At 41.8% G+C, this 144,179-nt stretch overlaps 1 protein-coding gene and 1 long non-coding RNA gene across 5 annotated transcripts; one reads left to right on the forward strand and one right to left on the reverse strand.

Moving 5' to 3' along the window:
* Positions 1-9,272: 9,272 nt before the first annotated feature.
* KCNQ2 (potassium voltage-gated channel subfamily Q member 2) lies at positions 9,273-90,085 on the forward strand. 4 transcript variants are annotated; one of them, XM_075176690.1, is made up of 17 exons: positions 9,273-9,776; positions 43,889-43,979; positions 44,203-44,329; positions 48,311-48,486; positions 51,675-51,803; positions 52,956-53,066; positions 53,174-53,269; positions 58,619-58,713; positions 60,257-60,280; positions 61,530-61,598; positions 64,827-64,856; positions 75,439-75,665; positions 76,818-76,923; positions 78,089-78,220; positions 79,588-79,695; positions 85,452-85,575; positions 85,783-90,085. In XM_075176690.1, the coding sequence occupies exons 1-17, from the start codon at positions 9,478-9,480 to the stop codon at positions 86,506-86,508; spliced, it is 2,670 nt and encodes an 889-aa protein (XP_075032791.1). In that variant the 5' UTR covers positions 9,273-9,477; the 3' UTR covers positions 86,509-90,085. The 4 variants fall into 4 exon arrangements, with proteins under 4 accessions (XP_075032791.1, XP_075032792.1, XP_075032794.1 ...); XM_075176691.1 differs by lacking the exon at positions 60,257-60,280; XM_075176692.1 differs by lacking the exon at positions 79,588-79,695 and having other exon boundaries at positions 9,274-9,776.
* Positions 90,086-127,099: 37,014 nt separating this feature from the next.
* Positions 127,100-130,535, reverse strand: LOC142160416 (uncharacterized). The gene is made up of 3 exons (XR_012693210.1): positions 130,487-130,535; positions 130,228-130,281; positions 127,100-127,146 (listed from the first exon to the last, which is right to left on the reverse strand). It is a non-coding gene; the product is annotated as an uncharacterized LOC142160416 (long non-coding RNA).
* Between the last annotated feature and the right edge of the window lie 13,644 nt (positions 130,536-144,179).

Genomic DNA, 144,179 nt, shown 5'->3' on the forward strand with positions numbered 1-144,179 from the left:
TTCCACCTTAAAGCTAAAGGGCTGTAATGCCAGAAAGCACCATGTGACCCTGGCATTCACCTCCTTTTTGGTGTGCATCCACTGTACTGGGCCGTGGTCGGTAACCAGGGTGAAATATCGACCGAGTAAGTAGTACCGGAGTGCCTCTACTGCCCACTTGATGGCCAAACACTCCTGTTCTACTGTGGTATACCTCTTTTCCCTTGTTTATGGCTGAGGAAAATAACCGGTCTCTCCTCATCCTTCACCCTCTGGGACAAAACTGCCCCCAAACCTGACCCGGAAGCATCTGTCTGGAGAAAGAACCTCTCCCTAAAGTTGGGTGCTTGTAGGACTGGCGCAGTGCACAAGGCTTCCTTCAAGTCCTCCCAGCACCTTCCGAAGACTCAGACCAAATTAATTTGTTTGGGTTATTCTGTTTAAAAAACTCGGTCAGTGGGGCGGCACGGTTAGCAAAGTTTTGGATAAAACATCTGTAGTACCCAACCAATGCCAGGAAAGTCTGTAGTTGTGACCTTCTATCTGGTTTAGGCCAATGCCTCACAGCCTCTACCTTATCCACCTGGGGTTTTACTTCCCCCGACCAACCACATAACCCAGATACTTAGCCTCTGCCATGGCTAGCGCACACTTCAAGGGATTTACTGCAAGGCCATAATGCCTTAATGACTGCAAAACTTCCCCCACCTTGGAAAAATGGGACTCTCAGTCATGACTGTAGATGACTATGTCATCCAGGTAAGCAGTGGCGTATTCCCGGTGATGTTTCAACAATTTGTCCAATGCCCGCTGAAACGTGGCTGGCGCCCCATGCATCCTGAACGGTAATACCTTATATTGAAACAGCCCTTTAGGTGTAGAAAAGGCTGTTTTGGGTTTGAGAGGTATCTGTCAGTACCCTTTTGTCAAATCTAGGGTAGTCAGATATTGACTACTGGCCAGATTCTCCACTAGCTCATCTACCCGCGGCATTAGATAGGTGTCAAAACTAGACATTTTATTCAGCTTCCAAAAATCATTACATAAGCGAATGGCCTCTGAAGGCTTCAGCACAAGGACTATCGGGTTATTCCACTCACTGGTGGATTCCTTTATAACCCCGAGTTGCAACATGTCCTCCACCTCTTGCTTTGCTGCAGCCCTTCTTGCCTCACGTATCCTATATGGCCAATGGTTAACTATAACTCCTGGTGGGGTGACAATGTCATGTTCAATTATTCTGGTACGCCCGGGAATAGCCAAAAAGACATTTGTATTCCGAGCTACCATTTCTAAGGCTTGTTGTCGCTGAGTCGGTGTCAGAAAAGACTCCACGGGGACTATGCAGTCCTCGGTTTTTACTGCTGACAAAGTTAATGTTTGGGTTTCCTCTACCCAGGACTTTAACAAGTTGACATGATAGTCTTGTTCTTTTTTGGCTAACATTCACCTGTTAGCCACTTAAGATGTGTCGCTGTCTTTTCAAACAATAATAAAAACACCTCAACATCATCTGAGGAGGTCATCTTTTGCAAGACAGCGGGATCGTGCTCACTTTGTCTGAGCTGGCTGGCTTCCACCCGCAACAGTCTGTTACTTTCCACCTGAGCCTCGACGACGGCTAGCTTTTGGCCCTGATGGGCCTGCTGTGTGGCTGCCACATTAGTTAATGCTCTGAGGATTTCCTCCATCTGATCTGGTGGGATAGTGAAACTGTGCTTCCCTTAACATACACTGACAAGTAAATGGGAAAAACAACAACAACAAAAGAAAAACCCACTGTATTTTTTTTTTAAATGTCAGCTTAAGCAGTAATGTCTTAGCTAGCAGCACCTGCTACATTTTACCTCCAAGGAGGAACAAAACATGCAGTAGGGAAACAGAGAAAACACACAAAACTTTACACATATTACATATAATATATATATATATATATATATATATATATATATACATATATATATATTAATGTGTGTGTTGACAGTTTGACCTGGGACACTGGGCTACCTGCATTTTTGTTTTTCATTTCACATGTTCCTATTAGACTGCTAAGCTGAGTCTTACCCCCCAGACTACAATTTCCCTGCGACCCCTTGCTCCACAAGACAAAAAAGTGGAGGAGCAGGTTCCCGATTGGGGGTACTTAGGATGCCCTATGTAACTGTAAACTGTGACCAGAGGAAGGGTACATAACTTTTATGTCAAAAACTTTCACGCAAAATTATACGCCACAAACTGGGCCTTAAAATGCGATTCAGAAGTCAAAAAATTTTGCACAGCTGACTTTTAGAGCAACATTGATCAAGGAGGATGAGTTGGTACAGAGTACTTATATGGGGTTACCAGATGTACCTACATTATTTGCCCCTCACCCAACTTTAGCCTCTATTGTGTGGGAAAAAAGACACAATGATGCTACAGACCACACATTAAGGAAGATCCAATACAAACGAAGCTGGGCCCCTGCTATTCGTGCTAGACAAGGCAGAGAGAGAAGGGGAGTCAGGTATTCCCCAGATTCTCTAGTGACATCCAAGCTAGCCCTACTTACAACCATTTGCAAAGCAACGTTTATAATTGGCCAATCATTTATTTACATCACCAATACCCGTAGGTCTAGGTGGCTCACCAGAGTAGGTTTTGCAGACCTTGCTCCTAAATCTCTTGAGTTCCCAAAACTGACAGATGCAGACCTTTTTGGGACCCAGTCATAAAGCACATCAAAAAGCCCGAAAAATCTTCTCAGACCTCAAGAAATCGAATGAGCCTTTCAGGAGGCCCTTCCCTCAAGGGCGTCAGACTTCGAGAGAGACCGCAGCTGCAGTAAGTTTACCCCTGTCATGCAGAGAGTCGCAAGGTTTCCTGGGAACTTTGATCCATGCCTGCTATTCTTGCTCAGACATCATTCATGTCCCTAGGAGAGTAAAAGGAGTGCTGTCCAAATGGGACAGTCTCCCCAGACCTCCTCCTCCTGACCCCCTCCTAGACGCTCCTACATTCATGACAATTACCACAGATGTATCCCTGACAGTTTGGGGAGGTTTCTCACAAGAGAAAGCTGTATGAGGCACCTGGTCAACCGAAGAACCCCAGTTGCTCATAAATGTACTGGAACCATGAGCAGCGAAATTGACTCTGAAAGCTCTAGTACCCAGCCACTTAAAAGGGGTCTCTGTCCAGTTGTGCTTGGACAACATGACCGCAGTATCATATATAAGTAGAATGGGGATCACCAAGCCATTATCCCTATGCAAACGAGCATTAGTCTGGGACTGGTCAGTTCAGAGGCACATAAACCTGACTGCAACTTACATTCCAGGGGAATCAAATGAACTAGCAGATTCTCTATCCTGCAAAAGAATTACTTCCAGAAAATAGTTCACACCTTTGGGAACCTAGATATAGACCTCTTTGCCAGCCCCATGAACGCTCAGATCCCATGCTTCATATCCAGAATATGGATGAAAGGAGTATGAAGGATGAATGCATAGTCTTTCCCTTGAACGGATCTCATTTGCCCATATACGTTCTCTCCCCCTGTCCTTCTCCTAAATGTCCTACAGAAAATTAGGGTGGACCGGGTACCTGAAATAGTGGTAGAATACCCTGTATGGCCATCCAGAGTCTTGTTTCCACTGATCACCAAGTTCCGCATTTGGCCAATGATTTCCTTAAGGTTATCCAAGGAAACCGTAGACATACTAGAAACACTTCCCCAATGTATATGGATGGCAATATTACGCAAACATAGGGAGAACATACAAACTCCTCACAGATAAGGCCATGTTCGGGAATTGAACTCATGACCCCAGTGCTGTGAGGCAGAAGTGCTAACCACTTAGCCACTGTGCTATTTAATGAGAGGAGTGTATGCAGGTGTAGAGAGCAAAGTTCACAATTCCATTAGATGATGCGCAGTGTGCAGCTGTGTTTGTTTATTATTGACAGCGGAGATTTAAACTAGACCCTTAGCAGGTGTAGACCTTACGGCTGAAAACGCGCTTACTTATGCGTACGCCTGAAGCTGATTTGGGCATTGCTCTACGGCAACACCCTCACTGTATATTGACTACGGCCAAACGACCTCTTCCTTGCCCTATTCACTCCCCAAAATTGTGGACTGTAGTAAGTGTCCATTGCGTCCGCATACACAGTAGCCAGGGCTTGGGGCATGGACTTCTGGGCATGCGCATAGTGATTTTGCATAAGATAAGCTCAAAATTGGCAGATACATGAGTTAATGTCTCATGCCCTACAGGTGTACAATCTGATACTGTCCTATATATGCCTAAAGGAAAACAATCAACTAACTGTTAATTCTAATGTGTAACATTAAATATAATTGACCATTGCAATTTAGTTAAATAGAAAGACTTTTTTTTATTATTATTATTCTGATCTTGATTCTCCTCCTCAGACTAAAGGAAATAATTAATTACAAGAAAAAAAGCAGGACTAAACACAGAGGAAAGCAAGAAAATAAACAAAAACAAATCAAATATAAAATGTTTCCAGTCGCCAATGGTAAAGGAGAAATATTTCAGAAGTGTCTGTATGCATACATGAAAAATAGTTCTTCTGTCTCAGAAATGTCTGTATGCATACATGAACAATAGCGCATATATGTCTCAGAAGTGTCTGTATGAATATATGTGCAATTGCTCTTATATGTCTCAGAAATGCTGTATGCATACATGAACAATAGTTCTTATATCTCAGAAGACTCTGTATGAATACATGAACAATAGCTCTTATATGTCTCAGAAGTGTCCGTATGCATACATGAACAATAGCTCTTGTCTGAATGCATACATGAACAATAGCTCTTATATGTCTCAGAAGTGTCTGTATGCATACATGATCAATAGTTCTTATATGTCTCAGAAGTGTCTGTATGCATACATGAACAATAGCTCTTATACATCTCATAAGGCGTCTAGTGATGAAAATGTTATGTGTGTGTGTGTGAAGCAACAGTTTTTCTATCACAGCTTATTAAATGCGATCTCTAGAGAACTATGGGTGGCACATTGCTTATCACTGTTGCCAGGCAGCACCAACATCCTGGATTAGATTCCCACCGAGGTGCCAGTGTGCATGCATTACCAGTGTTTGCATGGGTTTCATCTGGGTGCTCTGATTTACATCCACAGTCCAGAAAAACATACTGGTAGGTTGTCTCCTAAAGTAATTGGCCCTGGTGTATGTGGGCAGGGAATTAGACTATAACCTCCAATGTGAACTATTACCACAAAGAAGGGTTGAAGGAAGTATAAAGATGAGTGCATAAAAATGGTTAAACAATTTGGGGACTGATTGAAAAATTTAAAATATTTTTATTTTAAAATAATTTAAAGCATTTCTAGAGCTATATATAACTATAATTTTCTTCTTTAGAAAAAAGTCTTCATAAATTTATCTAGCATAAAACAATAACATAAATGAGGAAAGCGAAAGTTATGAAAATGTACCCCTCTCCATTGTGATTTGACCACTGGGGGCAGTGTACTAGCTTCCCTTTATGCACACACCATACAAATGCAAGTAAAGGGACGGATTGGTTTAAACACATTGACTTTTATATGTCTATGGATGAATTATCCCTTTCTGCATCTGACCGGACCTTGGAGTTTACGGTTACCTAGTTTAGTTGGCTGGAGTTTAAAGACTCTGACGATTATTGTAGCAGACTAGTAGCCTCTTTCCCACCATATTAAATTAACTACCCCCAAGATAATACTGCAATGAATATGCTACACGCCCCACCATGTGACACTCCTCCTCTCTTCCCCCATCACATGCACAGTATGTAGTCTTATGTTACCTACCTGGATTATATGTTTTAAATAAAAATAAAGAATAAATGTGTGTATATATATATATATATATATATATATATATATATATATATATATATATATGTGTGTGTGTATATTAAGGGCTTGCATGCAGGTTTACTTTTTTTCCATGTAAAACAAATATCATGGAAATCAATTTTGCTTATAACTATGGGCTGACTTTCATTTTAATGAAAAGCGTACAAAATATTAAAAGTTTAAAAAATCTGTAAAATAATAATGTTTTGGGGTCTCACTATCAGCCTGGGGCTTCTGGAGCTCTCTGGATATCTTGGAGATCTTATCCTTAAGTCAGTCCACTCCATAACACCAAATAAAGATTAAATAACCATGAAAAGGCTGTAAATTGTAAAACCTCCTAAAGCTTGTCCTATTTTGTAAGTGTCTACATGATAATACAAGACAAATGGCTTCACTAATTATCCCCAGGACAATGACCCCCTGAAAATGACCCTCCAGAGGCTTGGAGGGCGGGTCTTACCAACAAGATACTAAATCACTGCCCTATGTACAGATACAAGCAGTTCTTCTGAGATATGGCCGGATGGACCACATGTCAGTTATTATTACTTAGTGCTGAACGGACAGCAACTACTGCTGAGGACTGCTTGGAAGTGGGAGTTTGGGCTTCATGTCAATTGCTAACAGAAAATGTTATTTTATGCAGCCAGATGATTATTAACTGGAATTAATTTCAAGCAAAAGGGATACTATTTAGTGGACTGGCATCTCGTTTCAATAGAATACAAATACAAATATAATGTAGAAATGGAGACTCTTGATATGTGTCCGACTGAACATAGGCAAGTTGATATTGCATTTTTCTTTGTACATTTGAACAACAAATGTATCTACCTCTAAATGAGCTCCATTGTAGGCAAAAACAATATTTACCAGACTGCTTCTCATATTTTGACCTTTTACCTAAACAGAGTGGAGAGAGCTATTTTGTGGCCTGAACCAATATTCAGCCTATAGATTCTTTAGGAACTAGTGACATCACTGAGTCTTTAGGCACAAAGTTATAGGCTGAACATTGGTTCAGCTCACAAAATGACTGCTTTCACTGTGTGTAGATGAGGTTGGAAAAAAATGTCTATCATTAATATCAGTATTATGTTATTAATAAAGTAGAAATAAAACAGAGATAGGAAGCACAGTACAGTACTTTTTTCCAGATAAGACAGTGGCTTAGTGGAGGGCAATAGAGAAAACCGCCGCTGTAGACGCAGCTGCATAGTTATTGTGTTATTGTTCAAAACATACAAAGAAGAGAGATTGGGACTGTCTGTACATGAAAACTGTACTGCAAACAATTTAATTTATATAGCACTAACATGTTGTGAGCAGCATTCTACAGAGAACGTTTAATCATTCACATCAGTCCCTGTCCAATGGAGCTTACTGTCTAAATTCTATACCACACAAACATTAACTTTGAATATATATTTTTATAAGTGGGAAGAATCCAGAGCACCCAGCGGAAATCCACAGAAACACAGTGGAAACATACAAACTCCACACAGATAGTGTCCTGGTAGAAATAGAACTCATCATACAAGGAATCAATGCTGACCCCTGTGCCACAATTCTACCCTAATTCCACTTATACTAAAATATGTAAATAAATAGTTTATATAAGCCCAAATGGGAATGAATGAATGGTTAAAGGGGAACAGTTATAGGTGTTACTCATACTTGCCGCCCATTTCACCAGATGCACAATGGTGGCCTCCTGCAATTCCTACTTATTTAATTCCTGTTTGGAAAATGGAGGGCTTAGCACCAGGGCCGGTGCTGGCATCTCAAGCACCTCCCTGACAGAGTTTTCGCATGCGCAGCTCACCCATACTGCGGTGCCTATTCGAAGGTAAGGAGGCAGGTGCCCCGTGGCAAAAGAGAATTTTGAGCCACCAGCGAGCTGGTGCCCCATACTGTGCTCTGTAAGCCTTGCATAGCACCAAGAATGGTGGAGTTAAATCTCTTTTCTTGTTTAAGAAAGTTGTAAGGGGGACATTTACAATACAGCATTAACAGCATTCTCCCTATGGGGAGAGCATTTCATTAAAGGGATCTTCGGATTCCTTACTGTAACTTACCTACTCTCCCCTACGGTCACTATCACAAAAGGTGGCTACTTTGCGATAGTGACCACAGAGGACACTGGGACCTATTTATGATTCTGTTTTTACTTGAAATTCCCCCAAAAATTGCTATTTTCAGGGCACAGACAGACATATAGGTAACGTGCAAGTTTATTAAGAGGGCATCGAAGCAGACATCACAGATATTTGCTACTTTGCACTTCTCTTTGAATTCCAAGGCTTTCCCCATAAATGTCTAAGGGGACTGCTATATTCCGCAATTTAACAAATGAAATACTAATATTAAGTACACCAGCTCAGGCTTATTGTTTTTCAGCTCTTCTCCGAAGAGTAGAGCTTCCCGTGCATGTGTGGAGGGATCATATGATCCCTCCTTGTCACATGATGCATGTATTTCTGTATGTGCTGTTTGTGTGCATGCCCAAGGTTTTCGGATGGAGCATGCGCACAAGACTGCTGGGGGTCGCACAACAGTTCGGGAGAGAAGAGACAGTGTAAAGGGTTAGTTTACAACTTTGCAGGAACAGCAGTTTTTTGTGACTGCTGTTCCTGTTGAAGTTTTTTAATAAATACTCACAATATTTCAATCCTTACCTTTGCGATAAGAATTCCAAGGCAATTGTTTACAAAACACATCCATTAATAAATATGCACAATGGGAGACAGGTCTTCGCAGAAACAGAAGTTTCTCATGACTGCTGTTCCTAGTGAAGATTTTTAATTAATAGTCACAATATTTCAGTTCTTATCTTTGTAATAAGGATTGAAATGAATTGTGTTCAAAATAGGGTTAATAATAAATATGCTCTTAGATTTCAGCTAGGATACCTCCTTCTACCAACTATAAATTTGCCAGCACATTTTAAAACCCCCTCCCAGCTGCACTACATGGTTTTACCAAAGTGCCAAATAGCTGAATTTACTCCTATCTCTCAAGGAGGCCCTTAACGAGTACTAAACAAATTAATATTTATGCATAGCTTAATCAATCGTTTCCTGTTCCTGTTTTTTTAAATCGTTATATTTATTAGCAGTAACATATTTTAATTTGTGGGCAGTAGAAACGTAGTTAAAAGGAAATCTATTATTAGTGAAATACCTACCAATGGATTGAGCTAAACCAATTCATAGATCTATTTTGAATCTTGCATTAAAAGGCTAACAACCTCTGCCAGCAGCATCATCTTTACCTGTCAGTTTGACAGATGTCTTCTTCTGTATCCCTACAAAGACTGACAGGTTGCTACAACAGAGGTTCAGCAGCAGCTGAATTCCTGCAGCTATAGGTTGGAGCAAAGAGTTAAAAGGGGGTAAATGGGTGTGGTCTCCCGATGTAGGAGGAGTCTGGGCGCCTGGGACCGGATTGCAGAGATTCAGTGATCATCTTCGTCCAGCTTTCATTGAGCAGCTGCATTGATGATACCCCCCATACAATCCAATGCAATGAGTCCCCAACCTGGAGAGATCGCACCAGCCTGTCCCCCTCACTGCCCACGCAGCAATGAGCACCGGTGAGACTCCCACACTCACACACCATGGTGCAGAAATCCCGCAATGGGGGGGTCTACCCCGGCCCCACCGGAGAGAAGAAGCTAAAGGTGGGCTTTGTGGGGCTGGACCCAGGGGCACCGGAGTGTAGTAGGGACGGGGCTCTGCTCATTGACGGCTCAGATCAGAATACGAAGCGGAGCAGCATCCTCAGCAAGCCCCGATCTGCAGTGGCCGGTACCGGGAAGCCCCCCAAGCGCAACGCCTTCTACCGCAAGCTGCAGAATTTCCTGTACAATGTGCTGGAGAGACCCCGGGGCTGGACCTTTATATACCATGCCTACGTGTAAGTACTAACTGGGGTACACAGAGCCAATGGGATGCATTACAGAACACAATGGTTGGTAACGGTTGAATGTAAACAGGGGGTCACTATATAAACGGGGTGCGCAGCAGGGACACATCGGGCTGGACTTCCATATAGCATGTTCATGTCTGCTAAAAAGAGGGGTGACCTGAACAATTGGGGTATATTAAAGTAAAGGACATATATCAAGTTTATATTTTGGTACATTAAGGAATCTCAGGTTCCTTAATAGGCCTTCATATGTGATATCTATTTGTGAGTACATGTTGGGGTACACTTTAAATATATTATCTTTACTTGAGGCCCCAGGTGTAAGTCATTAATATGCTATACTTTTATGTTATTACAATCTTGAGTAGCAAAACAAGACCTCTTATTATGGTGTATCCAATTTAAATGTCTACATTAGTACAATTTGGGGTATACAATGAAAACACACAGGTGTGCATTTACATGCCAAGTATGTGTGATAGATTACACAAATGGGGTCCAGAATTATTCTATATCAGCAAAAAAAAAAAAACACAATGGAGCTGACATCTAAATTGGGGAACAGCACAGAGATACCCAAACCTGCACTTCATATGTCATGCCATTGTGGAAATGCAAAGAGTATGCTGCACAAGTTGGGTACAACATGAGGCTTGTCATTCATAGGTTGTGCTTCTATATAAGCTCGTAAAGCATGGTTTAGTATTGTGAGAGACCTGGGTAATGTCAGGTTGATTTGCAAGTGATGTGTGTGTATGTATATATGTATATGAGTGCATATATATATGTATATGAGTGCATATATATATATATATATATATATATATATATATATATATAATTTGCCGGTATTATTTCCATGTATGATCACATGTATGTTACATGAAACAGTGTAGGACGGACACTAAAAGTGCTAGAAATTTGTGTTTTGGGCACAGATGTGGGGTACCATATAAATAAACTGTGGTCTTTGTGTTTATGTTATACAAATAAAACGTGCCATAGATTAGCGGAATACAGTAGCCCTGGGTGTTTCTCTACTATGTGTAATCCAAATTTTAGGTGCAAGCCAAGGGTCCTGTATGTTCACATGCCATTTCTGTATAGATTTCAGGACTAAGTACAAGAAGGATCACTTCCACAGCATGTTTATGTTGGAGTGGTGGGGGGGCTTTATGTTTTTAACATTCATGGCTTAGAGGTCCATTAGGGATATGTTATCGACTTGTATAATAATTTGAGAACCTTTACTGTTTTAACATGCTGGTGACTCATGTAACAGCTTTGGTTGAAGTCAAACATCCACCTACACACAGATGTCTGATAGTGGCTCCTTTGTGTCTGCCTCTATATTAGAGCAAGAGAGTGGATTAATAGTACAGTCCACCAATGTATCAATATTTGATGTATGGCGTAACCCTGTGTGTGCTGCCCTGTCAGTTTATATATTTACATTGTGCTGCCTTGTCCGCACAAAATTGTCATTCTCTATTAGGTGGAGATCATGAAGACCCCAAAGAGTTTCTGCAATAGTGTATAAGACTGTAAATACTATATGTCATTTATTGTAGTGTATGGATCTCCTCATAGTGTACTGCTGTATATAGTAAGTATAATGCAGCACAGTGCCTATCAATCATCCATATGATTAGCTGCCTCTTGACAACCACACCCCAGGATAGTGTCCTGGTCATTTCAATGGAAGGCTTTGCTGAATAACATCACTCTTCAGCCAAAACCACACTGCAGCGGCCAATACCTATAGTATCCTCTATATATAGTGTCTTGTCTGTAAATGTCCCACATCTTGCCTCATGTGATGCCGTTTCTACAATAATGGTACAGCCCCTTAGCAGAGTTGTTTTGTTGTCATATGTAGTGTCTAATACCAAATCCGTGATCGGTTCCAACTGTGCTCAGCCGCCAGCTCATGTTTTTACATTTTCAAGCAGTAGACAGGGTAGAATGCATATTGTCTGTGTATTCAGCCCCTCCCACCATTTCTAGACACAAAAGCAAAACCTTCAATTCAAAGCATGTTGGAACATCACAGCTTAGTCTCTTCCATGTGCCCAGAGCATCTGAAAGCTGAGCGCTTCCAGGCATTTCAGGAAATGTGAGAAAATGGTCTGTGCTAGAGAGATCAGTGCAGAGACGCAGCCATTCCCCATCTATCAGCCAGATTGTTACAAAACATTCTTTGCACATTTGGCTCATTCATACACTTGAAATGGGAAATTGATCTCCCTGGGAGTACTCCCTACCTCAATGATTGTCTGCTTCACGTGGGGGGTTTCTGAGTAGTCAAACATCACATTACTCCTAAAATTCACACAATGGTCAATACTGTGCATTGCAGATAGTCAGCCAGTGTTAAAAAGATCAAGGTATTTGTGATTTTGTGCAGTTTTTATGGATGTGGTCATTCTTTATGGAAACTGTTGCTTAAAGAGAACAATAATTCAGTGGTGATGAGAAAGTACGCTGCTCCTCCCCATACAAGCGGTATAAATACATTTATTTAGTTTGTCTGAAGTCTACATTAATGAGTCTGCACATTATTTCATCTAAGGACATGAGATCATGTAGCAAATTACTGAAGAAACAGAATCTCCATAAATGTTAAAGATGATCATGGAATAAGACACAAAAGAACCTGTCTTAGGTTCATAATGCAGGCCCTCTATTTGTGGGATGTAACAGTTTTCAGCTGACACTAGGAACTGGGGAAATCACTGTGCTTCATGCCTCTGTGATCCTCCAAATGCTGTCAGTTTGGGCAAAACAGGTTTGTTACCGAACTGACAGCATTTTGTGGATTTGTAAATACAGGACAGAAAGCAGCTTGGATCAACACCATTACTAATGAAATATGCAGAGGATACAATTCCTACATCTGTATCTATTAATGCCTCAGTGTTTTCACTTGCTTCTAGTGATTTGATATCTTAAATATTGGTCAAGGCCAAGAAGTGTTGGCCTCTACTGTGTAAAAGACAAGAACACTTAAATATGCATTGTTTATCACTATCTATATAAATATATAATTGTGTATAAAGGGGACTTTGGAACACTATGCTCTCTCAACTTATTTTATTTATATGGCATCATAGAATCTGCAGTGCTGCACGTTCAACAAACATTAAACAGAACAAAATAGAGATAAGTGATGAGAAATAATACAATTTGTAAAAATCAATACAAGAGACAATAGGGAAAGCAGCTATGTAAGAATAAACAAATACAACAAAGGAAACATTACAAAGAGGACAAGACTTATGAGAGTTAACATCCAAGAGGATTAGGGTCTCTATAAAGACATAGGACACTAGTCTCCACAGCATGACATAACCACTGGACACTATCTTAATACATGCTGTGCAGATGCACACACCCTCCCCAGTGTGACTTGACCTCTGGACATGGACCTTTAATATCTACACAGACTTTGGATATACCACATGCACTGCTGGCTGCATGGGTGTCCTAATTAGAAGGGTCCAGTTCTTATGGTCTCAACTTGAGTAACGTGATTAGAAACTATGGTTTATTTACTCTGTATTGTCAGCCAATGACATCACAGCTGTCAGATCCAGTCATCAACCAACCTGAATTTCTTGCTTTCTGTTATGCAGTGTTTTACAGAGAATGTTTTAAGCATTCACATCTGTCCCTGCCTTATTGGAGCACACAGTCTACATCCTCTGCCACACAAGCACACACATTATGGTTCAGCAGCCCATTAACCTAACATTATGTCGAGTGTAGAAGGAAAGCCACGCAAACATGGGGAGAACATACAAACTGCACAGAGAGAGGTCACCTGCTTGGGATCCAACTCATGGCCCCAATGCTAACCAATGTGATAAACCCTTATGCAGCTACTTAATGTCTGCTTACAATGACCAAATTGGCTGCCCAAATCACAACATGTGTAGGTAGCTTTACCATCCACTCTCAGCAGACAGCTAAAAACTCGTATACTGTATTTCATATACAATAAAATAATGTAACCAAACATGTTTTTGTAAAGATCTAGAGCTGGTTGTGAACTTGAAAACATGATGAGGTGTCTTGTGTCCAGACAAATTCCATTGTGTGTTATTTACAACCAAATTAGGACCAATAAGTAAATTACTATAATCAAAAACAATAAGTAATAGAAATAAATGTGTGATTGTCCAATGCGTCTTAGTGTACATTCATACTTATTATTTGGTTTATATTGGTAATGTAATGAAGGGTAGAACATATTGAAGCTCTTTAATGCACCTGGGAAGCTGCACAACATATTTCAAGTGACAACAACGGTTGTTATAAGATTGGTATAAACAGTGCTTTTTCGCTTGCTAAATATAGTTACACACATGCACACCTTTGTAATTTACATATTTATACACGCACAATCATGCTTAATACAATATGTTGTACTGATGTAAAAGTGTTGAAAACACCTCCCACTCAATGAAATAAATTCACAGAGGCTCTGTTTTATTGCTGGGAGTCAGTAGTTGGACAGCTCACACAGTGCTGAATCTGTGCATGAGATATGATACATGTGTATTGGCAAAACATTTTTGAGATAACTACAAATCAGTTTAAGCAGGATACTGCTCAGAGCGAAGATACATTGGGCTAGATACATTGGGCTCGTCTGCAGCCGTCTCACCTCCTACCTTTCTGAATACTCCCTCCTTGATCCTCTCCAGTCTGGTTTCCGCCCCCTCCACTCCACTGAAACTGCCCTGGCTAAAGTCACCAATGACCTCCTCTCTGCAAAAGCCAGGGGCCACTTCTCCCTTCTCATCCTCCTTGACCTCGCTGCAGCCTTTGACACCATTGACCACCCCCTCCTCCTTCACACCCTCCAGTCTTTCGGCCTCTCCGGCCCAGTCCTGTCCTGGTTCACCTCTTACGTTACTCACCGTTCCTTCTCTGTCACCACCTCTGGGTCTCTCTCCCCCCCATCCACCCTTCCAGTCGGGGTCCCTCAGGGCTCTGTTCTGGGACCCTTACTCTTCTCTCTATACACCTCCTCCCTGGGTGAACTCATCTGCTCCTTCGGCTTCAGCTACCACCTTTACGCTGACGACACTCAACTATACCTCTCCTCTCCTGATCTCTCTCCCTCCCTCCACTCTAGGGTGTCCGCCTGCCTCTCTGCCATCTCCTCCTGGATGTCCTCTCGATTCCTCAAACTTAACCTTGCCAAAACTGAGCTCATAGTTTTTCCTCCCTCTCATACCCCATCCCCTTCTGACCTCTCCATCACTGTCGACAACACCTCTATCTCCCCTGTCCCCCAACTTCGCTGCCTTGGTGTCATCCTCGACTCCTCTCTCTCCTTTGGCCCCCACATCCTCTCTCTTGCTAAATCCTGCCGCTTCCAGCTCCGCAACATCGCTCGCATCCGGCCCTTCCTCTCCCAAGATGCCACCAAATGCCTTATCCACTCTCTGATCATCTCCCGCCTGGACTACTGCAACCTCCTCCTCACTGGCCTCCCCCACTCTCATCTCGATCCCCTTCGATCCGTCCTTAACGCTGCAGCTAGGCTTATTTTCCTCTCTCGCCGCTCCTCTTTTGTCTCCCCCCTCTACCTAGCCCTTCACTGGCTCCCATTCCCCTTCAGAATCCTCTTTAAGCTCCTCACACTCACCTACAAGGCCCTCGCCAACTCCACTGCGCCCTACATCTCCACCCTCCTATCTATTCATGCTCCATCCCGCCCTCTCCGTTCTGTCTCTGACCGTCGCCTCTCTTCCCCCCTTATAACCTCCTCCCACGCACGTATCCAAGACTTCGCCAGCGCTGCCCCCCTCCACTGGAACAAGCTCCCTCCCTCCATCAGAACTTCCCCTAATCTGTCCAGTTTCAAACGGGCCCTAAAAACCCACCTTTTTCTTAAAGCCTTTCTGTCTCCCACTTAACTTCCTACCTTATCTTCTGCCTCTGTCCCACTACTCTCCCTCTCTCCCCTGCATCTCTCTGTCTGTCCACCCCTCCCCTTAGATCGTACGCTCCTCTGAGCAGGGCCATCTCTCCTCCTGTTTCCACCACTTCTAACTCTGCTCTCCAGCTACTTAGCCCTCCTCCTCGAGGGTCCTCCACCCCACGTCCACTCTCGCTTCCTCCTCCCCCCTGGGGGTCTCCCTGTCTTCTGCGCCCTCCTTCTTGGGCCCCGTCGTTTGCGGATCCTCCCTCCCCCTTCCCCGCCCTCTCTAGCTGTGCATTGAGCTTACTGAGTTGCTGTGTTTACTGTACTGTGCTGTCTCCCATTGTATTGTAATTTTGTTTGTCTCTGTACGGCGCTGCGGATGCCTTGTGGCTCCTTATAAATAAATATTAATAATAATAATAATAATAATAGATTTACTAAGCTGCGGGTTTGAAAAAGTGGAGATCTTGCCTATAGCAACAATCAGATTCTAGCTTTCATTTATTTAGTACATTCTACAAAATGACAGCTAGAATCTGATTGGTTGCTATAGGCAACATCCCCACTTTTTCAAATCCGCAGCTTAGTAAATCTAGCCCATTGTATTCTTTGATACATAATAGCCAGCGAGACAGGAAAAAGAGGGGTAGGAATTTCACACTGAAAAATCTCCATACTCTCAAAGTAGTTTCAATGCCCATCAATCCCACAACAGTGTCCCTAAGTACATACCTAAACCACACCAGTATTTCATCTGTGATTATGGGAAGAGAACTGGAAAACGTGGACTTTTGTCCCAGGGGCCAGAATATGGAAATGTTAGTCTAGAATATTATATATGTGGTTGTTAGCACTAGTCTGTGATATATGGATGTTACAAGCAGTTGTCGCAGGTTGAATGCTTTTGTAGAGATTATAAATTACCGGACAATTTGTAATATCCTTTGAAAATTAGGGGTACATTATTCCTTAAAATACATGAATAGTCGTTTTTGACTCCTGGCTTGTTGTTACATTATGTTGTACTATACTTACCTGTGTTTTGTGTCAGGATTCTGTCTGTCTGTGACAGACTGCCTGTGCATGGTATAGGGGATGTTGCAGATGTAATGCTGGATGTATTGATGGCTGAAGATAAAATGGAGGTAGCCGTAGGTAATATATTGTTGTGTCTTACATTCTCTGGTATGGATGATGTATGCCCTAAAATGAACACTATTGTGACAGATATTTGGTGACTGATGTCAGAGTGACAACATTAAGGATATTATTCACACCACTCTTGTATCATTAGCATTTATGACCTCTTAAGTGAAGATCAGTCAGCCTCCACTAACCTGTCACAGGCTGTGGTCTCCTGAGTGTTGTAGTGCAGGTCTGCACATGGCAGTGTTAGAGGCAGATAACATGATCTGGAATTCTGTAGTGAGGAGACTAGTTGTCTACTGATCATTAAAATAGGAAATGGTTAATTAACCAGACAGTATGAATAAAACTGGATTTAACTGGATTATGGTAAAATGATGTTCTTTATCTTGAATTTCCTGCTTGACCAGAACAAATCTCTAAACAGTTTGTCTAGACAAATGAATTAATTAAACCAAATAAAAAAAAATATTTGTACATTCGTACTTTGTACATTATTTCAGTTAGACTAATAGAGCTATAACTATTTTGCAATGACTGAAGCTACCTCAGATAACTTGATATTTTCCTGTTTTGCCAGTTATTGCATATATGTATACGCAGGTTTTATCTAGTGATTTATTGCCCTGTACATTTGTCGACAAGATCCTGAAGTCAGCAGGTTAAGTATATGTGTGGGTCAGCCTTTCTGAACCATAAATCCTGGTCAGGCCCACGTATCTGGACACTGAGGGACCTGGAGCCAGTCAGCATTGCTTCATAATATTGCTTATGTTTCAACCTGATCATTATGGCTGATGAGTTCTTATATCATGATATCATCTTTATTAGAGTGAGAATATTTCAACAGTATTTTTATTGAGAACAAATATTGCATTAAACATATCTGTATTATCTTATATGCATCTGGTAAAAAAAATGTCTACATTCGCTGCCAAGCAAAGACATTCTGGAGTACACTCTGTATATAATTATCATATGCTGGCTTACAGTACGAGGGCATGAAAAAAAGAAGGGAAGTGATTTGCTAATGCTTTAGATGTATATTTTATAACCGTTGCACAACATTTATTACAAATACAAAAACAGGTTATAATTAATAAGTATTCATCCATTTTATTACTTGGTAGACAACCCTGTCACAGCTGAGTCTCTACCAGCTTCCGCACTCCATTGTGGCTTCTGTTTGGGTTATTGGTCATTGTCTCGATGCAATATACATGTTCTCTTGAGTCCTGGGTCTGCAGACTACAGCAGGTTTCACTCCAAGATTTGTCTATATCAGTGATGGCTAACCTGTGACACTCCAGGTGTTGTGAAACTACAAGCCCCAGCATGCTTTGCCAGTAGATAACTAGCTGATAGCTGTTAAAGCATGCTGGGGCTTGTAGTTTCACAACACCTGGAGTGTCACAGGTTAGCAATCAATGGTCTATATCTTACTCCATCCATTTTGTCCTCTAGACAAGTCTTCCAGTCTCTGAAGCAGAAAGTCGTCCCCATAGCATGATCTTTCTTGCGCCATGTAGGGGCATTGGTCTTGGGACGATGCCCCAAACATATTCCCTAGCTTTGAAGCCACAAAGTGTGCTCTTGGTATTACAAAACCAAATAGTCTTCCTCCTCGTGGTGTGAGCATCTCCCATGTTTCCTGGCAAACTCTAGGTAGGATTTTATGTGCATTTACTTCAATAATGGGTTTTCTTTTGCCACTCTTTTCTCTGTCACTGCTATAAACACATTTTTTTGAAGTGCCCAGCTAAGAATGGTTTCTCTCATGCCGTGGGTCTATTAACCTAGAGCATACTTGCCAACTCTCCCGGAATGTCCGGGAGACTCCCGCATTTTGCAAGAGTCTCCCGGGCGAGTGTGGCAATCTCCCGCATCTGGATAATTCAGCCCACTTCCTAGTGAAGTGGGCAGAATTAAATCCCAAACGCCGCGATTCCCGGTGAATCGCATATGTTTGGCGTATCGCTGTCAAATGACGTGTTTTGCGTCATCACGTTATGGGGCGGGTCCAAAATGACGCGCATTTTGGAGCCCCGCCCCCCATTACGCCCACCTCCTCAGCAGGCTCCCGGATTTGAAGAACAGAAGGTTGGTAAGTATGACCTAGAGCTGCCATAAACCTTTTTGCGGCTTCCCTAACACACACCATTCTCCACAATCTGCTCTAGACAGATTCGCAGTTGTGCAATATTCTGTCTCTCTGTTTTTTTTCTTAGACACGCTCTGGGAGATAACAGTTCTTTCAAATCGTCTGATATCTCTACCCTGATCTTAGCAAAAATGGTAAATACTTATGTAAAAAAAAGATTGTCGTTTTTTTTTGTTTTTTTTTATTAAAAAAAAAGTCAGGTGTTTTTTGAGAATACAGAGCATTTTGTGTTGCTCATTAATAAGAATTCCTGAATACACCCATTTTGATTCCATGATGTAAGAAAATACTGTACACATACTGATTTTGTGGCATAAAATGACTTTTCCCCTTTGGCCTTTGTCACATAAATCTGCTTCTACTTGACCCATTATGTAAAACTAGGAACAGAAATGTGTCTTTGGTTAAAATACAGACATTCCTAAATTGTCCTGCATTGATTTTACCATTTGCTTTAAAACTAGATTACAGGAAGGATAACAGGACTTTCTTACTCAGCCGCGGCAAATGAACTGCCTTGCCATGAATAATACAGTGTCAAACTCGCAGTTCCATGACTCTCCTTTTAGTGAGCAAGCATATTTTGGGGTTTAAATGTGACATATTTAGTAATTATTAGAGGTGAGACACAGATGTTACCTTCGGTTGGTGGTAACAAGCAGTGGCAATGTTACCAGTGATTGGTGCTAACAAGCTCCAGAATGTGAAAACATGTTACCAACACCAGAAATGAGATATAGGGTTAGCTGTCAGGAGAGGTAGGTTCTAGCTGTATATAGAAGGTTTGTTTGTTGTAAATTTCCTGCAGTATAACACAATTCTCCGATTCACTGATTGGCTCCAGACATAGTTTAGAGGCTGATATACAGTATTTCATGCTAAAAGCCAAGCACTTTAGGACATATGCTGTAGGCCAGTATATGGATTTTATTTCTCCCAGGACAGTCGCAATCGATTAAAAGATGCACTTATGCATTTTTCTGACTGACACTGGACCTCCTCTATATATCTCTTTGATCTGTATTATTGCAATTAGATCAGTGTTGTACAACCGAGATTTGTCGCCAACCATAAAATAATAGTGTGAAGTCTTTACTTTCTTGCACTATACCAGCGTACCATATGTGTGTTAACCATGCAAACCTGAAATAAGACACGGACATTCATATTTTTGGAAAATGAAAGTTTGCAGTTTATTTTAAGTTATTAAACCTCTTTGTGGCGGTGAGAGCATAGCAGTCAGCTAAACCACCAATATTTAAACCAAAAATCGTGGGAGACAATCTCTCAACCACTAAACCAAGAATCGCATCTTTACTATTGGCCGGTGCTAATATGGCGTCACGTGACTGCTCCCTTTCTGGACTCGACATTGCCATGCCACGCAAAGCACAACAAGGGATCCTCCGCGCAGAAAGGATCAAGAGTCATGGTACTTTGAAAAGGGGCAGTGATGAGCGGCCAATCAGGGTAGCACCCTCGATTAGTCGCTGACTGCACAGCTCTCCTACCAACTGCGCCTCCCCTGCATAAGGAAAAAACATTTGGTAGACAGCATAAGTTTAAACTAAAGTCGGGTGGGTGGGCGATATCGACGACGATCAGCAACTAGAAGGACCCAGCAGAGAGCAGACTTTGTAGAGGCAGATCACGCCACCCAGTGGAATCCTATTGCCTCACTTGTTATACTTGCTGTAAGTCTCTGTCATTTGTCACATTACAAAAAACATATTGAAACATATTTTGTTATGTTATACTGCCAACAATGTTAAGGATAACCATCATATCCTACCATTTTAGTAGGGAAGGTTTCTTAAATCAATTCTCGTAATGTTTTGGGTCTCTTCATCACTGTGAATTAGCCATTTATTTGTTTATGTGGATGGATATTTAACTCTTACAGACATTTCAAAAAGGTGAAAAATTTATATTATAAAATAATTTTCCCATTTCTGCCACCATTACGCTGAAGTTGTGGGTGACATGCTCTCCTGTGCAGAGCCACTCAATCCAACAAGAAACTTAGATCAGTATTGTGCACTGACAGGCTCGGACTGGCCTGCAGGGCAGCAGGACTATCCACCGGTAGGCCCCACCACATTATAGCCACGCCCCCTCCATTGTTAGGGAGGAGCTAAGAAAACAGCTGACTCCCGACTTGCATACAATTCATCTTTTGGACATACGCGAGAACAGGAAGGGACAGATGCGTTCCACAGTGGAACGCAGGCACCTTCCTCTCCAACAGTAACAAGCACAGACCACGAGAAACATCCTCTGATTTCAGCACACTGGGTACCCGGCCACCATCTCTATATACATCGAAACTGCAAGTAAACAAAGCTAAATTTGAAAGCATCGCAGCAATAACCATGTGATATATGTGGACAGTGATCTGATTATTTATATTGCACTAGCAGAGACTTAAAGAAATACCAATTCCCATCTACTGGACTTGTATGCTATGAACATTATTTTATTGAGATATCAGTGACTGTGTTATATCTGGATCAATGCAGCATTTATACCCACTGCCATTTGCCTCCCAGTAGCTAGACTAGTCCAGGTCTATATACCTAGGGTTGTCTGATTTTTTATGTATGTTCAATTAATGCCATATCATATGTATGTATGTATATAGAAATCAATGCCTCATAATATAAATACTGTGGTTTAATTGGAGTATTTTATTTGTCTATATTAATGTATTTTTATGTATTTTAACCAGGATTCAATAAATTGTGATAAAACTAACATTAAATGTTATCCCACTAATTGAACCGAGCCTCTTGCTCACAGCCTAATACAAGAAATAGAAAAATATGAATTGTATTCAAGATAAAAGAATACAAATTTTATTATTAGCATTACACTTGGAATAATGCATAAGTCAATGAGCGCTTAACTTTCAGTATATTATTAGTTCGTAGAGAGGGATAACCTGTGTTAATGCTGCTCTTGCAATAGTAGGGGTAGAGCACAATTCCTCCCCCCCCCCCCCCCCCGTTTTTGCCAAACACTCCTGTTAAACACACTGCCACACAGGTGCAGAGAGCCGCTTCTGGGCTCTCTGAACCTGCGCGGTAGTGTGTTTTTCCCTTTGAGCAGGGCAGATGAGAGTAGGAGTTCCGGATATCCAACCGCCCGGAGGAGCATGAGCAGGTTAGTAACTAAGTGCGCAGTCAGCCTGTCATTTTAAGAGAAGGATGAGCACACTACATTCTTTATATACTACACTATGGTGCTAGCTGTCCTTCGTGGGTTGACCACTCCCCCTCTAGTGTCTGGTCTCGCCTCTATGATGGCTGGCCACACCCCCTCTGGTGGGCCCCTAGCGTTGCAGTCCCCCGGTGGGCCCTTCATGCCCCAGTCCGACACTGTGCACTGATGATAAACATATGACACTCTTTTTAACGAGCAGGGGTCCATCTAGCTGCCCCAAACAGCTTCTATAACTGTGCAGCACATTGCTAATTTTATGGTACAATGAAGCATGAGACTGATCTGGAGGAGTTATCATAACATACAGGAGTGATCTCTAAGGCCTGTAGAAAAGGTACAGTAGATGTCCAGGTCACTCCTATGGTCAGTAAAAAAAAAAGCTTCTTTTTTAAAATAGATTAGAACTGAAAAAAAAACAAACACATTCTGTTCCAAGAACAACATCCATGCGGCTCAGGAAGCTGTTGACTAATTGAACCTCATGGGCACTGTAGGCCGAAAGCCACCCATCCCTGGTCTGATTTCAATGATGGATTTCTTTGTCGGCTCTATGTGTGCCCAGGTGGGGTTGCCTGTCTCTCAAGCGCATTGGTTTCCAGCTCTGTCAAAATGCACAATGTTAATATATGCTTCATATCTAAAGAGAATACTATGATGGCAAGATTTCATGGATGACAAGGATGGAAGGTCATGGATAATTGTCAGTGATAAGCTGGTTGAGTTGCATCTCCCATATCACAAGTTTCTTTTTAAGTGAAGAAGGAAAGGCCTTTTTGGGATGGCAATTAAATTGTACGTTGAAGGTAGGTTTACAGCACTCTCTGGGAAACAATTTCCAACCTTCCTATATGGGTTATAAGTCCAGTGGTAACTATAGTTGATAAAGAAGGGTATAAGTAACACCATTAATTTTGGGAAGGGTGGGGCCAGTTGAAGTTTATGAATGTGCCAGTCTGGTCTATTTCTGTAGTCGCATTAGGAGAAAAGATTATTTCATGGTGACTGGTTTAAGGAATATGTTTATAACAGAAGGAATTTTTACACACTGTGGAGGCAACCAATCTGTGCGCTGAACAAATTGGCTTATGCCGGTGAGTTGATTGGCTGCATTCTTAGGCATATTGGTTCAACCAACAAAATGGCTTTCCCCACTGTGTGTAGGTGATGGGGCATGCCAAGCAGCTATACGTTATTTTCTAAGGAGCAGCTTACAAACACCTGCTCTGGTCCATCTACACACAGGGGCATATTCAATTAGCTTTCCGGTTCGCGGGATCGCGCTGGAACGGGCCGCATAGTCAATACACGGTACCGCAATAACGTTGATTTTCGTTCGCAGCCCATAGGGTTGCGTACGAAAATCTACGTTAATGCGGTACCGTATTAACGACAATAGTGCGCAGGATTCGCGGTAACGTGCACGAACCGGAAAGCTAATTGAATATGCTCCACAGCATCTATACATAAACTCACTACATTGCTTAAAGTCCTGCCCATATGGGTAAAGAAAGAAAAAGCATACACAAGACACGATTATGTTGGAAAATTAGAGTTAATTGAGCAATAGAAACAAGAGTGTTACACATAACACAATTGCTAAATCAGCTGCAATCAAACTGCATTTCATTTACTTAAAGCTTTTAACAGATGAAACTGGATCCACCATCAACAGGAGTTAGCCGGATCCAGTCCTATTTCTGCTGACTTGATGACTTTTCCTCTTTCCTTGGCAGACAGAAAATGAACCCTAGATGTTAACCTGTTCACTGCTAGGGTGGAGCTACTATCAGCTGAGAGATGTCATTAACACCCAACAACAGTGTAAAATCTTCAAAATATAAATGAAATTCTATATTTCTAAACACCTTAATAAATCACAACTCCCCAACATGGTCGCTGAAACAATCACAGAATTTGCAGGTACTGATGCTTGTCAGTTGACTCATTTAAAAAAAAAAAAAATAGAATGTAAATATAGTAGAGAAGTGCGCTGACTACCGTGTTTTGGTTTTGGATGTGGTTTTGGTTCTAAAACGTCTTTTTGGTTTTGGATCTGGATTTATTTAAACGTTGTGAAAAATAGGTAAAATTATCTGATTTTGAGCTGTTTTTGCTCCCATATTTCTATTTACAACATTAACATTCATTTCCAGTCTATTTTTAAAGATCTGTTTACAGCTGTCCTAATTTTTACCTCACCAATTTTGCCCAAAGTCTTCAACGAGCTGTGTAAGAATTTTGTAACTTTGCTATCATTGCATTTGCTTTCTCCAATTCAATTAATTAAATTTCTCAGAGTGTGGACTTTCAATTGCATTGCCTTGTCAATGCAGATGTTTTTGGCAACCAAATTTACATCAATGTTAGTTATATACTGTTACTTGTGTGGGAAGGCCAACTATTGGCCTATATGAACTGTCTGATTTACATATTTATTATACTTCACTAATATAAAATTTTATGTTATTTATACATTCCATATTTATATACATGGGTCTTCGAAACCGTCTCCGCCACAAGTCCCAGGCAGTCCCCTGTACCCCAGAGTTGAGGGTTCCAGTCCCACCTCCACTGCATTTTTTCAGGTCACCTACAGGTCCTGCCCCCCCCCCCCTCCCCAGAGGCACAGGCACCTCGAGCTCCAAACACCACCGGCCTTTCAGCATCAGACCAAGGACACTCGGCCATTCAGGGCATCCCGAATCGACCGAACTAGGTCAGATACTTCACTTGACCTTAGTCAAAAGGACAAATCGAGAGTAACATTTTAATCTCAAACTGGAGATTAGTATGTAGATATACATGGTAACTGGGTGTAGATATACATGGTAACTGGCAGATATATCAGAGTCCTCTTGCTTGAAGGGCAGCATTACAGCACATAAGTTATCCAGATCTACCGTATCAGGCAGTGGTCATTAGAAGGACGGTGGTTTGAATAAGCAAAGTTAGACATTTATAAATGTAAATAGCCGAAGGTGGCCTGCACGCATACTAAAAGGACTAGTACTATGCACTTTGCGATGGGCAGAGCATTTATCAGGAGCCAAGAGCAGAGCATTCAATTCCTTGTTTTACTTATAAGTGGTTGTTTATGTTAGCATGTCTGTCTATGATGGATGCCCTATTATGTTACAAATTTATTGTGTGCGTAGTCTTTGACGTTTTTAGTATGGGTGCAGGCCACCTTCATCTATCATCATCAACATTTATTTATATAGCGCCAGCCAATTCTGTAACACTTTACAATTAGGTATCTACTTGAACTCTGCTTCTTACTGCCTCTTCACTTTCCATGAGTCATGCTGTCTAATGTTCCAGATTTAGTGTGTGTGTTCAACATTTTCATCTCTTGTACCCTACACTTCAGTTTTTGTTTTATCATTTTTTTCGAACCTGGTGCAATGTTCTACATGCGGTTGCTGAATGTCAAAAATGCCCAGAAAAAACCCTCACAGACAAGCACCCTTTTTTCCCAGTTAATATAGATGTCACTAAATGACCCTTAACAACTTCACAAGTATTGAAAAAAAAGAATATAGTAGTTTTTTTGGAGGGGTTCTGCTGCTGACCCTCACACAAATTCACTTTTTTCCCACTTAATACAGATGTCACTGCCCCACACAATGTTACTTTCACTTCTAAACGCTTAAAATTTTAAATAAATAGTATTTTCGGTTCTGCTGCTAATAGCGCACTTTTTCTCCACTAAATACTAGTTAGTTCAGTATAATATGTAACTCATGTAGTAATATATATGAAAATATTGATCTGCAAAGTATTCTACCTCACTGGTCTCTGGAGAACTAAACTGCATTAAAATAAATTATAATCAATAACAGCTATTCTATTCTTTCCTCTGTCCCTTGTACCCTGTCTATTGCTGTCGTCTAGTTTAAATGCAATTTTGACAGCAGAACACTGCAGATGACATCCTCCCTACATGTTGTCTGTTGCAAAATGGCAGACAAAAACACAAGAGAGGGCTATATTCACTATACGGACAAAAGTATTGAGATGCTTGACCACTACACCAACAGGCACTGTAACGACATTGAATTCAACACATATACTTTAATATGAAGTTGGTTCCCCTTTTGCAGCTATAACAGCTTCCACTTTTCTTGGAAGGCTTTCCACAAGATGTTGGAGTGTTTCTGTGGGAATTTGTGCCCATTCATTCTGTATAACATTTATGAGGTCAGGCACTGATGTTGGGCGAGAAGGTCACTGAGCTCTTCAGAATGACTCATTTTGTATTACAAATGTTTGCAAATGGAGACTGCATGGCTAGGAGCTTGATTTTATATACCCCTGGCAATGGGTCTGATTGAAACACCTCGATTTAACAATTAACAGGTGTGGCCAAATACTTTGGTCCATATAGTGTATATAGATTACGTTTGATCTTGTGCGTTTTGGATTCCCGGAAATGAAGTTTTGCCTCTTTTTCAGGTCCAATTTTTCACTCAGAGTCCCAATTCTCGGATCAGTTGTATTTCTCTGAATCGGTACTGCTCATCTCTAAAATATACTAAAAGTCTGCTAGGGTGTAATTTAGCTGGAAAGTAGAAATAGTGTAATTGGACCATATCTATTTCAGGACCAACCCGAGGCCGCAGTCTCTTGTGGCTTCTGGTTTGTCCTCCTGCTCACCCAGGGAAAATTGCTGTACGGAGCAGACTCTGGGTTTCTGGCTAGGGGGAGCAACTGGTTAGTAAAATTTAGGTGGTAGTGCAGATTTAAGAATTTCATATATTCTGAAAGGCTGTGGATCAGTGCAGAAAGTGTTTATACTTCAATAAATATGCTCATCATGCTCTCTTTCACTCTTCTGGAGCAGGTTACCATGTTAGGAAGGCAGTGCTTTTTTAACAGCAAACAGAGAAAGACTAACCATTTTGTAGTCTTGGTTTGGAAAATGGCCTAAACGGAGGCACTAAAGTGATTGCTATGTAAAGCAGCAGCAACTTTCCAATCCAAGGGATAAATAAATATTGCACAGCGAGTTCTTCTCTCCAAGTTCTTTACAAACAACTACCCTCACCCATGCTTTTCTTTATCTCTAGTCTTATTGAGGAAGTCCTGGGCTCTCTACAAGTCTGGGCCAAATCATTCCCTGTTATAATCATCAAGAGCATCTCTGTACAGTTCAGTTGTCAGACTCTGTTTTTGTGGCTGGAGCTGCTTGTTCATAGAAAACAGCTTTACAAAATGTGTTTTCTAAAACCGCAGTTTAATTTCCCTTTTCATTATCCAATTATCTGAGCTCTGGATAAGGAGTTGTTTTTTTTCTTTTTGATATTCCCAGGAAATGTCTAACCAGTTTATAAACACGATCTGCCCTATAATTTTCTCTGTATCATGAAAACAGGACCAAGACTTATAGAAAGGACGTGTTACTCAGGGGACCAACACTGGTGTATTAAGCTGAGGCACTGAATGTGGAAAGACCACAAGAAACTGCTGAACTGAAGTAATTAACTGAATATAGCACTCATCACTAAATTTGAGATCCCTCCTGGGAACAGGGATAATTAACCCCCTCCCCCCACATCTCTGTATTTTCTGTATACTTGGAAGCTGAGTCTGTCCATCAAACTTTCTCTTCTTTGCAGTTACCAGAATCAAGCATGTCCTGTATTATTATTATTATTATTATTATTATTAATTTTTATTTATAGGGCGCCACAAAGTATCCGTAGCGCCGTACAAGGACAAACAATGGCACAGTACAAGGTGAAACAGCACAGTACAAGTAACAGTAAGCACCATAACTCTGGGGGCTCAGGCACAGCATGAAAGAGAGGGAGGGAGGAGAAAAGTGAGTACAGGCAGGTAACTATGGCCCAAGAGGGTGGGCACGGATGACAGGTTGAGAGTCACTGAGGGGAGGGGAGAGAAGCGAGAGGAGACAGAGGGCAGAGGGACTGAGAGGAGGTGAGCTGGTAGCTGGAGAGCGCAGTTAAAAGTGATGGAAACAGAAGGTAGGAGAGCCCTGCTCAAAGAACAATCTAAAGGGAGGGGAAGACAGACAGACACATGGATGAGACGGAGAGACGGGAGGAAGGGGGAGAAGGGAAGAAGGGATGAGAAAGAGAGGTAGCCGACCGGTGGGAGTTTAGGCATGAGACTGGAAGGCTTTAAGGAAAATGTGGGTTTTTAATGTTCGTTTGAAAGAGGACAGATTAGGGGAAGTTCTGATGGAGTCCTGTAGATGTTAGATCCTTGTCTGTCACATAGGAGGCATAGGAACAGGAATATAATAATGTCTGAATGTAAGCGTTGAGTGAGCAGTGTATTTATTTGGTACATGGTATATAGATTTTAAGCTTGTGAGTAGGCCTCTTGTTAGCCAGTCTCGTTTTCCTGCTGTGTATGTTCCTAGCTGCAAAGCATGGTGGAATATGTTGACACAATATAAATAAATGATAATAAATGTATGTTCTTAAATCTGTGTTTGAAGGGGAATTGAAAGGTTTGTGGCTTCATGTCTGTGTTAGGACAAGGTGCCACTACTTTTGTGACGTGGAAACTACTTTTTGCACATGTTGATTTACCAAGTCTTTTATTGGTCCTAAACTTGCAAACCAGGAAATTCCAGGTGCAGTCAATTTAATTGAGGATATGGAACCTGAGGTTCTATCCCAAAATCTCCTGAGCTTTTTTCTGCCGTTATCTTACACAGCAAATAATAATCATTGCCAAGTCATCACCAGACATATATTGTCCATTGCTAAATATTTATTGCAGGCCTTAAATTGAAGAGACATATGTAAAAATTGCAAACCACAAATTGCAGTGAAATATCGACACTCAATGCAAACGGCAGATTGCAGAAAATGACAAACCAATTGCAAACCACATATTGCAGAGGAATACACTCCACATTGTAAACTACATATTGCAGATATGCCCACAACTGCCTTCTGGACCCAGTGTAGAAATACTAATTCTATGAGCTTCTCTCTGCCACGGAGAGCAGGATAAATAGGCGATGAAGAAAGGGAGTATATGATAACATTTATATGAGTTGTCATGTTCTTTAAAGGACTACCTTACATTTTCTTGCCATATTGGTGAGTTGATGCTTTGTAATTCTCTCTGTTGTCATAATCATTATTATTATTATTATTATTATTATTGTCAGTGATTAATTATTGCCACAGTGGCGGGCTGTGGAGAAAACACATAATACATAAAATGGGGACATACAAGGTACACACTATAAATGAATACATGAGAGAGCTTATAATCTCATACTTGCCAACTCTCCCGGAATGTCCGGGAGACTCCAGAAATCTGGGTATGTCTCCCAGTCTCCCGAAAGAGTAGGCAATTCTCCTGCTTCCTGCCTACTCCCTGCCCACTTCTTAGTGAAGTTGGCAGGATGGGAGCCAAAATGACATGATTGACTGTGCCATGCCCCCTTCCGCCCTCCCGCCACGTCCCCTCTCCGGCATCTCCCGTAGCTCCATATATCAAAATTAGGAAGTATGTATAATCTAATGCAGGGGTTGGCAACCCTTTTCTATCGGAGTGTCGGCTAAAATCTAGTCAAGCCCAGGTGTGCCAGTTGTGTGTGTGTGTGTGTATATATATGTATATATATATATATATATATATATATATATACACATACATACATACATACATACATACATACATACATACAGAGCTGCCTAGAGAAATTCATGGCCCCAGTACAGCAACTCCATGGGTCCTCCCTTATAGTTAAGCTTGGTTAAAAAAATGTTGTGCCGCCGAAGTGGTCGTACAATTGGGGGTGTGGGAATACATCATTGGGGGCATGTCTAGCAGGTGAAAAGCACTAGGCCACCCTCTTACAGAAAAATGCATTACTCACACATGCCCCCTTGCTCAGCAGCTTTGCTCACATATGTCCCCTCTGCCCACATGCTTTAATCACACTTGCCCCCCCTCTGCCCAGCACCTTTAGTGACACATGCCCCTCTCCATCACCTTTCGTCACAAATGCCCCCTCTCCAGCACACCTTCTTCTTACCTTATTCTCCACTGCACAGCATGGGAAGATATCCAGCAGCCCGCCGAGTACCATGTGACCACTGCAGTCACATGACCTGGCGTTTGAAGGTACCTGAGCTGAAGGGGATTTAGCCACTACCGATCCCCCTGCACTCAATACATTTTTTTAAAAAAAAGTACTGTTAAAATATTTTTTCTTTTTCAAAATTAGGTCTCCAGAGGGGACTCGGGCCACCAAGCAGGCCCAGGCAATTTGTAGCCGCCCCCTCCTCTCTCTGCGGCTATATATATATAATTATTTCTCATTTTATGAGGCTAATATCATATTAACAGTAAGGAACCAGCAAAAAAAAATGTTATGCCGCGTAGTAGTGCCCCAGTTCACATCATACCTCATAATTGTGCCCCCAATTCATCTTATGCCACATAGTTGTGCCCCCAATTCATACCTTGCCACAGTTGCCCGCAGAAACACATAGTATGCCACAGTTGCCCCCAGAAATACATAGTATGCCACAGTTGCCCCCAGAAATACATAGTATTTCACAGTTGCCCCCATAAATACATAGTATGCCACAGTTGCCCCCAGAAACACATAGTATGCCACAGTTGCCCCCAGAAACACATAGTATGCCACAGTTGCCCCCAGAAACACATAATATGCCACAGTTGCCCCCAGAAACACATAATATGCCACAGTTGTCCCCAGAAACACATACTATGCCACAATTGCCCCAGAAACACATAGTATGCCACAGTTGCCCCCAGAAACACATAATATGCCACAGTTGCCCCCAGAAACACATAATATGCCACAGTTGCCCCTAGAAACACATAATATGCCACAGTTGCCCCTAGAAACACATAATATGCCACAGTTGCCCCCAGAAACACATAATATGCCACAGTTGTCCCCAGAAACACATACTATGCCACAATTGCCCCAGAAACACATAGTATGCCACAGTTGCCCCCAGAAACACATAATATGCCACAGTTGCCCCCAGAAACACATAATATGCCACAGTTGCCCCTAGAAACACATAATATGCCACAGTTGCCCCTAGAAACACATAATATGCCACAGTTGCCCCCAGAAACACATAGTATGCCACAATTGCCCCCAATACATTTTATGCCACAGTAATGTCCCCAATATCTTTTATGCCACAGTAATGCCCCCAATGACTCTTATGGCCTCAGAATTGCATCAAATTTTTTTTTTAGGACACTAATAAATGAATAAAAAATGATATAATTTTATACTTACCTCTTCCAAGTTCAGCTCTTCGGCTGTCATTTTTAATCAATGACAGCCGGAGAAGTGCTGAACTGTTGCACTTGCAGTTCAGTGTCTAGGGAAGGCTGTCATTTAGACAGTAAACTGCGTGCCAGGACTCAGGGGGCTATGTGCCACCCCCGGCACGCATGCCGGGGGTTGCCGACCCCTGATCTAATGGGATGAGAAGCGAGTTTGGCTTAGAGTGGAGGTTGGAGCAGTTATGAAGTTGCATTAGTGCGTGTAGTTTAGGTGGGAGTAGGATAAGCTCTAATAAATAGATGGGTTTTCAGAAAGCATTTAAAGATTTGAAGGCTGTGGAAGAGTCTGATCAGGCATGGTAGCCAAAGCAATACATGTGCAGAGGCAAGAGGGAAGTCTTCCATGTGGAAGTGAGAGGTGGTTATTAGAGGCGAGGCAAGATACAGCTCAGAGGTAGATCTAAGAGGGTGTGAAGGAGAGTTGTTTGTGTCACGGGCACTAGGAGTCTTTACCCAGGGATCACCAGGTGATAGGCTTACCAGAGCAGTATAGGTGGTAATATGGTACTCTGGTAGCAGGGTGATCACGGAACAGGAAATAGCAGATGATGAGATGCTCAGGAAAGTCTATGACTAGCAGCACTGGCAATATGGAAGTAGTAATACACGAGGAACTGTATGGACAAAGGACACGTGAAGGTAGTCAGTGGTCTGCGGCAGAGCCGTAACTAGGGTGGTGCGGGCGGTGCCGTCGCCCAGGGCGCAAGCCCAAAGAGGGCGCAGCAGCCGCCCGCTACCTAGCTCTGTTGCCAGTGATAAGAACGGCAGACCTGGAGGAGAGTGCAGACACGACGCAGCGGTGCACGGCAGCGGAGCCTTTCATTCAAGATGTGCCTTTGACTTCCGCAGTGGAACGCACGTGCGTTCCACATACAGGAAGTTAGGTATTTGGAACGCAAATGCCGAACTTCCTGTCTGTGGAACGCACATGCGTTCCACTGCGGAAGTCAAAGGCACATCTTGAATGAAAGGCTCCGCTGCCGTGCACCGCTGCGTTGTGTCTGCACTCTCCTCCAGGTCTGCCGTTTGTCCCCTCCCGTGTCTGCAGGTCCTCACATGTAGGAGTATTTACAGTGTGTGAATCCAGCTTCCCTGGTGTAAAAATGCCTTTCTCTACCACACACCAAGGGGAAGAGGTTTACCTGTACTCTGCTTTCAAAAAAAGATTTAATGTGATGCTAATTATTCATGACAGAAGTAGACATAGTGTCTCTCTTGCTGTTGAACTGATTTGCAAATATAGAATAATAATACATGCTGGGATTTGTAGTTCCATAATAGCATGAGAGCCACAGTGGGCTGCCTCTGTTCTGCAGATTAGCCATTGTGTGTGATAACACCATTAAAATGTTCTTTAGCTACCATAATACTTGGTTAATTATTAGCCTTAGTATTTAATATTTATTTCCATGTATAATGTTGTTGCAGTAAAATACTTTTCTTGATGTTCAATTCCCATTGATTAGGTTTTCAAAATTACTTGAAGAAGTGGTGACAATTTACATATAAATTCATAAGCTCTCATATACAAGACAATTTTGTAAAAAAATTTACACACACAATACCACTGCATAATACCTATCACTATATATTTTTAGCATGCTTTAAATAGTCATTAGGGCAGAGAACCGGTTGTTAATTTATTGGAATCCCACCACTGTGTATATATATATATACAAATTCTTTCAGAAAAGTGCTGGACACACCCACATTAGGTTGGCCACACCCACTTGTCAAATGCCATTCCCACTTAGATGGGGGGCACCGGTGCCCTGTCTCGCCCAGGGCACCAAAATGTCTAGTTACGGCACTGGTCTGCGGTAGCAAGTTGTACCACTGCTATAGTGAGGAGGAATGTCCAACAGAAACGAGGAGGTGATGAGAGTCAGCGGTCTGCGGATAGCAAGTTGTACCGCTGTCTGAGTGAAGGAATGGAATCCAAGTGGAGGTATCCGGGGAGTCAGTGGTCTGCGTTAGCAAGTTGTACCACTGCTATGTGAGAGGATACTGGAACGGATGAAACTGTAAACAGGAGTCAGTGGTCTGCCACTAGCAAGTTGTACCACTGAATATATATGTGAGGAGGTGCACGGGGAGAGACTGCAACACAATATATACACGGGCACCTTGACTTTGATCCACAGTAATATGCACAATATAAATGTATAAATGACTGAACAACACTGCCAATATAGAAAGTCTCTTGAAGTAATCCAGCATGAGATAACACAGTCAATGATGGCAATAGAGTCAGCAGATAGTACACTCCAGAGGAGAACCAACACAGTCCAGCAAGGTATGCAATACACAGCACAGTCAATGGGAAGTATGCATACCGTGGTTCAGGAGAAGCAGTCAGACAGGAGTGCAGAGATACCTGAAGGGCAGGAGGCCGGCAGGATCCAAAGTCCCTGGATGGGTGAAGCGGTGGTCTAGCAGGTGCAGAGCACAGGTAGGTAGACCAGCAGGGAACACAGGAAGGCGTGGAGAGCGGATCAGCAGTAGATGGATGAGTAGCGCTGAGATGTAACAGCAGCGGGTCTCTGCGGGAACACGGAGGTAGCCAATAGCAACCAGCAGGTGCAGTAACGATGGGACACCGGAGCAGAGTTGAACTGGAACAGTTGGTCACGGAGAGTAGCGGGTAGCAATAGTGGCAGCAGACTCAAGGAAACACGGGAGAGTAGACAAGAGCTGAAGACTGAAGCGCACAGGGGCAGCGGATAGGAATCAGCCAAACAGTCACGATGAAACACAGACGGGTTGCAGGTTGAAGACTGTAGTGCACGGAGGCAGCGGATAGGAATCAGCTAGCAGTCACGATGATGAAACACAGACGAGTTGCAGGTTGAAGACTGTAGTGCACGGAGGCAGCGGATAGGATTCAGCCAAACAGTCACGATGATGAAACACAGACGAGTTGCAGGTTGAAGCCTGTAGTGCACGGAGGCAGCGGATAGGAATCAGCTGGCAGTCACAATCCTGAACAGGTGAGTGGATGTGAATGAAAGACTGTAGTGCACGGAGGCAGCGGATAGGCATCAGCTAACAGTCCCAATGATGCATGGTAGAGTTGAAGTGATTAGAAGACTGTAGTGCACGGAGGCAGCGGATAGGAATCAGCTCACAGTCACGATGAAACAGTAGATGGTAGAAGTGGTATGGGAACCACAGTAGTAGAAGTGGTTTGGAAACCACAGAGGTAGAAGTGGTTTGGAAACCACAGGAATCAGCTGGGCTGAATAAACGAGGAAACACAGGAACACCTTCAGAGACTCATGGGGAATGAGACTCCAAGATCAGGCAACGTGGTGTTGACCACAGGTGCTTAATATAGGGAGGTTGCCTGATCTGCCAATTTAGTTAAAGGAACATACACTGGAGGTATGGAAAGGGCTGCGCATGCGCAGTCCCTCAGGATGGAGGACGGCCACGGTTCCTAAATGTCCGGGAAGAGGCACTCACGGTCCGGTGAGTGACAGTACCCCCCCTTTTAAAGGTGGGCACAGAACGCCTGGAACCGGGTTTGTCCGGATTTTTGGAATAAAACTTCTTCAAAAGGGCAGGAGCATTAAGATCTTCAGCTTTGATCCAAGAGCGCTCCTCAGGACCAAAGCCCTTCCAATGAACGAGGAAACGGAGGACTCCTCGCGAAATTTTTGCATCCAATACCTCAGTAATCTCGAAATCCTCCTCCTGATGAACTTGAACTGGCTGCGGTGCTGAGGGAGGAGTCGAGAAACGGTTGATGATGAGAGGTTTGAGCAAGGACACATGGAAGGCATTGGAGATCCGAAGATTCTTAGGAAGAAGAAGTTTAACACATACTGGATTGATAACTTGAATGATCCTATATGGACCAATAAAACGAGGGGCGAATTTCATAGATGGAACCTTCAAACGAATATTTTTGGTAGATAACCAGACACGATCTCCAATTTTTAGTGGTGGAATAGCCCGCCTCTTCTTATCTGCGAAAGACTTATATTTGTTAGATGTCTTCTTTAAACAGGTTTTGACCTGAGACCAGATATTTTTGAAGGTCTGACAAGCAGTCTCCACAGCAGGAACTTGGGTGGGCGGGAGGGCAGGAAATTCCGGAAAAGACGGATGGTGACCGTAGACCACAAAGAATGGAGTTTTGGATGATGACTCATGGTACATGTTGTTATGGGCGAATTCAGCCCAAGGGAGCAATTCTACCCAGTTGTCTTGGTTGGCTGAAGAGAACATCCTAATAAAGGTCTCAAGATCTTGATTGACTCGTTCTGTTTGTCCGTTAGATTGCGGATGGTAAGAAGATGAGAGTGCTAATCGTATGCCCAAGGTTTTACAAAGGGCCCGCCAGAATCTGGAAACGAATTGTACTCCTCTATCCGACACAATCTCAGACGGACATCCATGGATGCGGAAGATTTCTTTAATGAAATGTTCAGCCAGAGTAGACGAGGAAGGTAAACCGGACAGAGGGACGAAATGAGCCATCTTCGAAAATCTGTCTACCACTACCCAAATAGTATTGTGATTCTTACTTGGTGGCAAATCAGTAACGAAATCCATACTAATATGGGTCCAAGGCTTGGACGGAATGGGTAGTGGTCGCAGCAACCCTGCTGGAGTTCTGCGGGAGGATTTGAACTGAGAACATAAATCACAGGAAGCAACAAACTCTTTGACGTCTCTCCTCATTGAAGGCCACCAGTAACTACGAGAGAGAATCTCAAAGGTCTTGTGTTCACCGGCGTGTCCAGAAAAACGAGAGGCATGGAACCACGAAAGGATTTTCCTCCTCAGAGTAGGAGGCACAAGGGTCTTCCCAAATGGTAGCATTTTGGTGGATGAAGCAGCCAGAGAAATACATTTGGGGTCTAGAATAGCATGGTTGGGAACCTCTTCTACATCAGAGGACGTCACAAAAGCTCGAGATAGAGCGTCAGCTTTCTTGTTCTTAGCGGCTGGTTTGAAGGTTATAATTAATTCAAAACGGGAAAAGAAAAGAGACCATCTTGCTTGACGAGGGTTCAAGCATTGAGCAGATTGCAAATATGACAAGTTCTTATGATCCGTGAAGATCGTCACCGGATGGCAAGCTCCTTCCAACAAGTATCTCCATTCCTCTAATGCAGCTTTGATGGCCAGCAACTCCTTGTCCCCGATAGTATAATTTTTCTCTGCGGGCAGAAGACCCCGAGAGTAGAAGGCACAAGGATGTAATTTTTGTTGCTCCGAGCATTGGGAGAGAATAGCTCCTAAGCCCACATTAGAGGCATCTACTTCTAGGAAGAAGGGGAGTGTCACATCAGGCTGTCGCAGAATGGGAGCAGACGAGAAGGACTCTTTGAGGATTTGAAAGGCTTGGAGAGCCTCAGATGACCATTGCTTAGTATTAGCCCCTTTCCGAGTTAGGGCCACAATGGGAGATGCAATGGATGAAAAGTCTTGAATGAAGCGTCTATAGTAATTGGCAAAACCTAAAAAACGCTGGATGGCACGAAGAGTAGTTGGCTGAGGCCAATGTAGTACAGCATTTACTTTGTCTGGATCCATCTTCAGGCCAACTCCGGAAACTATATACCCCAAGAATGGAATCTGGGGTAACTCGAATGAACATTTCTCCAATTTACAGAACAACGAGTTCTTCCGTAGTCTGGAGAGGACCTCTGCCACATGTTGGTGATGAGAAGGCAGGTCCTGTGAGAAGATCAATATGTCGTCCAGGTAGACAACGACACATACATATAATAAGTCCCGAAAGATCTCATTGATGAAACCCTGGAAAACCGCGGGGGCATTACACAGCCCGAAGGGCATTACTAAATATTCGTAATGCCCATCTCTGGTGTTAAACGCGGTCTTCCATTCGTCACCGGAACGGATTCTAATTAAATTGTAGGCACCACAAAGATCCAACTTAGTAAATATCCGAGCTCCCTTGATGCGATCAAATAGCTCAGTGATCAGCGGAATGGGATACCGATTCTTGATAGTAATGGCGTTGAGTCCACGAAAATCTATACAAGGGCGTAATGATCCATCCTTCTTTTTGACGAAGAAGAACCCAGCTCCAGCGGGAGAGGTGGAAGGTCGAATGAACCCACGCTGGAGATTCTCCTGTATGTACTCAGATGTGGCTTGAGTTTCAGGTAACGAGAGAGGATAGACCCGACCCCTGGGAGGAGTCTTGCCAGGTAGAAGGTCGATCGGACAATCCCAAGAACGATGAGGAGGAAGACGTTCAGACTGAGCTTTATCAAACACATCGGCATATGAAGCATACTGAGGAGGGAGTCCCGGGGAGGAAGATGAGATGGAAGATTGCTGTACTTTAAGAGGAATAACTTGAGAGAGGCAACGATGGTGACATTCAGACCCCCAAGACGTAACTTGAGGGGTGCGCCAGTCAATCTGGGGAGAGTGACACTGAAGCCATGGAAGGCCTAAGACAATCGGACTTGTCGTAACTGGAAGAATTAAAAACGAAATTTCTTCATGGTGTAGTACACCAATCTGAAGGGTTACTGGAGACGTACTCTGGGTGATAAGACCATTGATGAGGCGTGATCCATCTATAGCCGTCACAGTAATGGGTGTTTTTAAAGTGATCACTGGTAGGGACCATTGATTCACTAGTGATTTAGAAATGAAATTTCCTGCTGCTCCGGAATCAATCAATGCCTGTGACTCAAAGGATTTGGTAGCAAAGGAAATCGTAACATCGAAAGCGCAGACTTTAGATTTCATAGACAATGGAGAGGACTCCAGGGACCCTAACTTCACCTCTCCAGAACTAGTTAGGGCCTGGCATTTCCCGATCTCTTAGGGCAAGAGCTGAGCATATGAGTGGAATCAGCACAATAGATACAGAGTCTATTCTTTACTCTTCGTTTCCTCTCCTCTGAAGATAATTTGGAACGTCCTATCTCCATGGGAATCGCAGAGGATGGAGCTGGACGAAATTGAGGGTTAGAACGAAGAGGTGCTTTGACAGCCGTAGTTTTCTCAGACTCGCTTTCACGAAATCTCATATCTACACGATGGCAAAGAGAGATCAAATCTTCTAGTGACGAAGGAAGTTCTTGGGTAGTCAGTGCATCCTTAATTTTATCGGAGAGCCCCTGCCAGAAGGCGGCAACTAATGCTTCAGAGTTCCACTGAAGTTCAGAGGCTAAGATCCTAAATTGAATGACATACTGTCCTACTGTATGGGAGCCTTGTCGCAAACGAAGAATTCTGGAAGCAGCGGAGGTCACACGACCTGGTTCATCGAACACACTTCGGAACGTGGAAATGAATTTGGCACTATCTTGTAGAATTGGATCGTTTCTCTCCCACAGAGGGGAGGCCCAAGCCAGGGCTTGTCCAGAAAACAATGAGATAAGATAGGCCACTCTGGAACGATGGGTAGAAAAATTTTGAGGTTGAAGTTCAAAATGGACTGAACATTGGTTAAGGAAACCTCTACAAGTTTTGGGGTCCCCGTCATATTTTGACGGAGTAGGCAGGTGTAGCGTAGGAACTGTAGACACCTGGGATGGCACTGGGGAAACGGAGGAAAGCACAGGAGCTTCAACATTAGCTGTAACGGTCTGTCCAGATGTTCCTTGGGAGGTTAAAGATTGGTAACATTGAAGTAACAGCTGTTGGCGAGCATCCTGTTGCTCCACACGGCTGACCAGATGCTGCAGCATCTCTTTAGCGGTAGGTTCCGTATCTGGGTCTGTCATGGCCTGATCTTACTGTCACGGGCACTAGGAGTCTTTACCCACGGATCACCAGGTGATAGGCTTACCAGAGCAGTATAGGTGGTAATATGGTACTCTGGTAGCAGGGTGATCACGGAACAGGAAATAGCAGATGATGAGATGCTCAGGAAAGTCTATGACTAGCAGCACTGGCAATATGGAAGTAGTAATACACGAGGAACTGTATGGACAAAGGACACGTGAAGGTAGTCAGTGGTCTGCGGTAGCAAGTTGTACCACTGCTATAGTGAGGAGGAATGTCCAACAGAAACGAGGAGGTGATGAGAGTCAGCGGTCTGCGGATAGCAAGTTGTACCGCTGTCTGAGTGAAGGAATGGAATCCAAGTGGAGGTATCCGGGGAGTCAGTGGTCTGCGTTAGCAAGTTGTACCACTGCTATGTGAGAGGATACTGGAACGGATGAAACTGTAAACAGGAGTCAGTGGTCTGCCACTAGCAAGTTGTACCACTGAATATATATGTGAGGAGGTGCACGGGGAGAGACTGCAACACAATATATACACGGGCACCTTGACTTTGATCCACAGTAATATGCACAATATAAATGTATAAATGACTGAACAACACTGCCAATATAGAAAGTCTCTTGAAGTAATCCAGCATGAGATAACACAGTCAATGATGGCAATAGAGTCAGCAGATAGTACACTCCAGAGGAGAACCAACACAGTCCAGCAAGGTATGCAATACACAGCACAGTCAATGGGAAGTATGCATACCGTGGTTCAGGAGAAGCAGTCAGACAGGAGTGCAGAGATACCTGAAGGGCAGGAGGCCGGCAGGATCCAAAGTCCCTGGATGGGTGAAGCGGTGGTCTAGCAGGTGCAGAGCACAGGTAGGTAGACCAGCAGGGAACACAGGAAGGCGTGGAGAGCGGATCAGCAGTAGATGGATGAGTAGCGCTGAGATGTAACAGCAGCGGGTCTCTGCGGGAACACGGAGGTAGCCAATAGCAACCAGCAGGTGCAGTAACGATGGGACACCGGAGCAGAGTTGAACTGGAACAGTTGGTCACGGAGAGTAGCGGGTAGCAATAGTGGCAGCAGACTCAAGGAAACACGGGAGAGTAGACAAGAGCTGAAGACTGAAGCGCACAGGGGCAGCGGATAGGAATCAGCCAAACAGTCACGATGAAACACAGACGGGTTGCAGGTTGAAGACTGTAGTGCACGGAGGCAGCGGATAGGAATCAGCTAGCAGTCACGATGATGAAACACAGACGAGTTGCAGGTTGAAGACTGTAGTGCACGGAGGCAGCGGATAGGATTCAGCCAAACAGTCACGATGATGAAACACAGACGAGTTGCAGGTTGAAGCCTGTAGTGCACGGAGGCAGCGGATAGGAATCAGCTGGCAGTCACAATCCTGAACAGGTGAGTGGATGTGAATGAAAGACTGTAGTGCACGGAGGCAGCGGATAGGCATCAGCTAACAGTCCCAATGATGCATGGTAGAGTTGAAGTGATTAGAAGACTGTAGTGCACGGAGGCAGCGGATAGGAATCAGCTCACAGTCACGATGAAACAGTAGATGGTAGAAGTGGTATGGGAACCACAGTAGTAGAAGTGGTTTGGAAACCACAGAGGTAGAAGTGGTTTGGAAACCACAGGAATCAGCTGGGCTGAATAAACGAGGAAACACAGGAACACCTTCAGAGACTCATGGGGAATGAGACTCCAAGATCAGGCAACGTGGTGTTGACCACAGGTGCTTAATATAGGGAGGTTGCCTGATCTGCCAATTTAGTTAAAGGAACATACACTGGAGGTATGGAAAGGGCTCCGCATGCGCAGTCCCTCAGGATGGAGGACGGCCACGGTTCCTAAATGTCCGGGAAGAGGCACTCACGGTCCGGTGAGTGACAGTTTGTTTGTTTTTGAGATGAGCTTTGAGATGTATGAAGGGGTAGGGTTGTTGCACACCTTGTAGTGAGGGTGAATAATTTGAACTGCATACTGGAGGACGCAGGGTGCTAATGTAGAGATTTACAGAGTGCTGAGGTGAGAGAGGAAGATCAGAACGTTTATTATCCTCTTTCAGTTATAATAGGCTGACATGTTTGGCAGCACTGTACAGTAAGGGGATCATGACATAAATTACATACAATGGCATGAAAGGGAAATTAATGATGGGTCTGCTGAAATGGGTTTACAAGAGGTGTGGTGAGCACTTACATAAGGTAGTGTAATAATAACTATAGCTGCTAGAAGGGCATGGGGTTATTGTATGGCAGAAGCATTATCAACTTCCAGTAATAGAGCAGTCACAGGAGACTGCCATTTCTGCGCAGCTACCGTTGGTAGCAATTTTGATACAAGGAGTGACAGTGGAAGGCGGGGACACAAAACATGAACCAATCACTATAGAACTTTTAAAACTAAGCTACTGTGAAGAATAGGAATTGTAAATCAAGCAGAAAGCTGTCAAGGAATAGGTAGACTGGGCTTTAGGGGTTATAAATGACAGCAACACAAAGGTTGAGGGGAGAGAATACACAAATTGTGTCCAAAGGAAGGGAAGGAGAGTTAGGGATCCAAAGGTATGACTCAGAAGGTGGAGCCTTTTAAGAATGTAAGGTACCTACCCTTCCACTTTGATGGTTTCCGGATCTGGGAGTGCAGCTGAGGGAGAGTTCCCCATTACAGAGTCCTGCGGTGCATGTAGTGTCAGAGGAGGTAAGGGTATAACGGTATTGGAGAGATGTGGAACCAAGGTTGGGGGAGATGTTTCCAGCCGCCGTGAGAAGTAGTAGGGTGAGAAAGAGGGCATGCAAGGATGATTTGTGGCTGTGAGGTTTGTTTCTGCTTGTGTAGATCAGTGAGTGATGGCGCAGGAGACAAAATGGCTCACATGTGAAGACTAGTGTGGAGGAAAATAATGAAGTGTGAGGGAGAAGTAGGATGCTGAAAAGAGCAGAGGAGTTTGGAGAAAAGTGTGGGGAAAGTGAGTAGGAGAAAGAGAGCAGATAAGTGGAGTACGTGCATGGTGGAGTGATGTGAAAGATGTGGGTTATCTAGTGTAGGTAATGAGAGAGTGGGGTGGAGCAATTGATTCAAGTTATGGAGGAGGTGGAGGCTCCTTTGCTGTGCCTTGGCTGCAGTAGTGGAATAGGCAGCCCCTGCAGCTTGGACACGTCGTCCAGAACACTGAAAGTTGAGCTCAGTGGGTCCAACTGAGATGGCTCCAGCAATTACAGTTGAACTTGTGCGTCTAGCGGTTGAATATAGATGGTAGCCCAGTAGATCTTTGAAACAGTCTTGTATTTGGCATGATGAAAGTCCTTAGCGCTATTGTGGTATTTACCAACAGATTCCCCAAAAAATTTGGATACTTTATATTTGTGAGAATAACATCATGCAGGGAAGTAGGGAAAGAGCTGTGCTAATGCTGACTAACCATAAGATTAAAGTAATACGATTAAATACTGGTTATAAAGTAGAGAAGGACTGTAAGTATAAATATATGACCAGTGGGAAACAAAGTTTGCATTGCTGCCATTTCACCAACTACATGTCGAGAAATATATATTGCAATTAGGCAGTACCATGTTGTACACATTGTTACAACCACTGCTATAGGGAGAGGAATGTGGTGGTATTTGCAAGGGGTGGTAGCAGAGTAACACTTCAGGCATGCTCATAAGACCATAGAGGAATCCTGAATAATTGTATCACTTTGCCATGTAAATCACAAAAGCAGATGAAGGTTCTCTACTTGGAAGCCAGAAGCGAACTTCAGAGGAAGCTCAATCAGGAAATCCCATTTTGAAGACAATAAAATAAATATTGTTTACATGAATTGAGATCTAGGCAGATTTTACTTATCCTAGATGTAAATCCTATACACTTGGAACAGTGGAAGGTCTGGTTTACTATTCTACCCTCGGAACTAGCCATCAATATCCTTCATCAAGGCAGGAGGTCCAAACAATTTACCCCCTTTCTAAAGGCATGGTGCAGGCTGTCTCCATATCACTTTCATGCACAAGAATAAGGGGCAATTTAAAAACCTGCAGGACACCACTGCTGATATGGTGGAACATGAGTTGGGATATATGTCAAACTTCAGTAAGTGGTCATCACAGATCTGAGGAAGTGACATGATTGTGATAAGTGGCACAACCTCATTCAGAGCTAAAACATTATTTGGAATTAAGTGAGAACTATTGGCCTCATTCAGGGTTATCTCTAATTTCGAGAAATCTTATTGACTGCATTCTCTTAACTTGGTTCTGCCCAATGTATGTAAGCAATGGTTGCACTTTAATTCCATTCCAGATTTTCTGTCTTCAAAAGGGTTATCATCTGGAAGAATTGGTGTGGTTTCAGAGACAGTAACAGTAACAACATTGGGTATTATTGATGGAGGAACTCCCATAGGTGTTCTGACTTCCTCTTTCCAAATATCAGAAGCCTATGTGAGAGATATACAGGACATCATATGATTTTCCCTGTATTTTTCCTTTCTCGTTGTAATGAAGATGAAATGTATCTGTGATTTGTTTTCAAACAGAACCTAAAAAAAGTTGTCTTTTTATCCCATAGATTCCTGCTGGTCTTCTCCTGCCTTGTACTTTCTGTCTTCTCCACCATTAGAGAATATGAGGAAAAATCAGAGGGGGCGCTGTACATACTGGTATGTGTGCACTGTTTGCTGCTAAAAGAGCTGAAAAGTTATTATTGTTGTCTCTTTAATATGCGGCACATACTATAATCTGCTGTACTTGTATGGATCTTAGTTAATGTATTGTTGCGTTTTCTATTACACTGTAAAGTGAACATATGTGTCCATTAGCATTTGTGGCTGGAGCTTGCTGGCTTACACTTACCACAGCCTGTCTCTCTGTCTCATCCTACAGGAAATCGTCACCATTGTGGTCTTCGGAGTGGAGTACTTTGTACGTATCTGGGCCGCTGGCTGCTGCTGCCGCTATAGAGGGTGGAGGGGGCGGCTGAAGTTTGCTCGTAAGCCATTCTGTGTCATTGGTGAGAAATTTAAAGATCAATTAAACCCACTAATGGACATATGTACTGTATATATAGCAAAGCCTGTTACTAAGCTAAATTACTACAGTTCCTGAAATAAATTATGCATTTATATGTAATTGCGCTACCCAGGAATTAGGATAGAGCTAAAGAACAGGGCGCCTAAACTTAAGGCTTTGAGGGTTTACGTAAATCACTTGCAACCTTCTAGGTAACTGAACCTACGGCTCTGAAAAGAATATTTCTAACACACAGGGAATGTGAAGAGTGATCCCAGCAAATCTTAAAATGAGCGATTAATAACAAATATCTGAACATGTTTCTACTAGCTGTTTAAAGGTGATAGTGCAGGGAGCCAAAACCCCAGGGGCACAGACCTTTTTCCTGGGGCTGCTGGTTCTGCAACTCAGAATCTGCAAAACAGTAAGGTTAACCAACATCAAATGGTGGCAGCAGTGGTTGCGAGCAGATGACCAATCACAAGCTGCAATGACTTGATTGTGACTTGTGATTGGTTGTTTTGCTCAAGCACTAATTCTCGCTACTCCCAGCGCCCCCCCCCCCTCATATTTTGCATGGGACAGGAATTATGTTCTATTAGTGTTTGCGTGGGTTCACTCCGGGTGCTCTGGTTTCCTCCCACAAAAAAAAACAAAATTTACTAGAAGGTTAATTGACTGCTATCAAATTGACCCTAGTCTGTGTCGGTCTGTGTGTGTGTATGTTGGGGAATTTAGACTGTAAGCTCCAGTGGGGCAGGGTCTGATGTGAGTGACTTCTCTACAGCGCTGCGGAATTAGTGGCACTATATAAATAAATGATGATGATGAAAAGCTGTCTCCCGAGCTCCAACTTACTGCTTACTGTTTTGCTAGGTGGTAGTGTAGATATAAACTCATTATGATAATGGTGGCTATCTGGTATAATAGGAATGTTTGAGGGCAGTTTCTCCCTAAGTGCCCCCATGGTACTCAGCGGTAAGAGTTAAATTACCACTTTGCTGGGCAGATCATCGCAGATGTGTGCATGCGTGAGCCAGCTAGTACGTGCGCAGTAGAAATTAAAGCAGTTAAAAAAAAAAAATGTAAAAATAGATGAAATGCATTATCCCGTTTCCAGCAGCAATAGGGCTTATCGCTCTTTGATAAGTACGCAGCATGAGGGCCAGTGTATCATGTGAGTGTCTTATAGGGCAACGCTTCCAATTTGTATCAGGCTAATTAGAAACAAGCTGTAATGATTTGCATGACCCAGCAGCTGCAAAAATAGAAATGACTGATCCTCGTAGCCAAACATTGACATCATGTAAGCTACTTGCCATCTCTGTTCAGCACAGTGCATCACATTTTCTTACAAAACAATACCCAACATCCACAGATTATCAATATACAGCTGTTTGAACTACTTGTACATTATTTTTGATCTTAAATAGCTGCTGAATCTGATTGCAACTTGAATAAACAACTGCAGTCAGAATATGGGATCCCAGACAGCTGCATGTTCTACTTTTGGCTTTAGACTTCCTATAATATTGGCATCACAGCTGTTGCATTGGGTGTAATTAATCTTACTATACATACATTTGATATCTCAGGGCAGTTTATCCGCCTGCTGTACCAGTTTGATCGAGCATTCAATCCAGACTGCTTTATTAGTGGCGCTATATAAATAGCCGATGATGATGATGATGGTATACCTGCTGTGCAAGGCTCCTGTAGAGATATAGTGTGCCTGCACACACATTGATCCCAAATTAATAAAACAAGGAAACACCGTGAATATTAGAGGACCTCTTATCTAGTGTATTCCTTGCAGCCTGCAAACAGTCGATGGACCAGTAATTTAACATACTGCCTAGTCTGGGATTACTGCATTGGGCAGCAGATGAATGGTATGTTCCCTAACAGATTCCCTAAGCCCAAGGTTCTCCTATAATTGAATCACCAGAGCTTTAGTCCGCACAGAACTAGCGCTGGGCTGGGTTCTCTTGGCTAAAGTTGCAACTTTCAATTTGGTGTGTCCACCTTCCACACTCTCTCTCCTCATTCCAACTGTACCACATCACCAACAACTGCACAAGACACCAGTGGCTGCTTTAATACGGGTGACTGATAATGTTCTACCTTATGGTAGACACACACACACTTTCCCCACTACCAGCTACAATTGTTATTTCTCTTTCTTTTGTATTAATTACTCCATTGTTCTATTTCATGCAATCGTACATCATTTTTTTGATTCCCTCAACTATCCTTTATTTTTACAGCCCTGACATACTACACAGTGTATGATGTCAGGGCTTTAAAAATAAAGGACAATATTCGTAATAAATACATACTTTTGTCTATGTGGTGCTTCTCTTAAAGAGACTCAATCATGGGAAAAAAAATAGTTTTGCTATATGCATTTACATATGGGGTTATGTTGTTATCAATGTTACAAGAAATAGATGTGTAAGTTAATTCGGTTAAGGAACATAAACCTCAAAGCTTTTTATTTAATTCTGCTAAGCACAGAGGAGTCTTTATATACGTTAGACATAGTTTTATTTTATCCCTCTATGTATTGAGCAAATCTATGAGTTTATATGTCTGATTCCTATATACTGCTCTGTGTCATTTTCGATTCTTTGTGGACCATGCCACACCCCCCACTGATGTCACATGTATACCTTGCCATCAGCTCTGCACCCAATAGATTTGTGACATGATTATCACACCTCAATTAGATTGGCATTAGAGTTCTGAGAGGAAATGAAGGGGTTCTAGAGAAGAGAACCCAAAACAATGGAGCTGTGTGAACAGTGGGTTCTGCAAACTCCCGACTAGATAAACTTCTATAGCAAAAATATAAGCTTAGAGGTCCTCTAATAATCATGGTGTTTCCTTGATTCATTTATTTGGGATCAATGTGTGTGCAGGTGCACTATGTCTCTACAGGAGCCTTGCACAGCAGGTATACCGTCATCATCATCAGCTATTTATATAGAGCCACTAATTCCGCAGTGCTGTACAGAGAACTCATTCACATCAGTCCCTGCCCCATTGGAGCTTGCAGTCTACATTCCCTAACACACACACACACACACACAGAGGGAGATAGAGAGAGACTATGGTCAATTTGATAGCTGCCAATTATTCTACTAATACAATTTTGGAGTGTGGGAGGGAACCTGAGCACCTGGAGGAAACCCACGTAAACATGGGGAGAACATAGAAACTCCACATAGATAATGCCATGGTCAGGAATCGGCCTTGTGACCCAGAACTTATGAGGCAGAAGTGCTAACCACTAAGACACCAAGCTGCCCACTGTACACACTTTAGTGGTCTGCTGAGCTATAGACCAGTGGTGGTAGGACGGGAGGGGGCATTGTGCCATAGTACAGGGACTCCAGCTGGCAGTTAGTCATCGTGCTGGGACCCAAAAGAGGATCTTCCCATTAGAATGTATAGCATATCTGACAATATGTGGTACCTAAAATCAATTTTAACCCATGTTTTGAACCATTCTTCTATAGACAACACTATAATTTAACTAAAGTCAACCGGGTGACAAATGTTAGATATTCTGAAGGTTTAGGACTAGATACAACTTATTCCAACTAAAAGAAAGTTGAAATTTATGTGAAACATATATGTATGGTCTCATACAGACGGTGGTAGTAATATTGTGTACTGCACAGTATATTCGTGACCGTGCGCCCTATCAGTATGACTATTGGTGATGACCTGCCTCCATGATGTTACTGGTTTCTAGCGAATGGATGCTCATGAATATTTATTTGGTGAACAATATAGCTGCCTCCACTACCAATAGTTGAAAGGTACTTATTACATAAACCTACACATTAAGTTGTTGAAACTGTCACTTAGATGGTGCACACCAATGTAGAATGCTTTCAAATGAGTTGACATCATACTGCAAATGAGTGGAGCCTGTTTCTATCTAAAACCTTCCTTTGTCTCTTTTACCTCTTAGACATCTTGGTGTTGATAGCATCCATAGCGGTCCTGTCTGCAGGTTCACAAGGGAATGTCTTTGCCACTTCGGCCCTCAGGAGTTTGAGGTTCCTGCAGATTCTGCGTATGATTCGTATGGACCGGAGAGGAGGGACATGGAAACTACTGGGCTCTGTGGTGTATGCGCATAGCAAGGTATCATATAATGTACAGAACACTAAATACACTAATATATAGGTCATGTTGTATACATGTCTATTGTATAAATGACATTGTTGTAATTACCTTCCATCTCTGACTATGAAAGCCATGTTCACTATTTTTTAGTACCTCTTGCTGCTTTCCCTTGCCATTCATGTCACAGTCCTTCCAACAAGGTGCTTCTTGCAAAACCGTTGTTAATATTGGTTATACCTTTGGATGTAATTAAAGGTATCAGCGGTGTTAGGTGGATGTGAAGCCACAAACACTTTTAAATTTAAACAGGTTGCTGTTTATTTGAATTTGGTAACAACACTTTGTTATGCAGGTACTCAGAGTTGGTAGCTGTAGTACGTCAGCTATCAGCAATACAGTATTATGCAGTCTTATGCACTTATACACTCTTGTATATGTATCAGGTACAGATGCAGGCAGGTTTCTTATATACCCACTTGTATGTATATATACAGGCACTCTCTGCACATCCTTGCAGGTTAGACAGTTGTGGTGGGCATGTCTCCTAAACCTATTAGGGAGCCTCCGGTCACGTAACTAGCACTTTGAGAGCTTTTATATAGATTAGGTATACGCAGCTCTCGGTGCTGTGTCCGTCCACTATGCTGTCTGACTGGAAGTAACACACAGCTAATTGCATATAGATTGCAATAAATATATAAAACAGGGCAGTATGGAATCACTGTCGTTATCCTTGCTGCCTCACAAAGCTGGGGTCAAGTGTTCAGTTCTGACCAAGGACCTGTTTTGTATGTTCTTTCCATGTTTGTGTGTGTTTCCTCCCACACTCCGAAGGCTGATAGGTTTACTGTAATCTAACAAAATTAACCCGTGTGTGTGTTTGTGGTATTAAATATAGATTGTAAGCTTCATTGGAGCAGGGACTAATGGGACTGAATGAATATTCTCTGTATATGGGTAATAGTAGGTTCTATAAAAAATAACTGATAATAAATAAACAAACTGGTTAAAAATGATCTGCATATAAATCTTAAACGTCTTTATAGTGGCAGAAAGTGATAACAAATGGAATAAAACATATAAACTAAATAAAATAAAGTGATAATAAAATATAATGTCACAAATTGGTCTTAAAAACATAGGTGGCAGCAACATCAGTGTACAAATGGAATTAAGCTATATAAAGACTTCAGGTAAGTTCAGGTAATTGTAAAATAAATCTGAGAAAAGTTTCTGGACGGCATAGATTTTTATCTGCACAATATGACCTGATCTGTACAAGTGTGAAGAAAAATAGCAGACAACCGGTTTCAGTTGACTTTCTACGATTAGGCGTTTTCCAGACGGGCCTTACATACTTGCAAATGTCTTTCCTGACCAGCTTCAGCAAGTAGAGGGAATTATCTTCCATGGAGGAACTCAAAATACAATGGTGCATTTATTGCTTTTATATTCATATTTATATATATTTTTATTTATTTCCGAATATGAATATATTTATTAACATGAACATTTTTTGATAGAACTATTTGATATTTTAATGGATATTCTTTTGTAATTATTATAATTGAAGAGTTTTCAGTATTTCATAATCGTCTCTGCACAATCAGTCCATTCCTGATTAAAGAACCTAGTGATGAAAGGAGTTGCATATTTTGAATTGCATGGTTCTACATGAGGCGCCATCTTTCAAGTCTCTCCACAAAGATGTCGATTATGCTTACTTGTTCTTCACATCTGAGTGGTTCTTCCAAGTGTATGACTTCACACTGTTGCTTTCAGTCTTTTATGCTGCTATTATCCTCACATGTTATGGGCCTGATTCATTAAGGAGCATAAATGCCGATACATGCTGTATTATGTGTAAAATCGCACCATGCATGCCCAGATCCGGAGCATACGTTAGGGAACACAGCAATGTCCAATTCATCTTCTCGCCCATGGACCCTTACTACAGCCTGACTGGGAGAAGAAGACTGGGTGTATGCCAGTGGCAATTTGGCTGCTCTAGACTAAACGTGATATTTTCACGTGTGGGGATCCACTGACCACTAATGGTAAATAAGAACGATTGACTTCTGAACCAGATTCCAATATTTCCTGAGGGAATTCTTACAGTGACCCTCACTGTGTATGTAGGTCATTGGCAGACCACACTAATGGAGCCCCATGAAATCCATTCATTCAGCCTGACCACCAAATGGTTGCATCTGGTAAATGTAGCCAATTTTAATTTTATTTATGCCACCACTGGAGACTGTTCCTTGGAGCAATAACACTTTCTATAAACAAAGTATCCTTGTTACCTTTTAGTCTCTGTGCCTTCGAGCTCAGACTGTGCTCTTTTGTACTTTGTGCGCCCTGTATTAGTTTGTCTGTGGGGATTGGATGGAGGTGTGCCAAGGGGCAGGGAAGCTAGTTCTTACTCACCAGAGGGATTTCGGGAGGAGGGTTGCTGCACAAGCTGCTTTTCGTGGAAGAAGGGTGGTTTATGAATAATTTGTAGAAAGTGAATAGCCCCTTTAAGATTACTTATGTAAAATACGTATAATTAGATCTGCCCATTTATTTAATGACAAAAAGAATTGTTTTACTTATAAATATTTGTTTTCATTAGACCATTACTCTCCTGTGTGTTATGTTAAAATTCTAAATTACCCTACATGACAGCAGTGACACCTATAGAAAACCCTCACAAAATAAACTAACCAATTTGTCATAATTTCCCCTAATGTGACAGTTCTACCCATTATGTATTCATTACATGTATGTTGTTTCTAAGTATCCCTATCATATATCATCTACTATTACAGTGATGTAAATAGTAAGTAATACAATACAATTGTAGTAATACAAGATTTTTCCCATGTGAAACCATTGCTAACAATGCATTTTATTACGAATAACCACAAATATCTAATATTTCTGGTTTTAAAATGACCCTTTGAAAATAAGTGAGCTGCCGCTACAGAAGTCTGCACTCAAACAAGCTGCTGTCTGGTTTATTGTGGCAGTTTAATAATATCTACCAAAATATTGACATTTTTGCCATTCACAATCAATTTCTTGTCAGCAAGACAATAAGACACAAAACTGGTTTCTAGTGGTAGTCTTGTGTCTTTACTCATATTGAACTAAAATTTACAACATGCACTTCTGATCAGCACAACATCAATGTGACTGTCTCCTGGCGTTATCTCCTGTAGGAACTGATAACCGCCTGGTACATTGGCTTCCTGTGTCTGATCCTGGCCTCTTTTCTGGTGTATCTGGCAGAGAAGGAGGAGAACAGCGCCATGTTTGATACATATGCAGATGCCTTGTGGTGGGGCCTGGTAAGTATCTCTGACTTTATGTCACACACTGACTAGCACACAAAATAATAAATAATAATAATAAAATAGCTCATATATTATGTACTGGATACAATGTAAACCATGAAATTCATATGAAAACCAATGCGGACCTCTGTATCTATGGACTTGTGAACATCGACATTAGTTGGTGCAAGAGAGGTCTGCGGATCCTTCAGTGTTACCCTGTGGTTTTTTTGTGAACCCCTGGAATATAATACGTTTTGCCCTTAGGGTGATTTTTGTTGGACAACCAATCCTGGGGAGAGTAACAGTTGTCTTAGATTTTCTCCATTTGTACATTATATGCCTGACAGAGTATTGGTGAAGCCCAAAGTTTTTAGAAATCGTTTTGTAACCTTATCCAGCCTGATGAGCATAGACAAGTCTTTTTCTGTAGTTCTCAGAAATTTTTTCTGATTGAGGCATGGCTTGTGTTCACAAACCTGTGCTCTACAAACCAGTCTTTGGTAGTGAATCTCAGGTTTATGTTTTTAAATAGGGCAGGGCCACCCAAACTCTCACCTGATAGTCAGGAGTGTCAGTCAATGGAACGACAATCAGGTGAGAGACAGTCAATGGGATGACAGTCTACTCTCATCTGATTGTCGTCCCATTGATTGACACGCCTGACTGTCTAATAAACTTGGAAGTAATTTCATTAATAGATTTGCCAGGATTTTAGCGCCCAATTTTCTACAGACATTTAACAGGGAGTTCGCTTTATAGCTTTTGTACACAGTGGTGAGTCTTTACCTGCTTTCTGAATAATTGTAATTTGAGCTTCTAAATGTTGTTTTGGGAAGATGTTTTTGTCAGAGATTACGTTGAGAGGGTCTAGTAGTATTGGGCTCTCCTTTAAAGTCTTGTCAAATTTGATAGATAATCTGTAGAGGTCAGGCCTTTTACCAATGGGGTGTTTTAAATAGTGTCTATATTAAAGAGATGACTTTGTGAAGGCTTTTACCCCCCACCTCTCTCCATTATCTTAGCAAGAGGCAAGTTTTCATTATTGTTAATTGTGGTCAGTTTAGAGGATATTGTAGTTGTTGCTAAGTACTTGGTGGTAAGTACTCAGGTTGCTGCTATGCTCTTATTTTATCAGCAAACTATTAACTCTGTTTTTCTTTTTAGATTACTTTGACCACTATTGGTTATGGCGATAAGTATCCACAAACCTGGAACGGTCGTCTCCTTGCCGCTACGTTTACACTCATAGGAGTCTCTTTTTTTGCTCTCCCAGCTGTAAGTGTATTGTCCTTAAACATAGACCTCCTTGTGAAGACTGTTCTCTTGTAAAGGTATAGATGGCATCTGTTCATGGAATGTCATAAGAGCTTTTTTTTCCGCAGGGGATCCTTGGATCTGGATTTGCCCTTAAAGTACAAGAACAACATAGACAGAAACACTTTGAAAAGAGACGTAATCCTGCTGCTGGATTAATTCAGGTAATCGTCTAGTCCCTCGTTTCCACTGCTTGAAACTGTTTTAAATTGAATTTAGAGCATACTTGCCAACTCTCCCTGAATGTCAGGGAGACTCCCTGAAATAGGGGTGATCTCCCTCACTCCCTGAAGAGTCTGGCATTCTCCCTGATGCTGAGCCAGTACAAGATGTGGTTGGCTTCGCCATCTGTGGCATGATGGCACAGTTCAGAAATTGTGTCCTATGTCCATGTATTGATGCCTATGGAGATGGCCATTTTCTCCTCCTGTCTTCACCACTTTTAACTCGGCTCTCCAGCTACCTAGCCCTCCTCCTCTCCCCTCTCGCTCCCTTCTCTCCCCTCTGGGGGTCTCCCTGTTATCCGTACCCTCCCTCTTGGGTTCCGTCGTATGCGGACCTTCCCCTCTCCCCTCCCCCGCCCCTAGCTGTGCTTTGAGCTCACTGAGTTACTGTGCTTATTGTTTACTGTACTGTGCTGTCTCACCTGGTATTGTAATTTCGTTTGTCCCTGTACGGCGCTACGGACACCTAGTGGCGCCCTATAAATAAAAATTTATAATAATAATAATAATAATAATGAAGACCAAGATTTGACAGGTAAGACAACAGGACTGCAGTAATGGAGACAGAAATGTAAAAGACACTTCAGTCTCTAGAGATTCATTAACTGCTTTACTTTAACGCATAGTTGCCTACTCTCCCGGAATGTCCGTGAGACTCACGCATTTCTGGGAGACCTCCCAGGCTCCCGGAGAGCAGAGCAACCACCTGGTTCTCGCCACCGCAATAGATAAGTTGGGGGCGGGGCTTAATGACGCAAATATTGTGTCATCTTAGCCCTGTGGGGGGTAAGATGAGCGGGGCGGGCCGAGATGATGCGATTCATCAAGTCCCACCCCCACATGCTCACCTCCCCCGGGATCTCCCTGAAGTCAACGAGGAAAAGTTGGCAAGTATGATTTAGAGTGTGGGAGGTGTAATCTCTGCATCATAAATTCATCCATAGCTGTTAAACTACAGTTATCCTGTGCAACAGTCAGCATCAGTGCATGGAACAGTTGGCATCTAGGGAATATTGGGTAAAGGTGAGAGTAGAAATATCAAAACACATGTCCTTATGTAAGTCTGCCAGGGCCTCTGAGCAAAATAAACCTTGTTTAATAGATAACGAAGAAAATAATTGTACGTAGAAGCTGTTGTGGAATTATAAATCCCAGCATGCCTGGTTATGCAGTAGAGATTTGCCATATCCTAACTGAAACCTGTATTCTTATATAGCTCCTAATTAAACACAAAGTTCTACCACCACTAGGATTTAGTTCAAGAGCTGACACTCTTAGGAAGTCTTCAGTTACACGCTGACTGATCCCACACTGGAATCATAACTTAAAGTAATCAGAGTTACTGTAAACCAAACAATTCCCGCGTAAATATAACATTAAATTTAATATGACAAAAAATCACAATGCTTATTGAATAAAAATAGTAATATCAAATTAACATAACTGTAAGTGCAAAACAGTTTTTGAAAATATAATAGAAATAAAACACAGAAACAAATGTAAAGATGTAATCTGCCTCCTACAGAAGGCAAGAATGTATGGAATTTTATCAGTAACAGACTGATCCCCAAAAAATTACCATGTCCAAAGTAATTTCAATACATTTTTAAACCTTTTCTGTCTTACTGAAACACCCTTCTTCGGTAACATCACTGAGGGGTGTGTCAAAATGCTAATCTATTTTGCAACTGATTTATTGCCCTATTGTCCAAGAACAGTTCTAAAAGGGGTTTTCAAATATATCCTATTCTATTTCTCTTAAGGAACATAGCAGAGATATGGCATTAATTCCACTCAGCATGGTATGGTTTTCCACACATACACATATGAAACATGATTATATTATATAGATTCTTAGGAGAGTTGCATCATACCATTAGGTTTTTTAGGGGACGTGTATATATTATTGACACATATTATGGTGTGACTTTCAGCGTTTACAAATTTAAATAGAAGTCTATGGAAATTATTGGCTTTGAAGGAAAACTCTAGTTTAAAACTCCCATGTAAGTAAGAGGCCTCTCGTCATATATATTAAAAGGAATGAATATTATATACTGTTATATTCTGGTATGAGATCTACAATCTCAACCTTTCATGACTACAGGCCTCCATGATTAGTGGGTGACAACATGCTGTATATACTAATAACAAAGCTAACTTAAAAACATTCCATAGCATTTTTGTTAGAGAGCAGTTATATTGATCGAAATGTAATTAAATACAGACACAAATATAAATTAAATTAACTACAAACATCTGTTTTCCTTCCTCCAGTAGTCCAAATGGAAATGTCAATTATGCAATACAGAGACGGCTGTGACGCTAATGATTTAAGTACTATTAGTTGGAGGGTCACTCAGCAAGTCTGAGATGGCTTGCTACATTTGCTGATAGTCGTCATCATTGTGTATTGTTGCATCAGCCCTCCAGCACTTGCAGGATATGTACCTCCTAAAATCCATCCACGTCTAATTATGTCTAATCATGTTACAGTTATGTGAACATGCCCTTGCCGTACTCTACCTATGATTGCATGACCCCATTGCACCTCTCCAGGGGTAAGGAGACGGAAGTCAACAATATGCAATAAATTATATACGGATACACATTTTTGGTGCACATGTGCAGTACGGAAATGCAGTACGGAGTATTTTCCTCCAGTACCTATGTCTATTAATTCTCTTTAGTCCTCACACTGTAGGCCATGTATGGGTAGTCCCACCTTCATGCACGCACCCATCCTGCTACCGGCATCTTCCTTGAGGCAAAATCTGTGCCAGTTTCCCCGCATTCTTGCTACCAGCATATTATACAGCACAAAAGACCATTTTTTTTTTATATATGTCACAGCCATGGTCCAATAGAGAATGGCTCTGCAGTGTATATCACTCCTTCCAAGATATAGTACTTAATTCTCCATTGTTTAGCATATAGTACTTACCCACCCAACGTTCACTATTTAGTACACTCCAACGCATTGTCCACTATATCGAGGCAGCATGGTCACTTAGTGGTTAGTACTTCTGCCTCACAGCACTGGGGTCATGAGTTCGATTCCCGACCATCGTCTTATCTGTGTGGTGTTTGTATGTACTCCCCATGTTTGCATGGGTTTCCTCTGGGTGCTCTGGATTCCTCCCACACTCCAAAACCATACTAATACATTTGGCTGCTATCAAATTGACCTTAGTCTCTCTCAGTGTGTGTATATGTTAGGGAATTTAGTCTGTAATCTCCAATGGGGCAGGGACTGATGTGAGTGAGTTCTCTGTACAGCGCTGCGGAATTAGTGGCGCTATATAGGTAGATGATGATGGTATTGTGCAGCCGTCTACCATTGTATAATAAATAACAGATCAGAGTGCAACAGTAATTAGAAGTAACCTGCACAATAAATAGCTATAGTGTCACAAGAACAACAACCAGTCAAAGTTACCAAGGGCCAGCGTCTGTTATGCTGGAGTCAAGTTGCACTCAGGTTACTTCTATTTATTAGAGTGTAGGACTGGTAGATACATATAGGGTGAGGTGCCTCTGGTCCTATGGGCTTGGTCACAGTTTGACTGCTGCGACCCGCTATTTCTATGTCCATGCGTGTCCCATATTCACCATTGGGAGCGAGGCCAACTAATATTAAAAATTAAATAAAAACACAAAGCTTCTTTCTTAGGAATGTGATAAAAATACCAATGACCTACATACCAGTACATTATATGATTCTCTCCCCAGTGAAAGGCATCCTGGGCAGATGGTCACTATGGCTGGCAGATGATTGTCAGTCACAGGATTTCTCCTATACATTACTGAAGCTTGAGTGAAAAATGCATCTGTCTAAATAAAAAACAGAACACATTGCAAAGAACACATGCGTTTCTAATTGTTATCAAATGTGAATAAGCCTAAACAAAAGTTAACAATTCCTTCTCTCTAGTATCTTGAATTATGTCATAATTATAATCATTTTCACAGATACATCATAATGTGGAATTTATTTTGCAACACCCAAACGGTGTAATGAAAAAAATAGGGGTTTTTTTTGTAGTCAAATAACCATGGCTTCAGTTCTGTTGAAAAATAAATAATAAAGTTAATATAAATAATGAAGTTATATGAAAGAGTAGGGTTGAACTCTGGAATACCACCAAGTTGCTTATGATTGGAATAGTAGAATTGCATCAGAAAGTTCAGAAAGTCTTTGTTTGTTTCAAGTTAACGTTTGCATTTATTATTAACACTGTCACTGACACTCCTCTCTTGTATACGAGACTTATATTGTTTATGAATAGGGTAATGCTTCTTTTGCATTTACTGCTACCGCTGTGAAGCCGCCTCTCTATCATGGGGAGGAGGCTACCATAGATGTGAGTATACACATTTGTAGCTCTGACGTATGCCTGATAAAGAAATACTGCTGTGTTTTGAGTCTCGCATATCTTGAGCTGCCTGCAACTCAACATACTCCTGTAAGTCTGCAATTTTTGCAACCGATTTTTTGCACGTACGTTGAAGTGCAAAACGCATCAAACACTTAATCAGTGTGCACTGCAAAACACCGTGGCTTTGTACTGGCATACCTTGGTGGCCATCCAGTGTTCATCAGGATGTCTGCCTGCACTCTTGTGAGATACCATCACAAAGTGCACCTAGTAGAGGCTGAAAATTTCAGTAGGTGCACAGTGCAAAAGTGTAAATGTCACACCAAAGTCCAACACTTTAGTTCCAACCGTGTTTCATTACTAAAACTTTTTGTCCTAAACCACTGTGCTGCTTAGCCTCTTAAATTAATCATGAGAATGCGGGGACATTGGGAATGTTTTGATTACATGTGTAAATTTAGTGTGTATGAAGCTTTTTAGTACATTGTGTGCCTAAAATGCTTTTCTCCACTGAAGTGCAACAAAGAGGTGCAGAATGGGTGCTGAAGACAGCCAGTTCTATATTGGTGCAATATTCAAGCACGTTTGCAGAGTAAGAGGCTATGTACCCCTCCACATGGCAAGGAAGACCAATAGAAATGCCCCATCTGCACTCCTTTAATATTATGATTTTTATTCTTATTAACATTGATATGTAAAGGACATGCATAATACAGGGACATACAAGGTAGACAATATAAATGCAGATGTGAAAATAATTTGGTTATAGTCCACAAACTGGCTGCTTTCACTATGTGTCAGCAATGAGATCACCTTAAACAAGAGGTACAACAGAGTTTGTATTTTTTGAGCTTAGAAGTGGCTTGACCAAGCTTCAACATAATAGTCCTTGGATTATTTGTCTTTTTAGGCATCATGGAGATTTTATGCCACCAACTTATCCCGCATGGACCTGCACTCTACGTGGCACTACTATGAACGCACCGTCACTGTGCCAATGTACAGGTAGCTGCTCAGAAGATGTCTCAAATCACAACTCTGATATAATTTCCCAAAGATTCATTTTCCTTCGCACATTCTTGTTATAGTGATGTATCATAAGTCCCTTTATCTGATTTGTTAAGAATTTTAAGTTTGTTTTTTATTTGAATTCCATGTTTATACATCCTTATGACTTCCTTGTTATTATTGCATTAATTTTATACTTTTTTTATTTGTTTGTTTTTTTTTTATTTGCCCTTTTTCTTTTCTTTTCATTTGACCTCCTCACCCTTCCCATTGTTCGTAGCGTTTACTTGTGTCATATCAACATATGAAGATGGCTCAGGCACCAATGGACCCTAGGTAACTTTTCAACAACTTATGGAGTATGTGTGTGGACTGTCTCGCAGGCAGTAATTAAAATGCAAGATTTAAGTTGCTTTCAGTCTAGTCATATTCCTGCTACATCTCCTAGAAGACTTGGGTAGCCCATGGTCTTCCAGCTGATCTAAAATATGTTCCAACAGGAACTTTCAGCCTCTGCAAGCTGGATTTTGTAGTTCCACATCTACAGAAAAGCCACTGTTTCCCTACCACTATTCTACTCTAACTTTGATTCCCCCACTCTTGTAAGTATGAGAACAACTAACTAGGTTTGCCTTGTTTCCTTGACAATGCCCCTGGAACATGGGTTAGATATTAGCAATTAGATGGACGGGGAGATTGCCAATGTGGTGTAGCTACAAATTAAATGAGTCGCTTGTAAGGAAGTGTGAAGGCTGCTTTTCCTACAACTGTGTCTGGTTTCAGTTATTCTCCAATTATGTGTACAACGCTGGGTACACCATCATCTACTGCGTGTGTGCATTTTGTGTTTTATTTCCTCTTCAAATGTTCATCAAAGTCATTATTTTAATATTAAAACAAACTACCCCGAAGTATCAGAGTGTCAGAGGTCGGATCTCTGTGTGGTGGGAGTGCCATGTTACTCGCTGCCTTTGATGCTTCCCTTATTGCCTACTGCAGGAGAATGTTGAAATTCAGTGCATCCTACAGGTAGGGGCTTGTCACTTGTTGAGAGAATTGATTGACAAGTCCCCTATTGTTTCATAAGCATTGAATTTGAAAAAATGTTCCTACTAATAGCAGTAGGACAATTTGTTGCTAGAGTGGTGGGTATGTATCTCTCGAGTGGCAGGGGTTTTAGGGCATTTTGTTTCCCTATTGTTTATGCATAGTAGTGTACCCTGTAATCTTTAGAATGTTTGGTTTATTAATTAGTAATGTAAGCGCTTTTAATTGATAGTGTACATTCTCGCATCCTGTAGAGGCATCACCTACATGTTGGAATTATCTGACACTTTATTGCAGTATCTTCTGTTTATTTTAGATTGATCACACGGTGTACCTTATCACGGTTTTTAGGCTGTCAACATTATAAATGTGTCTGGCATGTCTAATTCCCTCACAAACAGTGCACCCACAAAATTCCTGATCTTTTTTGCTTTTTTTCCCCTTCTTCTTCTCCCCCAATCCCCCCCCCCCTATTTTGCTGTTTGCCGAGCAGTTCTCAAACGTACGGTGCATCCAGGTATGGCACAAATATATGTGGAACCCCCCCCATTGTGCTGTTGTTATGCCATCGCAGCTGTGGTTTGTGTATACAAAGAGACTGTGAATATTTTGTGGTGACGCTGTGTATGCTTATGAATGTTATATATTAGTGGGGAATCACACACCATGCATGGTGACTGTGAATAAGGCACTGTTTGAGCCTAAATGTAGGAAAATGAATGACATATTACATTGAAATTGTCTCATACACACAGTGGGGACCGGCGGTTTTGAATTCTGATATAAAATTCATGAGAATGCAGTTTATCGTTGTTACTAGAAAGTAACTAGAAAACTGATAGGCTGCATACTTAGGAATATTGGTTTAGCCCACAAAATGGCCGCCTCAGTGATGTCATTAAGGCAGTCACTTTGTACATTGAACTAGTAATCATCAGAGTGCAGCCAATCGGTTCACAAGGAACTAGTCACATCACTTAGGCACAAACACGCTATACAATTACATTTTCCTCTTAAGGGGAGGGCTACCTCAGTACTGCTTGAATTTGGTGTTTATCCCTACGTTTTGCTTTTTATGTTGTGTCTACATTGGTCATGAGATATTTTGTGGTTGTACAGTAATTTACCTCATTTGTTGTTTGTGTTTGTGGCCTGCTGGTTCTAGTTTGTCCTTTGTCCTTTTCTGAATGATATATCTTTAGGATTAATATAAATAATAGTTTTGCCATATTAAGTAAACTGAGTTTATGTTTGAATTTTCTGCTTGGAAACAAAATGGCTTCTTGCAGTCGTGGTCTCTTAAGTTCAAGTCACAAGTCATTTTTTTCCCAAAACAAAATGAGAAATATAGGAAAAACAAGAAACTGCCTTTTATGCAGTCTAACATTATTACAAAAAAATGCATAAGTTGTATTGAATTGTTTTATTTATAAATAAATTGTAGTCATAGAAGAAAATATAAAATGACAAACATGATTGGCAAATGCCTAATTGAATCCACTATAAATCTCAAGAACGATTGTAATAACTTACCTTGTATCACCTTTTATTTTCACTTAAAGTCCCCAGCCATTCAAACCCATGTCCAGTTCATTGTGCAAAAGTATGATTTAATTGTAAGAGCAACGGTAAGCCACTGGGCCCTCCTGAATGAAAGTAGTGTACAAACCAAGATTGAATTAGTGACCGGAAGCAGAAACTTGATTTGTGTAGAAATGTGGAAGCAATACCAGTCTGATTTGGTTGTCTCTGTATCCTTTTCACAGGCTAATCCCACCGCTGAACCAGCTGGACCTTCTGCGGAACCTGAAAAGCAAATCGGGACTAACATTCAGGTCAGACGTGCCAGGGTGGGAGTTTGGGTATAGTAGTATCTGTGGGTTCATCATGCGTGCATAGTGCTAAAACATTATATAGTGCAGTGATGGCTAACCTGTGATGCTCCAGGTGTTATGAAACTACAAGTCCCAGCATGCTTTGCCAATATATGGCAGCTTATTGCTGGAAGGGTATGCTGGGACTTGTAGTTTCAAAACACCTGGCGTGTCACAGGTTAGCCAACACTGATATAGTGTGTGTGTGATAAGCAACAGTTCTCCGTATGGTAGATTATTTTTCAATTGACGAACCCCACATAATGAAAGATACATTGATATCAACAAAATACCTTTTATATTTTGACAAGTAAAATTATTTAAATGTTAAATATGAATAAATAATGAAAAAAATAAACATTTTACTTTAATTTTATTAGAGCATAATGTGTATAGTGTTGGTACATTTGGCTGTTATTCATATTAAGTGTATCCATGCCTTCGTAATGTTTCATCATCCTTTATTGATAAAGCAGTACAGATTGTGCAGCGCCATTCAGCAAAGGTGCATTAATTTAAAACAACATACATTGATGATACATAAATACAATAATAGTATATAAACCATATAATATCTAATACCACATTAGAATAAATCAAGCTCAAAAATGGACGTAGTTGATATAGTAATTAGCACAGTATACATACCATATGCAGCATACAATGTAACGGACATCCAGACAGGAGACGAAAGGTAGAGAGAACTCTGCCCGCAAGACTTTTGAGAAACAGTGACCCTGACTTTCTGATAGATAGGTGGGGAGACTTACTGTGTAATTAATGCTGATGGTGGAGTTCTCTAAATGCAAATTCTGTGACATTCTTTGGTCAAGGTAATGTACCCTCTTACTTGCAAATAGCAGAAAAGAAGTTGTTGCTGGGTTCTCTGAGATTTCTGCACCTCCGCTGTGGAGGACTGGATATCTAGGAACTCTCACACAGAAATCAGACGCTCGTTATGTCATGAGACGAGATCTATATGTTGCATAAAAAATGTATCCATAGATTTACTTAATCGTGATAAATTTGCGATGCAACAGAATAGAAATAATTCCTAATTTAAAGTATTCCTTCATCCTGCTGTTACCCAAGACCGCTTCCAAATACTAAATATTTATACTTGCTAATCATGTGCTCTGTTCACCAATATAACATGCCTATTCCGTATTCAGTTTAGCTGATGTCTTGCATTTTCCTGTCCTGGACATACTGTGGAATTCTCTGAATTATTTAACCAAAATGACCTCTCCATGAACAGGGGCAGAATCAGCTTTTGCAGTGCATGTATACATTTTGTTCAGCTTCTGAGGTGATCAGTATGCGGTTTCCATGGCTACGAGCAAGTGTGGTTACCATACCGACGCCTCCCTCTGTTTCTGTGACTCATGTCTTCCTCGCATCAGATGTATGTGAGGTGAACACTGAGGAGCGAGAATAGACGCTCTCTATCTCCCCAATGGACGAACAGAGCACGAAAATAATACCCCCAGCTCCCTTTTTATACCAACATGAGGAAAAAAGTGGATCTGTAGTCATATAGGATATATTGGGCAGGGAATTAAGATGTTCAGAGCAGACAAATTGTTTGGTTTTGATCTCCCAATATTCTATTACTGTTTGTTGATGAGCACCCTAGTTTAACCATTACATACAGTATATCTCCTTAAAATGTATGTATTTAATTTAGAAAATAATATATTGCAGATTGAATCAGCCATCTTATTATTGATTGAACCAATATGCCATTGATTTGTAAGTTATTACTTCACATGGATTAGTGAACTCACAAATTAATAGTCTAAATGTTGGTTCAACCCACAAAATAGCTGCTTCCACTCTGTAAGCAACAGGTACACTTTAAGCTATCAAAGAGACATAGAAGTAACTTGTACTATGTGTTTTGCTTAAAATAAAGGCACTGCATATAATGGGTACAGGATTTATTTTTTGAATGTCATTGATAAGGGTTGCACGTTACTTTATATAATATTATATGATTTTAAGGTTCATTGATAGTTATCTAATGCTTTCAGTCTGTTACTTTGTATACAATTGTCTATTAAGAGCTGAAAGAGCACCTGTAACCTACAGGGAACCATTTTATGTGCTGAACCCAATGTTCATGAGAAGACAGCCCATCAATTCAGTGGAAACCAGTGATGTCCCTGGTAACTGGGAGATTGGTGGACTGCCGTCACGAAAACATTGGTCCAGCCTCCATGTTTACAGGTGCCCTGTAGCTTGTTGGCTAAAAGTGCCAGATACAGGCAATAAGATAGTACTTCACCCTGTTGGGAAATCAAGTTGCTTCATCTAATTAAGTTATTCATGTTTTTATCAAAAGTCCAATATATTTAGGTGTTCTGTCTATGCCAGCTAAGAACAAGTGATAACACTGGTGCTTTGGGGGAATAACGCTGGTTACTGATTTAACAATTTAATATGAGGCAAGTGAGGTTAGTGGTTTGTGGGACAGGACATGAGGGAGAATGATAGTTGAATTTCCCTGCAACCTTTCATAGGCCACCATCTCACTTTATGAAATAGATGCATATTTTCTTGCGAAGCTTATAGAAGTAACAATGTCACCTTAATTGATGGGACGCTCTACAAACCTTCGGGACACTGAGGCACCTTTGTCAGACAAAGAGGGCTCTGTGTCCTGAAATCTTGCACTGAAATTTGTTTTTTGTTGTTGTCACTTACCTGTTAAAGGTCTCCATTTTGTATAGCAATGCTGTTTTTACCACACATTGGTATCCACTATCTCATATATTCTAGTGTTCACAGTAATTTGTTTTAGTTTTCTATACAGAGCAGGAGGATAGACTCTAATCTGATATGGAGTGAGATAAACTGTTAATGCTTCATCACTAATAATTTATATATGATAACATAATATATGGCATTACTTTTTCCCCAAACATCATGGTAATTGTTATATTACATTGTTTCATTACATTGGTTTCATCTAAATATTTTATTTCAGTTGTAATGTTTTAGTGGTATTAGCTGACAGAAAAGAGCATTGTTTTGTTGACCATTGTCACCTCATCCTGTCTTCATGTAACTTGCCTTGCTTGCTGTACGCCCGCCTGTAGCCCAGGGGAAAGATAGCTGTGAATTAACAGAGAATGCACCATTTCTTCATTGCTTTACAGCTAACATGATATTGCTTCTTGTTTTAAGGAAAGAGCAGCAGGCTGAGCCTCCACCCAGGTTGGTATCCTGAAGTGTCATATAACCATACATGTGTCTCCCATTCATGGTAACCTACACTGATCCCCACCCCATTGCTTCTATGGCTATGTGTGTGCCCTTTAATATCCCTCATAGCTTCTAGTGTATGCTTCATTCCACAATCTATGTACATCTAATTTTACTAACCGTACATTGCACCTGTCATTTACTTGCGATGGAGGCAGCCATTTTGTTCATCAGAATGCAGCTTATTAATTAACCAGTCATTTTACAAAATATTGCTTCACAGAGCTTACTAGCAAATGGATAGGGTGAACGATCATGTGTGTAGGAGACAAGTGAATCTTTGAAGTCCTATGTCCAGTCACTAATGCAGTCATCATGGCTACAAAGCTATAACCAGTTTATTAAATTTCCTGCTGGCATCCACAAAGTCATGTCATCCATGCATGAATACCGTTTTACTTACATATGGTTGATATCCCCTCTTCTCTTGTTACAAATTTATTGTCCATTGGCAGTATTAGTTGGTTGTCAGCTGTGGTAACAAAACAAAGATTGAGACGTTTGTCTTTGTTATGTTGTAATGTAAAAGGAAATGACACAGTACCACATCAGTCACTTGGTAGTGCTGCTCAGTGTTTCAAGGAGATAGATGAGGAGATAGATTGGATTATGACATGGAAGAATGAGCGTACTATATGTTATTTAACCTATCCAAATATATTTACTCAAAATTTATAATGTATTTTATTGGTTTCTACTTTTCGTTTTAAACTTTGATGTATATGAAGCAGTGATACATAACCTGGTGGGGGGATAGCAAATTTTAAACATTTTTGGGGGTTCAAAGTGAACTAAAAGTTTGTGGCCAAAAAACTGGACCTTTCAGATGATAGATGGCCACTACAGTACAGCAAGTAAAGCCATTATTTGATATAATTCTATATCAACAACTGTGTATTACTGAGCTGAATAATATACATGAACTGAGCGTAATATATCCACCATCAAGGCGAAGCCCAGTGTCACCGCACAGCCAGTTAAATTCCCTCGGAGTCTATTTAACAAAGGCAGAAAAGCCCTAAATTCATCAAAAGCAGTAAGAATCCACATCCAGGTAGTATTGCGAGGGAGTTGAGCATCACTCACCAAAATTTTATTCTTAAGTTGGGCAACAGAAGATTCTCTATTGCTGTGGAAACCATTTATTGCTGAACCTTGTTAAATAGACCCCAGAGATATATATGAGAAGGTAAGGATGGATAGAATGAGATAATGAATATAAAAACTATGAACTAGATAACATTTCAGTTGTTAATGACACATGATCGAATGAGTGCTGTGTGACTAAGCAATTGCATGATTCTGATGCCTGATTAGTGCACACACCACAACGCCTTAAGATGTCTTCTAGTAGCTTCTAGTATTTGATGTCAATTGTTAGTACTGGGTGGATATCCTATACTACTAAATATATCCAACATGATATTTGCCCTAGCCCAGACATCTTTAAGTATCTGAATAAGAGGACAGTGGTTATCTATTTTTGGGGCAGTGCAGACACCCACATGTGAGTGACAGGCTTGAGGTCTCCTAGTTAACAGACATATCCTGTGCAGATTAGTAGATTGATTGGTAGATTCACTCACCGTGATTTCACAACAAGAATATTGTGCTTTTCCATCTTTGCAGTTCTTCCTATGTCTGCTTTTTACCTACATGCGTCATCTATGAAAATGTACACTTTTGAGGGTAGTTGCCCATTAACAGCTGTAGTAGGTAGGTGTCTCTTAGTGATAGAAACTGACTGCATTCCAAGGCCTGTTATAGAGTCAGTAACTAGTAGAAGGTAAACCCTATGTTTATTTGCAAACTCACATGATAAAAATTGGCATTTCAGCTTCAGAAGAGCAGGCAGATTTAAAAATAAATAAGCGTTTCAGAAGTAAGGCAGCAGATGAGTATCGGTGTTAACAATTGGAGGTACGAACCTAAAAATATGAAAATTGGAAGATATCCCAATTAAGATATTTCACATTGTATACGGTCCCTTGTTAGTAAGCGGATGGCAAGTTATTTGTTATATGTACTTTTCCATTTTGATACCTACAATGTAGACATCACCTATTCATGGTAAGTAACCATATCGGTGTCCGAACCGATATTCAAGAGAATGTAGCTTATCAGTTCACAAGGACTCAGTTATGTCATTGGTTCCTATTGAATTGATAAGTTGTATGTTGGTGCAGCACACAAAATTGCTGCCACCACTTTATGTGCACAAACCTTATCCAATAGATTTAAAGGGAGGAGTTTGAAAAACATTCTGCTCGCAATTATTTAATAGTTATAGAATGATCTTGAATATTTTGCATCCATGTCTTACTTAATATTACAGGTATATTTCTTCTTTAAGGCACTAAAGAGAGTAGCTGATGCAATGAAGCCTCTGTAGCTGGTCAGTGTACTGGGTATAGGATCCTGTCCTCTACCCAATAGCAGCATTACTATTGTCACATAATTCCTTTCATTGTATGGAAGCAGCCTACCTTTTTCAATTTTAACAATACTGCCTCCTTGTGGCGTATTAGACAGATTTGTGCTCCATAAAAGTCCTCTCTTCAGAAGTGGCATGTTAAAGTGAAAAGGTCAAAGAGAGAAGGAAAAAAAGCAATATACATAAAATAAACTGTAAAATATAGCCTTAGATTTTGTGAATAGTGATGTAATCATTTACATTTGGAGCGTAATGTCACTCTTGTAAAATATAATTTGTGTTTGGCGAGTAGTGATGTCACTTGTGACACGTGAAAGTATTGTTCTGTGTTGGAATGTGTACTGTCTGTGAAGGGACATCTTATACAAGCAACTTTCTTTGTTTAAAATTTAAACTTGTATATTAAGGAATACTGTACTGCCTAATTTAAAGAATATTACAAGTCACCTTTAGTTTATTATCCTCTAGATATCCACCTCTTCTCCTTCATTGTATTGCTAATAATATTCAGGTTAGTTTATTAATCTCTAGATATCTTCAGTACATTGCTCTGCTTCAACCACCGCCTGGATGGTTTTGTATTGATTTATTAGGTAGACCGCTTTATTCTTAAAAAATAAAAAATAAAAAATGAAAATTAATTTTTCCAAGACAACACAAAACACCATGGGGTGCAGCATAGTATAATAAGGTAAAACAAGTTTAATATAGTATTAATCACATGTACATTATTAAGAAAAATACTGGCATATCACCAAATCATTACCTTAAGAGTTCAGGTTACCAGTGTTCATGGTTTAATGGATGATTAAGGGCATACACAGTGGCCTAGTGGTTAGCACTTCTGCCTCACAGCACTGGGGTCATGAGTTCGATTCCCGACCATGGCCTTATCTGTGTGGAGTTTGTATGTTCTCCCTGTGTTTGCGTGGGTTTCCTCCGGGTGCTCCGGTTTCCTCCCACACTCCAAAAACATACTAGTAGGTTAATTGGCTGCTATCAAAAATTGACCCTAGTCTCTGTCTATCCCCCTCTTTGTCTGTCTGTGTCTGTGTGAGTGTGTGTCTATATTAGGGAATTTAGACTGTAAGCTCCAATGGGGCAGGGACTGATGTGAGTGAGTTCTCTGTACAGCGCTGCGGAATTAGTGGCGCTATATAAATAAATGATGATGATGATGATGATGATGATGATTGTATTTCTTGGTTCTCTCTCACACAACGCTGCTGTGGACTTGTTGATCCTTGGACGAACCAACGCGTTTTGTCATAGAGTGAATTCATCAGTGGTGTGATAAAGTCACTCTATTACAAAACAAACAGGAAGCCGTTGGAAGAGCCACTCCATGTACAACATTCCCAGATGTACCTCTATGTAGAAAACGCTTTATGCCAGGTAGGGCATTCTGTCTGGGGGCACATAATGCACATTAGGTAGTATTGAAAAGAATTTAGTTGTTCCAAGGCAGAATGTCCACTCACTTTCACATAAAACACACTGGTGTATTTAAAACCTCAAATGATAAATTGTCTGGGTGACTATGTTAAATGCAGAAGCCTTCATCTCTCTTTATACACTACGCCAATTCCCAGTCAATCTGGCTCCTTCTCTGTTGCATAAATGACAGTCACGTCCGGGCTTGTAAATGGGAGAGAAGAGGGTTTTTGTAATGTAGTATTTTAGTTCACGGTTCAGCACTGTTTGTCATTTACATCTCCTTTCTGAATAGTAGCAGAATCCAGGTTGTGTGTCCCTTTATAGGAGCTCAGAAACATGTTGCCCTTCTCCACTAATTCTGCAATCATTCCAGGACAAATAATTATTTTCCTGTGCCTGTTTAAACAGATTTAAAGACTGAGTATGACCTTTTTATGTTCTCTATTTAAACTGAAAATTACCATATTTCTCAGCTCTTTTCCCCTGTGGATGCTCCTCGGCTATCCTGAGAAAAGTTAAGATGCCATCTGTTGTATACACAGTAAAGATCTCCTTTTTATGGCTTGAACCAATATTCAGAGGCAGCCTATCTATTCACTAGGAACTAGAGACTTTGCTGAAGTACTTCACAACGGAGACTATTTTACAGGTCTATCCAATATTAAGATCCATGTGTGCTTCAGTGATCCAGGTGTGCTTCAGTGATCCATGTGTGCTTCGGTGATCCATGTGTGCTTCAGTGATCCATGTGTGCTTCAGTGATCCATGTGTGCTTCAGTGATCCATGTGTGCTTCAGTGATCCATGTGTGCTTCAGTGATCTATGTGTTCTTCAGTCACTAACTAGTGAATTTATGGGCTACATTTAAACACTGGTTCAGTCATTAAATGGCCACCTTAACTGTGAGTAGGTAATGTGTAAACTTTCACTGTCAGCACAATCATACTCTTTGAATTGGTAAATTATTTGTGCCTAATGCACTTTATACCGCTGAGTACTGAGCTGGTGACTACTTTTTGGAAAAATTGGAGTGTTTTTTTTTTGCTTTTTTCTTTCAATCTTCTTCCATTCCAAGTCATGTCCATGAGACTAATTTTTCACTCTCCCGATTTCCAGTAAAGGGTCAAATATCTGCAGCTGCTGCACAGGGGAAAATAGGTACAGTGAGAAACTGTCACAAGGCCCCTCTCCCAGCTGCATGTCCTGCCCTCCTTAACCGTCTTTCTAACCCCCCCCCAGAACCCCTCTGCTCAGTAGAGTTTCCAGAAATCAAGGGGCCATTCTGTATCTAAATGTCTGCTGAAACAGATTTGCATTTTGTACAGAAAAATAGTATTTAATTAAAGTCTCCCATGGTCTGGAACATTATGTTTGGGTATCATACTCCAGAAACAAGAAACTTATGTGAGTTTCGGCAACTCTACTTGGCTGACCAGCTCATGAAACTAACAAGGCCCCACCGTACCCTACAATGTAACCACCTTTGCTGCTATCGCAACCTGCACTGTATGCATTTAATTATGTGTGTTCATATTAACATAAGTACCAGCTCTTGTTAGTAGTCCACCAGATTACATAGATATATTTAAAAGTGTGGAGGATTTGTTTGTCCTCACATTTTTCAACCCTAACTTCTGTTTTTGACTATTTGTCTCATTAAAATTCTGCAAAATATTCCTTTTTTCAAGGGTTTGTTTTTGTTGTTTTTTTTTTTATTTTATTTTTTTTGCTTTTGGTAGCTCTTCCTTTTCACCAGTAAACAAAACAAAGTCAATGTCATAAAAATATTACACCTATAAATAATGGTGTGAAACTGCCATTTGCCCAATTATTACATTTAAAAGACTAGTCTTTCCCATTACGTTTAATGGAGCTATTTAACATCATACTCGCCAACTTTTCCTGGCAAGTGTGGGAGGGACTGGTGATGTTCACAGCAGGGGTGGGGCTTAACTACGCAAATTGCATCATTAAGCCCTGCCTGCTCTTCTGGAGGGCTCCCCGAAGTTTGGGAGCCTCCCATGTGAGAGTAGGCAAGGATGCTTAACACTGCATTTTGCACTAAGCTTCATTTTCATTGAAGATATTTTCCTTGTTTTCATTTACTTGAAAAATCACACTGAATGGGAGCTTTAGAAATATGAACTTTAATATTAAAATAAACACTTGCATTGCCTCAGATCTGAGTTTCTATAATGTACAAACAATTCTGACATGATATAGGAGGTGACTTTAATTTATAAAGTGCATCATTGGCTAACTGGAGGCCTGCGGGGACAGATTAGGCTTTTTTGTGGGCCCCCCCCCACCTTGCCTTAGAACTTCAAATTATAGAGCAGTGATCTAGGGCAGGGTTTCCCAAACCCAGTCCTCAGGGCTCCCTAACAGTACATGTTTTCCATATCTTCTTGCTGGAGCACAGGTGTAATCATTACTGGCTGACACATTGTAACAGATCCACAGGTGGTCCTAATTATGTCACATGTGATCCGGAAAACCTGCACTGTTGGGGAATCCTGAGGACTGGGTTTGGGAAACCCTGATAGGGTGTTGTTCTCTCACAGTGCTACAACATATTATACTGTGAAACATTTTAGGGAATATATTCTATAGAATTGCAGGGATGGAAATGTCTCCTAAAATGCTGTAATACTGACATGTCTTCCATCTCTCCTGCCTCTTCTTATACTAATGAACAAAAAGGGTGTTGCTGCTTTGTTAATCTATTCATGTTGTGTTAAACTAAATAGTAACATTTGAGGATCTTTTCAAATCTACTGTGGCATACTTTTTATTTTTATACTAGTAGAATGCTTGCTCACTCTGTCCTCGTCCCCCCCTCTCTCTGACGGACTTTGAACGCTTCTTGCTCTATTTTTGATTATCAGGTGTTTGAAATGGACACGTGCAGCCTACTATTGACCTATTTGCATGTTCTAATGTCTAGAAAATAGTTTCTCTTCTTGCTCCCAGCATTTCCATCTCACTAATGCCCATTATTGCTTTTTTTGTTGTTTGTTATGTCTGCCTGCCTTCCACATGTATTTTTGAATGCATTAAAATGCTCATTCTTTACCCACTTACATAATGGTCTGTAGTCACAACATCAAAGCCGCTCACTGACCGTGATCGTCTGTCTCTCCGCCTAATATTATTGATCTAAGCTATTGCTGTGAAAAAACCCTTGCATCAGATTCCCTTCACCTTACAGAACAAGTCATTAAAAGTAAAGGGGATCTCCACCTTCAAAGAATTCTATTGTCCAAGCAGAACTGTTTATTTTCATGGGCCTTTAGATATTGCAACAGATCTGCTATGTAGATCCAATTATTTCAATGCATGGAGCTAAGCTTAGAAACTTATATTCAAAGGGGTAAAAATAAACAGTGGGCAATATAATTTTCTAAAGGTGATGTTCACATATAAAACTACACTACCACCAATGTGCTCCTCCCCCTAGCTGGAGCCCTGGGTGCTTTTCTGTGAAGCCTCTTGTTCTCACACAACTGTCCGAAAACTGGAGGGGAGGTGTGAGCAGGACGAAGGTCACAAGCTGCAATCACATTCCCCCTCTGTTGCTATTTTAAAGTGGTGAATGGAATTGATTTTCTGGTTCTGTATTGCAGAACCCTGAGAGAAGCGGCTGTATGGATCAGCCCCCCAGTTTCTGACTTGGGGTATTAGCAGTACAGTAGGTGGTAGTGTATAATTATAACATGAATATTCATTAATCAGCATGCATATTACATTGTATCAATATTGTATAGATTGTCTATACATTAGAATGACATGATGAAATAGGAAAATAGGGTATCATAATAATTAATAAACATAATTGCTACTAATAATCACGCACAATATTTGTTTGACATACTATGCCATACCACCAGAAATGTACAAAAGTATTTGGTCACACATGTTAATTATTGAATTGAGGTTTTTCAATCAGACCTGTTGCCGAGGTGTATAAAATCAAGCACCTAACCATGCAGTCTCCATTTGATACAAAATGGGTCATTCTGAAGAGCTCAGTGACTTCATGCGCGGTGCTGTGATAGGATGCCACCTTTGCAACAAAAATTTTATCCCTGCTGGATATTCCACAGTCAGCAACTTAGCCACGAAGCGGAAGACCGCGTAAAAGCACAGAACGGTTTCAACGACTGCTAATGCGCATGGTGCGTAAAAGTCACCAACACTCTGCTGATTCCTTAGCTAAGTTCTGAACTTCTACTGGCATTGCTGTAAGCATAAAAACTGTGCAAGTGGAGCTTAATGGAATAGGTTTCCATGGCCAAGCCACTGCATGCAAGCCCAATGCCAAGTGTCAGATGGAGTGGTGTAAAGCACACAGACACTGGACTGTGGAGCAGTGGAAGCGTGTTCTGTAGAGTGACGAATCATGCTTCTCTGTTTGGAAGTCAGATGGGCGAGTCTGGGTTTTGCAGATGCCGAGCGAACATTACCTGTCTGACTACATTATGCCAACTGTGAAGTTTGGTGGAGGAGGGATAATGGTACGGGGCTGTTTTTCAGAGTTTGGACTAGGCACCTTATCTCCAGTGAGAGCAATCTTAATGCTTCAGCATACCAAGTCATTTTGGACAATGCTATGCTTCCAACTTTGTGGCAACAGTTTGGGGAAGGCCCTCCTCTATTCCAACATGATTGTTGGAATAGAGTGCACAAAGCAAGGACTACAAAGACATGGTTTGATGAGTTCGGTGTGGAAGAACTTGACTTGACGCACAAAGCCCTGACCTCAACCTCCCACAGAAACACTCCAACATCTTAGGGAAAGCCTTCCAAGAAGAGTGGAAGCTGTTATTGCTGCAAAAGGGGGACCAACTCTATATTGAAGCATTTGTATTTGAATACAATTTCATTACAGTCCCTGTTGGTATAATGGTCAAGAGTCCGAATACTTTTGTCCATATACTGTGTATAGTATATCTATTATGGGCCTGATTCATTAAGAAAAGTAGAGCAAAAAAAAAAGAGTAACATTTCACCTGAGCAAAACCTGGATTGGAGATGGAGGTACATTTTAAAATGTAGGGACAGATTTATAATTGAGGTAAGACATGTCCTAGATCAACTTCAAATGTCAGTGTAAAAATAAAGTATTTGTGTCCTACATGAAAAAGTAGCCAGTATTTTCCTTATGTGCAAAATAATAGACTAATTTACACCCCTTCCATTGTAACATGGTTTTGTCCAGTAGAAAACTTTGAAAATTTGTGTTTATTAAACTCACATAATTCGGGCATACGCACGTCCAGATTCAAATACAAGCGGATTTGAAGAAATGTCTCTTGTTGAATACAGGTCTAGGTACACTCTGCTATGACAGACACAATATACTGCAGGAAACGTCCAATATAAATGTGGAATATAAAGTCCCAGCAGAACACACCAAAGAAAAAAATATTAAATTATCGTCACCTGTTATATTATCGTCATTAATGAAAATATTAATTTTCATTTTTTTCCAGTGAAATACATTTAACCTTGTTATTAATGTCTACTGTACATTGAATGCATGTTCTAGCATGCATAGAGCATCCCTCATCACTATCACTCTGCACTTACACCTGCCCTGTAGCTGGTGTAAGTGATGCAGCTAAAAATTATGTGCCTGAGAGATGCCCAAAGCTTGAATTTTGAATTGAAAATTGAAAAGACATAACTGCGTGCACTTGAGCTTGGCACGTCCTTACTGTACATTGACTACTTGCATGCGCCCATTCCCCTCGCCGTTCCGTCCATGAAATCGTAGACTGTAGTAAGTGTCCTTTGCACTCAAAGATGAAGCGATTTTATGCAAAATACAGCACATATCAGCATTTATATTCCTTAATGAATCAGGCCTCTTATTGGATCCATAATGCGTGGTTGTTTAGTAGTGATTATGGTTATTTTTTATGATGCTTCTATTTGCCTATTACACATATCTTTGATATTATATGTATAAAAATACATGTGTGTGCATTTTATATTGTCATACTGCGTCAGTCTCAAATCTGTGGCTGGGAAAAAGGGGTGTCTATTCCAGGTGCCATTGTTTGAGGATGCTGTACTAGGCTTTAGAGTTTCATTTATTTAGCAAGGGCACTTCAGCAGATTACTGCTACTTTTGTCCAAATACAGCAACTGTTTCATTGCTGCTGGTTTTTGTGATATATTGGCAACTGAAGGATTAAGGTTGACTAATTAAATGTTTGTGGTTACTTGGCTTATATTAGGGTCAGTGCCATACTTGCCCACTCTCCTGAGAGACTGCCAAATTCCGAGCAGGCCAGGAGTCCCGCTAGAGCAGGCCATTCTCCCGCATCCTGCCTACTTCCTAGTGTAGTGGGTGGGATGGGTGCCTCCATCACGCGAATCGTGCTATTTTGGCCCTACCCCACAGCAGAATGATGCGATTGTAACAAAGCCACGCGGGGGTGGGAGCAAAATGACACAATTTACAACACCTTGTCCCCTCCATACTTGTACCTCACCTCCTTTACAGGATCCCCCAGAGGGGAAGGGAGACATAAGTTGGCATATATATGGTCAGTGCATTACATTTTGTTGCATCGTGTTCAAATTATTTTGTTTGTGCTACAAATATGTAACATGGTGAACTATTGGTTAGTTTCTCTTTTTTTCTTCTGTCAGCAGTCAGAAAGTGAGCCTGAAAGAAAGGGTATTCTCAAGCCCCAGAGGGGTCGCCACAAAAGGAAAAGGTTCTCCTCAGTCCCAAGGAGTGCGACGTTCCCCCAGTGCTGATCAAAGCATGGAGGACAGTCCTAACAAAGTGCCCAAGAGTTGGAGCTTTGGCGATCGGGGACGCACCAGACAAGCTTTCCGCATCAAGGGATCAGCATCGCGGCAAAATTCTGAAGGTGAGAGTGTCGTGGTGGTGGATTTAGGGTTCACCAGGTTGCTAATATGGGCTGGAATGCTGTACTGACAAACAGTCGGTTGTTTGGAGCTTATCATCGGTTTCATTGTAACTGTATATAACCTAAGACCCACTTACTTTTTCTTTTCTTTTCTTTTTTTAAATGCACCCTGAAAGCAGATACCAGGCAGCTGACATTACATTAGCCTATTAGCATTGAATGGTGAAGTACTTGCAGCTGGAAAGGAGAGGTGTGGTCCTATTAGTAGAAATCCTTCAGCTAAACTTCAGTGTCTGAGAAGTAACTATGGAAACCTGTTCCTGCACTGTTAAAATAGAAAAGCGTAATTAATACACCTCTTTTTATGATGTATTTATAACTTCTGGACCCCTATTCTAACCCCTTCATCATAACTGTGGGACTTCCCATTTAATTGTTTAAATCTTTCTTCCGATTTGATACATAGATCACAATGGTAGCAGACAAGCGTTTTAAAAATAACGCTTGTCTGGTAAAAGGGAGGTATTTTTATTAACTATTGCTATTTGTAGAACTTTTCATTTTAGCTAAAACAATGATATTCCCAATGCTGAGAAGAATTTCTTTCTAGAGTCACTGACAACGTGTGTTCTTATTTCTGTTTGTTTGTATGAAGCTTTATGTACAAAGTGATTATCTTGTCAAGACATTCCCTTCTTTTTCCCCAATGCTTATATTTCCTTCCTACTTTACCTATATGAATGTCAATAATTTACAAAATAAAATTAAATCTTATATTCTTGAATGTAACTCAAATATAGCCTATTTCTCCTATAGGTGGTGCTGTTTTCATTGGTTACTAAAGCAAACTGTTGCTGATAAGTCTCCATAGACAACATAACTATGCAGCACCATGTATAGACTTAACGTTTTCCCTCCTAGTCATATACATTGGAATGGTATTTTAGCCACAGTCTCACTAATTAAGAGGAAACCAAATACGTACATGTTGCTTGGCAACACAGTACATGTACACTGATATTTATGATAAACAATGTCCACTAGCTAGAACTGTTATGTTGGTGATGTCATCCTGTCCTCTTTCTGCAACTAAAGTGGTGCTCACACACCTTGTCCTTAAACTAATTGATGGGAGGTGTCTCCCTCCAGCAGCCAGCCTCCCGGGAGAGGAACTTCCTGAAGAAAATAGAAGTTGTAATTGTGAGTTTCTGGCTGATGATCTGACCCCTGGTCTCAAGGCTTCTATTCGAGCTGTGTGGTAAGTGATCCAATAAGGATGATTATTGAAGAAAAATAGAATGGTCTAGAGCATCTGGTATGTATTAACTAACATAAAGTAGGGATTTACTTGGTGCTCTTGAACACTAGGTGGCAGTAGCACTGTAATTACTACCTATGCTACAGTAGAATGGTCTATTACAGAGGTGCCAGGGAAGGAGTATCTACCAAATTATAGGAGTTGTCCACATTTGAACATGCTCTGCTGTTTTGGCAGACAATTCCACCCTCATGTTGTCCAGCATTATGTACATGTTTTTTACAGTAAAGGCACACTGACTGTCTGCAGAGGAGAGCATTGTAAGTGTGCCTTCATGGACATGTACTCTATGAGGTGACCCATTGTACACCATGACCAGTTCAGTCAGTTGTTACATATAAGTGTCCTAGCTGTTTGATTGGATAGATTTTTTTAGGGGCAATAGGCCTAAATCAGGTCCAAACACAACTTTTGTATTTTAAAAAACAGCATGGAAAGTGTGCATAGTTCCAACTGTATTCAAGTCCAAGCATATCTCAAGATATGTTTGGATGTGAATCTGGGTGTATACATGTACTTTTTAATTGAAAGACTATGCTGTGTCAGTCATCACTATCAGTGGCATTTACACCTGTCCTTTAGTGAGTGCAAATCATAAAGGTGAAACCAAGAGTACGTACGAGAAGCAGAGGACTTGAATACTCTTACTGTACATGACCTACATTGGTCCTCAGCCCCCCTTTTCTGTTGCATCTCTTAAGACATAGGCAGTAGTAAGTGTCATTTTCATTCGGATATGAATTGCATGCAATTGCCTTCATTGGCGTAAAGTTCGTTTATGGGCGAGCGCAAAGCTATTTCACGCAAGTTATGCTACGCAAACGGATATATGTCTGAACATGAACCAGGCCCAATCTATCTAATTAAATACCATAAAAAATTCTTAACAGTTATTTATATAGCGCCAGGATACTTGAGACAAAAAATTGTTCTGCATTCATTGACTGCCGTTCCTTCTAACCTCCTGTAGGCAGTAATTTGTCTTGCATTCTTTACTAGCCATGGCATGCGTTTTACTGAGCCAAGGTTACCAGACCTAGTTATTTTGAAATGTTTACAATATCAGGCTGGGGTGTGACTGATTTTTGTTGCTTTGTTGTCTAAGCATAATGCGATTTATGGTGTCCAAACGGAAATTTAAGGAGAGCCTTCGACCATATGACGTCATGGATGTGATAGAGCAGTACTCAGCTGGACATCTTGACATGCTCGCGCGGATCAAAAATCTGCAGTCCAGGCAAGGAATCCTCTCAGCCTCTCTTTCTGCTATGTACACTTATATATACATTTACAGTGCAATGTGCTGTTACATTGACATGAATTATCACTTGTCTGACAGTAATACTTGTATCGGGTCAAGATCTTCCCGACATATACCTACATGCAGAAATAAGCTTTTTAAGGAAAATTATTTGTTTTCCATTATGTAAATCTGATGATACACCGAGGATGAGTATAGAACATTAGCTTCAATTAAGCTGTCTCGAGATAAGCTACTAAAATGCTTTGCGGATTTATAGTTAAGGCATATATATATATATTATTCAGTGACACAAAAGGTTAGAGAACGGTTATGTACAATTGTCCACATCATTGTCAGATCGAGTTTCTCACAATGTTTTATCTGTGTGTGTGCAAACCAGAGTGTACTGGCGTGTAGAAACTGGACATTTACACAGCGGTTTTCAAGAGTAAATATACCTAGATGTTTGACTTATATGCTGATGCCAGCTTCCAGCAATGAAAATTAAAGAGTGACGCTAGCTTGCAAAAGATAGGGTGACTTTAGCTTAAAGAGAGGGTGAATTTAGCTTGCAACGGGTAAAGGGGAGAAGGTGACACTAGTTTGCAACGGGTTAAAGGGGAGAGGGTGATGTTAGTTTGCAACTGGGGAAAATGATGGAGGGCGATGCTAGCTTGAACTTGAGAAAAGAGGAGGGTGACGCAAGCTTGCAACTGTGCTAAAAGTAAGTGGGCGATGCTAGTTTGCAACTGGGGTAAGGGGGGAGGGTGATGCTAGCTTGCAACTGGGTAAAGGGGGAAAAGCGATGCTAGCTTGCAATGGAGGAGAAGGGTGAATTCTATGCTAGCACTACTGTCCACATAAGTCAACAATGATGTTACTTCCATACAAGTTGTGTTGAGGTTGGTACAGTCTTCCAGTTATGTTGGACCACCGATGGAGTTCACTTCTAATAAATGCCTATTTCACCACCCAGTGCACTCTGACCTGCATATGTGTGATGAATACTCCTGTGGCTAATTGTGTCTCTTGTGTCATATTTTTCACTCCTCCATCATGATGCACAAACCCTCTCTATACTCTCACACTGTGTCTTTCATCATGAACCATAGGAATATATGTTGATCTATATCCAGTATTCCAACCAGGATATTGCCACATATACATGCAAATATATTCCAGTATTTCAAGCCATTCAGGTTGTGCCTGGAGGTTCTGCAGCAACCTACACACTGACGCAGTAGTATTCAGCCAAACGGAATATATTTCCAAACTCTTTCAATTTTTCCTTCCTGACTTTTCCCCACGTTGCTTCATTATGCATTTTTGCTGGTGTTTTGTTTTTCTATTTACTTTGCCAGGATAGATATGATTGTGGGTCCCCCACCCCCTTCAACACCCCGGCATAAGAAGTACCCAACCAAAGGATCAGTGCATTCTACCAAAGAATCTCCCCAGTACTCTCCTAGGTTAGGATTCACCAAAACGCCTCTTTGTCTGGACTGCTTTTTATTTTTTCTTCTTTCCTGAAGGTGAACCCCTTCCAGCCCATGGTTTGTGATGGCCTGTAGATGCTGAGGAAACCTTGGGCAATGACACAGAATATAGGTATTGGAAGGTTTAGGGCTATGTTCTCATTGTTATAATCCATCTTCATCTGATGAGTGTAGGTCTTGATTGACCAGTGGCCACGATAAACAGTGTAAGGACAAAATCCTTGTCTAGTAAGGTCCAGGAATTAGACTGTCTTTACTACAAACCATACTCTGGAAAAACAAAGGGATTGGTTCACTAAAGCTTGATAAAAAAATGGCCTAATTTTAAATGCATCACTTTTTTACATATACTCACCAAAACCATCATGTGAAACATACATAAATAAGTACAGTAATATTTCAGATGCGAGATGTTAAATAAAGGTGGAGTGAGTTTAATAGAAACAACCATCTAAACATGGCGCATGAAAATATTCTGCTTTGGCTGTATTGGCTTGGCCTAAAAACATACTGTATGTATTTGTAAATGGCGCCGTGTTCCATTGCGCATTTGGTGCAAACTTTCTCCATCTATTTGGCTCTTTTTAAAACCGATTTTAGAATGTGGCACACATTAAATACATGTAAATACTGTACAAGTATAGGATTTCTTATTTGGAAACCCATTTTGCAGAAAGTTCCAGAAAACAGAAAGGGCAAAAAGTGAACTATTGCTGCTGCTCAGTGATTTTGTCACACGACATAATCACCAAGGGGTATATCTACTAAACTGCGGGTTTGAAAAAGTGGAGATGTTGCCTATAGCAACCAATCAGATTCTAGCTGTCATTTTGTAGAATGTACTAAATAAATGAAAACTAGAATCTGGTTGCTATAGGTATCATCTCCACTTTTTCAAACCCGCAGCTTGATAAACTTTCCCCCAAGTCTTTCTCCCTACAGTTACTATGAGGAGCTCTGCTAAATAATTTAATAAGGTTCTTAGTTGATTTTAGGCATTGTACTCTAAACTTTTGGATAAAAAAGCCTTAGCCATAAATAATAGATAATAGAGCCCATATCTGTAAATCATCAACATCATCATCATGAACATTTGTTTATATAGCTCCAGCAGATTCTGTAGTGCTTTACATCACATTAAGCTTTGTTCTAATCTTAAATAATTTAACGCATTTCACCTTATGAGTATTATTGCGGAAGTAAATGTAATGTAAGTAAGGAGACCCAATTGGTAATAATATTGCATGCTATATTTAAGGTCTAATCATAACAGCATCTTTGTTGAATTTTGATATTGAAGAGAAAAAGCACTAAATGCATTTAATTTATAAGAATTTTTTTCATGTATTTTTAAGGCATTGGTCTCTAAATTTTAAAATAAGTAGATTGGATACAAAACCTGTAAGTGAGTGAAAATGCATTATTCCGTGTTTTCAAATATGCATAACCATACTCCACATTCCCATGAAAGAAGAAGCAGTCCTATGAAACATTACATTTTCATGGGTTATACATCCCGTTTCCAGAATTGAGACGCTGACCTCGTTATTTGGGTTTTTTTTCATTTTTATTTTTTTTTTAATATGGTCAGTGCTTTGTAAAAACGATGGCTTTGAAATACAGGGTAAATGAGCACAATTCAGCATAAGCAGGCTTTCTGCTTCACAAGGGGGTAATCTCATGAGGGCTCCTATTTGCTATATGTGGAGGGCATAGTTGATCAGGAATCCTTTAAAGATGCAAAATTATACACAATTGTTGATGGCAAAGGCATGTTAATGCTGCATTTCATCTACATTTCAATGGTGAAAAACATAAAAAGTAAATCAGACTTCAAGTGAAAAATGAAGCATATTTTATCGATCTTTAGTGAACTTAGAGCTCAAACAGTTTATATAAACAATTCACAAGCAATATAGATCCAATTCCCTTAAGCAACAGAAAGTATATTATGTAATAAGACGTTCTATTAGGAATAAGAAGATGTCAGGTTAATAAGAGCGAGATAGCTGGATCATTTTATAGAACATTCTGCTAGTTTGAAGACTAGAGAGCATCTGATAACCCCAGTGTCAGATGAGATAACAAAATTCCAGTAAGCGTAACACCAACTGGTCAGGGAGAAACTGCCTTGCCAAGGTGACCCAAGCTGAAGGTAAGTGTCCATCACACAAATGGGTGAAAGGGGTTTGCTGACTTGTTTTCTTCTTGAGCTGCAATGAGGTTGAGGAGATGAGCATCCTTTTTGTTTTATCTGTTGCTAGTCTTTCTTTTCTGCTCTAGATCTACCTTGTTTTGCATGCACGCATGTGATGAAATGGAGCATGACAAAGATGGCATCGTGGCTGAGAATAAGCAGCAGTTTTATGTTTCTCCTGAATGTAGTTCTTTCAAAAAGATGAAGTCTTGAGATTGCACTAAGAATAATCTTTTCTAGAGCTCACATAATCAAATAGGGCCGGTAAAGGGAATCACTCTGCAACTCAAATTTAAGTATGCTGCATGTATGGATCATATTATCAATTGCTCTGGAGCCGGATATGTACTCATGGGTGGTTTAACACCTGCCTTTGCTGTGTTCACTGGAAGGTGAGCACAGTACAAACATCCCTCAGAATAAAAACCAATAGGTTACATTGATGACTACATTGTGAGAACTTAAAGTGCTTTATTTGAGCTCAGACAGACGGACTAAAACTGCATCCATGGTTCGTCCAGCATTAGAAGTTCATTGAGGCTGTGTTCATATTCCTGTATAGGCTAACCCACCACAGGCGTTTGTTAAACTGCCCATGAGTGTGTACCCCTGAAGGGCCACTAAACTAGGATTGTTTTTTTATATGAACTATGAAGGTAAAATGCAGATTGTTTAGTATGAACCAGAGCTAACTGAAGCTTGTCCCACACCCGCTGAGACCACAGTATTGTTAAGCTGCTGTGACATCTCAGGTGCTGCCACTGTGTACAAATCCAGCAATCCACACAGTATATTTGTTGTACACGGCAAGCTTGTGAGTCACTGCCTGCCTGTTTAGTTAGAGACGCACTCCTTCACCTACCCATCCCAACATCACATTTTTCACTAGGCAGGTGGAGCCGAGAAAAACATGGTAGAAGGACATCTTTTAGAACTCGTATACTTAGGAGCTTTTAAGGTGTCCATGGTGCATGGAGGTAAGGTGCTTTAAAATGTGTCAACACATTCGTCCCTTTGGTGAATGTGCTCTATGTATTCATGGGTGCTTGCTGTTAATGTGATGCTGTTTTTGGGTGCATTATAATGCTGCTTGTAGAGGTGCCTTACACCCAAAGACAGAGCAATGTTCATGGCGTGTATCTGTGCATACAGAGAGAATGTTCACCATCCACCATCGGAATTATTTAACCCTAATTTTCGGTGTGTTTACGTGTTTTGAAACCACCTCATCATGATACACTGCAGCCAAAATGCCCATGTGTACAAAGCCTCAAGGTCCTTTACTCTTATTTTCTCTAGTATGACTCCTGTCTGTAAAAAGAGGAGGTGGGCTGTTAGGATGTGTTTACACTCCTGAGCTCTTCCATATACAGGCTGAATGCAGTTTGATTATCCTCCATCTAATGCCAGGTAACCTCAGAAAATGGGTTCAGCAATCTTGTTGGACCCATACAGGCCACAGTTCTGGTCAGTTAGTGAATGGCTCAGAAAACTGTGCACTGTATGGGCACCCTTAGTTGGAACTTTTTTTTTTTTTTTAAACCAAACCATAAGTAGAGGAAACCTTTCTTTTTAAACTACTTTAGCTAAAATAATAAAAAAAAATTTAATTTCCTAAACATTAGGGTAACAATGGTAGGATGGTGGAAAGGGTTTACTACAGACATTTATAAATAGATATGTTATAATCCAAATTGTTTGCTTGATGACAGTTCCTTCGTCAGCGTTTGCTTTCTTTCTTTTGACTAGTCAGGCAAAAGCGGAAGTTAGTGAAAGTGGAGCTGAGGAATATAAAAACCAGCAGGGGGTAGCAGTGCCATTTCCAATTTACCAGCATTAAACAGCTTTTCAGATCATATAGCTAAATATTTATATATATTTACCTGGACAAGTTCTTAAGTTTAATGGTTGTGGGATGTCATAATATTATTGTTTATAAGGGGACAGAAATTATGCAGCTCTGTAAAGTATAGAAATAGAGCATAGTACATAAACGTTGAAGTCCAACAAGCAAAATGAAAAATATTCAATAAGCATATAATACCAAACAATTAAGCATAAAATGTAGTATGGAACATGCAAGAAGGAAAATACAAGGATGCACATAACAAACAAGAAGACAGGAGAAGAGAGGGCACTGCTATTGAAAGCTTACAGTCTTAACAGGAAGAGGATTCTATTGCTCATACGGGGTGGAACTCAAAACAACCTCTTGTCACCGTAAACTGCAACCTTCTCACCCTACTCAGCCTCAGTGCTGCCCTGCTGTGTTGGCAAAAACATAGAATAATTAAAGACCTCCAATATTTGGGTGTTTCACTTTAAATATGAAATATACTAAATCCCATTTGTTCCCAGGAGATCCTCCTGTATCCTTGTTGTATTTTGCATGGTCCCTGCACTTATGACATAGACAGGACGTCTACTGATCATCATTGGCGCTGCTTGGCTCTTTCACTGGAAGATCGAACAGAGCAGCTCTAATTAGCTTCTATGTTAATTGGCTGCTATGTTTGATCTCTTCTTTTCCGAAGAGACCTGAGCAGCACAGAAGGTGATAGGCAGAGGTCCATACTATGTGTGGGGACCCGGAACCTCCCTAATAGTCAGTGGAGGGGGCCACAGAAAGGCACCAAAGGAGAAGGGGCGGTATTCAGTAAAATTCATATTTAATGTGGAAAACACCTTTTAATACTCATTAGACTAGTGCCCCATTGTAGTTTATTTCCCCATTAAAGTGGAGTATCCAAGCTCCTAAGATTCTTCAATTTGCACTAAATTGTTTAATAAGTGAAACAGGCAGTTGTCGTAGGCTGTTGCTTTTTGCCTTGCAGTATCCTGGCTCCTCATACTCTCTGCTGTCACTGTGTCTGTCTGTGTCCTCTCCATCCTTTGACCCCCACTCCCATTAAGTGCACGTGTCCCCATCACATATCATGCCGGCTGGTGGGAGCCGCTCTGCATTCAAGTGTGACACAGATGTAATGAACAGTACAAAGAATGGGGAAAGGTTTCTGTGCATTGCAGCCCAGTGCAGCTATTTGAAGAGTTGCACGAGAGCAGAAGTTCACCAATGTGCGATACTGATAAGTCAGTGTGGCTTTGTAAAACCCTATTGCCAGCTGTTCTTCATATTGACACTGCTGACATTTGACAATTAGTAAAAATACATCCAGTTTGAGTTCAAACAATTGTCTCTGTTAAGAAGACACAATAAATGGTCTTGTCGGACCATTGGTTGAAATATTTTTTAATTCTTTCACTGATTACATACGAGTACTGTGCTCTTGTAGGACTCTTCACAACTGCCAGTGCAATCTTCTTGAATGTCACTGGGTAATGGGCTCCAGGTACTTGAATCATTTAAAGGTCCTCATAGATGCTATAGCTGCTTAAGCTTTGTTTAATATTGGACATCTCTGGGTTAGAGAAGAGAAGTTTCTCTTCATTCACTGGAGCAGTAGCACATACAATCTGCCTTGATGTATGGCTAATCTTTGGGCATTCTGGGGTATGTTTGTGTTCCTGGTAGAGTGGACCAAATTGTCGGGAGAGCAGGTTCCATCACTGAGAAGGACAGATCTAAAGGAGCAACTGAATCGGAGATGCCTGAGGACCCAAGCATGATGGGCCGTTTAGGCAAGGTGGAGAAACAGGTGAGGCACATCGACCAAGTTAATTCTTGAGAATGCAGCTGTCAATAGGAACCAGTGATATATTTTTTTCCTAGAGAATTAAGTTAATAGGTTGTGATGTGCTTCTCTGATCTCTGAAGATTGTCTCATAAATATTAGTTCAGGCCACAAAATGTTTGCCTCTATTGTGTGATGGGTGCATTAAATTAACCACCATGATTTTTACAGGTTCTTTCAATGGAGAAGAAGCTTGACTTTCTGGTAAACATCTACATGCAGAGGATGGGCATCCCACCCTCTGAAACAGAGGCCTACTTTGGGGCCAAGGACCGTGAGCCAGCACCTCCATATCACAGTCCCGAGGACAGCCGAGATCCTGTAGAAAAGAACAGCTGCATTACCAAGATTATTCGCTCTACAAGCTCAGTAGGTCAAAAAAACTTTAGTGCTCCACCTACACAGGGGACAGCCACAACTTATTGCCCTCCATCCACATCATGGCAGCAACAACAGCCGTACCACCGACGCAGTCATGGTTCTTCACCGGTGGCTGACTCTAATTCCATGGTGAGAATTCCTCCTCCCCCATCACATGAGCGCTCACTTTCTGCATATGGAGGAAGCAGGATAGGGACGGGTGAAGAAGGATCTGCCAAACAGCGAGACACTGCAGCCCTGAGAGATAGTGACACTTCCATATCTATTCCTTCTGTGGATCATGAAGAGTTAGAGCGCTCTTTCAGTGGCTTCAGCATCTCTCAGTCCAAAGAGAACCTGGATAATTTGAACAATGGGGCAGTGGTGAGTTCTGGCCCTAGTAATAAAGTCCGTCCTTACATTGCAGAGGGAGAATCCGACACAGACTCTGATCTGTGCACACCCTGTGGACCACCTCCCAGGTCAGCCACCGGAGAGGGACCTTACGGTGACATGGGATGGCCAACTGGCAAGTAAACTGTTGCCTGGGATTCTTTCGGACTTGTGTAGATATTGGCATCTTGCCATTAATGTAATGCACCCAGAATAAGGCTATCCTCATCTGCATCCTCTTCCAAAGGTGCAACCACATCCAAGAGTTTGGTAGCAAATGTGGCAAAGAATTTTGGTGGCAATTTGTGTTGGTCCACTTATAATCACAATTAATTATTGCTCAATGCAAATTTGCTTGACCAGCCCAGTACCCTATGTTTCCATTAGATTCTAGGTTATATAGATAATTTAGTGTTCATTTTTTCATATTTCTGTTGGCACAGTGTTTTTTTTTATAAGTTATTTTCTTAAAATTTTACAGCTTTTGTTTTGTATTATTAGATCTTATGTCACAGTGTATAGAACCACCCACAACTCTTCTTCATATTCCAACTTCATAAATGTCATTGCTGATGTGTACAGCTCTGTAACCCTCACACAATTCTTCTACCTGTTTACATAGCTGTATGTAGAATATTCAGGACCTCCAAGACTTCCCTCTTTGTGTTCACAGAGTTTCTGTTAATCTGAGCCAGATTAAGACGCCATGGAGCCCTAGGCAAAATACTCCTCCCCATCCCTGCAAAATTCCCTTTTTTAAAGACAAATTATATATCTAAATTTCAGACCACCGCAGGATTATTGAATACACACCAAATAGCCCCTACAGGGGAGAAGAAGAAAAGAGGAGGAAGGGAAAGGCGGGCCTTTAGAGAGGAAAGTCTATGATTTACTTCTATGTATCACCTGATAAGAAGCTTCTCAAACTGCCAAACACCAATACAACCAGAAGAAATCTCCAGCCAGTTATCCAGGTTTATCCATTTTTAATGCCATTATTTCCACTGATAGAGATAACAAAAAATGGAAACACTAATATAATACAACCCTGTCCCTTTATCAAATCCAGGCTGACTCGTTCAGCTTGCACGTAAATCAGTCTGGATATATTCAGACCTTATAGCATGTTTTCAGTGTTAGGGAAGGGTGTGCTTCTGCCCCTGTCCACGCACTGCATGGTGAAGGGAACTTTGCCCCCTCTACACCCTGGTGCTACCAAGTCTGGGCTGGGGAATTTTATTTTTAAATCTCACCCACAATACTTCCAGGAGACCAGCTCCCGGACTGGGATCACACACAGTACCCCCTCTGCCCCTTAGAACTCTGGGGTCCCATTCAGATCTAGCCCAGGGTGTACAGACACTTAACAGTTGTCTATTTTTCATGTGTAAAGATCTTTACAAAATTCACAGATCCCTGCTTCATACACATTGAACTTTTACCATGTTATGGTTCTGCATGTGTTCAAAGCTCTACAAACCCACAAGTATCCTCTCCATGTTTATAGAACTATACAAACCCAAGTTGTCTTCTGTACAGAGGTATACATAGCTAACTCATCCCTTCTCCACCTGTACAGAGTAGAAAGAGACTTGTGCTGTATTCTTCACTTCCCTTATCAAACACTTTACCAGTAAAGTTGCCAGTTCTATACCAGAACCAGAATGGTACAATCACTGATTCGAGTCCCATCCAGTTTGTATACAATAGTTCCCAGAGAGCAGAAAATCAGCTGCTCTGCCTGATGATAGCAATACATGGCTGGACACTACAGAATAAAGCGAGAAAGATAAAGCAATGTATATAATAAAAGTTGCAGGAGTAAGGAGTAGGAGGAATGTACCAATCAATAAATTAAATTTAGCTGAATGTAGAAACTCCCTTATAAATATAATGTTATAAATGGTTTTTACAGGGAATATACTAAAAGCTATCCTACTTAGTACACTTTTCATAGAAGGTGTTTTAAGGCTTCTGTATCCAGAGAAACACACCCAGCTAGAAGACCACTGAAGAACTGATTTCCCGTAGAGTAGCCAATCAATCATCCTGGTGCAGCCAGGATTCACCACTACAAGCATTTACTCTTCAGAAGATTCATAGAAGTGAAATGATTTCTGATATTTTGGGCATTTACTTTTCTATATACAAATGATTTTGATTTCCTTCTACACTAGTTGGTGTGATTTTGGACCATATAAAAAGAGCTCTGTAGAAAGATTTATGATGTGGTTGCATCTTTAGATACTTGAGGAATGCTCCATAAGGGGAAGGGCATTGGATGACATTGATGAGCCTTCCACATCCTAAGCTCAGGAAGGGTTATAATGGGCATGAGAATGCTTTCTATTTAGTAATTTCTAGCGTTTGGATTTAAGGAGCAGCTGGGAGGTGAAAATGTACTTTTTATAACGGGACTCCCAGGCTCCTCTCACCAGCCGCATCTGCCGGCCCACTGGCTTTGCCTGGTTTTATTTGCATTACAGCCTTGGGGTTTTGTTGCACTTACTCTCTCCAAAGAAACTTTTTACATAATTGCCTTTTTTTTTTTTTTTTTTTTTTTATTTCAGTTCTGTAATGGTTTGGATATAACGCTCCTGTATATGTCCCACTGGGGGCCATGCCAGATTCACCACCCTGCCTTCATCTTGAGTTTTCTACACCTTGTGCATGGCTGTCATGTTGCAATGTTCTGCAGCCTACAAGAGAAGGCTCAAAATGCTTAATGTTATGATCCGCTTCCCTTTCTGTTATGCTTTGTGAATTATCAGCCTTAACCCAATGACTGGCAGAAATGCATGTAACATGTACTCAGCTCCTTGCAAGCTTAATGGCGGGGAAGTGGTTGAAGGCAGGCAAAGAAACTAGACTTCCTTGATCCCTTTTGATGCCAAAGGGTGCAGCAGTTCATTGCTGTGCAATTTGCTGCATGTCCCTACATCTTCAAAGGGTTGTATCCTCTACAGGAATAACTGGAAATAAATTCTCACCCTGTGGGCCCAGTAGGATTGTGATGTCATTTTATTAAAAAATGCATAGAGATTGTCAACCTTAAGATGACTTTAATTTATTGGTTTCTGCATGTCCACTACGAACGTTTACTAAATATGTTGCTATTTTTTTCTAGTTTCCTTCTGCACTTTTTAGAATTGTCATTGATCCCTAGATTCAATAGTTCCAATGTGCCCCCTGTACTGGACATAATCATGGAGGGAGAATGTTACTGATTATAAAGTCATTGCTGAAACAGCACAGATAACACAAAAAGATCGCTAAAGCAATGTATTTAGCAAGAGTTGCAGCTAACATTGGAAAACCCCTTTATCATTTCAATTCTCGAATAGAACAGCTAAAAGTGACATCACAAAACTCATGCTCACCTCAGAATCCCTAGACTTGAGACTGCTGGTATATGGGACAACATTGAGCAAGGTCCTACATTATATAATGAGGCCTCAGTATTGTAACATAACTGAGGAGTATAGGATGGAATGTTGGCCCCTTCCCTGCCAGAGACCAGGCTGCTCTCTTTTTTTTCTAGTGGTGACACAACGGACATGTTGCCTCCCACCAGTGCCAGCAGAACCTTGAATAGGCTTGGTCTGTTCACCCATAACTTGTGAGAAAGTTTTCCAGCCTCGCTGAGTGCCTTTCCATGCAAAGAGAGGCTGCTAAGGAGATGCATTGATACAAAGTTATTAAAACATATTTGTAGAATTGACTGCGTGTCCTGTCTTTTTATTCTCCTTCATTAGCAACCCTAAAGATTATCAGTTTATAAAGTGTACCCATTCATCATCATCATCATCACCATTTATTTATATAGCGCCACTGATTCCGCAGCGCTGTACAGAGAACTCATTCACATCTGTCCCTGCCCCATTAGAGCTTACAGTCTAAATTCCCTAATATAGACACACACTCACAGACAGACTCATACATACAAACAGACAGAGAGGGAGACAGACAGGTAGAGACTGGGGTCAATTTTGATAGCAGCCAATTAACCTACTAGTATGTTTTTGGAGTATGTTTACCCATTGCCTATATAGAGAGGTTGCAGCCATTATTTGGATTGCAGCAATAGTAATGAGAATCCAGCCTGTCAGTGTAGATAACAGGTACACTTTAATGCTAAACTACTTGATCCAATATAAAAAATAAATAAATCATGTTGGAACATTGAGAAGTGTGTTTATAGAAGTTACCTTAAACTGCCAGTACATGAGAGTTTTGTCACTAACCATAACAGTTTTATCTACAGTACCTGACAAATCCCAGTCTGGCTCCCTGAATGTGTCCCCCATCTAAATGATTGTACGCTTTTCCATGCAAATCCTGGAAATAATTAGAGCTGGTTCCTGGCGATTACTGATCACAGACACAGGAATGACACACAACACTATGACCCCATCCACTACCATGTTCCTGTATCTGTTGGTAACCTTGTGGTATGGCTCTAGTCACAGCACAATGTGTTATAATCTAGCTGTACTCACCAGGAACCAGTTGCACTTCAGAGGTAGAGGAGCCAGATAAGAACATAAGATACTGTAAAGCACTGTGTCCTGCTTGTTCTTATAGTGTGAGGGGATTCTGTGGGCTGTTGCGTTCTTATGGACATTTGGAATCCATGTGACAAGTCTTAATGTACCGATGTAGCACACCTCAAATTGTCTTCATGTTGGGCAATTCTGCTGCAATCGCAGAGCCCATGTACAGTAGTGATATTTCTCCATGTTAAACACCAACTCATTTATACATTTTACTAGCAATATTATGGCTAACTGCATCGTTTGGTATGAGGTCACAGTGAGAACTGCAGTTTACACTAAATGACAGATGTTGATAATAATTATTTTGAAAAAAAAAAATACATTTTAATGAATGGCTGCACATGTTGTCTGAGTGGAGGTAATGGTCGGTCACTTGCAGAAAACATACACATGAGTTAATAGCTGAAAACTGCTAGTTATTGACAGGTTCTTCCGCTCAGACCACAGATGCTGCACTGTGTAATAGCACTAAATAATTAAAAACAGGCAATGTGCTTCCTCCCTAAACCATCTTCAGTGGTAGATGAGAGATGCACAATCCTGCAAAGGATGAATGCAGTCCTTCAGGGTGGATTCTGCCTTACATTGATCATTTAACCACTTCTTTTCTGGATTGCTCAGCTTACAGGGTTCACTGGGGGACAAGACTCCGTGGAGACAACACTACACCTTTCCATGTCACTCATAGATGTGCAACTCAGACCATTACACAACTGTGATCCCATTCTATGTAGATGGGTCTTGTCTTAGAAAAGACAAGGGAAATTAGTTGCAGGATATGTGTCTGCTTACAATATAAAGTATCTGAAAGTGGCCATTTAATCTCTGTCTTTTCTAGCAAAGCTGCTATATTAGTGGCCCTCACATGCGCACTTGTTAAAGAACAATCTGTAAACATTTATACTGATTCTTGGTATGCATATGGGGGATGGTCACTGCTTTCAACTTGTTTTCTCTAGACTATGTTCATTTTTTTATTTCTTTAACACTAATTTCCCGCCTTAGATCATCTCCTTATCACCTGCAAGCTCTCCTCCATTACTTTAACCCCTTTTTTGATGAACACTACAAGCTCTGTTATGTCTGCAGAACTCTCTTTACTTGATCCCACAAATGAAGATGAATTATCTACTCACGTATCTTTCTACTCTACCTGTCCATTTGATCCTGTACCCTCACAAATCAGTTAATTCCTGTCTCAAAAGCTCATCTCAGTCCTAGCTAAATTCTGTAATCTCTCTCCATTTGTATCATTCCATCATTATTCATGCATGAAGTATTCACTCCTATTATGAAAAAAAAATATTCTTGGCCACTCGCTCAGCTACCTTACACTTCCAAGCTGGTAAAGAGGCTAGTCTACACTCACTTCACATGTTTTCTATACTCACATACTGCAAGCTATTGGGCATTCTTTACTCAGGTTTTCGTTCCCAACACTCCACAGAGACGGCACTAAGGTGGACAATGATTTGATCTTTGCTAAATTGAAAGGTCATTAATCTTTTCTAATTCTCCTGTACCCCTCTGCTGCGTTTAACCACTCTCTTCTTATAGAAACACTACATTCCCTAGGTCTTCAGGATACAGTCCTATGCTGATCCTACTTAACAAATAGCTCTTTCAGTGTCTGTTTCTCTGGATCCACCTTAACTCTTCTTACTCTAGCAGATAGAGTACCACAAGACTCATGTTACAAAGAATACATTTGATAGTAATATGAAAATACATTACATTTCTTAAAATACTGCTATATTAATCAGTGAGATTGTTAATTATGACTATTTGTCATGGTTAGAATGTGAGCAATGTTGAGAATACGCACAAAACAGCAAGACCCCCACTTTGGGGACCTTTTTTTAAATATTCAATATTTATTCAAATTACAAATGTTGCAATTGTACCTAAAATGCTTTGCATGTACTCTGGTTGGGATTGAAGATTATCCATGTACCAAAGCAAATAGTTACTATCGACAAAAAAGTTATTTAAAGAGTTGGTCAACTCAGACTAATGTTGGGTACACACTACAGAAAATTTCTCCCATGTGATATTATTAACAATTTTACCAACGACTGAAAGAAATTACAAGGTCCCGATCAGCATGCTGATTCATGTGTACACACTAAACACATTTTTCAAGGTTTACCTTCAGATCTGTGCTCTTCATCTGTCATAACCATCAGCTGAAAAGATTGCAACTCTGTAAACTCTATGGAGATCATGATCATGAGTGCATACATGCCATTGCTGAACAAGACTTTCGACCAACGATTTCATGTGCTTTGGAACAATAATCGTTCATTGGTCCAGGGTATAGACTACTGTGATATCGGGCCAATCAGTCATTTATTGTCTGACTGGCCTGATAATCTGCTGAAAACAGTGTAGTGTGTACCCAGCTTTGGCTCAAACAAAATATTAATGAGAAGCTCAATGAGAGCCAGCATTTCCCCCTATACCTTTATCCAGCCTTGACCTTCAACTGACTGATGAACTGATTCTGAACTATTAAAATACCACAATAAAATAAATTAAGGCTTTCATTCACATATCCATTCTACACTGCTTTAAAAGCCAAATCAACATTGTCTTTTCACCCATGTATTGGGTATACATGAAGGTGCATTAGAGGACGTCCATCTTGTGACCTAGGTAGAAAGGCTCATATAATGCAGCTTTCAAGTGACAAGTACACATAAGGGTTAAAGCAAATAACTGCTCTTCACCTAGACAACAATTCTGTGCTTTAGCATAGGTGACTCCACCAACGTCCCCCTTGCCAGGATGATAGGCATAGCCGAATACCCAGAATCTTGCTTGGGGACCGCCAGAACTTAGAGATGAACTGTACTCCTCTATCCGACACAATTTCAGAGGGACATCCATGAAGGCGAAAAATCTCCTTAATAAAATGGTTAGCCAAAATAGGGGAAGAAGGCAGGCCTACCAGAGGAACAAAATGGGCCATTTTGGAGAACCTATCCACGAGTTGAATGTAAGTAAAGCAGGTTTTTGTGGTCGATAAAGATAGTAATGGGGTGGCAAGCTCCCTCCAGGAGGTATCGCCATTCCTCCAGAGCCACTTTCATAGCCAACAGCTCCTTATCACCTATGGTGTATTTCCTCTATGCCGGCAGTAGACTCCAAGAGTAGAAGGCACAGGGGCGAGGTTTGTTCTGAACGGATTTCTGTGACAGTATAGCCCCAATTCCAACATTGGCAGCATCAACCTCAAGGTAGAATGGAATGGGCATGTCAGGTTGTTGGAGTATGGGAGTCGTGGAGAATGTGTCCTTTAGAAATTGGAATCCCTGTAGTGCGTCAGGGGACCAAAGCTTGGTGTTGGAACCTTTGTGGATGAGAGTAGTTATGGGTGCAACAATGGTGGAAAACCCTTGAATGAAGCGTCGGCAGTAATTAGCAAAGCCCAAAAAGCGTTGGATAGCTTTAAGACTGTGGGAAGTGGCCATTGTAAAACAGCCCTTACGTTCTCAGGATCCATCTCAAGGCCGCAACTGGACACCAGGTAGCCTAGGAAGGGAATCTGTTGGAGTTCAAAGGAGCATTTCTCCCACTTACAGAATAATTGATTCCTTCAGTCTTTGAAGTACCTCCGCCACATGTTGCCGGAGGGAAGCGATGTCTGAAAAAATCAAAATGTCATCCAGATAGTCGACCACACACACATAGAGGAGGTCCCGGAAAATTTCATTCACAAAGCTTTGGAAGACAGCTGGGGTGTTACACAGACCGAATGGCATCACAAGATATTCATAGGCACCGTCCCGAGTGTTATAAGCTGTCTTACATTCATCTCCAGTGTCACGAAAGCCAGATTATGGGAATGGTCCTGATTGCTGCTAGAGTGACAGCTTACCCCCAGAGAGCTGCGGAGTCTAACAGTGGAGAGGTGTTCACCAGGGTTTTCCGCAAGGAAATATGGCCTTGGCTGCTCTCCACCGCAGGTCGCTGTCCTCTAGGAGGCGCAGAGCAGCGAATGCGCAGAACCACCAAGTAATTAGCCAAAACAACAGTAGAGGTGAAGAGATGCACGGCAGAGCGCTGGAGCACTGAGGTCCACACAGGTGTATAACTCTGGAACAGAACTGATGATGAGCGATGCTCTGCGGTGAATCTACAGGTCTTGATTGTAAGGGAAGCTGAACCAATACAGCGGTGAAGCAATGATCTGCAGAGAGCAACTGCACTGAGATCCACCCAGATGTTATAACGCTGGATCAGGGCCAATGATGAGCGATGCTCTGCAGTGAAGCCACAGGTCTTGACTGTGAGATAAGCTGAGCCAATATGGTGGCGAGGCGATGAGCTGCAGAGAGCAATAGCACTGAGATCCACACAGGTGTTATAACGCTGGGACAGGACCAATGATGAGCTATGCTCTGCAGTGATAATGCTGGGAAGCGATGAGCTGCACAGGTACTACTGGGAAGCAGTGAGTAGCACAGGTATTGCTGAGTAGGGATGAGCTGTACAAGTACTGCTGAGAAGCAGTAAGCAGCACATGTATTCTGAGCTGCACAGGTAATGCTGAGAAGTGGTGAGCTGCAGAGGTGTTGCTGAGTAGTGATGAGCTGCACAGGTAGTTTCTGAGAAGCAGTAAGCAGCACAGGTATTCTGAGCTGCACAGGTAATGCTGAGAAGTGGTGAGCTGTACAGGTATTGCTGAGTAGTGATGAGCCGTACAGGTAGTTGCTGACAGGGGCGGATCTAGAAAAGTATCCTACCCCGGGCGATTTAGGGGGGGCGATTTAGGGGGGGGCGATTTAGGCCCCGCCCCCTTTTTGACTTCAAGGCTGCCAGCGGCTGCACAATATGTGCAGGTCCGCTCGGCAGTGACAATGTGTTGCCTGGCTGCTGTGATTGTGTTTTAAACACAATCAGAGCAGCCGGGCAGCACACTGTCACTGCCGAGCGGACCTGCACATATTGTGCAGCCGCCGGCAGCAAGCCCCTGCTAGGGGGGGCGATCGCCCCCCCTGGATCTGCCACTGGTTGCTGAGAAGCAGTAGGCAGCACAGGAATTCTGAGCAGCAACAAGCTGCACCATTCACGATGTCAGGAATAACAGGAGTCAGAGGAAATGCTTCCTATCAGGTTGAGAGACCTGATGATCTGACACCCATTAAAGGGAGGAAGGCCCTTATAAAGGGAACTGGCTGCAGATGATCCAATCACCACAGAGCAGAGGTTTTGAAGGTTCCCAGGGAAACGCATGCGCAGACCACTAGGCAAGATTGCGTCCGATGATAGAGGGATTACCGGCTGAACAGCAGAAAGCGGTAACCAAGGGAAACCAAAGCACACAGTGAACCACATGGGGCGAAACTGGTGAGATGCGTGATAGTAGCACTGAACACCTAATGTTTTGGTTTCCTGGGATTTTCCTTATGAAATCTTTTCATAAGAGCATGAGCGTGAGCTCTATAGCCAGCGGCACAGTAGAGACAGATGGAGCATAAGCTCTGTAGCCAGCAGCACAGTAGAGACAGATGGAGCATAAGTTCTTTAGCCAGCGGCACAGTGAAGACAGGTGGAGCGTAAGCTCTTAGCCCGCGGCACAGTAGAAACAGATTGAGCGTAAGCTCTTTAGCCAGCGGCACAGCGGAGACAGGTGGAGCGTAAGCTCTTAGCCAGTGGCACAGCGGAGATAGGTGGAGCGTAAGCTCTTTAGCCAGCGGCACAGTGCAGACAGGTGGAGTGTAAGCTCTTTAGCCAGCAGCACAGTAGAGACAGATGGAGTATAAGCTCTTTAGCCAGCGGCACAGCGGAGACAGGTGGAGCGTAAGCTCTTAGCCAGTGGCACAGCGGAGATAGGTGGAGCGTAAGCTCTTTAGCCAGCGGCACACGGAGACAGGTGGAGCGTAAGCTCTTAGCCAGTGGCACAGCGGAGATAGGTGGAGCGTAAGCTCTTTAGCCAGCGGCACAGTGCAGACAGGTGGAGTGTAAGCTCTTTAGCCAGCAGCACAGTAGAGACAGATGGAGTATAAGCTCTTTAGCCAGCGGCACAGCGGAGACAGGTGGAGCGTAAGCTCTTAGCCATCAGCACAGCGGAGATAGGTGGAGCGTTAGCTCTTTAGCCAGCGGCACAGTGCAGACAGGTGGAGTGTAAGCTCTTTAGCCAGCAGCACAGTAGAGACAGATGGAGTATAAGCTCTTTAGCCAGCGGCACAGCGGAGACAGGTGGAGCGTAAGCTCTTAGCCATCAGCACAGCGGAGATAGGTGGAGCGTTAGCTCTTTGCCAGCAGCACAGTGGAGACTGAATGGAACACACAGGGAGCAAGACAGGAAGGCTATAACCAGGCAGGTAACATGATCAACAGGCACTGAGGAGAAGGGGGAAGTGCCTTTTAAAGTTTGGAGCCAGAATGGTTAACCAATTGGGAGCATGCAGAGGACATAAAAGATAGAGTCCGCGCATGAGCAGAACCGAAGACAGGATGCCAGCAGCCGGAACATGGAATCAGTGAGAAACAGGTGAGCATGTCGGTCCTCGGTTATGGAAGCCGAAGGACCGCCGTGTGACAGTAACCCATACACAATAGAAAATGGGGTGAATAACATGGATACTTGATAAAGATTGTTATGGGCAAACTCGGCCCATGGTAGAAGGTCCACCCAATTGTCTTGGGAAGCAGATGAGTATAACCGAATAAAAGTCTCTAGATCCTGATTTACCCTCTCGGTTTGATCGTTGGACTGAGGATGATAGGATGAGGAAAAGTTTAACTGAATATCCAACAGTTTAAAATATGATCTCCAGAATTTCGCAGTGAATTGAACTCACCGATCAGAGACAATCTCGAGAGAGCATCCATGCAAGTGGAATATCTTTTTGATAAATAATTGAGCAAGCAGCGGAGCTGAAGGAAGACCAGTCAGCGGAATAAAATGTGCCATTTTCGAAAAGCGGTCAACAACCACCCATATAGTATTAAATTTCTTGCATGGCGGAAGGTCTGTCACGAAATCCATGGAGATGTGCGTCCAAGGTTTGGAAGAAATTGGAAGCGGCACCAGGAGACCAACTGGAGAATGACTAGGTGTGTTATGTTGCGCACAGACTTGACAGGCTACCACAAATTGTTTAACATCTGTTCTAAGAGTAGGCCACCAATAGTTTCGGGAAACTATTTAAAAGACTTTGGCCGTGCCAGCGTGACCCATAAACCGGGAACAATGATACCAGTGTAGAAGTTTTTTGCTCTGGTTAGGAGGTACAAAGCTTTTCCCCGGAGGAGGCATTGGGGGAGGAGAAAATGATGAAGCTTGTAAAAATTTTGGTTTCAAGATGGGAAGATTAGTGATATCGGACAGTTCTGGTTCACATGAAAAAGCTCTGGACAATGCATATGCCTTTATTTTTTGATCCTGGCCAAAATGTAACATGCAACTTAAAACGTGAAAAGAAGAGAGACCAACGAGCCTGTCTGGGATTCATGCATTGAGCTGTCTGGAGGTAAAGTATATTTTTGTGGTCAGTAAAAACCATCACAGGGAACAATGCTCCTTCCAACAGATATCTCCGTTCTGTCAAAGCCAACTTCATAGCTAAAAGTTCCTTATCCCCAATTGAATAATTCTTCTCGGCCGGTAGAAATTTACGAGAGAAGAAGGCACATGGGTGAAGTTGTTTCTCTGGAGGAAACCTCTGGGATAATACTGCGCCGACTCCAACCGCTGAAGCATCCACTTCAACAAAGAATGGTAACGAAGTATTAGGTTGACTTAAAACTGGAGCTGTGGAAAAAGCCTCTTTGAGGGGATGGAATGCAGATAATGCTGAAGCTGGCCATGTCTTGGTATCTGCCCCTTTTTTAGTGAGGGCAACAATCGCTGCTACAATCGAGGAGTAATTCTGGATGAACTGCCTGTAATAGTTGGTGAACCCCAAGAAACGTTGGATGGCTTTCAGGCCGGAGGGAATAGGCCAGTCGATAATAGCTTTGACTTTCTCGGGATCCATGCGTAATCCTTGTCCCAAGACAATGTAACTCAAAAAGGTAGTTTCCGATGTTTCGAAAACACATTTCTCTAGTTTACAAAAGAGCTGATCAGCTCTGAGCCTAGACAGCACTTCCGCTACATGAGTCAGATGAGACTTTAAATCCTGCGAGATAATCAAAATATCATCCAAGTAGACGACAACGGAAGAATACAGAAGGTCTCTGAAAATTTTGTTCACAAAATTTTGAAACACTGCTGGGGCATTGCTGAGTCCAAACGGCATAACCAGGTATTCGTAATGGCCGTCTCTAGTATTAAATGCCGTTTTCCACTCATCTCCGTCACGTATCCTGATAAGATTATAGGCGCCCCTCAGGTCCAATTTGGTAAATATCTGTGCCCCCTTTATTCGCTCAAATAATTCGGTGACCAGAGGAATGGGATACAGATTTTTTAAGGTGATAGCATTGAGACCTCTAGTCAATAAAAGAACGTAATGTCCCGTCTTTTTTTTTAACAAAAATAAATCCTGCACCCGCTGGAGAGGTAGATGGTCGAATAAAGCCTCGAGCAAGGTTTTCATTCACATAATCTGACATGGCTTGCGTTTCAGGAACAGATAGAGGAAAGACCCGACCCATGGGTGGTATTTTACTAGGAAGAATATCAAAAGTACAGCCCCAAATGCGGTGAGGAGGTAGTAACTCAGATTTTCGTTTATCGAATACATCTGCAAATGATTGATACTGGGATGAAAGCCAAGTTTTGGTAGTCGCGAAGAGAGATGTCATGCTGAGTAGAGTTTTCACTTGTAGCAGGCAGTTGGAATGGCAAGAAGGTCCCCAGGACAATATCTGAGAAGAGGTCCAATCAATTTGAGGGGAATGCAATTGTAACCACGGAAGACCCAGAATGAGTGGGAATGGGACTAGTGGTGCACACCAAGACATAAAAAGAAATTTTCTCGAAATGTAATGCTCCAATCTGAAGGGACAAAGGTTCCATCTGCCATAGAATTTTCCCTTTAGTAATCGGACAAGGATTTGACCACCGAGGAGGAAATAAAGTTCCCAGCTGCCCCAGTTTCCAGTAATGCTGATAACAGTTTGGGACCAGAAGGTCCATGGAGAATTACTGGCATGGCACAAATAGAGGATGGACTGATATTCCGAGAGGATTTAAATGTCCCTAACCTGACTCCCTGATCCCAAGTTAGGATTTGGCATTTCCCCAGATGCCCAGGTTCACCACAGTAAATACATAATTTTTTTGAGATTCTTCTCTGTCTCTCTTTAGGAGACAGTTTGGTTCAATGCAATTGCATCGTCTCATCAGAGGAACTAGGAAACAAGGAACAACAAGAAGGTTTGTTGCCAATCCGTCATGGAGATTCCCTTTCAGATGCCCTTTCCCGATAACAGATATCCACCTTGCAGCATAACGAGATAAGAGCGTCAAGTGTAGAGGGTAACTCCTGGGGAGCCAATACATCTTTGATTTGTTTGCCGAGACTTTGCCAGAAGGTGGCTACTAAGGCCTCATTGTTCCATTGAAGTTCTGATGACAACGTTCTGAAATGGATCACATATTAGGTGAGGGTTTTGGAACCCTGACGCAGTCTGAGAAGACTAGAAGCGGCCAAAGAGACAAGACCTGGTTCATCGAAAATTTTCCTGAATGTAGCCGTGAAAGCAGCAATATCTTGCAGAAGGGTATCATTCCTCTCCAAAAGGGGCGAAGTCCACGCAAGGGCTTGTCCTGATAACAGAGATATAATATAAGCGACTTTAAAGCGGTCTGTGGGAAAGTTCTGAGGGAGTAGCTCGAATTGGATTGAGCATTGGTTCAGGAATCCTCGACATTCCCTGGGTTCACCATCAAATTTTTGAGGAGTTGGCAGTCGCAGGGAGGAGGAAAAGCTGACAAGAACCATGGTCTTGGCCTCGGCTGAGGTAACAACAGGATGAATGGGTAACGATGTCTGTAGTGTGTCCAGACGTGATGCTAAAGCTTAAAGACATTGGAGAGTCTGAATTTGAGTGGCATCCTGGTGTTCGAAACGACCCACCAAATGTTGCAACAAGTCTTTGGCTGATGGTTGCCGATCAGGATCCATTCCTAATCATAGTGTCACGAAAGCCGGATTATGGGAATGGTCCTGATTGCTGCTAGAGTGACAGTTTACCCCAGAGAGGTGCAGAGTCTAAGTTGTTCACCAGGGATTCCCGCAAAGGAATATGGCCTTGGCCACAGGTCTCGGTCCTCTAGGGGGCGCAGAGCAGCGATTGCGCAGAACCACCAAGTAGTTGTTAGCCAGAACAATAGTAGAGGTGAAGAGATGCACGGTAGAGTGCTGGAGCACTGAGGTCCACACAGGTGTATAACGCTGGAACAGGACCAATGATGAGTGATGCTCTGCAGTGATAATGCTGGGAAGCAATGAGCTGCACATGTAACTGCTGAGAAGCGATGAGCTGCACAGGTACTACTAGGAAGCAGTAAGCAGCACAGGTATGGCTGAGAAGTGGTGAGCTGTACAAGTACTGCTGAGGATCAGTGAGCAGCACAGGTATTGCTGAGTAGAGATAAACTGCACAGGTAATTGCTGAGTAGGGATGAGCTGCACAGGTAGTTGCTAAGGAGCAATGAGCAGCACAGGTATTCTGAGCTGTACAGGTAATTGCTGAGAATTGGTGAGCAGTACAGGAATTCTGAGTAGCAACAAGCTGCTTACTGCTGTTAGGAACAACAGGATGTCAGGAACAACAGGAGTCAGAGGAAATGCTTCCTATCAGATAGAGAGACCTGATGATCTGACACCCATTAAAGGGAGGAAGGCCCTTATAAAGGGAACTGGCTCCCCTTCAATTATCGCTGTGACTAACAGGATCTGGCAAACTCATCAGATGGAATATATGACTAGCATTATACGTAACTCCGCCAAATACTTTAACAAAGTTTGGGACCCATGGATGTCTTACTACCAATACCGCTCCCCCTTTACTTAGTCATACTCTATACCCATCCGCAACCCTTCCCCTTCTTTAGTCTCTGTTTCTATTTCTGGGGTGATTTGTGCCACGACACCCCCTATTCTCCTCTTCCTTCATTTATCTCTCTTTTTCTTACCCTCTTTTTTCTCTTCTCTTATTCTACCTTTTAACATAAAAAAAAGGTCTTTCTTTTACATCGTCTAATAGACTCTGACCTATACTCTCTTCAATGTGAAGAGAGCTCTTCACCTGTATTTGAATTATTTATTGTATTCTGTACGATATAACATGTATTTGTACTGTGTATTCTATTTGACCGTCAATAAATACTTTGTTTAAAAAAATAAAAAAATAAAGGGAATTGGCTGCAGAGGTTTTGAAGGTACCCAGGGAAACGTATGCGCAGACCATTAGGCAAGATGACGTCCAATGATAGAGGAACGCCAGGCTGAACAGCAGAAAGCACTAACCAAAGGAAACCAAAGCACACTGAACCACACGGGGCAAAACTGGTGAGATGCATGATATCCAGCCTTGATCCTAATAAGGTTGTAGGCACCGCAGAGGTCTAGTTTGGTGAAAATTCTGGCTCCCCTGATGCGATTAAAAAGTTCCATAATTAAAGCAATAGGGTAGCGGTTCTTAATGGTTATGGCGTTGAGACCTCTATAGTGAATACAAGGTCGTAATGTACTGTCTTTCTTTTTAACGAAGAAGAACCCTGCTCCGGCAGGAGAAGTAGAAGGTCTGATAAACCCACGCTGGAGGTTCTCTTTGATGTAGTCCGACATGGCCTGAGTCTCGGGCAGAGAAAGTGGGTATACCCATCCTCTGGGTGGAACCTTGCCGGGTTGCAGATCCACAGGCCAATCCCAAGGTCGATGAGGAGAACGGTGTTCAGAACGGACCTTGTCGGAAACGTCAGCATAAGAAGAATACTGGATAGGGAGACCGAGCGGAGAGGACCTCAGGGAGGGGCTCATCACTTTAACCGGAAGGATCTGAGGAAGGCATCTCTGATGGTACGCAGAACCCCAAGAGAGAACTTGGGGAAAACACCAATCTATTTGAGGAGAGTGGAGTTGGAGCCAGGGCAGGTCACTGTAACAATTAACGTCACAGTGCAGCGCCGGCATCCAGCCTCTACGGATTTTACGGCAGTCGCAGAGCAGCGCCTCCGGGAATGTCCTGCGTCGGGGAGAAGGTAGTGTATCTTTTAATAACTTCGGTGATTACATGCTTCAGTGTTCTTTTGGAGGGGTATTGTGTGTCGGTATCGCCAGCATCGTAACACCGTACCCAACCCGGTCTTAGAATTGGAGGAGATTGGAGTGGATTCGAAGAACCCTAGCCTGACCTCCCCGGAGCAGGTTAGGGTTTTGCGTTTCCCAGTCTCTTTGGGCAGGAACTGAGCAAATGACCGGAATCAGCACAATAAATACATAGCTATTTTTTTAGTCTACGCTCTCCTCCACTGGCATTAGATGAGGACAACCCAATTCCATAGCCTCTACAGAAGGAAGGGGGTGCTGGAATCGAGGTGCGAGTCTGGTAGGAGGTCGAAGTGACAACTCTTTTTCAGAAGTCCTCTCCCGGAATCTCAGGTCAACAAAGTTACATAGAGAGATCAATGCATCCAAGATGCAAGGTAATTCTTGTAAAGCCAATACGTCTTTGATCCTATCTGAAATCCCTTGCCAGAAGGTCATTGCCAGAGCGTCATTGTTCCACTGAAGTTCTGAGGATAAGGTGCGGAACTGGATCACATACTGTGCTACCGAGCGAGTCCCTTGCCGAAGTCGGAGGATGCTGGAAGCCGCAGAAGAGACCCAACCGGGCTCATCAAATTTCTTTCGAAAGGCCGCTATGAAGGCGGTACTATCACTTAATGGTGGGTCGTCCCTCTACCAAAGGGGGAGGCCCAAGCCAGGGCTTGTCCGGTGAGTAGGGATATGATATATGCTAACTTGGAATGGTGAGTCGCAAAATTTTGAGGTTGAAACTTGAAGTGGATAGAGCATTGGTTAAGGAAGCCCCAGCAGGACTTCCATTCCCCATCAAGTTTGGTGGGAGAAGGCAAATGTACTGTAGAGGGGACTGAGGCAGAGGAGAGCTGAGCGCCTTGAGGGGCCACAGGTGGGTCCACAACGGGGTGTGCATAAATTTGTCGAGAGTCCACGCGGGTGACCAAGGCTTGGAAGCACTGCTATAATTGCCATTGGATGGCATCCTGTTGTTCTATTCGAGACACCAAGTGTTGGAGTAGATCTTTCGCTGAAGGTTCTGTAGCGGGGTCCGTCATGGCCCATTCTTACTGTTACATAAATCTAGGTTACTAGGACCCAGATCTGCCTAAAGACTGGTGCTCTTACCGGAGGCGCAGAATCTAACGTAGTGGCTGGTCTTTTCCAGGAACCCTCGCAATAAAGTGTGGGTTTTGGCGGCTTCCGCTACACAGTTCGCAGCCCTCTGGAGAGTAAGGCGAGATCAGCGGAGTTCAGTGAATCTGGAGACAGGATCACAGAAATGGAGAGCGAAGGTCAGCGAGTATGATGATCTGCGGATAGCAGGTATTGCCACTGGGATAGAGGGTATGATGGACTGTGGATAGCAGGTATAGGCCCTGGAACAGCGGATGTGATGATCTGCGGTTAGCAGGTATTACCACTGGAACAGCGGGTGTAATAATCTGCGGATAGCAGGTATTACCACTGGAACAGCGGGTGTAATAATCTGCGGATAGCAGGTATTGCCACTGGGATAGCAGGTATGATGGACTGCAGATAGCAGGTATTGCCACTGGAACAGTGGGTGTGATGATCTGCGGATAGCAGGTATTACCACTGGAAGAGCAGGTGTGATGATCTTCAGATAGCAGGTATTGACACTAGGGTAGTAGAGAAAAGAAATCCAGAGCTTGTTCACAGGAGGAGTGATGTCCAAGAACAGGCCCAGATGTAGAGGAGAGGCTGCCTTAAGTAGCAGGCAAACAGCCCAGAAGCCAAGGAGGAGGCAGAAGAAGCTTTGCGCAGACCCGAATCTAAGATGGCAGGGAGGTAAGTAAGCCGGGCCTCAGTCTAAAGGTACCGAGGACCTGGCGTGTGACAAAATTAATGTGTTCTGTACCGATAAAAAGCAGCTTTCTGTCTTAGTGGAATCCTGCTGTGCACTTTGCATGTACAACATGTTAACATTTTGTTTCTATTCATTATTTCATGCTATAATTACTAATCTAATTGTTCTTAGGGGGGCACACTCTCTGTAATTTGCATAATGAAGTATGCTCTTCAGGTGCATACCTAATTATTAAATAAATGTGAATCTGGTCATTCTTTCCTTCAGACACCTTGATTTCCTCAATGCCGACCATACACAGTTCTATGCTCAGAATAACAGCTCCATGATACCACAGCCCAATGCACACAATATAATATGCCACACATATAGCATGCCAAGCAATATATACATAATAAAAGCCCAGTGAGATGGCCTGTGCTGCCTCTTTCTTTTGCTCTCTTCTTTAGGATCATCAGGGACACACCTGTAAAATGTTCCATGCAGGGCTTCAGCCCAAATTTTGTCCTTATGTTTTGAGCACCCTTGCCCTTCTGGTGACTGGTGTAGAGCAGACCTCTCCCATTCTAGTGTAGAGCAGGTTCCTCCTATTGTGGTGACTTGTGAAGAGCAGACCTCTCTGATTCTGGTGTCTGGTATAGAGCAGACCTCTCCCATTTTGGTGTAGAGCAGGTCCCTCCCTTTCTGGTGTCAAGCAGACTCCTCCCTTTCTGGTGCCAGTGTCGAGCAGAGTCCTCCCATTCTGGTAACTGGTGCAGTGGAGACCTCCCCAATCTGCTGACTGCGGTACAGCAGACCTACCCATTCTGCTAACTGGGGTATAGGAGACCTCCACAATCTGCTGACTGGTGTAGAGCAGACCTACCCATTCTGCTGACTGGGTTATAGCAGACCACCCCAATCTGCTGACTGGGTAAGAACGTACATCCCCTATCTGGAGGCTGCAGCAAAACAGGTCCCCACCCCATTAAGTACTAAGTTGTGCCGTTCCCTACATTGCCAATTGTTTATCACTAGAGGAAGGAGCCCTGGGAGTTGTCTGCTAAAATTTACTGGCCGCATTATAGTGCAGCGTTTAAAGCAACTTTAACAAGCATCAGCGAACTCTAGTAAATTCTCTCTGGTGCTGGAGCTCCAAAAATGATAAAAGCAAATGAAAGTATATTCACACTTTCTGATAAGCATTTGCTTAATTTTGGGTCAATTAAAGCATTGCCTGTAGTATTCACAATTGTTAATGCTCAATAACAGTAGGACTTTGATGGGAATACTAACTATAGTATTATAGTACACTATGCTGCAGAGCAACTTTGAAATGTGTTAATCAGGGCCTGTTTTGTTCCAATAGGTTGACTAGGCTGCATCCTAGGGTGCAACGGTTTTTTGTGGTGCAAAATTGTGACAGAGGCATAAACTAAAATTAATTTTTAAAATTTAATAAGATGTTAATCTTAATGTATGCCCTTGGTAAAGGCTGAAGACAATGAGTAATCCTTGGGCAGGTGCTTAAAGATAAGCAAGTACCAGATACAAGGATGTTGACAGGCCCAACAGCCCCCCTTTCACTGCTTCACCCTCAGTAGCATTCTTTCACACCACTGTTCCTCGTTACAGTTCTGATTTTAATGAAAACGAAAAGAGTGACAAAGAATGCAATGACCCATTTAAAAAGTCAAGAGGAACTGAATCTTGAAAACACACAAATGCAAACATTGCTGGGGGGGGGGGTGAAGGAAGCTAGATTTTAAATTAAGGACAAATTTGTTTTTTCCTACCGCATATTAGCCTGGCATGGAAGGCGAGGGGGCGCTACGAGCATATTAGCTTGGGGCGGCCTGAACTCTTAATCAGGCCCTGATGTTAATGAATGCGTCTCAACGCTTCCTTAAATTAGATCAAATTACGTATGCTTCAAAGATTTTATTTTTCAACACCTGTGTGTACTTAGCATTGCAAATTTTGCCAGCTTCATCTATTCACAACATAAATAGATTGCATGTAATTCTCAACAATATCCACTTGGAGGCAAAAAAAACCTGTTTATTTGTTATATACTGAAGGTGATGGAGAAAGTACTTTGCAATTTATATTTTTGTTATGCGATAAGTTTTTTAAAAAAATAAATAAATTAAAGTAGTAGGTACTAATGATAAACATAGCTTTTATTATTGCCCCCATACCCTCCAGTCTTCCCAAAATATAGAAGGTAATGGCACTAATGGGCATCCATATTAACATAACAGTCAAATAACATATTATTTGACTGAAACACAAATTACAAGCCTGAAAACTGATTATCACAATTATCTTCCTTTTTTTGTACAACCAGAATACATGTATCCTACCTATCAATCATAGTTGTTGTGAAGTCGGGGTTGGTGTCCTGCCAACTGCAGCTGTCACTCACCGGACCGTGAGTGCCTCTGCGCTGGTGCGTGGTTCTCTATCCTTCCTGCCGGCGCCTGTCCTGAGCCACGGCCATCCGCCATCTTGATGGACTGCGCATGCGCAGCATCCATGAACACTTATGACTTTGCTTTTAACCTAATTGGTGGATCAATCACCTCTCCCTTATTAAGGCACCTGTGGCCATGGTATCGTTGCCTGATCTTAAATCTCATTCCCTGTGAGTCTCTAAAGGTGTCTCCTGTGTCCTGCTCGTATCTTCAGTTTCCTGTTGGATTACCTGCTCTGCTCATCGGCGGATCCCATACCCGCTACTGACTCCTGTGTCCTGCTCGTGTCTTTAGCTGTCTGCTGGATTACCTGCTCTGCTCATCGGCGGTTCCCATACCCGCTACTGACTCCTGTGTCCTGCTCATGTCTTCAGCTGTCTGCTGGATTACCTGCTCTGCTCACCTGCGGTTCCCATACCCGCTACAGTCTCTCAGCTCTCCTGCTGTGCCGGCATATCCTCGTTGGACAAGCTTCTCTACTCGGCAGCGGTATGCATACTTGTTATTGACTATCAGTTGTTATCCTGCATATCCGCTTTGGACAAGCTTCTCTACTCAGCAGCGGTATCCATACCCGCTATAGACTATTAGCCGTTACGCTGCATATCTGTTTGAACAAGCTTCTCTACTCAGCAACGATATGCATACTTGTTATTGACTATCAGTTGTTATCCTGCATATCCGCTTTGGACAAGCCTCTCTACTCAGCAGCGGTATACATACCCGCTATAGACTATTAGCTGTGACTCTGCATATCTGTTTGGGACTAGCTCCTCTGCTCTCCAATTGTATTTATACAGTTATAGACTCTTATCACTCCTCCACTTATCCGCACCTTGACAAGTCCTCACCTCATCACAGCAGTGGTACAACTTGCTATACGCAGACCACTGACTCTCCCGCTACCTACCTGCACCTGGACAAGTCTTCCTTTCACAGCAGTGGTACAACTTGCTATCCGCAGACCACTGACTCTCCCGTTATCTTCCTTCACCTGTTCACGTCCACTCTACTCTCCTACCAGTACAGCTGCAAGTCGCTGACTCTCCTACCAGTATAGCTGCAAGTCACTGACTCTCATCTATTCCATTGGCATTCTCTCTCCATCTGCTGTTATATACGTTCCTACTATTCACCCTACTGCCAGAGGACCGCTGTGTAAACCCCGCCCCTCTGGTAAGCATTATAAACTGGTGAATCCTGGGCAGAACTCCTAGTGCCCGTGACAGCAGCAAGATGGCGTAGATTGTGTCATAATGCCATGGTGGACGGAGGATGACTACGCCAATCTCGTCATCATGCCACATTGGGCAGTGCAATGATGTCATACTGTAGCTTTGATGGCCACGTGAAGACATGAATTATGTTATCATACAATGTTCCACCCACCACTTAGTATTCTGGGCCTGATTCAGGAAATTGCAGTCTCTCTCTGAGTCCGGGAGATCACTGACTATTTTGGGAAGCTCACAGACATTCTGGGATAGTCAACATGTATGCTATTAACATTTAAGGACACAATTGGTCATGCCCCAGGTTCACCCAGACAGGGCCCTCTTAAGACCATCTTGGGCCCCCGGGCACAGCAGTGCACCGGGGCCCCTATATATACAAAAAAAATAAAAAAATTATTATATATATGGGCCCGTTGGAGAAGGCCAAAAAAAGAAAAACCTGGAAAAAGAAAAGAAGAAAATACTTACCGTGCTGTCAGCTGGCGATCCGGCTTCCTCCATGGTCTCCTCCTCCGTCGTGCTCCGCAATGGATGTCGGGCGGGTGTGATGACGTCACGCCCGACATGCACTGCGAGTACGACGGAGAAGGAGACCAGGGAGGGAGCCGGATCGCCAGCTGACAGCACGGTAAGTATTTTCTTCTTTTCTTTTTCCGGGTTTTTTTTTTTTTGGCTTCCTCCGACGGGCCCCCGGGCACCTGCCCATTGTGCTCTATGGGAAAGACGGCCCTGCACCCAGAGCCTTAACTAGGCAGGTGTGGGTGGTGCCGTCGCCCAGGGCACAAGCCCAAGGGGGCGCAGCAGCCGCCCACTACCTGCCTCTGTGCCCTGGCTCAACTACTGCACATAGCGCGGATATCGCATCGGAAGCCAGTTGGAACGTATGTGCGTTCCACTGGCAGGAAGTTCGGCATTCGGAATGCAAGTGCGTTCCAAATGCTAAGGCAGGAAGCCGCTCGGCCACAGCTACAGCGCCGATCACCGCTGACCACCACTGCAAGAAAAAAAGGGAAATTTATTGCATTCTTAATACTACTGGAATACTTGACAAGAAAGCATTCAAACAAAGGATTAAATGGGCTAAAGTAAAAAAAAAAAAAATATATATATATATATATATATATATATATATATATATTGTTGTATCACCCACATATATGTAAGTCTTATCCATTTCAGACCACAACATTTGTGTCAGACTTGTTATATTCAGGCTGCTGGCAGGCAGACCTGTCTTCTAAATACTTTGGTAAGCATTTTGTTGGTTAACCAATGTAATAATTGCCTACTTTTCCTACCTCCCTCCAGAGGCAAGGTAGGAAAAGAGGAGGTAGACGGGTCTATAAATTCATCTAACCCCAATTCATCAGACCTATGTACTCCATTTGAACTGAGGTGGGTGGGTCTTGATGACACTGCCCACCTTCTAGCAGGTAAGCACTCTCTGAAAGAGTTAACTGCTTTCGTCGTAGTACAGGAGTTCTCCCCCTAATTTGCGAGTCTCCCAGGCATTCCGGGAGAGTAAGCAGCTATGTCCAATCTTTTTAAGAATGCAGTCTTGGGAAATCATTGCGAACAGTAATTGTTCCTCAGTGATACCACTACCTTTTAGAGAGTTAATGACCCCTGGTCAAAATTTATATGCTGCTTTTGCAAAAAAAATTATTCGGCTTACAAAATGGCTGCCTCCACTCTGTTCGTGTGACAGACCCAGACACATTGCTGTATTAACCAGTTGCTTGACAATTAACTAGGATCTAATTACATAATGGAGGAGGAATCATTGTTCCTTCATTCATAATATATTGCAGTAAAGGAAAAACTGTTCTATTTTATTGGAAGCTGCTTCAGGCAACTTATACAAATAAATCTACCACATCTACCCCCAATACGATTAATATGCTGTAATAGATAAATATCTTTACTGTCTTACCTTTCCTTGTTTTATTGTGAAAATAATTTAGAAGTTGGCCGGTCTACACTGCCATATTTCTATAAAAGTCTGTCCACATCCCAAGTCAGGGCAAAGTATGCTACAACTGATTTTTTTTCCTCCTCTCCATTACCTGTGTACTTATATATTACCATCACCACATCATTTTCTTTGCTCTTCTATAATCCCAAATCAGAAATTAATATCCCATGCTTATTATTCCCATTATCTATGTGAATAGATGCGATATTTACATCTTTTTTTTTTTAATTTAAAGGCTTTACATGTTTGCTTTCAGTTCCCTTTAAAACCTGTCTGTGGAATGTATCCAACATCAGCCTCTATATCAGTCTATAAATGAAAACTACTAATAAAGCCTACATTTAGTAGTACAGTCAGCAGAACCAAAGAGCTTATCACAAAATGGCAGCCAAGCAGCAAGTGAAATTCTATTTCCCTCAGCTGAAATACTGTATATTAAAATATAACTTATTTAGTGGCTAATAGTGTAGAAATACGATACTGCATTCATGTTTTGAAAGCAAATATGAAAATTGGTTTTCCAAATGTATAATATTAAGAAAAAAACAGAGAGAGGATCTGAAGCCAGCTTCCCATACATCACTGTCACCGAAACACATTTACTGAAGACCTGCAACACTGCAGAATCTTATGCATGTTTACACAGTTTAACCCCTGAGTGACAGAGCAGACAATGGAGACTGACGAGTTAACCGCCTGGAGAGCTGAAAGTAGCCTCAGACACACAACCCAGCTCCTGCATATTTAAAGATCTCTCCAATCCAGAACATCTGCATTAAGAACCCGGAGCTTGTGTGTACGCCGAGTGCTGAGTGCTTAATGAGCTCAAAGCTGTTCTACCAGCACAAACAGAAGTCACTCCTTCCCCAGACAAAGCAGAGGCGAGGCAAAGGGCCAAAATCTGTCCAACTCAAGGGTAATGAGGGACTGGGAGGAATATGGACTATGGGCTCGTTCATTAAAGTGACTCTGCTGTCAGATTCAGAAGAAATTACAAGTGCTTCTGCCCAGAGACTGGAATTGGGAGAACTGGCTACATAATGTTTTGATGATTTGTATGCTAAAATTTTCTGCCTGGGACATCCACTACTACTCAGTGTAGTGGACATATCCTGGTCGGCTATTAACATACAAATCATCATAACATTAAATCATAGGCAAAAAAAATTTATTCACCTCCTTCGACATTTTTCACTTTTATTTTCTGAGATAACGGAATAAAAACAGATTCATTTGGGAATTATCACTGATCCACACATAATAAATATAAAATAAAAAGATAAAAAATTGTAATTAAAAAGAAAACAAAATTGATTACTCAAGTATTCACTCCCTTTAATAAAATTCTAATTAATCAACTAAATCCCACCTGTCTACAATCAGTGTTTTACTTGATTTCAAAACCGATATACCTGTTTGTGAGAGGTTCCACAGTTTGTTAATTTACAAAAGAGCTTCAACATGAAGATCAAAGCAAATCCGCAAATTGTTACTGAAAATCGCCAATCTACGGTAGCATTTAAGATGCTTGCAAATAATTATCTTTTTGTTTTTTAAACAATTCTATTTTATTGAAAAATAGCAAATTATGTAAAAAAAAAAAAAGAAACAAGGCAGTAAAATTAATTTCTTTCACAGAATTTACAGACATGCCTAAAAATGATCCAATCGGTTTGAAACTGAAAACTCTGACCTGAGCTCTGGAATATTTGAAAAATCAAGCTATGGATTCAGTTGACTGAATTATAAGGGATTATAGTGTTTGGTTGATTAACAATATTTTCCTTATGAAGGCAGGGGGTTGCGTTATCGAGTGTATTAGGGGGTATTGATGAAATTGTGTTTGCAATTCATCTGCACAGCTGGTTAGTGTTAGAAGTCATTGTTGTCCATAACAAAGTCTAGTCATCAAATGCATTTCAGCAAGTCTTTTCAAGGCGTTGTGAATGATTCATCTGTTTATTTTTAAGATGAAGCATTGTGTGGTGTTGAAGGCACTGAAATATTGTCACTTGTAAAACAACGCAACATATGTTACGTTTGTGAATACAATCGACCCCTGCAATGTGGGGGAAGAGAGAAAAACTTCCAGCATGCTTGTTCGGTAAGAGTTAACTTCCAGAAAGGAACAGTTCCACTGCCACACAAATTAGTGTGAAACCCACTGAAGGGGAAGAGCTGCTGAGATGAAAGGTAGCGGGAGGGAGGGTAAAGGGATAGTGAGAGCATAAGAACATTTAAGAATGTATAGAAGGAGAAGGTAGCCAGCGGTATTAAGTGGGGTGAGAGTGTCTGGGCTTCCTGTCAGGACACATTATGAATGCGGATGGTGGTAGAAAATAGACTGTGTCAAAGAGTGTCGTCTTGTTTAACAAATAGGTATCTAGGCCCATGAAAAGTAAGCAAATAATTACTATTGTTTATCAACCACAAGTTCCCAGCATCCTTTCTCAAAGTCAAGAAAGGTTACATTATTTTGATGATTGCTATGAAGTCGAACAAGAGGTCAACTGTAGATCAGGAATAGGCTCTTTGGAAATCTACCATGAAATTTATTTGGTTCCATTCCACTACCTACAAGTTCCCATTCTGTTTACTACTGACCCAGAAAAAGGCAACGACAGTAAACTAAAGCCAGGTGTAAATAAGGAAAAAACTCCTTTCTCAGGCACAAATTTAGGGGGGGTTCCAGTTCCCTGGACACCTCCCGTAGCTCGGGAAGAGGGTGCTCATTTGATTTACAGACTGGTACCTTCCACGGGATCAGCCATTCTATTGCTTGCTGCCGCAGCAAGATCTGTTCCTCAGCTCTTTTTTCAATCTCTCTCTTGCTGACCTCACATCATGTGGGACAAGCATCACATGACGTGTGCCATCTCACATGACGTGTGCCATCCTACATGTGCATCCAGCAAAAGAGGCAGACAGAACAGTCTGCCCCTGCAGTGCCGGATGGAGGAAGGGAAGTGTGGGGGGAGGAGATCATAATGTCATTTCTTGATTGTAGCCTTTGGTTGAGGTACATGTTACATGTAAGTTGTTATGCAATAGTAACATTTATTTTTACAGGAAAGTAAAGCATTCTATAATAGGTAAATGGTGTATAGTACTTATATTGAACAGAGACTGACTGTTTGAATTAAAATGAATTTGCTCTTGAAAACGTGTGCATTATTCAAACAAATCAAACTATACACAGTGTCACAAATATGAAAGTAAGATGGTGCCTACTTGCCGGGATTAGTGGTAGTGAGCAAGGAGGCAGGGGGACTAATGCGGCCTTGGTTTTCAACAGGGACCCCAGCAAGTAGGTATGGACTTAGCTGCAAGGGACGTGCATGACGCGGTTCTCTAAGATAGTTACCATCAAAATAGTAGATGAAAGAATGGTCAGATGGTCTGAGTTCAAGTCAGCCGGGATGTGAGGTACAGAAACGTGATCCAAAGAGTGGTTGGGAAAGTCAAGGGTCAGAAGTCAGGAAGGAGAGTGAAGTACCAAAACGTAATCCTGGATAATAGTCAGGAGATGAGCCAAGTTAGGAACTAGAGGGAACACGGATGCAGGAAGCAGGATACTGGGGTAGGTCACAGTGACAGGAAAAATGATAAAGCAATGGGAGACTAAATACTCTTGCATCCTAATGGTGCCAGAGCCTCCTTTATATAGGGGGAACGAGAGGAAGTAATTTCCGGTGGCGACGTTAGTCAGAACTCAGTATCTGCTAGACAACAGGACATGCATGTGCAGAGTTGTCGGCATGCCGAGCAACCGGACAGGCCCCAGACAGAAGAGGCAGACAGTCATCCCAGCGCAAGTGATGAGAAGCAAGGAAGGCGCCTGACATATAGCAACTAAGTTCATGAAAACTTTTTTCTTTAACACATTGAAAACATGTGACATTTGCAATGGGCTATGAATATAGTGGTGATGCTAATCATTTAATGGAATGGTGAGGTATTAATTTAATTGTTGGACAATTTATTTCATAGTGGGGGCAATTTAATTTGATAGCAAGGTGCCTATTTATTTTAGGTGGGGTGAGAGTACTATTGATTTAATACTGGGGTGGTTTGAGGGCTATTAATTTAATGTGCGGCTACATTTGGGGAGAAGAAAGGCTATTTATTAAATGTGAATTATATTTTATGTTTAGGCTGGTTACAAGGGGAGGAACCTAATTATTAGATATTTGTGCTATTGATTTTACAGCAGGGCTAGGAGCCCTAGAGTGCTACTCATTGCTAGGATGGCTGTCCATATTTCATGTACCTATCAATTTCCCAAATTGGACCCCAACATTCTAGGATCCAGCAGCAACTGAGCTTAAGACACGAGCATCAGGTAGTGAAAGCTGCAGGAACAGGTAGGAGAGAGCAGGACAATCCGCCAGGCTTCATACTGCTCTGCTTGATAAATAGGAGCTGTGTGCACCTAACAGTAGTACACACAGCATTGTCCATGTATTTGAAGTGTATGGGAAGGGACTGGGTGAGTATCCATGCACTGGCTAAACTGAGAGCTACACCCCCTGCATGCTGGTCATGTCCACTTTGGTGGCATGGAAACCCCCGTCAGAAATGCTGCCTTTGCCCCTGTTCCTAATTCTAAAATTAAAAACAATTTCACCTTAAATAAACATTCCAAAAAAGTGTTATTTAATAGTCTTTAATATTATATTTTGCTATAAAGACATCCAAATAATTCTTTAGCTTTGTCTAGTGTGTATAATGATTCATCTTTTCTGTTAAGGCAATGCACATCTTTACTACTCTAACTATGAAGAAACCTCTACATACCTTATGATAAAAGCATTTTGCTTCTTATCTACATGTATAAATCTATGTAATTGGAATTTTCACGTGTTGCATTTCACATGTAACACAACAAGAGTAAACTGCCAGGGACATAAAAATGTATTAATCTCTTTGGCGTGCTGCGTTTATTGTTTCTGCACTTTCCTTGTGTTGTGTTCTTCTTTGGAACATACTGAGGACATACCTTTTTTCACCAAATTACTTGTCCTCCTAGATCACACCTACATTACAGTATTGGAACTGCTCCATGTGCGTGGTGGAAAAAACAAAAAAGTCGCTTCAAAGCCCGACTTTTTAACCAGACTTTTTGCCTAACATGTGATTATTCTACCCTAATACTAAACCATGCATTGATGGGACATGGGAACTACTTTTATTAGATGTCACTTTTGTGTGTGTGAACATTTTTACATAGCTATTTGAGTGTATATAAATTAGTTTCTATGCATTAAATGAACCTGAAGGGAACAAAAGATTAAATGTGCCCAAATGGCACAAGAAACATCTGCTAACCAGCCAACACACCTGTGAATGTGTTCTTTCCACCATCACTTTGTGGCAGAGAGGCCCATGAGGAACACCAAGATCCACATACTCATCAGAAAGTGTGTGTTGTCACCTCATGTAGATGTCACAATATTGCATGCTAATCCATGCTCTTATTATATAAACAAAAATTACATGTGGGAAAAAATCGGCATAAGTGCTGCAGGGGCTCATATGTCTCCCTATCACAATGGTATACATCGAGCTTCCACAAAATTAAGACAACCTGCCTAATATTGTGTAGGTCCCCCTCGTGCCGCTAAAACATCGAGGCATGGACTTTACAAGACCTTAGAAAAGTGCCCTGTGGTATCTGACACCAAGCAGCAGATCCTTTAAGTCGTGTACGTTGCGAGGTGGGGCCTCCATGGCTCGGACTTGTTTTTCCAGAACATCCCACAGATGCTCTGACAGCACTAACAGTTTATTTAATCCAGGCTATACAAATAATTGTTAAAATAAGATATTAGTAAGAGGATACTGTCGCAAAAAGGGCAGCTGGCCACAGGCCATTAAGGGAGAGACTAATATCTTCTCTGGCAGTCTGCAGCCTCATGCTGTAGAAAGGGATAAGTCTCCCCACTTCTCCACACACAGAATCACAGATGGAGCACATGGGTGTGACTAATTAATTATGGGTTTAGCTAGTTAGTGGTTGGGAGGAAGCTTAAATAGCTGAACTTGTGTTGGAGGTTAGGCGACCAATGCCAGCCAGTGGCCGGTGACTAGTGAGGGGACTCTGTGTCTAGTGAGCAGCAGGGTTGCATGAAATTGTAAGTACTTTAGTTTGTTTTTGTGAATTGCTGGAACTACAAGAGCTGCTGTTTCTACCTGGCATTCCTGAATAAGCTACAGCAAAGTGGTTCAGCATACCTGTGTCAGCATCGTTTATTTGGCGTGCCTTTCACAATACATATAGACAGATACGATTTGAACAGTCAGTGGATTCTAAAGATGTATGTTCTAGTGAAACAACATCAATGCAGATGTAGAGATAATTTTATTCACCATAATTACCTAACAAGGCACATGCCGGGATATTTATTCTTTAAGTTTTTGTAGGTGTGTCTGGGTATTAGAATATAATAATCTGAGCATGCAAAGAGAACTCTAATTCATTTGAAGGTGTGTTTATTACCAGTGGCATAGACTAACACAAACTGTTAGGTACAGTATCACTGTTCTTTTTTTCGTTATTATAGAAGGGCACTTAAAAGCACAAGGATGACATTGAGATGAATATACTGCACCTGGAATTCCACATGTGATTGCGGTCATCTATCATACATGACAAACAAGTTCCTTAAACCAGTAAGTTGTGCCAACCATACAGCCAGGGAGATGGCCCTCATCCTCTACAGAGATACTCAACCTGTAAGGTAGGGGACAGAATATGTTTCTGGGATACCTTTATTGTCAGCAATGTATTCTGTTATGGTGCCAGTAAATGTAATACTTGGGGTCCCAACTACAAGAAGACTCCGCACCATAATACACAACTGGAGGCGTTACTGGACGTATGAGTACCCCCTGCTCTGGTCCACTGTGTTTCCCTAGCAGCTACATCCTACAGCACACAGACTTCAATGCAACTATGCAGGATTCAAACATGTTAAACATAAAGCAGAAGAAACACATGTGGTGGCCGAGACTTGGTGGGACTTCCTTCCCTTACCTTGTCCTCCAGACACGAGTCAGGTTCTTTTTTGTTCGGATATCCGGTGGTCAGGAGATAAATTCTTCAATGAAAGGGACAAGGATTGGACAAATAACTTGGGTTTATTACTAACGCGGTAAAGATAATTTTGGTAAGCCACCGCGCCACTGACCCCTTCAACTCAATGGCAATGACAAAATATTCATTTGATCAACATAGAGCACAATAGCATTTAACATATAATAATAAATCAATTTTCAGGTAAATCACTTAACATTAATATTCAACTAAAACATTTGGTGCACCAATATTATCCCTGGTAACGTTACCATATTTTACACTCAGTCCTGGGTTGAACTGTGCACAGGAATTTAGTAGAAGTGCTGCACGTGGTTGGGGCCCATAAATTACTTTTTCACGCCAAATAAACTGATGATCTTTTGTATTACACAGTCTCTTTTGTGTGTATTCACAGACCTCTCTATTTTCTCTCCTCTCACACTGTTCTCAGTACATAGCTCAGTCTGTTTAGTGTGATGTCACAGATCTCTATACTGCTTATTTGTTTTCAGTACTTTCCTTTTTACTCACACCTCTCTTTGGCTCACTCCTTATCTCTTCTCTTCTTACACTTACTTCACTTTTAATCTGCTTATATATCACTTTGTCCGATTTTCATTCTGTCCCTATTTTTCTCTCTCAGTCTATGCAGACACAGGGATCTCTCTCCCTCAGAAGTCTAGAACTTTCCTCTTCCCACTGCCTTCTGGGAGTTCACAGTTATTACCAAAGTTAGTGGACTTGATGCTATGCCACACACTCCTCCTTCCTGTTACTCCCGGCAACCACCAACCACTCACAACTGTCACTTCTCCCTAAAGAAATTTTTTTTTTTAAAATCTTTATAAACACTTTTAACAATTAACAAATTAAGAACATATAGATACACCCCAGGGTACTCAGATTTTGGGGCACCACACACACACAGCCCAAAGCCAGCTACTGTATAAACACTCTGGATGTGAATTTACTCACAAAAGCTAATATTGTTTATTTAGTAGCATATACCAAACAATAAAAGACAAACCACTAAATAAGAGACATTAGGACCACTAAAATATCCATAGGGATGTCCACCTCCATGAAGAGGTAGGAGAATACACTCACACTAGACTAGTACTTCAACCAGGGCCCATCTCACACCATTGCAAGGTACAAAGTGCCAAGTACTAATTTATAGTGAGGACCTCTGTGTAAAGTTGGTGTTATGCAGTAGGCCGGGTGCACATGCTTAAAATGACAGCCTGCCCCTCATTGTATCTCCAAACAGGATGTTGTTTTATCAGTGTGTTCCTTTCTATTGCTGCTGCTACATAAAGTCTCCAGCAGAGGTCCTCAGTACCAATAAGTAGTGGTGTTGGCTGGAGATTTGCCAACCCGAGCTTGAATGTGGAAATTAACATTTAATTCTCTACCTGCTGTCTAAGGCACTGTCACGAGACGTGGCTTTACTAGGAGCCCCCGTGACTCGCTTGTATTTACCGCTCCTCATTTCGGCCGTCATCATGACAACCGGAACGTCACTTCCGCCTCAACCCGGCAGTTACCAGGGCAACGGTCAGGTCGCTTTTCCAGTCCCTGATGCGTCCCGGCAGGTTAACACAGCCGGGCGCGTGTGTTATAATTATTTCTATTAGTGCTGCAACCCGGCAAGCTGCTACTCGGGTGCATGCGCAGTTTGTTCCTGTGGCAGCTAGGACCCATTATCTGTTTATGGAGCTTGCTCCTGATTGGCCACTATCAGTATTTAAGGCAGGGAGGGCTTAGCCTCCCTGTCGGTTATAGAGTTCAGTTCCCTGGCTGCTGACCTGCTGCTGTACTGTGTTCCTGTACTTCTGGATAGACCCTTCAGTGTATGACCTTTGGAATGTTTATTGGATTGTGATTCTCTGCTGGTGACCCTGACTTTTGCGTGTGACTTGGATATCCTGTCTTTCTGCCGGACCTGACCCTTTTGCCTGTACCTCACTTCGCTGCCTGCTTGTGTCCTTAGACCTCAGCCTGTCCCTGACTTTGTTTATCTCCTGCTGTCATCCCCTTGCCAGCACTACGGTTAAGACCATAGGCTTGTACTACGCAGAGCATAAGACCTGGGGGCATCTGAGTGTCTGTGAGCGCATCAAGCTCTAGGGTAAAGGCGGCTGCTAAACGTGAAGACCTCTACCACCTCTTCTACAAGCTTATGACAATAACCGTTAGTCGTGACAGGCACATGTCTATATATAGGCACACTGCTTACACTGTTGACCATTTCCTCACTACATATAATTTTACAGTTCATGCTATAAGATAATTTTTTGGTGGGGAGGTTGGTGGATGAAGTGATGTAAGGATGTCAGATCTATTGCAGGAACAGTGAGTTATGGGTACTATGCCTCAAAGCTGGTTAAGAAGTTAGCACAGCAGCAAAATGTCATGTTGCTTTATCCAGAAAGACATTCAGAGTTTAAATCACCTTCTGAAGGCCTTGGATAAGTAAAGTTCCCAGGTGCCGCATCCTGCGTGCTGGAGATATGAGCTTTGGTACCTGGAGGAATTCATGACAAGTGTCAGCTTCACCTTTATCAAACTGTTCTTGTTGGTTTGGCAGTGTCTCTACTATGTAATAGAAAATCTGGAGGATCACTGTAAGTCTCTGCTATATGAAAGCAGGTACACATTAAAAAATCCTCATATTTACACAAGAAAGGATATTACAATTGAGCATATGGAGTACAGTTTCAAACAGAAAGATATCTCATTTCTGTCCCCCAACAACCATAGAGAGATACATGTCCTCACAGCAGGTACGTGCAAACTATACTGTAAATAACACTAGCACAGGTGGGATGCGTTTACCACACTAAAGTATTACAAAGCAGAAAAATAGTGTACCTTTTTTTTAATGTGTAACTGTTCATATTTATGCTGCTAAATTGGAGTAGTCAGCCGCAGTACACACTTTAGGTAGGGTAGATTTATGAAACCTTTTAAAAAGATAAAGTGGATGTGTCGCCCATAGCAATGGATCAAAATATAGCTATCATTTTTAATGTACTAAACAAATGATAACTAGAATCTGGTTGCTATGGGCAACACCCGCACACAGGGGCAGATTGGGACCTGAAAGTGACCCTGGAAACCATTCTGAAAGTGGCCTCATGTAGGGGTGGACGAAATCAACTGTAGGCGTGGCCAATACAAAATTATGCATGATTAGCAAACCATTATTCCTAGCCACCTTGTGGTAGAATAATGCAAGGCCAATGCAACACACAATGGTAGGCAGTCACAACAACAGCAGGTGTTTTAAGGACAGCTATACAAAGCAGACATCCCAGAGACAATATACAATACAGAGCGTTTCCAAATAACCGCCATAAATTACACTTTAAATATACATCAGGTAAGGGCTTAGTGCATACTTGCCAACATTTCATATTTTTGATCCGGGAGCTGCAAGTAGGAGGTGGGCAAGTAGGGGGCGGGGCCCCGAAAAGCGCATCAATTTAGCCCCGTGACGCAATGACGCAAATCGCGTCATTTTACAGTGGAGGCGGGGGCGATTCCCGGTGAATCGCGGCGTTTGAACCGTATTCTGCCCACTTCACTAGGAAGTGGGCAGATCAGGGAGATTGCCACACTCTCTCGGGAGTCCAGGAAACTCACGCGAAATGCGGGAGTCTCCCGGACGTTCCGGGAGAGTTGGCAAGTATGGGTTAGTGACTAAAATGTGGGTATATCCATGTTTACACTGAGTAGGGTCTTGGTCATTGAGATGTATATTGGTGTCAGGGACTCAGATCTTGGTAAACACACTGATCCGGATGTCGCTTAAAGATTTCATGTTCTTGTCAGCCTGTCTCAGACTACTCCATTTGAGGCCTAGTTGCACAGTGGTGATGCGGAGGCCCCATTATTAACCAGTGGAGGATTTCCTTTATGTGCCATGGTTTGTTCCTAGCGTGGGGAGGGTTAGGTCTGATATTTCTAGTGAAGTGCTCCTCAGGACACCACCAGCAGAGCTGAACAGTAGCCTCTCAGCCTGTCTCTCTCATAGCTGTCTCTCAGCTCTCATCCTGCCTCTCTAACAGCTCTGAGCTCTACTTTCTCTCTTCTTCTCTGTCTCTCAGCCTGTTTCTCTCACAGGAGTCTCCCTTTCTCTCAGCCTCCCTCTCACATCTGCCTCTTTCACAGCTCTCAGCTATTCTCTCTGTCAGCCTGCCTTTCACAGCTGTCTCTCTAAGCTCTCAACTTCTTGTTCCCCACTGTCTGTCTCGGTCATAACTGCCCATTTCCTTCTCAGCCTGGATCAAGCAGCCAGCCTTCCTCAGGCACACAGCAATAAATAAAGGATGCAGGCTGAGCAATTGATCACATAACCTGCAGGTCTGTTGAGTAGGGCCTGCTGCAGCTCACTATCGCCTGAGTCATTAGGGAGCTTAAATGCTGATATGTGCCGTATTTTGTGTAAAATCGCACTGCGCATGCAGAACCGGACCTTACACCAGATAACGCAGCAATGTCCAATTTATCTTAGAGCGCAAAGGACACTTACGACAGCCTACGATTTCTTGGGCGGAACGGGGAGGGGGGCATATGCACGTACACAATGTACAGTAAAGGCGGTCCCCAGCAGATAAGTGCGATTCAAGCTCCAACGTACTCAGAAGTACGCTGTTTTTCAGACATAAAGTTTCCACCTGCACAAAGTCAAGTCTAACTTACGGATGATAGTAATGACCAAACACAGCATTCATCAACTAATGAGAGAACTGACTAGTCACCTGCACACATCTCGTTATACAACACTACATAAGACTGTCAGAAGGGATTACTATGATGCCATTTTCTCAAACAGATTGTTTATATTATATTGTTTGCTGAGGATTATAGGATTGTTATAAACCAAAGATGTTGATGCATTCTTTTATATTTTACAAACACTGCATATTTTTGTTGAATGTTTAAATTGTCTCTGCTTTTCAAAATATTTTCATACATTTTTTTAACGTAATCATGGGTAAAAATTACCAGTGCTTGTCTGTTTTAAAATGTTATGCGTGTTGTATAGTTCCTACATGCTTGTATATATTTGCATTGCGGCTGTATGCTTTAAACGCTTGTGAATGTCTTGACTATGTAGTAGCATACATTTGTAATGATTTTTTGAAAATAATTTTATTGTCACATCACCCTGCTTGGCGGTATTGCACTTCTGTGTGCCAGGATCTTTCCAGACCACAGTGGGAGTCGCCGCAGGAATGCCCCAAGACACCTTCAGGCATGTGCTGAAGGTTGAACTGAGGGATTTTCTGTAATGCATCCGGCACTTAATCCATCTGCTGTCACAAAAGCCATATATTGGGAATGGTCTTGATCTCTGCTTGAGTGACAGCTACCCCCAGAGAGGTGCAGAGCCTAACGCAGGAGAGGTATTCACCAGGGATTGGGAATATGGTCTTAGCTGCTCTCAACCGCAGGTCGCAGTCCTCTAGGGGACGCAGAGCAGATAATGCAGAGAACCACGAAGTGACTGTAAGGTACAATGGAATATAGCCTCAGGTGTATGGAATTCCGGAAAAGGACAGATGCTGTGCAATGATCAGCAGTATAGCCCCGAATCACGGTAATAGGATAGGCTGTCAAGGAAGTACTGAGGTCCATACAGGTGTTATAACTCTGGAACAGGACAGATGATGAGCGATACTCTGCAGTGAGGCCACGGTTTTGACTGTGGAACAAGCTGAACAGGTAATGCTGTGAAGCGATGAACTGCGGAGAGCAAAAACACTGAGATCCACATAGGTGATATAACTCTGGAACAGGACCGATGCTACAGCCGATGAACAAACGGCCTCAATCGCAAAGACAGGAACAAAGGAAAGTATAATCACCGACGGGAGTCAGAGGCGATGTTTCCTATCAGGTAGGTGACCAGATGATCTGACAACCATAGAAAGTAGGAGGACCCTTATAAAGGGAGCTGGTTGGTGATCTCCTATCACCGTGGAGCAGAAGTTTTAAAAGGTTCCAGGGGTTGTGCATGTGCAGAATGCTTGGGATGATGACATCCGAGGATAGAGGAACGCCAGACTGAACAATAGATAGGAGTAACCACGGGAAAATGTATACAAGGCTCAAAATGGAACTAAACCGGTGAGATGCGTGATATCTACCACTTGATATGGAGTCCCTTGTGCCCATAAAGCGCAGTTTGCCACCATAGCCAGCTTTCTGCACGTTATGGGAAATTAGATGGTACAACATGTAGCCCTGGTCCCGTTGGGTGGAAATGATTCTATTTATTCAAATAGTTTCCACTCGATCAATGTCCAGGCTGCATCTCTCCAGATTTGATGCTTGGTAGATAGATGGCTGGGGAGCACCCATGACTCCTTTGCCATCAGGCATGTGGTGCAGACTGAAACGGAGGCAAGGACGCACAAGACCACAGGGTGACGCGTACTATTTTCCCTCACATTATTATTTACAAGTAAGCCTTTATTGTCCTAAATACATTGTTGTACACTGTAGTCATTAAAGGTAGGTCTGGCACCTTTTCAAAATATTATCACTATTTACATTATGATGTACTTATAGAATCAATTTTCAAATATTTTAGCATTAAAATAGCACCATATCATGTTAAAATATCTCCTTAACTGTTTGTAAGTTTAGTTACTCGTTAATAATATATACAGGGTGATTCAAAAGTCGCAGTACACCCTTTTATTTCAGAAACTCTACAGGAATTGGGCCGATTGGCCGATTTCAAGATGGCGCCCATGTTTGGTACATACCGTAAAAGATAGACCACGTCATCCATACCTTACTGGAGTATTCAGGTTTCCCAATTTCCTGTAGAGTTTTTGAAATAAAAGGGTGTACTGCGACTTTTGAATCACCCTGTATATATATTTTCTTGCTACTCTTTATAGGAGACAACGGGTACTCTTTTCACCATTGGCTCCTCAATCCCATTTTAAATCTACGCTCGGAGCAAGGAGTTGCATACAATTTGCTGCATACTTCCACCAGATCGGTTATAAAGCAGACATTTGGCTTAACCGATCTGGTGGAGCTCTTATGTATGCGCTCAATATTGTATGCAACATAATTTTTCTGTGTGGTATTCCATAGCATCGCGATCAAGAGTGGGTTTCCATGGGTGGAAGAGACTGAGGTTACAGGAGGCAGGACAGGGGCAGGAGTTGGATGACGTTGATCCTAGTGCTCCAGATTCCCAAGTCTCTTATGGGCAGGAAGTATGTGATTTCATCATACTTTACATTTAAATACCTGTTGGTCTTTGCTTCAAATATAATGCTTAAAGTCACTGGACAAAAAGACAAGGAAACCATTTTTTTTTTTCAAATTTGTGTATTATGTGAAAACAGGAAACAATAAAAAGTGACAAACCAAACCGCATGTGGAAATCTACATAAGAACAAAAACTATTTATAAGTTTGGCATGCTAGCCTCCTGGGCCAACATTTTTTGTGGTGGGTCACTTAGTTTGACTCAGTGTTACCCGTGATGTGGATTGCACTGGTGGTGGAGGGGCAGGTACTGCAGCAGAGTGTGGAGGGGCATCAGAGGGTAGATGGGCAGCATACTGTGGAGGGGCTGGAAATGGCAGTAAGGCTATGGGGTAAACTTGGGGAGGATAATGAGGGAACAATGGGGGCATAGGGGCTTGAGGAGAGACATTTTGCAACAGGGCAGGAGGGTAAAATTGGGGCATAAGGGCCTGAGGAGAGAAATATTGCATAGGGGAAGGAGAGGAAATAGGGAAAGAAGTGGTACCATGTGGCATAGGAGCAGTAAGGGTAGTGGTGACATACTGGGCGATGAGGTCGGTGAGATGGGTCAAGGTAGTGTCAATGGTAGAGATTCAATTGCCATCAATGTGGAGCGCAGATATCACCGTGATGTTTGCTGCACACATTGCCATCATTCTAAACAGGAAAAAAAAGGCAACAAATACTAAAAAGCAATTAATGGTATATACACTGTCCTACATATGTCCTTGTACTCACTAACAGAAGAAAATGGAGGGCAGACTGAAATAACTGAATTGGCAGTTAGATGAAGTCGGAAAAATGTGAACAGAAACTGTAGGATTCTAAATGGGGGAAAAAAGGTAGTAATTACTAAAAAGCAGTTTGTGGTATTTACACTATCCTACATACGTCCTTGTGCTCACCAACAGAAGAAAAAGAAAGGCAAACCGAAATTACTGATTCGGCACTTAGATGACGTTATATCACAAAATAGCACAAGGTAGCTGAAGCTGTAGGTTTTGATCACAAAATGGCAGGGCTGAATGATTGCCTTTTCAGCTGTTATATATATATATATATATATATATATATATATATATATATATATATATGTTATATGTATCAGGATACTGGAGCTATCTGCTGATATTGGCACAGCCCTATCTGGAGGCTCAGAGTCTAACATGCCTCTGGTCTTTACCAGAGACCCCTGCAAGGGAGTTTGGGTTTAGCCTCAAGAGACAAGCAGGCCGCGGTTCTCCAGGAGGGCAATCAGTGAGATAGATGAAAGTAAGCGGATAATCAGGGAAGACAAGGTCAAGCCGTGCAGACTGTGCTGTACACATGGAGGATCCAGAAGAGTAGTCAAACAGGCTGGGGTTAAATATCAGAGAGGTCAAAGGGAGAATCCAGAAGGAGAGTCAAAAAAGCTGAGTCAGGAACCTTGGAATCAGACCAAATATACCACAGAAACATAAATGACTGGAGACAGGACAGACCTATACCCTAATGGTGTCAAAATAATCCTTAAATAGTGTTGAGGAGAGGGGAGTTTACTGGCGGTGTTGATGTCAGCAGCCGCATCCGGGACTCAGGATAGTGTCCTGTTGCCTAGCAATGGGACACGCATGTGCAGATTGATCTGCCGGCCGGGCTTTGTGCATCTAGTTGCCTTGCATGATATAAACTGGGGGCACTACTGTGTGGATGTGCGTATGCCCGATGTACGTGCATTTAAAAAAAAAAAAAAAAAAAGACCACACATTTGCTTTGCTTTCCTTCATGAATGAAGCCCTATGAGCGCATAGCCTGTCACTGCCTCCAGACGGCCTCATGAAGTCCCGTTAAGGTCTATGGCCTCCATACTTCCTTTGTAGAAGGTTTGATAAATCTACCCCTTAGATGTATGGATGGAGGGTGAAATGCGTATGTCTGTAAAATAATTGTCACCTCAAGTTCAATCATTTCAACCGACGCTTTAATTACAACTTTTTCTTTTTGCTTGTGTGACCCTCTGCTTGTATTAAATAACCGGTGGTAGTCACTTTTCCGTATATAATAATGCCGACAATAGTTAGACCGACTTAAAAAGGCCGATTACTATAAGGACGACATTGAGGAAATAGAGACTTACCAAAATTCAGATAGACAGTATCCCCGACACTTCTGAAATCTGGCAGCTATAAATTGTGAGTGGAGAAAACGCGGTGAGTAGGAATCTCGCCACCTTACAATGGCCAGAGTGAGAGTACTGAATTTAAGGCGGTAATAGGCGGACCTACCACTTGTATACATTATACAGGCGGCAGTCATGTGACTCCAAGCAGTCAATCATCAACCTCGTTTCCAAAATTTGCTTATAATTAAGTTGAGTGAATTCGGGATTATGACAATCATGTGACTCTAGTCAGCCAATCGGCAACCCTATTTTATTGTTTGTCCACAATGTTTGTATATGGATAAAATTAAGCAAATTCGTCTCTATTTCGACCAGGATAAACATCAGAGCTAAATGCAGGTTATCCGCGTCCTCACAAACCTATATTTTAAGACTGGTCGAGCCCATGAAACTGATGTAAAATTTGAAAAGAACAAAATAAATTTATAGACATAAATGTTATCTTAAAATTAAAACACTGTATTGAAATTCACTCTTATAGCATAGGCTAATTACATCTAAATATTAAAGAAAATTAAACATATTGGTACATCTCTATAATATATATATATATATATATATGTGTACATATGTATGTTTATATATATATATATATATATATATATATAATTTGTATGTATATATTATGTATATATATATATATATATATATATATATATATATATATATATATATATATATATACATACACACACACACACACACACACACACACACATTTTATCTTCTATAATATAGCTTTCTTATATAAAAATTATATGGAATACTAAAAAAATAAAATAAAGTCTCTATCTTAGAACAAACACCTATATAGAATACATCAAAATTTAGTTTGCTAGTATTCTGACATTACCCTGAGAGTATGAGTGGCAGATTCATAATAACATCATCTGATGTTATTAAGTTCTGTCATATCATTGAGACCCAGAGGGATAAGAGTTTTTAGTCTAAAGGTCCAATAAGCCTCCCTTTTACAAAGGAGATTGAACCTATCTCCACCCCTTTTGTAACCTTTATTTGTTTGATTGCCCTCAATTTAATGCCTTCTAGATTCCCGCTCCTACATAAATTAACATGACGAGATAAACTGTGTGTTTTGAGATTTTTTAGTATATTTCTCTGATGTTCAGAGAAACGTACACCAAGAGATCTAATCGTACAGCCCACATATTGGGTACCGCACTGACAATTAATGAGAAAAACAACATAGGAAATTGGCAATCTAAAATGTTTTCAATCAGGAAGAACACTCAGTACATCTATGGTCCCCAAACTTACAAGTCACACATTTGTTCTTACCACAACTATAAAAACCTTTAGGTCTTATACCTAAACACTTCATAGGAACTGGCACTACTGATGAGGCAACATCCATTTCTATGGAATTAAAGAAACTAAGTGCTAATCTTTCTTTGAGATTCTTTGATTTCCTAAAGACAAGATTTGTACCCTTATTGACAGAAGAGCCAATCAAATCATCTAATTCTATCAAGGATGAATTCTTGTTAATAATTCATCTAATTTCGGTTGCATGGCTATTGAAATGTGTCACAAAAGCAATTGACATATCATCAGTAGGGAAAGACTGGAGATCTTTTTACTATTCAAACCCGTGGTCTGTACAGACTAATTTGGGAACCAGTGTTCGCAAGATGGATTGGTTTCCCTTCACCTTTGACATCTAAAGCACAAAGGAGGATTAGATATAAAGTGGAATCACCTCTATGTTTTCTTTGTGAGCTGCTTCTGGGAAATAAGTACCATTTTTGCAGTCATTTAGGAACATAGTTCTAATATGCTGTATTTTATTCCCCTAATTAGTTAGAGGTTCTTTATACTGCTAATGCTTCTCTGTTAAGCAACAAACAGAGGATTGGAAATTATTTGACTGAGTGTTTCTCAGAATCATTTACCTCTGATTGATGTGATAAATTGATGTTTATTATTGTCCACTAATAATTAGCCCTGTTTTGTATTTTATAGTTGAAATATTTGCATTGTGGCCTGAAAAGACTCTTTTTAAGCCTTATATGCTTTTATTAGGAAAGTTTTTTAATTAATAAAAATTATTATCTAGTACCACACTCGCTTTCATTTCTCTTTATCTTTGTACATTTAAATTGTATGTAGGAAAATCTGCAATTACTGTCTGTTTTTTGTGTTTTGTCCCTGGGTAAAGACATATCTGTGGAAATGGCAAAATGTAGGTAACTGAGAGAGGGGCTGCTTAGAGCCAGGACAGTGACTAATCATGGTGCCAGCTGCGGCCTATATAATCACCAGAGAGCATGCACGGTGGCGAAGTGGTTAGCACTTCTGCCTCACAGCGCTGCGGTCATGAGTTCAATACTAGACCATGGCCTTATCTGTGTGGAGTTTGTATGTTCTCCCTGTGTTTGCGTTTGTTTCCTCCGGTTGCTCCGGTTTCCTCCCACACTCCAAAAACATACTAGTAGGTTAAGTGGCTGCTATCAAAAATTTACCCTAGTCTCTCTCTCTCTGTCTGTGTGTGTGTGTTAGGGAATATAGACTGTAAGCTCCAATGGGACAGGGACTGATGTGAATGAGTTCTCTGTACAGCGCTGCGGAATCAGTGGCGCTATATAAATAAATGGTGATGATGATGAAAATTTCCCTTACACTGTAGTGATAATTAGGGGGAGCAGCAGTCTAGTCACCCTGGTATCTTTCTGTCTATGCAACCATTACTACTACTAGACAAGTGGAAGTTTAACTGCATGTTACTTTATATAAAAGAGCTAATAATAACTAAAATATTTACTACTAAACTATTTGTAATAAGGCTATTACTTGAGGGAAAGCTCTTCCCATCTACAAGCCTCAAGAAGGGGTCTGCAGAGTGGAACTGTGAGGCCCAAACTGTCTGATAGTAGGTAACAACTAGCACTCAGCTAATTAGAGGGTTTGACTCTCGCTCTGATCTCCCCCCATGTAACAAGGGAAAGGGATGTAGAAAACAGGAGAGGTCTCTCCCCCAAAACACCTGCAGTGGAGAGCTACCATGAGCTGTATCACAATGTGGGTAATAATAATAAACTGATAGGAAAAAGTGTGTGCTTACCTCCTAGTTTTGCCGGGACTGCGCTGATTTTTGGGTTTCCCACAAGCTGCAAACCTGCAGGAAAGAGGCTTTGTTTAAGTGGGAGCCATTGGGTGAACTGGGTCACTGTTTGTGCAGATCCTGTTCAAGCGTAATTTGTCCCATATTTTCTTTTTTAAACATTAGGAATTATGATTTTGGGTGTTGTCAGGGATAGCTGCCTCTGCCAGCCCTGATCTAATAGCTTATCAAATAATCACACAGTCATACAATATATCACCTCTATCCTGTCAGGAAACCGCTGCTGACCAGCTTTACCTGTCACAAACTGCACTCTGCAGTTTGGAAGTTTACTGTAAGGGAACACACAGGATTCCAGTCTCAAGCTCTCTCTCAAGTATCCCTTAGGCTACAGATTTAGCTGGTCCCATCCCCAACACAGGCACACACTTGTAAAATGCCTATGACTTAATTACCTAATTGCGCACAAAAGAGTTAAAACAGCCAAATAATCAACCTCTTCTAAACAGGCAGTGAATTAATTTAGAGTAATAAGGACAACACTTATTAAATGTTAGATTTTAAATACAAATAGTACAATGCTTAAAATAACAATTAATAAAAGATGACATAACACACAGCAAAACATGTACAATAAAATCAACCGGTGGTAATCGGTATCCCGATGCTTGGGATACCAACAACCATTATTTCTACAAAATAAAAATGAATAGTTAAATAACAACCTGATGAAATTATACACTTACCTTCACAGGGATGGCGTTCATTTCCGAAGAGTCTGGTATGCGACACATGGTAATTCCGCAGATGCTGCATGCCGGCGCTGGATTGTGATGTCACCGAAGACATTTAAAGATGTATGTTAATCATATGGTTAGGGTACACTAAACATCCATTACTTACCTAACATCACAATCCAGCGCCAGCATGGAGCATCTTCATAATTACCAGGCGACGCATACCAGACTCTTCGGAAATCAACGCCGTCGCTGTGAAGGTAAGTGTATATTTTCAGCAGATCATTATTTAACTATTAGTTTTTTTTGTGTAGGAATAGTGGTTGTTGGCATCCCAAGCATTGGGATACTGTACCTCACCCAAATAAACAGGAGAAAGTTACAGAGTATAAACTTACATACGAGCTGTATAATCTGTGCAAAGGGAAATTGGCTTGGAAGATGGACAGCTTATCAATGTTGATTGATCTCCCAAAAGTTTGACAATTAGCCCCTTCACATACAAGCTTTTTAAGCAAACTAAAATGGGATGGCCTTCAGAGGGGCAGTATAAATACTAATGTGGTGAAGGAAATGTCCCCTGGGTGTCAACTATGGTTTGCTCAAAAATAGTCCAAAAGTTTTAACTTTTCTTAACTTTTCTCAGACATATGGCAGAGACATAACTCCCCCTTCAATATACCAGTTATAACCTCCTGCACATTTACATATCAAATATGATGGAATTACAACAATATCAAATACCATTCCAAAAGATATGTGACTACTGTGGTTTTTCTGTACTGTTGGGATCTATACTTCACAACCGTTGTGCGGTTTTTGCCCCGAGTACGGAGTGGTACACTGATTTCCCAAAATATGAAATATGAAGGCATTGTCTTTGAAGTTAATATTTCTATATTTTGTATTGGACTAAACGGTTCCTCTAGCACATAGCTTTCCCTAATTTACACCTTACACCTAGTGGTTACTTTGTTTTTACCCTGCCTTATTAGACCCTCTCCTCTAAATAGGAAATACAGGATCAAAGACAATGCATGGCTGCGATCAGCATACGTTAAGTGCGTTTCCTGAAAGATGGTCTCAGCTTGACCTAATTACCTGATTACCTGGGCTCACTGACCAAATCTTTTAAAGAGAAAAAAAATGTCATGTTCATTTCTATTTATCAATTTAACCCTGATATTTAATATTCTATTTAGGCCCTCATTCTGATAGGTGATAATGTGGTGAGTGAGACATGTGTCAGTCTCCTTTACTTTCTCAGAGCTCTATAAAGGGTCTTTGTTTCCCCCCTCTCCTCCTTTTCCTTTACTTTTATACCCACCACATTTCAACTTGATGAGCTTATTCATCAAGTGTTCAGTTTGTCTTCTAGTGCGTGGTTAGTATCTGGTGTTGCCTAGGTTATCAGATAAAAGAACATAGTTGTGAGAATTGTCTCATCTGAAAATGTACCACAAATTACATCATTCCTTACATACTCTTTGTTGGTAATCATTACTATTGTGTGATTCATACTAGAACATGACAGGGACTAAATACACTCACGTTGTCAATTATCAGTGACCCCATGCAATTAAAAGCGCTGCATTTAACCTCACTGGCACAAAAACAGTGAGCTGCATATATATGTAAAATGATGCAGGAGATTATATATGTATATATATATATATATATATATATATATATATATATATATATATATATACCGATATATGTATTGTGGGAATTTCACATTAAAAATATGACACAAACTTTCCAGCTATTAAAATATATTTTACATTATGGTATTTTTTTAACCACCCATCTCTTTCAAACTGGCTAAAATGGTACAGCATTATTTCCTTCTTGATTTGGAGTATTTTACACAATGTTTTCTGAACACCCCAATCAGGCCCGGCGCTCCCATTAGGCAACCTTAGGCAGTTGCCTAGGGAGCCGGGACCTGCAGGGCGCCGCTGACTAGATTTTCTAATCTAGTCAGCGTTTCAGCGGCTCAGGAGAGAAGTGCAGCGGCGGCGGCGACTCTGTGAAGTATCACACTGTCTGTCACTGACAGACAGTGTTAATAAAGTTCTTCCCGACGCCCCCCTCCCCTCCCCTCCCAGCATGCATCGCGAGGAGCAGCTAGAGAAAGAAAAGGTAAATAAAATCTAATGATTTATTTATTTAGTGTGTTCGGGGGGCGGGGGCGCGGCGGCGAAATTTTGCCTAGGGCGCCGAGAACCCTAGCACCGGCCCTGACCCCAATGTCACAGCTTAATGATCTGCAGAAAGTGTCGCTGACTTCAACTAATGGTATCAGTGTAGAGGAGCTGGGAGGAGGAAGCCGGACTACAAAGAAGCAGAGGGGATTGCATAGGAGCCTTAAGGTCAGTAGTAGTTCCGCAGTAGATCTGAGAGAGCAGGGAAGGGAGGGTAAGGTAAGGGAGGAGGAGATGTCTGTCTCCAAGCTAAATGCCAATGTCCACATTTGAAAGTGACAATAACAAAAAACGTTATTAATGAAAGGATGCATAAGAATAATAATAATAAAAATACTGCTGTAAATCAGCCTGTGATTAAACATGTGTGAATTTTATTGCACAACTAGGCTCAAACTGTCCATTGAAATTACTTGATTATCCATTATCTGGCTCCAGTTGGGCACTCTGCCTTGTCTAATACCAGGGCAACATGTAAAAGGGGGTCCACTTTATGCTAGAGGTCTGCATCTGTATTGTGCCTCTAGAGTATAAATGAAACTGCTACACATAAATTGAATTTTCAATTGTGATTCACCTTGGGCCCCTTTGGCCAGATTTCCTGGTGGGATTTAATACCCCATCTCCAGTGGGGGGGCTTTCAAACAAATAATATGGTCTTAGAATAATAACAACTATGTAGAAAATGTAAGTAAATATGTTTTACTCTGCTGTGTTGATTGGTAATTTAATTAGTTAAATACGATTATTAACATCATGTTCTTAATTATCATATACCCCTGAACGGGATTTTTAAACCCAACTAAAGATTTTGTTCATCGCTGGAACAACGCCGTTCCAATCCTGCAGTGTATATGCACTCACGATCAGGATCTCCAAGAGTTCACAGAGTCATGAGGGTATATTTACTAAACTGCGGGTTTGAAAAAGTGGAGATGTTTCCAACAGCAACCAACAGGGGAGGGCTGGCAAATTTCAGCCCGGGGGCAAGACTCGACTCAGCAGCCAATTTTAAATGCAAAAAAAATGCAGGTGGCCCAGTGACCCAGCCCAAGGTTGCAGATGCCCCCCTGCCCCTGACAACCAATCAGATTCAAGCTGTCATTTTGTAGAATGTACTAAATACATGCTAACTAGAATCTGATTGGTTGCAGTTTAGTAAATATACCCCATGATCTTTTCAGCAGATGGTTATGGCACAAGAAGAGCACAGATGTGAGGGTAAATCTTTTAAAACATGCATAGTAGGGATGTGCACCGGCGACTTTTGGTGTCTCGTGTTTTGTGTTTTGGATTCTGATTTTCTTGAGGTTTTGGGTTCGGATTTGTTTCGCAAAACACCTGCCGAAAGGTTTCGGTTCGGATTTAAGGTTTTGGATTCGGATTTTTTTTTTAAAAAAAGCATAAAAAGTTTAAAAATCAAGTTTTTGGGCTTATTTTCACTCCTACGCTATTATTAACCTCAATAACATTCAATAACAATCATTTCCACTAATTTACAGTGTATTCTGAACACCTCACAATATTGTTATTAGTCCAAAAAGTTGCAACGAGGTATCTTTCTGGACTGCGTAGTGGAGTGGTCCCTACAATATAATAAGAAAACCATCAACTGCTCTGAATCGCACCAAATAATGTACCTGGACTGAGTAGAGGAGTGGGCACCACAATATAATTTAAAAACCCTGAACTGGTCTGAATCGCACCAAAAAATGTATCTGGACTGCGTAGAGGAGCGGTCCCTCCAATATAATTAAAAAACCCTGAACTGGTCTTAATCGCACCAAAAAATGTACCTGGACTGCATAGAGGAGTGGTCACCACAATAAAATTAAAAAACCCTGAACTGGTCTTAATCGCACCAAAAAATGTATCTGGACTGCGTAGAGGAGTGGTCACCACAATATAATAAGAAAACCATCAACTGGTCTGAATCGCACCAAAAAATGTACCTGGACTGCGTAGAGGAGTGGTCACCACAATATAATTTAAAAACCCTGAGCTGGTCTTAATCGCACCAAAAAATGTATCTGGACTGCGTAGAGGAGTGGTCACCACAATATAATAAGAAAACCATCAACTGGTCTGAATCGCACCAAAAAATGTACCTGGACTGCGTAGAGGAGTGGTCACCACAATATAATAAGAAAACCATCAACTGGTCTGAATCGCACCAAAAAATGTACCTGGACTGCGTAGAGGAGTGGTCACCACAATATAATTTAAAAACCCTGAACTGGTCTGAATCGCACCAAAAAATGTACCTAAACTGCATAGAGGAGTGGTCACCACAATATAATTTAAAAACTCTGAACTGGTCTTAATCGCACCAAAATTTTTTCCTGGACTGTGTAGAGGAGTGGTCCCTACAATATAATTTAAAAACCCTGAACTGGTCTTAATCGCACCAAAAAATGTATCTGGACTGCGTAGAGGAGTGGTCACCACAATATAATTTAAAAACCCTGAACTGGTCTGAATCGCACCAAAAAATGTACCTAAACTGCGTAGAGGAGTGGTCACCACAATATAATTTAAAAACCCTGAACTGGTCTTAATCGCACCAAAAAATGTTCCTGGACTGCGTAGAGGAGTGGTCACCACAATATAATTTAAAAACCCTGAACTGGTCTTAATCGCACCAAAAAATGTATCTGGACTGCGTAGAGGAGTGGTCCCTACAATATAATTAAAAAACCCTGAACTGGTCTTAATCGCAGCAAAAAATGTACCTGGACTGCGTAGAGGAGTGGTCACCACAATATAATTTAAAAACCCTGAACTGGTCTTAATCGCACCAAAAAATGTATCTGGACTGCGTAGAGGAGTGGTCACCACTATATAATAAGAAAACCATCAACTGGTCTGAATCACACCAAAAAATGTACCTGGACTGCGTAGAGGAGTGGTCACCACAATATAATTAAAAAACCCTGAACTGGTCTTAATCGCACCAAAAAATGTACCTGGACTGCGTAGAAGAGTGGTCCCTACAATATAATTAAAAAACCCTCCACGGGTCTGAATTCCCAAAAAAAAGTTTCTTGACTGCGTAGTGGGGTGGCCCCGCTACACAATTTTTTAGCGGGGCCACAATAAAATTAAAAAACCCTCCACGGGTCTGAATTCCACCAAAAAAGTTTATGGACTGCATAGTGTAGTGGCCCCGGTACTAAATTTGGTACCGGGGCCACAATACCTCCTCCAACTTCCAAGTGTAGTGTTTATAACATATAACACTACAGTAATTCTAGCACGTCAATACCTCTTGTTTTAAATAATGACAGGGCATTTTACTTTTGGTTTAATTTTTGGAATTTGTTGACATTTTGTTTTACTTTTTGAACATGGCAAACGACTGTTGAATGGTCACATAATGCCAAAAAAAGAGTTGCAAGATGGAATTGTCCTTGGGCCCTCCCACCCACCCTTATGTTGTTGAAATAGGACATGCACACTATAACAAACCAATCATTTCAGCGACAGGGCCTACCAAACAACTGTGGCTGAAATGATTGGTTTGTTTGGGCCCCCACACCAAAAAAGCTATTCATCTCTCCCTGTACAAAATAAACAGGCTCTACTGAGGCAAGATGTCGTCCTCATCCTCAACCTCTGATTCCTCTCCCCCTACAGTGTGTACTTCCTCCTCCTCACACATTATCAATTCGTCCCCGTTGGACTCCACAACCACAGGTCCCTCTGTACTATCTGGAGGGCAGTGCTGTACTTCATTGAGGAATTGATTATTCATTTTTATAAACATCATTTTTTCAATGTTGTGAGGAAGCAACCTCCTTCGCCGCTCACTGACCAGGTTCCCCGCTGCACTAAAAACTCTTTCCGAGTACACACTGGAGGGGGGACAACTCAGGTAAAATAGAGCCAGTTTGTACAGGGGCTTCCAAACTGCCTTTTTTTCCTGCCAGTAACAATATGGACTGTCTGACATGTCTATTTGGATGGTGTCAGCAAAATAATCCTCCACCATTTTTTCAATTGTGACAGCATCCAATGCAGCGACAGTAGACATGTCTGCAATGGTTGGTAGGTCCTTCAGTCCGGACCAGATGTTATCAGCATCCCCGCCAACGGCTCTTTTAGGAAAACTGAGCTTTTTCCTCGCAGCCATAGATGTGGAAGAAAATGAGAGTGGAGCTGTTGGCATGTCACGGTCCTCTTCAGAGGACAATCTCCTGACCAGCAGGTCTTTGCACCGCTGTAGACTTGTGTCCGCCGGAAACAGAGACACAACATATGCTTTAAACCGAGGATCGAGCATGGTGGCCAGAATGTATTTCTCTGACTTTAAAAGAGTGACCACCCTCGGATCCTGGCAAAGCGTACGAAGGGCTATATCCACAAGAGCTACATGCTTGGTGTAATCGCAATGGTTTACCAGCTCCTCCCTCACTTTCTCCAGCTGCTTCTGCAACAGCCTGATCAGGGGAATCACCTGACTCAAGCTGGCAGTGTCGGAACTGACTTCTCGTGTGGCAAGTTCAAACGGCTGGAGAACCTTGCACAACACGGAAATCAGTCTCCACTGCGCTTGACTCAGGCGCATCCCCACTCCTTTGCCTATGTCGTAGGTGGCTGTGTAGGCCTGAATGGCCTTTTGCTGCTCCTCCATCCTCTGCAGCATATAGAGGGTGGAGTTCCAGCGCATCACACCCTCTTGTTTGAGGTGATGGCAGGGCAGGTTCATGCTTTTTTGATGTGCCTCTAGTCTGCGGTAGGCACTGGCTGAATGCCGAAAGTGTCCAGCAATTTTGCGCACCACCGCAAGCATCTCCTGCACACCCCTGTCACTCCTGAGGTAATGCAGCACCACCAAATTAATGGTGTGGGCAAAACATGGGATGTGCTGGAAATTGCCCATATTTAATGCCCGCACAATGTTACTGGCATTGTCTGACACCACAAATCCCCATGAGAGTCTAAGTGGGGTAAGCCACTGGGAGATAATTTCCCTCAGTTTCTCTAATATGTTGTCAGTGTTGTGCCTCTTATTAAAGCCTGTAATACACAATGTTGCCTGCCTTTGCACGAGCAGCCATTTTGTAGATGCTGCTACTGATGCAGCTGTTGCTATTGCTGCGGAAGGGGATGCATATACCCAGTGGGCTGTCACAGTCATATAGTCCTTCGTTTGCCCAGAACCACTTGTCCACATGTCCGTGGTTAAGTGGACAGTGGGTACAACCGCATTTTTTAGAGCACTGAGGACACTTGATCGTACTTCTCTGTACATTTTTGGTATCGCCTGCCTAGTGAAGTGGAATCTCGACGGGATTTGGTACCAGGGACACAATACCTCCATCAACCCTCTAAATCCCACTCCACTGATGGCGGACACCGGGCGCACGTCTAACACCAACATTGCAGTTACAGCCGCAGTTATACGCTTTGCAATAGGGTGACTACTATCGTATTTTGTGGTCATAGCAAACGACTGTTGGATGGTCAATTGTTTTGTGAAAGACTTAGCGGTCTTACGACTTCCCCTCTGGGAAGATGACCGACTAACAGCAGCAACAGCAGCAGTGGCAGTAGTAGGCGTACCGCTGCAGGATTCCTTGGATGAATCCCGTATTGAAGAGGACTCAGTATGGCTGCTGACTTGGGCTGCAGGACTGAATCTGATGGAGATCGTGGAGGAAGTTGACGAGGAGGGTGTTGCTGGTGTGTATCCAACTGGACCACGGGATTTAGGTGTCAATGTACCGATGACGGTCCTAGCCCCAGTTCCTGAACTAACCACTGAACTATGAAGGTTATTCAGGTGACGTATAAGGGAGGATGTCCCTAGGTGGGCAAGATCCTTACCCCTGCTTATTTGAGCTTTACATAAGCTACATATGGCCATACATTGGTTGTCCGGATTTGGATAAAAATAACTCCAGAACGAAGAGGTGCATTTTTTGGTCTTCTGACCAGGCATGATGATGGGCTTTTTCATCCCATGGACATCAGCTGTTTCCCCCCCTGGTGCCTCATTTTCAATAACCACATCACCATCCTCATCATCAAGTTCCTCCACAGCGCCAGCTACATCATCAATAGCCTCCTCCCGAGCCACCTCTTCCCGTACAGTGATGGGAAGGTCAGGCTTGACAACCACCAACACCCTTGGACTCGCCTTGGGGATTTGTGATAATTTCTCTTTAGAAGGCAGAATTGTTTGCTGTTTTGTTGCTGACAGCATAACTCTCTTCAATTTTTTGTAGGGGGGGGGGGGAGGAGGAGGAGGGCTAAGATCCTTGGGTGAAGCTGAACCACTAGTCATGAACACGGGCCAGGACCTAAGCCGTTCCTCGCCACTTCGTGTCGTAAATGACATATTGGCAACTTTACGTTTCTCCGCAGATGATTTTAAGTTTCTCTTTTTGCTACTTTTACTTAACTTGGGCTTTTTGGATTTTACATGCCCTGTACTAGGAGATTGGGCATCGGGCTTGGAAGACAACGTTGATGGCATTTCATCGTCTATGTCATGACTAGTGGCAGCAGCTTCAGCATAAGGAGGAAGTGGGTCTTGATCTTTCCCTACTTTATCCTCCAAATTTTTGGTCTCCATTATATGTAGCACAAGATACTGCAGAATGTGTGAACTTGGTAATATTGCAGTACCAATGGGCTTATACTGCAGGATTGTTTTTGCAAATTTTGTTGTAATTAATTATTTTTTTAATTATTTTTTTGTATTTTTTTTTATAACTTTTTTTTTATTTTTTAAACACTTGGGAATAATGGGGAAATAAAGAACTATGCCCTTAGAAGCACACAGCACAGGACACAGCACAGGACCCAGCAGCACCACTGAACTCAAAACTGACAGAGCACAGCACACAGCACCACTGGACTGATACTGCAGAACACAGCACAGCACAGCACAGCACAGAACTAAACAGCACAGCATGAGATCTACCAGAACAGAGGACCACCTAACACACCCTCCCTCTACCCTGATCAATGCCCGAGTGAAGATGGCGGCGACTAGGGAATTTATAGGATCCGAGTATCGCGAGATCCGACAGCGGGATTATGACTCCGAGCCTCAGTTTCAGGTTTTCATTTGGCGCCAATACCCGGATCTGTCTCGGATCGGAAACGTTCGGGTGGGCTCGGATTCAGGAAATCCGAGTGCGCTCATCTCTAATGCATAGTGTGCTTTAATTCAGTAGTTTGTAAAATCGTTACTGATATGGCATCAGGAGAAATTTTCTGTAATGTGTACCCAGCCTAATTCCTTTCGTTCAGAGTCTTCAGTATCCTCAGATATATGCTTATTTTCTCAATAACATAAGGTGAAGGCATCTGCTCATCTCCCTGTGGCCAAACAGTCACATATTATGCTGTTTTAATTTAACCCTTTCTTCATTTGAACAGTATCAATAATTTAGCAACCTGTTGCTGAACCTATACATGTATAAAGGCTCTCACTGCCGAAAGTGGCTCATTGATGTCCCTGCAAACAAATGAGTGGGTGTTTAGTACATATCCCTTTAGCCTAACTATGCTGGACTACAATTTTCTAGCTATTTTAGCCATCACCTACTCGAAATGGAAGCAGGTGCTGAGGGAGTGAAGGTTACCTGAGATAAAGATCAAGGCACATGGGGATAGTGGACAGAGAAAGGAGATGGAACACACGGAAGATATAAGGGGGAGCTAAATAAACACAGGGGAGACATTACGGACAGTTAAAGGGACACAGGATATATGAACTAAAATAAAACTATACAAAGGAGCAGTCTCTTGAGCTGCCCCTGAGGGATGATGCAAAGTATTTATATGGTCTGCTGCCCCCCAGAAATAAGAAAATGCTCCAGGTTAAGCGTGCTGCACAGAGCTTAACTGGTACGGAGCGCAGCAGGCACATAGCGTGCACCCCTACTTCCCACCAGCTAGCTGCTCATGTTGACAGGCAGCTGTGGAACCTCCGGACTGCAGGGCGCACTGTGGGAGCAAAAGTCAGTTCCCCTCTGACTAATGACAGATCAGCAACAGGTAAATGGGGTTGGAGGGAGCTCTAATATAATTTGTGGGAAGTTGATGTTGAAGGGGTTTGGCATAACTATTGAGAGTTAATTATGAGAGTGAGGGGTTAAAGATCTTAAGGGGGTACTTTTGATGAGGCTGAGGGATTAACTGATTAACAAGGTTAATGAATTTAAAATGGATTTTTTTAATAATAAGGTTAATTAATTATGGGGATAAGAGAGTTAATGATTATAAAGGGGTTAATGATCTTGAAGAGGGATGAAGGAAGTTAGATGAATTCTTTTTTATCTACCACATATTAGCCTGGCGTGGAAGGTAAGGGGTTGCTACAAATGTATTAGCCTGGGGCAGCCGGAACCCTTAATCAGTCCCTGGACATTAGAGAGAGGAAACATGGGGGACATTAGGGAAAGGGAAGTAGTATAGAAGCCATGGGGGAGAGGTGGGAGACACAGGACGAATAGCCTTGCAGCATGTAATATGATTTATTATATAGGCAAATTACAAACACTGTTTACTACTGGACTGTATGTTGATACACTTATATCTCTCAACTGATGTATTCCAAGCACACAGATTCTCATCCTTGTCATCTCAGGTTTCTCTATAGTGTATCCTCTTTTTGCATCAATCGTTATCTTCTTTATCACAATACTCTCATTTCATATATTTTTTTGCTATATACTCCTCAATGTTCCTCTTCCTCGACTCTCACATGTCCTCCCCCTTCTCTCTTGTTCTCCTCCACTCAATTGTCTCACCCTCTCGTTCTCCCTGTCACCTGACCCTTATCTCTTCTTCATTTCTAATCACACTCTTTCCAACTTTTTATCTCAACACATTGCTTGTCCACACTAATTTTTAATGTCAACACTGTTTTTATATATTAGTGCTAACATTATTTAAACAACTTCGGTAACACTGGTAACGTAAATAAACATTCTTATTAACACGGGTTACATGTAACTATGGTTGGAGGTTATACTGTAACTACATCCCAGATTCCACTTGTCCATGGGTGTTGGAGCAGATACACTGAGAAGCAGTCCACTGAGAAGCAGCCGACTGCAAGACCATGAGGAAAGACAGAGCAGTGCCGTTTAACATGCTCAATGTTCTATTATTGTTTACTTGGGTAGACACTACTATGTCAGTATATTTATTTCTATTTTTACCTGAAAGTGTTTTTGAAAGATCACCTTACAGTGTTACCGTGCATAATACAATTGTATTACATACTGTACTGACATGCTACACTCTCAACATGACCTGACCACTGGATATGAATATAATACAATTCTGTTATACTCTGTCTCAGTGATTGGCAACCTGATACACTTCAGGGGCCACATGGACAGCCCCTAACCTTCAAAAGGGCTACACATTACACTTAATCACAGTAATACATTGATAAATTACATTTAGTCAAAGAAACATCAGTAAGCATTTCAAACAAGTGTTGCAAGCTATAACAAACAACTCTGACAACAAAGTAGCATTTAAAGGGGGCCGCAGGCGAGGGCTCAGAGGGCAGTCTGGTGCCACAAATCTCATCATCAAGGTCCCCGTCCCACCCTCTTCACTAGGAAGTGGGCAGAGTGGCCTGCTCTCACAGGGGGTGGTACCAAAAATTCAGGAGTCTTGCAGACATTCCAGGAGAGTGGGCAAGTATGCACTGGATATAATCCTAATACAAATCTATTACACTCTATACAGACATAGAACAAACACTACAGCTAAAAAACATGTTCTAACTTCTAGACATAAGTATGATGCAATTCTGTTACATACTCCAAAGCAGCTGCCTCCACTGTTCATAAGTCCCTTTAAAATCTCAGTGCTGCACATTATAATGCACTGGTAAAAAAAAAAACACATGCTTATAAATAGTGCGCTGTTCTTGTACAGAAATAATGTTAAGGTAAAAAGTATATGACATACATCTCTTGACAATGGAAATAGCTCAATTTCTTGTCAGCACTAAGGCCCTTCTATGACCTTGTGGAAAAGTGACACTTTCAAGGCCGGTGACATTGAATAGAAGCGACTTAGAGTACTTGACCTCATCCACATGCGCACTATCTTGCCAGGGTGTGAGAGTCAGGCAGAGAGTGTCCCCTCTGGGGCTGTGTGTCAGGTCTGCTCAGCCTCACAGCCATCTCGGGTCCTCTGTGATCATCAGGCAGTAATTAGCTGTCCTGATTAGCATACGTTGATGCCGAAAGATAGGAGCTAAGCTCTTTAACCTCTTCAATGCAAGTACCACATGGTTAATTGTATTAACTATGCATATTTATTTTAAAATATCTTAAAGTTCCTGTACTACTAAAATGTTTCACAGATTAAGTGATTAGTTTGATTAAAGCGATTTAGATTGGATGATTTCAGAACCACTACAGAGCTACTATCTAATCACCTCTGTTGACACTACCTAGGGGAGTTAAAAAAAATATTTTAAAAAAATTAGCAGGGTTTAGCTGAACAGCAGATTCTCAAGCAGATATGGAGAGTGGTGTGGTCCCTACATGAGGTTGTTAACTGTTTCATTTCCAGAAATAGATTAATCAAATAAAACACAAAAAAAATGTTAAGTATTCTCTGCATATATAAATTCTAAAATAATGTATATACTTTTGAAGTGCTCTTCCTAGTTGAAGAGTAAATGTGCAACATTTAACAATATCTGTATCTATGTAATAACATGGAGTGTAAAGGTGGGTTCTTAAATAAATAAATAAAGTAAAAAAATATTTTATTTTCCTGCATTATTATCCTTTTTCCACTTCAGGTGCAGGAAAGTGGTGCTCATTATTTACATAAGGGGCATGTGTTGCTGATAAACAGCGGAGGCTGCCATTTTATAGGCTGATCCCGTACCTCCCAGCTGTCCCTATCTTGGTGGGAAGAAAAAGTGGGTGGTGCTTGAAGACATACGGCCATTTGTGGGCGAGGGTTGGGTGTAACTGGACGGAGCTTGGTCCAAGTGATGGTGGGGTTTATT

The sequence above is a fragment of the Mixophyes fleayi genome, chromosome 6 (genome assembly GCF_038048845.1).
Source record: "Mixophyes fleayi isolate aMixFle1 chromosome 6, aMixFle1.hap1, whole genome shotgun sequence".
Lineage (NCBI taxonomy): Eukaryota > Metazoa > Chordata > Amphibia > Anura > Limnodynastidae > Mixophyes > Mixophyes fleayi.

What these genes read in the sequence shown, in the direction of transcription:
- KCNQ2 (XM_075176690.1), top strand. Translation starts at nt 9,478, where the DNA reads ATGGTGCAGAAATCCCGCAATGGGGGGGTCTACCCCGGCCCCACCGGA. An exon ending in CAAACGTACGGTGCATCCAG is followed by an intron (nt 60,281 to 61,529) that starts GTATGGCACAAA and finishes TCCTTTTCACAG; the next exon opens with GCTAATCCCACCGCTGAACC. An exon ending in GCTTCTATTCGAGCTGTGTG is followed by an intron (nt 76,924 to 78,088) that starts GTAAGTGATCCA and finishes TTGTTGTCTAAG; the next exon opens with CATAATGCGATTTATGGTGT.